Source organism: Dermochelys coriacea, chromosome 1, assembly GCF_009764565.3.
Source record: "Dermochelys coriacea isolate rDerCor1 chromosome 1, rDerCor1.pri.v4, whole genome shotgun sequence".
NCBI lineage: Eukaryota > Metazoa > Chordata > Testudines > Dermochelyidae > Dermochelys > Dermochelys coriacea.
Window position 1 is genome coordinate 189,792,021 of NC_050068.2, and position 144,179 is coordinate 189,936,199.

The 144,179-nt window shown below is 40.6% G+C and overlaps 2 long non-coding RNA genes across 3 annotated transcripts; one reads left to right on the forward strand and one right to left on the reverse strand.

Annotated features, from left to right (window-relative positions):
- Positions 1 to 47,858: 47,858 nt before the first annotated feature.
- On the reverse strand, positions 47,859 to 107,235 carry LOC122457739. 2 transcript variants are annotated; one of them, XR_006277418.1, is made up of 4 exons: positions 107,099 to 107,235; positions 104,668 to 104,831; positions 102,515 to 102,602; positions 47,859 to 47,961 (listed from the first exon to the last, which is right to left on the reverse strand). It is a non-coding gene; the product is annotated as an uncharacterized LOC122457739 (long non-coding RNA). The 2 variants fall into 2 exon arrangements; XR_006277419.1 differs by lacking the exon at positions 47,859 to 47,961 and adding an exon at positions 91,022 to 91,229.
- An 18,945-nt stretch (positions 107,236 to 126,180) lies between these two features.
- LOC119850070 lies at positions 126,181 to 142,581 on the forward strand. Its single transcript, XR_005290681.1, has 3 exons — positions 126,181 to 126,315; positions 132,879 to 132,971; positions 142,400 to 142,581. It is a non-coding gene; the product is annotated as an uncharacterized LOC119850070 (long non-coding RNA).
- Positions 142,582 to 144,179: the final 1,598 nt, after the last annotated feature.

Genomic DNA, 144,179 nt, shown 5'->3' on the forward strand with positions numbered 1-144,179 from the left:
CACCACAAGGCCATGCAAAATCCCACCTAGGAAGCATTGTGGAGAATAGGTGCCACAGGAAATACTGCCCAAGGGAGCCAGAGTCACAGTACCCTGCAGCCCTCTGATTGTCCAACCACCCTATTTAACCCTGGAGGGTGCCCCAGGAACTTGGCTGGGCAACAACACAGACTTTGAGACTGCTGGGACTTCAGACTTCACCTCGGCTCCTGATCTCCAGCCTCTGATCCCAGCCTGACTTTGACCCAAATTCTTGCCTCCTGACTCTAGCCCGGTCCAGCCTCTGATCTCCGGTCTCTGACCCTGGCCTGACTTTGATGCCAGCTCTTGCTTATGGAATCTGGTTCTAGTGATTCCTCCGACCTCTGCTCACTGACTATCGTCTGTGACATGTGGACTCTAGCCCAGCTGTGACTGCTAGGTGAGACCGCCTAAGACACAGTCCCTTACACTGAAATCCTCCCCCTCACCAAGTATCAGAGCCTGGGCTCCAGACTGAGCCCAAACATCTGTGCTGCTATTTTTAGCCTAGTATCATGACCCTGAGTTGGGCTTTGAGACTTGCTGTTGCAGGTCTTATTTTTTGCTGTCTAGACATATCCTAACTGCCTTGCACTGTGTTAGGCACAGCTGTATTGACTGGTGCAAGTCACCACAGCTCACACTGCAATGTGAGAGAGGATCATGGTCCCTCATTTCTGTGATGAGTTATGTTAACTGTGCAAGCAGAGGAGCACGGTAGTTTATTCATTTTGTGAGGATTGGTAGCCGTCTGGTAGAGTGAACCTTAACAAGTCCATATAACCTGAGACAGACCTTGCAATGACTTCATAGCCCTGGTGCCAAAAGTCAAAATGGCATCTCTGCTGAAACTGCCATCAAGCATGCCGATTGTGGTAGTAAGGTCAGTGACATGAACGCTCATGAAAGATTTATGTGAAAAAGTACCTGACCACCATCAAACTCATTTCACATCAGCAGATGTATCAACTTTCAGTCACTGCTAGCCAAAGACAACTTACTGTAGAGGAGAAAGGATCATTGTCTCATCACTACTTCTCTCGTATAATTCCATTTCTTCATCTGCAGACAGATAAATGTAGAGCAAAGATTATTTTTTATTTCATTTTTCATATTATTTGTTGTCATACACTCATGTAACAGCTAACTTATCTTAGAGCATGCTAATTATCAAGCATTCTTTGAATAACAGATGAAAATTTTCGGTGAGGCTCTACAGCTAAATTGCTTATAATGACGGGAGGAAAGAAAATGCTCCATTATGATTTTAGGAAAGTAATCTGCTTGTATTCTTACTTAGATAATATGTTTGCATTTAACCTTAGTGCTAGACTTGGCATTACCCTCTGGATGAGAGACTAGCCATCATTAAGTTTGCATGGAGATTTCCTCTCTCCTTATTGATGTATGTGTCTGAAAGTGTGTGCGCGCATGTACATCGTATAAAAATCCCCATCATTGGGAAGACTAATGCCAGCTTGTATAGTGAAGTTTCTTCAGTTTATGACACAAGGCTTTGGGATAGCAGAATTAAACAGATACATGTAGAAAGGGTGAAAATGTTCCACCAGTAAATCAAGTGGGAGTATATAATTGCCCTAGCACAAATCATGCATATGTTTCTATAGGTACAGTATATAAATTCTAGTATATTCAGTATTTGGCCAATGATACAATTAGATTTTTACACATATTGAAAAAAACGGGGGAGCAGGGAGCAAGCAGGTAAGAACTACCCTTTGGGATCTTTTTGGCCTTACAGTAAAATAGCAATTCAAGTCACTATGGAGGAAACCAATACCATATTGTAATACCACAGACAAGTTGACAGTTTGATGTAAAAAAATCCATCAACTGACATGGTTTGTCTGACATTGATTCTGTGGAGATGCTTAGAATGGCTGTGACCTAACCATCCAACAGAAGTTTTATGAACTCAGACAACAGAGGTTTTGACTTTATATATGGAACTGTACAATAGAAGAGCTTTTGTCTGATTCAGTTCATTGGGGCATCAATTTTCAGGTTTGATGATTTATTAACATAACATTCAGCACAATTGGATCCCCCAGTAATGATGATACTGTAACTGACACAGAAAATAAATCATTGTAAATGTTTAAGCAAGCAGGACTGCTTGGCTAACAAACTAGGTGTGCTAGATTTTCAGGAGCTTGGGAAATCCCAGCAGGTACAAAGTTCACTTTGCTTTTCTAACAGAAGTGCTTTCCCCATTTGAAAGCATCATAGGCAAAAAGGCAAGTTTATTTAAACACAATGAGGAGCTTATGGGCCTGCAAATTGTGCATACAACTTTGTACATAATTTCTGTGCATAACTGTAGCAATTGCATATGTAAATTGGGCAATTATTTAGAGAAATTAACATATCCATTTAAGCACACATTAATATGATTTGTTTGCATTACCTATGCAATTCAGTGCACATTTGGTTTGCAATGACATACAGTACCTATGGTGTCTGCTAGTCGGGCTATATATATAACTTGAAAATTTTAAACGAAAATTTTATTAAAACAGATTTTCTCATCATCTTTTTTCAGCACTTCTACCTTTGGTACAAGTAAGAACCAGGAAAGGTAGAGGTGTGCAAAAATTCAATAGGATCTAAGGCAGTAGTGATTGAAAGTTGATAGCAAATGATGGCTGTTCATTGGCTTATGTGAAATTAATTCATTAGGCTTTGGCCAATCTCCAGTGCAAAATCATCCACATCAAAAATACTATCACAACTGGCATTGCTCAAGTAAGTTTTAGCAAGAGACTAAGGACTGTGAATGGTCATGGAGAGTGAATTCTCCTCATTCCAGTCAGTGGCATTGTACCTTCAGATTAGGTACCTTTCAGGACAGTGCAGGGAGGAGCTGAGCCACCCTGAGGGCGTCCTAAAAGACATAGTTGGGCTTTGTCTACATGACACATGCTTTGCTGGTATAGGTATAGCAGCAGAGCCCCCTAGTGTAGACGCAGCTTATGCCAATGGAAGGAGTTTTTCTGTCAGCATAACAACATGGTGTTAACAGAAGCACTCTCCTGGGGGGTTTGCCAGCATAGCTGTGTTGTCTAGGATGTGTGGTTTGTTTGTTTTTTCCTCTGACTGACGTAGCTGTCCTGGCAAAACTGTAGCATAGACACAACCTGTGCCTGAAACAGGGAGGACATGGATGCTGCAACATGTGTTTATTGGATGTAGTTTACACTCTGCTGGGCTTGGTTCCCTTATGCGAGCTGGTGCCGAAGGAAAATGGGGACACGGAGTGCAGAGGAACTGGGAAGGAGTAGTCCCTGTGCTCCCCAGAACCTCTTGGAGGCCTGCCGACCAGGCACCTTCCAGCTCACCATGCAGAGAGCAACAGCCATTTCCATGTCTGCAAGCGCATAAACTTTGAGGAGCTTTTTACATCAGCACTTTGTGCAGTTTGCTGTAAATGCTAATGTGTAATCTAGATAATTTTTAAATTCTGCATTTCTAATTAAGGTCTCGCCATGAAGCACGTGGGCCTTTGCTTTCTTTTCATGGGAAACAAGAGCAACTGACGTCAGCATGATTCTCTATAGCACAAAAGTAATAATGTTTTGGCCATCAGCCTGAGGCATTTCTAGATCATAACCATCTTCATATTGTGCAAGTATGTGATCTCAAACAAAAGGCAGGAAAACACCATGCTCTGAGGGTAAACAAACTCTCCCCACACACACAGCTGCCCAGCTCATCTGGTCAGCAAGTGGGAGGGCAGAGCCAAGGCACCCCTATTCTTCACTCTTTCCTGCTGCCTTTCCAGTGAGCCACTCCCATTGGGAGCAAGAGATTAATCTTGCAAGATGCTGAGCAAAGCACTTAAGCATGTGTTTAAGTCACTGAAGTCAACAGAAGAACTCACCTGCTTAATGTTAAACGCGTGCTTAAGTGCTTTGTTGCACTGGATCCAGAGCACTCAGCCCCTTGCAGGATCAATCGTGCAATTTTGGGCAGCCTTTCTGTGGGCTGTGTGAGTAAGGAGTCCTCTGCACAGCCTTGTAAATTGGATGTAGTTTACACTCTGCTGGGCTTGGTTCCCTTATGCGAGCTGGTGCCGAAGGAAAATGGGGACACGGAGTGCAGAGGAACTGGGAAGGAGTAGCCCATAGTGTTTAGCAGCTCTGTAGCTCAGTTAAATCTCCTGGGTACAGCAGTGCATGCAGCTTGAGATTTCAGCAGGTGGAAAAAAGAAAAACCTTAGGAGGGAGAAGTAGGGAGTCCCAAGAAAACCCTGGTGTGGTGCAGCAGTGAGGCATTTGCATGGTGCTTCCTATGATTCAGGATTAGTCGGAAAGAACAGAGATGCTGGTGAAGTAAAAATGTTGAAGGGCTAATCCTGATGTTACTCTAGTGTAACTCCACTGCCTTCCATGTTAATTCTGATTCAGACCAACGTGAGTGAGGTCAGAATCTGTCTCTGAACTTGTCTGAGGTTTTAAATCCCAAACGTAGATGGACATTTTTGGATGCAATCTGGAAACATTTTAATTCCAAAAGGAAAGTGATGCCCTTCCTTCTCTCCTTTCTCCTTCTCTCTTCCTACCTTAGGGCAGATCATTTGGGACTCTTGGATACCATTTGAACATACATGTAGCAGATCTGGTTGTCCTGTGTCTTCATGGGTAATAGGTAAAAAGAAAACATCAAGAAGCATTTAATTTCTACCTTCTACCTGTATATGCTTTTCTATTAATTGGAATACATGTGTGGCTATATTGCACGTTTGCAAAACATTGAGCTTAATGAAGGACAACAGGACTTGTTAAAGCTTACATTGTAAAAAGTGTTTGTTTGTTTTGTTTTTTTAAAAAACAAGTAATAGAGGAGATCTCCACACCTGCAGATATAGAAAACCTGCTAATTCAGCAGATATGTGATGTATGGGAAGTGTTTCAGGTTTTGCTGATTGGGCAGGTCCAGAGTTTCACTTTAAACATGGTTTTAGTCTTTTTCTTTCATAAATCAAGGGTTTTGGGGCTGGCTGAATGCATGTACTTTGGGTTCCCAGTAAGATCTTAGTGAAGAGAGCAAATTAGCAACAGCAAAAGGGAAATAGCAGCAGCACCAAAGGCATAAATGATTCTCACCAAACCTAAAAAGGAGCAATTGTGAAATACATTTATGTTAAACCCTGAGGGCTCTGACTGAGCCCTGCTGTGTGCCCATGCAGAGGAATAGGGGCATGTTAATGCATCACTGGACACTGAACATGAGTGAGAAGAGTTGCCATCAGGCTTCTTCTGCGTCTTTTGTGGAGGTATACGGGAGCTGAGCAGTACAGAGGGAGGTAAATTGTGCTAGCAAAAGGACCTGCATCGCTTACTTCCCCATGCAGCAAGAAGGATGGAGGGACCAAATCATTCTTGAGTTAGAGTTTGGTGCCTTCCGTGTTCCTAGGACAGTGCAACCATGTGCTGCCCCTTACCCGGGCTGATTTGTAGGGTTACAAACCAATCCTGAGGATTTTCTTACTTTTGTTGCTTCTGCAAAAAAGATGCACAGAACATGCTCCTGTCTAATGCTGAAGCCCCTGTAATTCTGAAAACTACTGAGCCCTAACAAGTTGAAGCCAGTGGGACTGGCGACTTTATGTGAGTGGAAAATCAGGCGCAGTGGAGCTTGGCTCCACCATGCCCCCTCCCTCATTACCATGCCAGGGGAATTTGCAGCACAGAGTTGCCTTAGCGAACCAGAGAAAGCTTATGCTAAAATACATTTGTTAGTCTCTAAGATGCTACAGGTACTGTTCTTTTTGAGGATCAGACAAGGTAACCAAGCCGTCCCACATTTATCTAACCTGGATGACTATGACTTTTCAATCTATGACTTTCACATTGTCATTTCATTATTATTAATTAGCCAGATTCTGCTGTCAGTGACACCAGTGTGAATCCAGGATAATTCTGTTTGTCAGTGCTATTGCAGACTTATACCAGTGTAGCTGAGTGAATAGTCTGTCCTCATGGGTCTGCTCAAAGCCTAGTCCAAAACCAACAAAAGCCAATGAAAAAACTCCTGTTCACTTCAACGGGCATGGATCACGCACCTGAGGAGTCAATACTGCTCCTTGTAAATATGGTTTGCAGGATTGGGCACTGAACAAGGACCTCAGGAAAACATAGATCCTTATTTGTTTCAGTTCTGGCCTCCTTATGCGATCCTGTTTTGGTGAGAAATGTTTTGGCCTCTGACTAAGCATGTCTGCAATTCCAGTGACTGCAGTGAGACTACCTGTGTGCTTAACCATAGGTATATGCTTTCATACCTTGCTGAATCTGGGCCTCTAGAGAGAAGAGGAGGAAACAAAAGCTGATGACAATCCTGTAGAACATGATTTTGCCTTGGCGGGTGCTTGATTGAAGCATCTGCTAGACTCAGGAGTGACCCATAATTATGAAGAAGTCACCCTATGAGTCTGAGAGAGATCAATTTCACCTTAAAATAGGCATCACTGCAATCAGCAGGAATTACAGCAGAAGAACAAGAGTCAACTAGAAAAGTATAAATGGATTAAAAAGCAAAAGTGATTATTTTAGTAATTAAACTTTTCTTAACTGAAGCTGCATGAAATGCAAAAGCATCATGAAAGGTCAGGAGAGATTTTTAAAAAGTGCTCTGGAGTAAGGGAAATAAAAAAGCAATTAAACACAGAGATAGAAGCTTCTGATGCATATAAGATTATTCCATATAAGTGGCTGCCAGCAACAAACTGCATTGTTCTGAATGTTTAATTAATAGAGGGGGATTTTTCATTAACTATTACCACTGGGGAAGATAGATTGGACAAATATGTACAAAACAACAGATACATTTCCTTTCTGTTTATATTTACATAAAATGCAGATCTCTGAATGTCAGTGTCAACAGGCCAAAATTAAATATTCTGTTTCTTTGAAAGGAGTGATCAGCATTCACTTAAGAAAGTTGTGTGTGCAGAAGGCTGGGCTTTCACACCAAACATAAATCAGGAACTCAATCCTGGAAGAAATAAGCACAACCATGTACCTCGGTGGTTTCTGGGCAAAATGCAAACTCCATTTCAAGGCCTAGATTTCCAAGATCACCCTCCACAAGAACAAACCCAAATTGTGTGCATGTATATGGATATATGGGCTTGTCTACCTGGCCAGTTAGGGCATGGCAAAACAGGGTGTGACTGTACAGCGCGTATCCTGCCATACTGACTGGGTGAACCCCACTACTGGTCACTGAAAGATCTGTAGTGTGCTTTGACCTATTGCTGTGTCCAACAGGTAGCAGGGTGTGCACAGCCAGTTAGTGCATGGCAGGCTAGTGCACTGTACATTTGCCCACCCTGGCTTGCTGCAGATTGACTGTGTAGACAAGCCTTAAGTTAACAGACCTCATCCTGCTGACAAGAGAAAAGAAAAGGAGAGAGACACATAACTTTGTGTTCACTTAATAAATATGGAAGGTGTTGAGATATGGGCTACCTGTCCTGTCCCTGTGTGCGGCCCCAGACAGAATTTAGCAGTTCAGGAGGGAATCTCTCAGCTTAGCTCCAGAAGAAATACTTCAAATCTCCTTTTGTGCTCTAGTAATAAGAAAATGTGGGTTCCATTTATTTATCTGAAAAAATTTGCTTTGTTTTTAAACACAACACTAATATGTGAACAGAGAAGGCCTGCTGGCCCAGCTCAGGGGAAGAGATGGCCTCTGGCAGTGGCCAATAGCCGATGTTTAAAAGGGAGGTGAAAACACCCTATAATGGACCTGGCCAGCTGTGTAATACTGTACATTCTTTGGGGCATGCATGGTCATGTATTTTTGCCTAGCACATTGGGATCCAGCCTGATTGTGGATTTAGGGCACTACTGCAACAGAGAAGTTAGTTAATAATAGGGAGAAATTGCCTGCTCAATCCCTGCACTGATTCAGTTTAGTCTCTGAAGCATGAGATGCTTTGCAATGATTTTGTGGCTTATCTTGATTTCACTTAGACACAGACTGAACACATTTAGATAAACTAGCTATAGTAGCTTCAAACACACTGGTGTTTTGATATCTAACATGATACTTAAAAAAAGTTAACTTTCTTTCACCATGCAGGTATTGTTAGAAATGCAGTGGAATTGTGAGTAAATATGTTCATTAACCATGTGACTTCTGGAAACGCTACCCAGGGCAGGAGTCCTATTTGTTCGGTACTATGACAGCATACCCAGATGCGATGCCTTCTAGATATATTTCCAGAAGTGACACACCTATGGTACCCTGATTCAGGATATCCTTCTGATATCCCTGATTTCCATGCAGTGAGGAAAAGTGGACTATTACACTAAATCTGCTGCAGAATTTTGCCATGTTTTCAGATGAAACAGCATAAAAGTATTATACATCCAAATTCTTAAAATTTGCAAGTACATTTTGGCTCTAGCAGTTTACTATACCAAACTGTATGATCTGCTAAGTTGGTCTGTGATAGGGTGCATATACTCCATCCCTATGTGAACCAGGAAGAGGTTAAATTCCCTAGCCCTTAAGCAGTGGTTCCCAAACTTGTTCCGCTGCTTGTTCAGGGAAAGCCCTGCTGGGCCGGGCTGGTTTGTTTACTTGCTGCGTTCACAGGTTCAGCCAATCGCAGCTCCCACTGGCTGCAGTTCGCTGCTCCAGGCCAATGGGAGCTGCTGGAAGTGGCGCGGGCCAAGGGATGTACTGGCCGCCGCTTCCAGCAGATCCCATTGGCCTGGAGCAGCGAACCGCGGCCAGTGGGAACCGCGATCGGCCGAACCTGCAGATGTGGCAGGTAAACAAACCGGCCCGGCCCAGCAGGGGTTTTCCCTGAACAAGCGGCGGAACAAGTTTGGGAACCACTGCCCTTAAGGACTACCTGAGCTTCCAGACTTTGACCTGTGGCCAGATGAAACAACCCTTTGTAGCCACTTGAGCTGGGTGGAAGAAAGTGTATACTATGTATATTCTGGAGGCTTGGGGGAATTTGTGGCTGAGAGGAGCTGTCCTGACTTTTTTTTTTCCTGGCTGAAACTAGAACTGTTTCCTCTTTTGGGACCTGATATACAGGAGCCATGACTCCAAGTCTGGGTGGCCTATTATTCTGTTATGGGGTCCAACACAAAGATTTGGAAAGGAGGAAGCTTAGTTTAATTCCTGAGCAATGAGAGATGAAGATATCAAAATAAAATATTTAACCACGTGGTATATGAAAGTCTGTTTTAACTGTAATAGTTTTAAGCTGTCTTGGATACTATGAAAAACATCTAGGATTCTAGAATCGAAACTTGGGATTCTCTTTGGTGCTGTTTGATCCAGGGCTAGTCTTATGTTCTATGTATGCATTAAATATACATATAACTGTTAAAAGAACATTAAGGACTCAACAATTAGGAAATTCCAGAATTAAGGTTGTCAAGGCAATCTTAATTTGGCAGTATGCCAGTCTTTAATTGCATTATCATATGCTTTTTTTCCACAGTACCCCTGCCTCATTCAGTGTACAGAATGTATAATGCTTACTTCAATATTTTGTCTTCTCCTCATTGTTCAATATGTAGCCCTGTGCCTTAGTAACTGCACCTTGCTCAAACCCTGCCTCTGTCCCTGTCCTCTAACTTCCCCATCCATAACTCATCATCCCAAATACATTCTCTACATCTAGCCAGTCCCTGTCTCCACTCCTCAGGATTCTCATGCAGTCCTTACCTAGCAAGTTCCAGTGCCCTCCCATTCTGGCTCCCCATCCAGTCTGTCTCTCTCCCAGTCCCAGTCTCCCTTACTATACTCCTTGTACAGTCTCAGTATTCCCCTGCTCCCTTGCCCCAGTCTCTTTGTCCAGCTCGTCCCAGTTCTTCCCCCACACCCTGACTCCTCATCACATCTGTCTCCCTCCCCCCCTCATCTTCTTCCACTCGCTCTTCTGGCTCTCAGACCCAGTCTCCTTGCCCAGTAGTGTCAGCTCCCACTCCATTTTCTCTTCTCCTCCTCCTTTGCCCCACCAATGTTAATGTTTAGTACTTAAAAATTTTCACTGTGTGTTCTTTGTCAACCTGTGTTCAGAGTGTAACTTGCTATGCTGACACATGCTTCTCTTCTGTAGTGGAGAAAAGCTATTCCCTTCCATCTTAAACATTTAGGTCACACAGAAAGATTAGCTGTTGTACAGAAACATGCACTGGTATATATGTAAGACTTTGTCCTGATCTATGATTAAAGCGAGGTCTTGATCAAATACAGTTGGGATTCAAAGTTTGCTTTTCCATGAAAATATGACTATGTTCTGCATGCATTCAAAAGTCCAGCTGGGTCCAATTGTAAATAAAAACACTTTCAACATAATAATAATGACACTTTGATCAAACTATAGTTTATTGATTAAAATGCCCTTTTCATTCTCCTTTCATATCTTCACTCCAATAAGCAACATGAGAGAGCAAAAACCAATATGGAGCAGCAGAAAAGAGACCCTGAAGGAAAGCCAGGCAAGTAAACAAAGATTAAGAAAAGAGGGAAAAAATAGATTATACAAAATAAATACAAAAAGCTACTGTGCTCATGCCCTAAAGCTTAACCCAATTCTCCAGTTCAGCCACTGAAAAGTAGAGGAGTCTGTAACCACAGGCAGAACACAGATACTTATTTGTATTTATTTCTATCCCTATAACCATATGAACTCTTCTTTACCAAAGATACAGCAGTTTTATTTGTACTCAACACAAATATGTGCGACAGCAGCATGGCGTAATGTTCTCCACCTGAAATGGATTTAACATTAGGAAAAGATACACATTTATATTCCTGTGAAGCCCCCAAAGACAAGCATGTCTTCATCCAAAAGATAAAATGCAGTTCCCACCCAGATAAAGATAATCTGATGATGATTCCTTATCTGTAAAATGAGATACGGTAGGATGGCCACCTGCATACAACAGTAATGTAACACTCCACCAGCGCATTCAGGCACACTCACAATTTCAAAAGAACCTTTAGTTTTAAGTGTCTAGTTGACTTCTCTTAGTAAAATACACTTGCTTGCCAGCACTTGTGCTCTGGGTTTCTTAATAATGCTCATTATATGATCACATCAAGGTGAACTGAGACTTAAGGCCTATCCCTAAAAAAATCCATAAAGATTATTTCTCCCATATACACTGTGGTATCCTTATTTAATTTTTTATTGTTAAAGGAATGTTGATTGTTCCTGCTTGGCTATACCTTGCATTCATGTCACTGCTGTAATTGATCCACTAAATAACTGGTTCGGTGGCAACATTAGATGTAATCCACCCAATTTCAGATGTTGGCCGGAGAGCGGGGGGAGTTGGAATAGAACATGTTTGTCTATCTTTAAGTAATTCAGAAAAGGTAAAAACAAAATGACTTGTTCTTTCATAGAGTATAGTATAGGTAATGATATAATTTTGACCAGCTTTGTAGGAGTAGGGATTTTATCAGCAGCCACTGAAGAGCAATATGATTATACCCAAATTATACATGCCTATAATGTAGCTTGTATGTTTAGCCAGTAGAGGTCACACATACTCTGGTTGAAATCAGACACCACTGCCCTCTACAGGTGGATATTGCACACATAATTTGTGAATATGGTTTTCATCTGGGAAAAGTAGAATAATTTTTTCCCATTTCTTTGAATACCTAACTAGCACATCTGTACTGAAATGAGGGCTAGAATTGACTAATGAGTTTAATAACTTTTGAAGACCCTGGGCCTAGTTTAAGACTTGTGGATGTGACAAACCATTTTTAAGAGCTGCTTTATCCATTACACGCAGCTGGATACTGAAGCCTTGTGGATTCAGTACTGACTCCCAAATGGAAAAAAGAATGCATGTGTTTTTTGTTTGACAGCATTGCATAATGTCACAGACTTAAGTAAGCCCCTCCAGCTGCATCCCTGCACAGCCTTTCCCTCTACCATGTAGACCAAGAAGCTCATTTCATTTAAGTGTGCAGCACACAGACAGGAACCCACAACAATGCAGCAGAGGCTGGAACACATCACAATAGTTTATGCTCTATTTATGCTTGTACTTGAGTCACCTCCTGGTGTTCATACTGCTGTTTTCCTTAAAATGTGTTTGTTTTTTCACAGTGACTTCTATGTAAGTCACTTTCACTGACATATATTGTGCAGTTATATTGTCATGTCACTACTGTAACAGTAGTTCTCTGAAATGCCATCCCCAACCCAATCTCAAACATGATCTCACAGGAAAAGCCAGGAAGTTACTAAATCTAATCCTCCATCCCATCCCCCTTCCCCTTTTTTCTCTATTTCCTATTGCACATTTTTCTGGGTATTCAGCTTTAGTGAGTTCAAAATTGAGTGGCTAAATGACAAGGAATGGAACTTTTCATTGCATTACTCCTTTATATAAAGGGCTTTACTGGGTTCCAGTAAAGCAGGGAATGGATTTTAACATCTTAATGTTAAAACTGTGGCTTTATATGGCATAAATCTGACTTGTCTGATTCCCCAGTTCCTTCTTTATTGGGGCATTCTCTGGGCTCAGCCTTTATGGTTTTGTCTGTGTCCATAAGACTTTCAGTCTGTTATGCTCCTTAGGTTTGGGACATATTGCCATCACATACTTGGCTCTTAAACTGACCAAATTTAAGCCTACTCTAAAGAAAAAGTATATTTTAAACTTCTTATTGCTGCATCAATACATATTGAGAAAGTACAATCTAGTTGTCACAGCAACCACCAAATTAGCAAACCACAATGACTGCTGTTATCTCTTTTAATACCCACATAATCATAATAAAAATATAAAACATACATGAAAATATCCAAAAATATTGCAGATAATACCCAATAGGAAACAAAATCATTATCATTAAAGAGTAATGTTATTAGATGTCAGGGTATCATCACAGCTTCTGCATTGTCAGGAAAGAAGGCGCTCCAAATGTGAGTGTTTCTTTCTCTGTGTGACAAAGGAGAGGAGGCAGACACTCAAGGACCAATTACGAGGACACATAAATAGCCTAAATTCAACTTACATGCTGGCAAATCTGAACCAGTGAGTAAATTTATGTAATTTGCATACTGAGGAAGTGTAAGAATGGAGTTGTAGCAGAAAAAGCAACCAACAGAATTGTGTTAGAAGGTGTGTAAGATAAATCAGGTGCCCAAAATTGCTGTGTCTCTGTGTGTGTACTTCCACAAGGCACATTTAAAAATCCTTTTAAAATCCCATTTAAAGTCATGCCCCCTTCTGTCAGAAAGCCAATTTCCAATCGGGGATCTCTTCAGAGATTCTTACAGGTAGAGCATCACTTCCTACCCACTGCTTGTGATAGAAGTACTGCCTATAATACAATAGGTTTGACAATGTGGCAGTGAATGAACAAGTACCATGTACCATATCAAATCACATCTATTTATGATACTGCCTCGGATGCAGTACCCCATCTGATCCACTGTCAAATATTTTATTTCAATAAAGTGAATGGCTTGGCTTCTTTACCATCTTTGTCACAACTGTAGTATTAAACTTCCATTATGCGGGATTGAGCCTTTAGTGATTCATGCAGAGTGGACCCATATATAAAAAAAAGTTTCAAAACTCTAATTATCTGTGGAATCTGTATTACCTTTTAGAAGTTTATAACACAGGATAGGTATGTTCAACTTCTTTTGTATGCCGGAAATATACTTTGACTGAATGACCTATTATTTGATTAAGGAAAACAGGAAAGAACAAACTATAAATTTTTATCTATGTAGTTTCACTCTGTGTTAAATTTCCTGTCTGTTTCATTCTAACTTCTACAGTGAACTGAAAGTGATCAGGAACAGTCAGCATGGATTCACCAAGGGCAAGTCATGCCTAACTAACCTAATTGCCTTCTATGATGAGATAACTGGCTCTGTGGATGAGGGGAAAGCAGTGGATGTGTTATTTCTTGACTTTAGCAAAGCTTTTGATACTATCTCCCACAGTATTCCTTCCAGCAACTTAAAGAAGGATGGGCTGGATGAATGGACTATAAGGTGGATAGAAAGCTGGCTAGATCATCGGGCTCAACGGGTAGTGATCAATGGCTCCATGTCTAGTTGGCAGCTGGTATCAAGCGGAGTTCTCCAAGGGTTGGTCCTGGGGGCAGTTTTGTTCAATACTTTCATTAATGATCTAGAGGATGGCGTGGATTGCATCCTCAGCAAGTTTTCAGATGACATTAAACTGGGAGGAGTGATAGATACGCTGGAGGGTAGGGATAGGATACAGAGGGACCTAGACAAATTAGAGGATTGGGCCAAAAGAAATCTGATGAGGTTCAACAAGGACAAGTGCAGAGTCCTGCACTTAGGACGGAAGAATCTCATGCACTGCTACAGACTAGGAACTGAGTGGCTAGGCAGCAGTTCTGCAGAAAATGACCTAGGGGTTACAGTGGACAAGAAGCTGGATATAAGTCAACAGTGTGCCCCTGTTGCCAAGAAGGCTAACAGCATTTTGGGCATATAAGGAGCATTGCCTGCAGATCGAGGGACGTGATCATTCCCCTCTATTCGGCATTGGTGAGGCCTCATCTGGAGAACTGTGTCCAGTTTTGGGCCCCCCCACTCCAAGAAGGATGTGGAAAAATTGTAAAGAGTCCAGTGGAGGGCACTCCCCTGAAGTTCCCAGGTCAACCTAAGCTCAGAAGTGTTAGTGCCAAAATAGTGCAAGGAAAGCTATACTTGCCACATATTTGCCCTGAGAAGGATGAAGACGTAAAAATGAGACGAGAGCCTTTCTAGGAGGTTTCAGAATTAATTTCAGTATTTGGTCAGTCTGCAGTATTGGTGGAGTTGTAGACTCCAGATGTTGATCCATTTGGTCTCATACTGTACTTTTCCTGCAGCAAGGCAAGTATTACTCTGGTTCAGTTCTTGTAGAATGAAAGTCTTTTTGCATCTTATCATTGAATTATAGATTATGACAGAAATTGGGAAATTTTGGAAGAAATTGGAAGGTTTTCCTTGCCACTTTCTTGTAATATATATATACCTATGCTGCTTGTTTGCTGTAGTTTTCTTGGTGCTTTGTGAAACAAATAATACCATGCAGAGCTTAAAATAATAATATTTCAAAGTGGAACATCCCCCAGGCCAAATGTTTCTTGCAAACCCAAAGTCTTCAAGTTTCCCTTAAAATAGAGCATGTTTATATAGCACCTTCAACAAACTTGGTAAGTTCTGTGAATAAGGGACCATTTCTTCCTACGTGTTTGCACAGTACCTTGCATGGGCCTCTAATAAATAAAACATAGATAGCATGGAGTGTCAAAAGATGAGAGGAAAAAATTGCACCACAGGGAGATGCAGACCTATCAGATAATGGAGTGTATCTGCACTGCAATCACTGGGTGTGGTTGCAGTTTGTATGGACATACCTGAGTTAGCTTTAATCTAGCTAGCTCGGGTACTAGACCTGGCAGCAAAGATTTCACTGCAGGCTGTATAAGCAATCTGGCAAGTAGCAGGTGCTGCCATGGCTTTATTACTCCACTACCCAAGCTAGCTAGATCAAAACTATCTCAGGATGTCTACATGAATTACAATCACTCTTCATGATTGCAGTGTAGACATATCCAGGGTGTTTATCTCTGACATCACTTTGCAATATGTTCATGATGTTCGGTCCTGACTGTGCAACATCATAATACAATTTCTAATGTCCACCATAGTGACTTGTGATTATTTATAGTTCTTTACCATTAAATGACAATCCAGCTTTTCAAAGTTGGGCATCACTGCTATAGAGCTATTGTAAAATATGGAGTGAGCCAGCCACATTTCATTGCTAATGTGCTATGAATATTGCATATCTTCATTTTTAAAACTCTTGTTTAATAAAAAAAATCAGTAAGCTAAATTAAAAGCATAAGATCATAAAACCTATGGTTTTTTTAAAGTCAGATTGTATAGACCTCAAAATGAACAGTATCCAAAATCAACACAACTCTTAGGACAATATAAGCTGATTGGGAATTAGACCTACCAAGTAAAAATTTTTAGATGTGTTTTTATTTTTTAAAGTGTGATGTTCCAAAGCTCACAGAAAATTTGTCTTACTGAGTTTAAAAACTGCTAAATGTAGTGTTCTGAATGGAAGGTTTTGAATCCTTACAGCACAGCATAAATGGCACAGGTGCACTATCCAAGTTGTGGCATTGTCCCAGTTTAGGCATAAATACTGTCAAGGTTCCTTCCCCACTCTGAACTCTAGGGTACAGATGTGGGGACCTGCATGAAAACCTCCTAAGCTTACTTTTACCAGCTTAGGTTAAAACTTCCCCAAGGTAAAACTATTTTACCGTTTGCCCTTGGACTTTCGCTGCCACCACCAAACGTCTAACACCGGTATTATTATTATTAGGAAAGAGTTTGTTTGGAAAGGTCTTTCCCCCCAAAATCCTCCCAAATCTTACCCCCTTTTTTCTGGGGAAGGTTTGATAAAAATCCTCACCAATTTGGATAGGTGACCACAGACCCAAACCCTTGGATCTTAAGAACAATGAAAAAAGCATTCAGTTTCTTAAAAGAAGAATTTTAATAGAAGAAAAAGTAAAAAAGAACCACCTCTGTAAAATCAGGATGGTAAATACCTTACAGGGTAATTAGATTCAAAACATAGAGAATCCTTCTAGGCAAAACCTTAAGTTACAAAAAGACACAAAAACAGGAATATCCATTCCATTCAGCACAGCTTATTTTCTCAGCCATTTAAACAAACAGAATCTAACACATATCTAGCTAGATTACTTACTAAATTCTAAGACTCCATTCCTGTTCTGTCCCCAGCAAAAGCATCACCCAGACCCTTAGTTTCTCCCCCCCTCCAGCTTTGAAAGTATCTTGTCTCCTCATTGGTCATTGTGGTCCGGTGCCAGCGAGGTTATCCTAGCTTCTTAACCCTTTACAGGTGAAAGGGTTTTTCCTCTGGCCAGGAGGGATTTTAAAGGTGTTTACCTTTCCCTTTATATATATGACATATGAACATGTGGCACAATGTTGAAGATGTGCTGTCAGTTAGATCTTTATTACTTCTGCTGTGAGTGATGCTTCAAAGTCCAAATATGCACTCCCAGCTCCTAGCTAGAATTTTTTATCTCTTTTGACAACCCAAATGCATATCCCTAGTCACCAGGCGGGTTTTTCTGATATTGCCTTGTGCTTGCAGTGCTTGAAATATGAACTATAAGCAGCTTAGTGCTCTTCTTAGGGAAACATCAGATGCACAGTACTTTGGAAAATATAAGAGTTGCCAGGTATCCCATATTATTTTGATTATTCTTAAAATATAGAGGTCTAATCTTCCAAATACTCACTATCCAGCATAGTGTTGACTACTATGAGCAGTTTCAAGAAACAGTCCTGCAGCCCAAGTTGGCTGGCACAGGCCAACCGTGGGTGTTCATTTGCTGTGTAGACATACCCATTGAAGTCTGCTCAGACTAGTAAGCAGTATAATAAATGTCTATAGGATGAGGTCCTTAAAAATCACTAAATGAAAGCAGGGAAAGAACTTAATAAATTGCATAAAATCGTAGAATCATAGGACTGGGTGAGACTTTGAGGGGTCGTCTAGTTCAGTCCTCTGCACTCACGGCAGCACTAAGTATTATCTAGACCATCCCTGACAGGTGTTTGTCTAACCTGCTCTTAAAAAATTTCCAGTAATGGAGATTCCACAGCCTCCCTTGGTTATTCCAGTGTTTAACCACCCTGACAGTTAGGAAGTTTTTCCTCGTATCCAACCTAAACCTCCCTTGCTGCAATTTTAGCCCATTGCTTCTTGTCCTATCTTCAGCGGTTAACAGGAACATTTTTTCTCCCTCTCCTGGTAACAATCTTTTATATACTTGAAAACTGTTATCATGTCCTCCTCAGTCTTCTCTTCTCCAGACTAAACAAACCCATTTTTTTCAATCTTCCCTCCTAGGTCCTGTTTTCTAGACCTTTACTCATTTTTGTTGCTCTCCTCTGGACTTTCTCCAATTTGTCCACATCTTTCCTGAAATGTGTACCCAGAACAGGACACAATACTCCAATTGAGGCCCAATCAGCATGGAGTAGAGCAGAAGAATTACTTTTTGTGTCTTGCTTACAACACTCCTAATACATCTTAGAAGTATGTTTGCTTTGTTTGTGTGTGTGTGTTCAACAGTGTTACACTGTTGACTCATATTTAGCTTGTGATCTACTATGACTCCCAGATCTCTTTCCGCAGTACTCCTTCCTAGGCAGTCATTTCCCATTTTGTATGTGTGCAACTGTTTCGCCAGATATAGGACAATATCCATAAGTAATAGTTTTGATAATAACAAGGACAATTTGCCAGCAATGATTGTGCAAGCAATTTTCTCCCTCTTTCACAACAATGTAAATAACATTTCAAGTTGCAGGCAAGCATCTGTGTACAATATATTTAATAGCAGATCATTACAAATATTACTGTTAGGTTAGGTGGAACTACAGATGCTAGCCTGGAGCCGGTAGCTTTAAAGGATTCATTAGCTTGACTAGGTGCTGAATTTTTGAACTGCCTGGAGTAACTGGTAACTGGTGCAGTTCATGTACATTTTTAGAATTTGGGCAACAAAATATACATTCTTTTCAGCTAAGAGATAACCCAACTCTGCATGATATTTAGTACCCTGAACTCAGCATCTTGCAAGAAGTACTCAGCTTCATAAAATCAAACCTGTAATACAGTGTCTGACTATTCCTGCATTTCATTGTTTACCAACACCATGTATTATTTGGGTCTCCAATGTAATCTGCCATCTTACTGCAGAAATGCACCCTATTTCAGAAAGCAGGGTACATTTCAGCCATCTCATGGAAGTGTCAAGCCAGCTCAGTGCAAACATTTAAAAGATATTAATGACTGGATTATCAGCTGCTCTTGTATTTTTAGCAAACAGACATATCATACATTTAAGTTCCATTTTAAACTAGCTTTAGCTAGTCTTTCTCATGCAGAATGTTTCCTATATGCTTTACAAATATATTAATGTTGGTCATATGTAGTCTTCTGGTAAGAAACGTAGAATATACAACTCTACATTCCACAATTAATATGAGATTAATTTCTTCTGCTGAATTCAGTGCTATAGCATACTATTTTCTCTGACAAATGCACAGTGCCTTGTATTACTTAGAATATATCCAAAAGGACAGTCTGCTGCTAGGGCACTCCTTGCATTTCAGACGTATTAAGGGCAAATTCCAATACTGTACTCATGATAGCACCTTGCTCCATCAGCAGTACCATTGACATCTGTGGCAATCGCTCATGATACCCGCTGTAAATAGGGATGTAAGAATCTGACACTAAATGATAAACTCTTTTATTAAACAAAGATGCAGCTACTATTTATGGAGCCTCATGTAGAGGAGAGTGTGAAATACACCTCACCAACTATGGCCAGCTATAGGGCTGCAATGTAGCTATTCCAGCAATAGCAGCTACAGTTCCTCCTTGCCGCTTGTGGACAGTGTTGAGGTCACTGTATTGGTGTAATCAAGTCTCCAGTAGCCCTTCCCAGAGTACACCTATGTCACCATCCTTCATGCCAGTCAGTTCAGGGAAAGAACTGAGTCCACTCACAAACAAGAGCCTTAGAAGCCAATGTGTAGCCAGTTTGCCCGCAGCCCCTTCTCCTATAGAGGATATATATTGCCTGTTTTGTGTGTGATTTGTCTTGGAATGGAACCTTTTAAACTACTTAGTCATGTGTATATAAATAACTAACGAGACAAACAAGATAAAAATGAGAGAAACAAGTAAATTGCCAGATAATCTGTCCTGTTGATTGCACTTTAGCTAAATTACTTGTACTAATCTTAATTATCCAAATGGCTCCTTTACACAAATTAGAAGTCTGAGAACCACACAGGAATATGCTTTCTGATTTCCCCTCATCCCCCATTCCCTCGGTTTGATTAATCATGCAACAAAGCTAATTAATCTTAAGGGAAATATAGCCTTATACTCCACATTGCATAGGTTACTAGTTATTGAACTAGTAGCATGCAGAAAATAACTTTTAAACTGAAGGGCATATTCAGGTTTATATATGTTCTGTATAAAAGTTTCCATCCCAGAGCTGTTTGATGCAGTAATTCAAATGAGCCAACAGTTTACTTATAAACAACTATTTATAGTTCAGTATTGAATATTCAAAATATTCCTTACTCCATAAACATTTTATAGAAGATCAGCTTTGCAAAATTCTTTAACAGCCTACAGATTTTTAATGCTATACCTAAGCATTTAATAGCAAACTCCCAATATCCAGAAAGGGTCTGGATTTTGGATTTCTCTAAATGGGGAACAAATATTCATGAAGAATTTTTCAAAGAAAAGGTATTCTCAATTACAATTATGCTATGTTTCCCCCAGGCTGACATTTATGACTGGTTTTCAACCCTCTATCGCAGTTAGGAGCAGGCTGATGTCATCTTATAGATAGATGACGTAGACCCCAAGTATTGAGTAGACAGGCTGAACCTGAAATAACGAAACAGTAAGTACCTACATGGAGAAAAGATTTCTGATCATAGAGCACTCTTTAATCTATCAGAGAAAGGCAGGTGAGATCCAGGGGCAGGAAGCTGAGGTTAGACAACTCAAACTAGAAATAAGCTGAAAATTTTTAAGAGAGGGTAATAAAATATTAGCATAACATACTGAGTTGCATCCGATGAAGTGAGCTGTAGCTCACGAAAGCTTATGCTCTAATAAATTTGTTAGTCTCTAAGGTGCCACGGGTACTCCTTTTCTTTTTGCGAATACAGACTAACACGGCTGCTACTCTGATACTGAGGGTGGACCCTCCATCATTTGAAATCTTTAAATCAAGCCTGGATATGTTTCAAAAAGATATGCTATAGCTCAAAAAACATATGGGACTAATGGACAAATTACTGAGTGGGGTCCTGTGGCCTGTGTTTTGCCAGAAGTCAGACTAAATGATCATAATAGTCTCTTCTGGCCTTAAAGTCTATAACACTGAGGCCAAAGGAAAATGATGTTTTTCACTGGGGATGACGCATAAAAGGTTACTGCTCCTAAGTGATATGGTGGCTGGTGTGTGATATATAGCTAGAACAATAATTGTCCACTTTTGAGGGTCATGAAGCTGCTCTGGCAGATGTGTGTGTGGTGTTTGGGAGGTTTTGCACCATAGGTACAATGTAGCCACACACAAAAAGATAATGCCCTGTTATTACAAAAAAGAACCAAGAAGCAGGTTTAAGTGTTTTTGGGCCAAGAGGCTGCTTCTTGTCTAGCAATTCCTTATGCCAAGCAATGCAGAATAGAAGAGATGTGCAAGTGCATTAGACTGTATAGTTGTACTAAACAACTGTCCTGAAATTTGGGCACTTAAGAGCACTGGTGTCCCGTTTTGGGTAATCATCTAAACTGGATGTTTCACAGGAAGTTGATAGCACCTCATAATGTACACAAACTGCAATGCCATGACATGAAGGAAAATTCCTTCCTGAGCTCCTTGTTCAATTATGCCATGAAGCTTAATTCAATAGATGGGACAAGTCACATTAGATAAGTTGCAACTTATTTGGGATATATATTTGCAAGTTTCAGGACATAAGGCAACTACTAGCTGCTCAATATTGAAAGAAACTTTCCTGTATGCATATTAGTTTATAATTGCCAATTATGGAGGCTGTACACTCCTTTTTGAAACATCCTGTACTGGCCATTTGTAGGGAGAATATACTGGATTGAGAGACCACTGGCTTAATGTGGTATGCCAATTTCTATGTACCTGTAAGGTTTAATTTCCCATTCACTTATCTTATGTGGAAATAAGTGTTACACAACAAATGTTCCTAAAGTGTATTAACTGTTAAAAAATGCCTTGATTACTTCCTGTTGCAGTGAATTCCACAGGTTAAATATTCCTGCTTTAATCAACTCTCAGTTATTTTAGTATTAGGCACCAGCGCAATTTCCTAAAGGACTTGCTAACTCTATTCATGTGGAATGTCTGTTGTTGAGTTTATATACTAGAGAATTAGCTACTGTTTCTCATTTCCAACATGGTGGTGATCTTAAAAACTGTCATGTATTTGCTGGAATCCTGCAAAGATGCATTAAGCTAAATTATATCTGTAATACTTAAAAAAAAACCCCATGTATCCAAGGTGTTACGGTTGTTGATGAGCTTTACAGGCATTTCTTTGGCCAGCATCCAAACAGAAATTGCCATATACAGAAGCTTTCATATAAATTTGGCACATTTCTCTAGCTGGGATGTTGTTTTAACTGTCAATGCAATGTACACAATAGAGATAAACAGCAGATGGGATCAGAACATTGGTTTGCTAATCCAACTAAAAGCACTCATATGAGAGGAAAGTCAGAAACAACCATAGTAAAAAATGGTATTTTGTAATCCCAGTGCGGAAGTCCATAATACAGTACACAACATGTCCTTGCCATTTTAGTATCATGTTTCTAAGCAGATTTCTCACCCAATTCTTTATTTATCTCTCTAATCTACATTATCCTGCTGTTGGAAAAAATAAAGCGATTGACTATGTTAGAATAAATCTTTTAAAAAAGAGGTTAGAAAGCTGTTTTCTCTCTTTCCGCCTTCTTAGGACTGTTGGAACATACTAACAAGCTTATAGATAAAGATTTTTTTTCTAAAACACAATTTTGCAATTACAGAAATTTATCAACTAAATATATAGAGAGATAGAGGTTCTCATTCTGGAGGAAAAAGTCTTGACAGTTTCCTCTAGTTTAACAATAAAAAATAGTTTCATAATGGGAAGAGGAGCTGTTCAAGAGTGAATGGGGCAAAGATAAAATATTAAACCGGAGATCTGCTCATTTCTTAAAGACTTTAATAATTTTCTATTTAGTGAGACATCTAAATCTTTGGTGCCTTGGTGTAAAGGGACTGTTGTCTCCCTACTAAAAGTCAGTGGGGGTGTTTTGGTTGATTAGCTCCCAGTACCAAAGGAAAGGGGAAGGGCTGATGGGAAATCAGGACCCTGAGAATGACAGTCCCCAGGAACAATGGGGAGAGGCCAATGTTCTAGTTCAGCCTGATTGAGGGGGCGGGCAGGCTAATGAGGAAGTCAGGAGGCCAAGGGGATCCTGTTCTCTGTGTGAGCTGGAATTGCCTGGGTCAGACAGAGTGGGGCTGAGCTAAGGAGTGAGCAGGGGCGCAAGCTGAGCTGGGGAGCAGAACCGTGCCAGCCAGAGGGCCAAGCCCAGGAAGCAGGTCAGTGCTGGAAGCAGAGTCACAGAAGCAGCCCACAGAGCAGATCTGTCCTGGGAGCAGAGCTGTAGCAACCAGAGCCAGAGGGGCCAGAGAATCAGCCCAGGGAGCTGGACACAGAGCAGGAGCAGCAGCAGCAGCCGTGCTGAGGCACAGTGGAGCTGGAGGCAGAGTGGTGGAGCTGGGGCTGGAGCAGTCCGGAGCTGGGTGCGGTGAGCAGCTGGGGAGAGTGAGGGGGACCCTGGGCAGTGGGCCCAGTGCAGGGAGAAGCCAACAGCCAAGAGGCTCTGCAGGCCAGACTTGGAGGGGGATCGTAACCCCGATGGGGCGGGGGCAACGCTGGGAAGAAGGATCCTGCCACCCAGAGCCTGAGAGCGTGTGGCCACCACCAGAGCAAGTGTCCGACCCACAGCATCCCTGCAGCACAGCCAGGGCCTGAGAAGAAGGCCTGGGACATGTGAGGAACAGACTGTGAACTGCCCGGACATTCCAGAGACGCTGGTTGTGATGTTCCCTGCCACAGAGCGGGGTGATGTGTTTTCCGTTAACCTTTCCCATATTTTCCTTATTTTTTAAAATTGATTGCTGTTTAATAAATTGTATTTGCTTTGAACTGTATGTAATGATCAGTGGGTCAGGGAAGCATCCAGTGCAGAGAGAGCACCCCGGAGTGGGGACACCCTAGCCCCTGTCCTAGGTGACCACAACAAGGTTGGGGGGTCAAGCCCCCCCAGGAATCCCAGGCCCAGCCTTGTTGGGGTTACAAGGACTCTGCCAGGCAGGAGAGTGGAAGGGGAGCCCTGGAGGTCAGGCAGGTCTCTGGGTAAAGCAAGTGAGAGCGTGGACTCAGATCCTTTCGCTAGCCCACTTCACCAGGGTAGTGTATAAGCCAGGAAAGTTCCCCACAATAGTGGGACCATTCCCCCGCTTACGTTGGCTTCTCCCTTTGAAAATTAGGTGGTACATCTACAGCTATCTATGGTAGCATTCATATTACATTGACAGCAGAAATGAAAAGGACAGAAAGGATGAGCGAAAGAGGTAAATTGGGAGAGGACAGACAGACTGAATGGGGTGGAAGGAGGCAGGAACAAAAGGGAAGAATGGAAGAGAAGAGATTGAAAGGAAGAAAAGGGGATGGGGCAAAAATAAAGCGGGAAATGAAAAGAAGAGGATAGGAAAGGGGGAAGGGGCAGAAGAGTAACAAGAGGAGTCAAAGGAGCAGAATGTGAGAGAAGAAATGGATTGGAAAGGAAGGAGAATGGGGTAGAAAAGTATAGTTGATAGCTCTGCAGTCATTTTTAGATTTCCAGTAATATTTTCCTATTGTTCTCATTTGAACTGTAGCCATATAGTGGGAATTATTATTAATAATACAGGGTATTACTACAACACCAATTCAACCATACCTTTATTAAATCTAAGGGCTGAATGGTATTTGTGCAATTACAGTAAACATGTCTAAAAGACTAAATAATAAGCAATTAGAACAACTATATTGTAACTCACGTTTATACGCATTTGATCAGAATATCCACAAAAGGACTAGACCCAGGGGTGCTCAAACAAACATTGGCGGGCTCCAGTTTGGTCAGGCAGGTAATAGTAATTAGCCCTTTTTAAGAGTTCACCTTTCTATACCCTTTAACATACAAGTGATGTCACTGCCAATTGCTATCTTTAGCTAAGAACCAGTATTAGGCAATTTGGATTTGACCCTTTTCCTGACTTTGAGTAGATAAGATTTTATGACTGGGCCCCTTTCTTCAACATAACATTGGTATGTTAGGATATATCTATATACAAACTTTTGCCAATGCAAGTTACATTGGCATAAAGCTACCACAGTTAGTATATCACTTGTGTGCATGCATACTTGACTCCTTGTATTGGCACTGCATGTACTCACCAGGTGTGCTTGTGTTGGTGCACAGTGTGATGCATCGTGGGTAGGTACCCCGATGTGCAACATACCACCATCCAGAGCACTGCCTTTTGGGAAGTTTTGGCAATACCTGGTAGGGCAGAAACTAGTAACACAGGGGTGACTGGAACCAAGGTGTCAGCTTCCCAGCATGCATCTTTCCCCATCCCCTTAACATCAACTTTATCCCATAATTTTGCACCTTTTTTAAAAATCCCACAAGCCCATGTGACCCTCCTCACTGTTCAAAATTTTGGACAGAAGCTAGGAGCCTGCACAGTTCTGCACTATTGTCATAAGCGTTGCAAGCACAGGACGCATTATCCTCCAGTATTTACAGAGCTGCAAGAACCTCCAAATCAGCAGGGAACATGCCAATTTTGTAGAGAACAGATTGCTGTAGGACATGGCAAGAACCAATTTAAGATTGTTGTTGGCACTCAGAGAATAGCTGCAGTCTTGTGCTCTAACACCACCAGAATCCCTTCAATCTACTAACAGCTCATTCAGCTGTCATTCTGCACCCGCTGATCTCGTAGTTGAATCTTTCCTTGGTGTTGTCAAGATGGCTAGCGTATGGCTTCATGAGCATGGGGAACAAGGGGTAGGCTGGATCCCCCAGGACCACTATTGACTTTTCAACATTACCAATGGTAATCTTCTGGTCAGGAAAGACTGTCCTTGCTTGTAGCTTTCTGAACAGTCCTGTGTTCTTGAAGATGTGATCTTCCAGGGGTCTGCTGGTGTGGAAGTCCTTGAAGCCTTAGTTTGCTTGTTACTTTTGTATTGATTTCTAGGTTCCCTACATTTGACAGGACTGAAGTGGGAAAGAGGGGAACCAAGTTAGCCCTTACTTGGTCATGTTTAGTTTAGCCATTCAAGTGGCTCAAAGTATAACAGTTTTTGCATGGAATCACAGCATTGTAAAGGCTGAATTGTTCTATCTTTGTTTTGTTTAATGTAATGGGAAATATCTTGTTTATACTAATTCATACTGTTTCCCCTCTGCTAAGAATATCTGCTGGATCTGGGTGAAGTAACATTCATTTTTCCCACCCTCAAAACAAAACAAACTACCTGTTTTCAAGTTGGTGAAACATCTAACTACATAATTTGATCCCCAAATCCTCCAGGATATTTCAGAATTGTTTTATCAGTGGGATGTCTCAAAATAGTGACACATTACTTTTAAATTTTGAGATATGTTCATTGGTTGTGATTGGTCACACAAAGCACATAGTTCTGATTCTCCCATTGGCTGAGCTTACACCATCCATGTGGTCAGGATGACTAGTAGATATTTTAATGAAGTGTGTGTGCTTGTAAAATCCTCTCACCCGCAAGTGGTTCTGGGCTTCAGTATGGAGGATAGGGCTGATTATTGCTTCCTCTTACATCGCACCCCATACTACTGGATTTTAGCTTGGCCAATCCTGCCTAATGCCCTTTCCCTTTTCTCCCCTGGCTCTCCACCAAAAAGAAAAAAAAAACCATAGGGGAGACCAGTTTATCCATCTATTCAAAGATGCTAGAGGAGTTTGCATAGCACTGATTTTTCCCTTGCAAGAAGGCAACACCAAACAGCACAAGGAAGAGAGCATGTGGGAACAGGTGACTCTGTTGATGCGGATCCTTATTCATTAGGATAAGCTCCTGATCTCTGAACCCTTGATGTTCCCCCATCACTAAATTTAGGGCTAATATACTGTGTGCTTGTGGGGTCTATCAGTTACTTTGAATAGTTTACCAAAGCATCTAACACAAGTTTTCATAATTCTTCCATTCCTAGCTTTATATGTAGAGTGGCTTTATTGGGTCTTGTTTACAGAGAAGTTTAACAAGTAGTTTCATTCTATACAACAAGAAAAGGAGTACTTGTGGCACCTTAGAGACTAACAAATTTATTTGAGCATAAGCTTTCGTGAGCTACAGCTCACTTCATCGGAAGTGAGCTGCAACTCACGAAAGCTTATGCTCAAATAAATTTGTTAGTCTCTAAGGTGCCACAAGTACTCCTTTTCTTGTTGTGACTACAGACTTACATGGCTGCTATTCTATACAACACAGAGTCAGGGATGAATTAGAATATGGCAGAATGTTTGCATAGACTTCAAATAAACGTAATCTTTACCCAAAATGAATTGCTGATGCATTTTGAGGTTCATCCATCAGTAATAGTATACAAAACTGGGACTTGCTAAAAGGAACCATTCATGTCTCTGAATCACACCTTTCTCCCTTTGATACATGTTTCCAGCACACTAACATGCTTTTCCCATCCATTTCTCAAACACAGGAATAGGAGAACTCCTTTCAGAGTGTTGTGAATCTATTTAAAACCTGTGTGAATTTGCTTCATGCAATTCTATCAGCAACCGAAAGCAATGCTGCCTGTCATCTTTTCCACAGTCAGGCTTTCTACAGATACACTAACATGGCTACCTGTCCCAGTTTTGCAGAACTGCCGATGCCTGTGAAACTCTAACTTTCTAATATGTCATACTATATACATTTATCCAGCAAGACAGCTAAAGATTGCATTCCTACTGATATGTCTCTTACATCCACCATGGGCGTAGAAGAATCACAGATGTTTTAGCAGAAGAAACCTCCTTTCTCTAGGCTCTGAAGAATAGGAATCTGAATTGAATAAATTCTCCTGGTATGCAGTTACTATTCCTCTGTCTTTGCAGGTTTCTTTCTTCCCACACAGTGGTGATCTTGCTCATTTTAAATCCTCTCTGAACTTCAGAGGCTTTATCCTTTATTACAGTTTTAAAAAAAAACATTACCAGCATCTCCACATATTTCCATTAAGCCTCCAGGATGGCTCTTCTTGCTTTGCTCTCTCATAACCTTCTTAGCTACCTTAACTTGTGTTTATTTCCAGCTCTGTTTTAAAACTCAGAATGCTTTGCTGGTTCAGCTGGGGCAAGCCATACCCCTCACGGTCCCTGACCGGTCTACAGCAATTGTCAACAAATTGAGAGTTTCTTAATTATGAAGAACTTCTAAACCTTACAACAAAAACTTTATTTGAAACAACTTTAAAAGGTTTTAAAAGCAATATTCTAACAGAGAAGGACCCATTGACAGGACATTGAGTATATAGAGAACAATATAAAACAAAAGCCCTATGATTCATATTTCTACAGTTATCTGAGAGACAGATGTATCAAGTCCTCCTGTAACACTGGAGAAAGCCCAAAGTAATTTCACTGCACTCACAGTTCATTCAGATTTACACTGAAGAGAATTTGGTCCTCAGTAGGTATGTAATAGCCCAACTATACAGGTGACCTTATCTTATCATGCTCCCATCATTTCTAGTGGTACCTATTATTTATATGTGCAAAGCTGTTGTCATACATATAAAGGGAAGGGTAACACCCTTCCTGTATACAGTACGATAAAATCCTTCCTTTTTACCTGTAAAGGGTTAATACGCTCAGGTAACCTGGCTGGCACCTAACCAAAAGGATCAATAAGGGGATAAGATACTTTCAAATCTCGGGGGGGAGGAGGCTTTGGTCTGTCAGTTCTGTGTGCTTGCCGGAGAGAGATCAAGAAAGCAAGCAATCCAACTCCATTAGAATTAGTAAGTATTAGCAAGGAAATGTGTTAGTTTACTTTTGTTTTGGCTTGTGATTTTCCCTGTGCTGAGAGAAAGGTGTATTCCTGGTTTTCTTTTTGTAACTTTAAAGTTTTTGCCCAGAGGGAAATCCTCTGTGTTTTAAATCGGATTGCCCTGTGAGATTAGCTTCCCTTCAAATTTTACAGAGGTGCTTCTTTTACTTTTTTTCTTTCTAATAAAGTTCTGTTTCTTTTAAGAGCCTGACTGATTTCTCTGTTGTCCTAAGACCCAGGGGTTTGGGTCTGTGATCACTTTGTAACCAATTGGTTAGGATATTATTCTCAAGCCTCCCCAGGAAAGGGGGTGTAAGGGCTTGGGGGATATTTGGGGGGAATAGGAACTCCAAGTGGTCCTTCCCCTGATTCTTTGTTAAATCACTTGATGGTGGCAGAGTACCCTCCAAGGGCAAAGAGTTTGTGCCTTGGGGAAGTTTTACCCTAAGCTGGTAGAAATAAGCTTAGGGGGTCTTTCATGTGGGTCCCCACATCTGTACCCTAGAGTTCAGAGTGGGGAGAGAACCCTGACAGCTGTATATCTGCAGCCACTTTAATGACAGAATACAAGTAAAATGTCCTTATTAGCCTGATGGTTAGGTAGGGAAACAAATGGAATACAGCAACATTTTCTACCTAATGCAATCATGAGAGGAGAACAGTTCAGCGGTACGCAGTACATTGCTAGCCAGCATCAAGCATATTATTACTAGGGGGAGGGAGGGAGAGAGAGAGAGAGAGAAAGAGGGAAAGGGATACAGATAAAGACACTGTGGGATCTTAAGTAAAATGCTCAATCTGCCTATAGGCCTCTGAACAAACCCCACTCCGTTCAGAGGTACCACCCTGAATTTAGAAAAACAAGCTTTGATCCAGTCTCATTTTGATCTGTTTGAGTAATGCTATTTCAGCTACCCTGCAGTCCAGTAAGCTGTCTCCATACTAACAACATTCCATACATCTTAATGCATCCGTGCTGTATTACCTGTCTGCCTACTTTCTAATTATGACCACAATCACATCTGGATTTCAGTCTACTTGTATTCTCACAAATATTACATGGCTTGGTAATTAGCAACCATTGTCTGTATAAAAATTATTCTTCCTACAGTTGAGTGAGGCTAACACCTCAGAGAGAATGTTGGGAATATTTTGTAAGTAATTATTATATCAGCTTTTCCATGACAGTCTGACAGAGATAGAAATAGGAAGTTTGGTTCTTGAAACCTGATCATGTATCTTGAGCTCCGCATCGTCACTATGCTTTTTCTTCTCAATTCTCAATTCCCGCTCCCCTCTGAGGGGCACTTTCAAGGTTATCTCTTTTTAGCTAAGGTAGCGGAACTGCTTTATAGCCTATAAAGTAACATGGGGGAAAGGTATAATATTGCACTAATTAGGTACACTGTACACATTCCTCTTAGGAACATCTCACATTGCCTAAGATCAGAGATGGGAAACCTGACTGGATGGATCACTGATGTCATGTAGAGAATTAATGGCTGGAGAGTATTGAATAAATGTTAAAACCATTGCATGTTTGTTGTTGTCGAGGTGTAAATGCACAGTGGGGAGCACCAATATTGTGGGTAGAACTTCATGTAGAAAATGGAGCTGTTAACATGTGTTATTATACTCCAAATAAAGGCACTTTTACACTTGGCTTGTCTTTGCAATGCCGTCTTTGTTACCGTTGCTGTGTTCTGGTATAGCAATTCTTAAAAGAATCCAACACACACACACACACATACGTACTCTCTCTCTCTCTCGGCTGGTCTACACAGTTCATGCAGCATTCAACTAAGTCTAAAACAATTTAGTTAAATTGGTGCACACACTGTGTAGCCAGCCCTTATGAACAAAGTGAGCTCTATAAAACCAGCCCTTTTGCTCTGAGAGACTTTTCCTATGAAAATACTAATATTGATTCCCCTTCTTCCACCAATGACTTATGTATTTGGCCCATAAAGACGTTTTGACATTTCCAATAATGAACATAATTTTTAGGGCTGTCAATGAATTGCAGTTAACTCATGCGATTAACTCAAAAAATGAATTGCAATTCAAAACTTAATCGTGATTAATCCCAGTTTTATCGCACTGTTAAACAATACAATACCAATTTAAATTTATTAAATATTTTGTGTTTTTCTACATTTTCATATATATTGATTTAAATTACTACACAAAATACAAAGTGAATATTATATCTGATTACAAATATTTGCCCCGTAAAAATGATAAACAAAAAAAATAGTATTTCTCAGTTCACCTCATACAAGTACTGTAGTGCAATCTCTTTATCATGAAAGTACAACTTACAAATGTAGATTTTTTTTGTTACATAACTGCACTCAAAAACAAAACAATGTAAAACTTCAGAGCCTACAAGTCCATGCAGTCCTATTTCTTGTTCAGCCAACTGCTCAGACAAACAAGTGTGTTTACATTTACAGGAGATAATGCTGCCCTCTTCTTATTTGCAATGTCACCAGAAAGTGAAAATGGGCATTTGCGTAGCACTTTTGTAGCCAGCATTGCAAGGTATTTACATGCCAGATTTGTTAAACATTAATATGCCCTGTCATGCTTTGGCCACCATTCCAGAGGACATGCTTCCATGCTGATGACGCTCGTTAAAAAAAATATTTGTTAATTAAATTTGTGACTGAACTCCTTGGGGGAGAATTGTATATCCCCTGCTCTGCTATACCCACATTCTGCCATATATTTCATGTTATAGCAGTCTTGGATGATGACCCAGCACATGTTGTTCATTTTAGGAACACTGAGAGGGACAAGGTGTGGTGCATGCTTTCAGAAGTCTGAAAAGAGCAACACTCCAATGCAGAAACTAGAGAACCCAAACCACCAAAGAAGAAAATTAACCTTCTGCTGGTGGCATCTGACTCAGATCATGAAAATGAACATGCATCGGTCCGCACTGCTTTGGATTGTTATGGAGCAGAACCTGTCATCAGCATAGACACATGTCCCCTGGAATGGTGGTTGAAGCATGAAGGGACATATGCATCTTTAGAGCATCTGGCATGTAAATCTCTTGTGACACTGGCTACAACAGTGCCATGAGAACACCTGTTCTCACTTTCAGGTGACATTGTAAACAAGAAGCGGGCAGCATTATGTCCTGCAAATGTAAACTTGTTTGTCTGAGCGATTGGCTGAACAAGAAGTAAGACCGAGTGGACTTCTACGCTCTAAAATTTTACATTGTTTTATTTTTGAATGCAGGTTTTTTGTTTCTAATTCTATATTTGTAAATTCAAATTTCATGATAAAGAGATTGCAGTACTTGTATTAGGTGAATTGAAAAATACTATTTTTGTTTTTTTACAGTGTAAATACTTGCAATCAAAAATAAATATAAAAGTAGGCACTGTACACTTTGTATTCTGTGTTGTAACTGAAATCAATATATTTGAAAATATAGAAAACATCCAAAAATATTTAAATAAAATGGTATTCTGTTATTGTTTACCAGTCCGATTAATCGCATGATTAATCACGATTAATTTTTTTAATGACTTGATAGCCCTATTTTGTGAATCACGTACACCAAGAGGATGACCCCTTCAACAAAATCAGAACTTTGTTTGTTTACCCAGGGCAAAGTTCTCCATTTTTCCCCAGAAAAATTGGTTTTGTTTTAAAAAATAATAATAATAATTTTGGGCAAAAGGTACGTTTTTACTCACTGGCAGAAACTGCCTTTCATTTTTTGAGAACATTTTAAAATATTTCACTTTTTCCTCAAGCCTGCAAAAGCCAGATTTCTCCTCTGCATGCCCTGGCAGTGAGAATTCTTGCATATAGTTCTGACTGGGAGCCCTAGCCACCAAAGCAGGATCCTCCCAGAAATCAGCACAAAGTGTCTTTGCTACTGCGTGAAACTGGCTGAAATCATTATTTTTGAAAGATGTTCTCAAAATGTTTGGCCTCTGTTTAGCTACCATTTCTCTCCCATTGACCTCAGTTAGTGAGAAGGAGCCATTTTTGGCAGACCTGCCAAAAATGAAGTTCTGCTAGTTTCACGTTCTGACATTAGTTCAGCTTCTATTTTTAATTTCATTTTCTTTCGTCTTGTCTCCCCAGCTCACTCTACTGTGACTTTCATTCTTCTGCTGCTTCTTTCTCTTTCAGTTTGAATCTCACTCTCCACTCTCCTTCTTCGCCTTTCACTCATTCATCGTTTCCAGTACCGCCAGCCCTCAAAAGGTGAAAAACCAGGGCAAGATCCAAAACAATCATGAGGTTGGCTTAAAGAATCACAAGGTTTTAAAACCAATATTGCTTTGTTGTGGGCTGTCTCTTGATTGTTTCAAACAATTAGGAGGAATTCTCCCACCCCCATCGGTGGTTATAACATTTCAGATTGAAAACTCAGGCTTAAGTGCACATACAAAAAATCAGGCCTTCCCTAGACCTCGCTGCTCAGAATGAGATTTACTTACCCTCTCCTAACCTCTGGAGTAGGGAAGATTCTTTTCTATCCCTCTCTCCCCGCCCACTTTGCTGTTGTTGTCCTGCATTTCCCACCATCTTAGCCCCTCACAATCTCCTCCCCCATACTTCCCTCTCCATGTACCTTCAGTATCCTGCCCCCATCAGTATTGACCAGTATTCTGCCCCATTTCCCTCAGGCTCCTGTCCCTTGTATTCTCCTTTTCTGCCCACCGTACAATCATCCTGAATCCCCCACCCCAAACCTTCCCCTACCCTCCAGTCTACATTTGCTATAAATCTCTCTCCCTGTCCCCACTCACCCAGTTTCCCTCTATTTCCCCTTTGCTCCCACCCCCATATGCCTGCCTCCAGCATTCATCCTCCTTCCTTCCCCTGGTCTACCCTACACACTCTCCTCTTCTCTGCTCAGTCTCCCTGTTCTCCACATGCCTTTTTCCCAAATATTTCTCCCTTGCTCTAGTGATGTAGTCCTTATTGTGAAGGTACCAGAACACCAGAGATACCCACCAGCATGGATCTCTTCACCCCAGTCCACACTACCCCCAGCTGGATAAGGCCCTAGGATGCAGCCAGATGGGGCTGTAGGGTGAGGAGGGTCGGGTCAGATGGTTGTGCTATGGGGGATGGGATGGGTGTTGAAGATAGGGCAGGCATATGGTGGGGGGTGGGTATTATGAACATTCTGGCTCAACCATAGTACTGGAATGTCATTCTAGCTCCACTACACCACTTATTGCTCCCCTCTACAGTCTGCCTCCCTGCACCCCACAGTCTGACTCCTAGCCTCCATGTTTGCCAGGCTGAGTGACACATTGTAACTAGAGGGGCTGCCACCATAGTCTAGCTTCTATCCACTTGGGAAGAATGGAAGGTGCTGACCATCTTTACTAGAGACAGCCTCACTTCCACTTACATCTGTTGAAGATAACCCATGTGCAGGATTAGAGAGATACAAAAAGGGTGAAATTAACTTAATTTAATGAAAAATGTATGTTTTGTAGTTTAAGTAAATAAAAAGGTTTTAACAGCTATAGGAAGGCTTTGAAAATATAGGAAAAAAAATAACTGGCAACATAACCTGTAAAGATGCTGAACTCAAAATGGGGCTGATAAGAAAACAGAAACCTTTAATTATCAGGAATGCTTACAAACTGGTTCTAACAGACAAAGAAGAATTGTGCACCGATGTAAGAACCCAGTTATGGCGACACAGTAACACCACCTCCTCGAGTGGCACTGAGCCATGGCTGATGTACTGAGGTCTATGCAGCATGCGTATAGACACTGTGCTATCTATTTTGACTCTAACAGTCCTCTGGGAGCTGTCCCACAATGATTGCTCTTGTCACAGTCATGAACTCCACTGCCTGAGAGTCACGGACACTGGAAGCCCCACCATACACACACACTTTGAAACCCCACAAATTTTTGAAATGCTTTTTCCTAACAAGCACATCTAGCACCTCTCCATTGTTGTGTGCAACTTCCCAGCTGACACATTCCAGGTGTGCTCCAGCCAGGAGTAGACAGGAGATATAGGATCTCCTGGGAGCGGCTGTGCAGGCACAGCTATGGACCCGTATTTGAGGCCTCTGATCCCCTGCAGGCTGTGCCTTGTGAGGATTTCCACATCACTTCTGTCGAACAGCACAAAGAGTTTATAACAGACACAAAACAGAATTTCCTCTCAAGATCTTAACAACCTGTCACAAACTGTTTTATAATTTCTTCTAATTACTCAATTTTGCACAATTTTTTTGCCAGCTCTTTGTAGTTCCTACACAGTCTTTTCATTAATTTCTGTAATGGAAATTCCTCTAATCATATTCTTCTGCACTATTATTTTCCTCATGAGGATCCTATCAAGTAAAATTGAGTGAACCATGAAATCTTGAGCTGTTCATGTTTCAAATCAGCTCCTTTCCTCTCTAAAGTATCCCAGTAGTCAGGCTCCTAAATGCTCCTTAAGTTTTTTATTTTTAAATGGCAATTACACTCTTGGCCATCTTTTATATTTGTGAATTTCGTTGAAAGAAGTAAGCTATAAAAGGTAAAAACGACACTCACTTCACCATTCCATTATAAAATGGGACAATGGAAACAACAATCAATTTGGTTACATGCAGTTCCCTTTCAAGGAAATCAAGTTGATGCAAACACTTTTATGCAACTAAGGCCTTTCTGATATATTCTCTGAAAAGGTTGTCTCCTTGCACAGAAGGGAAAGCTGGAAGCCTCCAAGGTACAGTACCCCCTTTTTCCTGAACTTTAGAGAACCCTCTTTGGAGTACTAGATCCATATGTAAGGCAAGAGGCTGGCAGGTCTGTGGCTGGAGGGGAAGGGCTAGTTGTGTGCGTCAGTAAGTGTATGCTTAATGTTAATGCGGGGATCTACACACAATGTAATAAAGCCTCAGGCAGTATTACCTTTTGCATACACCCTCTTTGTGCAGACGAACCCCCAGTGTAAGTCATGTTCTGGAGACATCCAACAGCTCAGCTACTTAGGTGGCACGGCTACAGTAGAGCTGGGGGAGGGGCCATGGGGACTCAGTTTCGGTGTAGTGGGCAAAAGGCCTTATCACAGACAGCTCTGGCATCTTACAGAGCCAACTGATTTATTATTTATTAGACCTCTTGCAGTGGTAGCTAAGGACCACAAACATGAAGTAGAGCTGCAAAGACAGACCCTGCATCCAGTCTATGTTGGGGGTGGATGGCTGCCAATTCTGTGGAGCTGGGATATGGCCAGGGGCATGGAGTGGTAAGCTCTTGCTCAAAAGTGGGTATGTCTAAACTGCACACTAAGCCCGGGCCTGTAGGACCTGGGCTTGGACGTGGTGGTTCCAAGCCAGTGTCTGAGCATCCACACTACATTGTAAACCTGGTTTACAATTGCTGGACCAGGGTCTCAAACCAATGCTAATGTGTCCAAACTGCACTACAAAGACTTTCTTACTCGGATCTGTGGCTTGAGCGGCGTCCACACTGCAAATGGACCTGACTCACAGCAGAACTTGAGATCTGACCCACACCCCAAGCAGGGTCCTAGGACCTGAAGTCCGCAGTGCTTGCTGACCCTAGTCAGACTGATTTGTGTGTGGACAGAATGAGGGCTTGGGCTTAAACCTAAGAAAGAGTTTGTCTGCTTAGTGCAGACATACCATCTGTGACTTTCTGGAAAATTCAGTGAGGAGAACCTGAGTTCTCTCTCCCCACCCAGCCAGCCCCCCTCCACGCGTATTTCTGTGCGAGGGGATGATCCTCTTCCTAGGCAGACAATGCACATTCCTCCTTCTCAGGTTTCTGCTCCTACATCTGAACTACATTAGGCAGGCTCAGAAATCAAGAATCCTATATTTGCATAGCAGCAATAATCATTTTGTAAAGAATCTGCAGAGCATGCACATGTGTATGAGGTACATAATGTTATATGATTGCAGAGGTGGAATTTCATGCTTTAGGTTCCTCTGTATTGTGTAATCCAGTCATGCAGGGATGTATTAAACATTAGGTTTAAAAAAGCATCTAAACTATTCTTACAGGCAACAAGAGGCAATCAACCCTGAAAAAATGCTAGAGCATGAATCACAGCTGACCAGAAATTGTGAGGTAAGCCTTTTCCAACCACAGCCATTTAGCAATATTTGAAAATACCGTTGAAGAAATCAATCCATAATTTCAGCATTTATCAAGTTCAGATAGATTTCTGTTGTTCCTGTCTAATCTGGATTATATTACTTGGGAGAAACCTCAAGTGGGATATCAAAAGAGTATCTGAGAAACTATTTCCTCATTTTATTGAATCCTTTGTCATTATATCAAGGAATAAGATCTGTTGTTAACTTCAAAGGACAGCCACATTCTTTGAAAAGAGAATGTTATTGATTATGGAATCCACAACTGTATATAATGCAGTGTAAGGCTCAATTTATATGTTTCTTCTATGGTGCTTACCAATTCTTGGAGCGCGCACTTTATTTTCTCCATTACACTGAAATGCTGATTTAGACAATGAGAATGAAAAGGTATTTGAAGCATCTAAACAGACTTTACGTTTATGTTTTGGTTTTGTAGGTTTTGATAGTTATGGAGTTGGGAAGGAGGGAATAACGAGGCAGATAGGAAATGACAGAAAGAACTTGATATGAACTTAAAGGGACAGTGCGAGATCCCAACCCCACCCAAATAAAGACGGCAAACATGGGATTTAAAAAAAAATCACTTTTAGAATATTTATGGAAGTTTTTTCAGAATAAGAGTATGTCCATCCACTGAGTTAACCAGGGTCAGGTATAACTCCTTGTGTAGGCAAGCCGTTACAGGGCTTGGACTCAGTCCTACAGTTACGCACACTGGATATGTCTACATTACAATAAAACACTCAGGACTGGCCCATATCAGCTAACTGAGGTTTATTGGGCTCGGACCGTGGTATAGAAGCTCAGGCTGGAACCCATGATCTGGGTCCCAGAACCCAGGCCCAAACATCTATACTGCAATTATATAGCCCCACAGTCCAAGACAGCTTATGCAAGCCAGCTCCCGTTTTTTATTGCAGTGTAGACATACCCTATGTACTTAACTTAACAAATGAATGGTCCCATTAACCTTAGTAGGAGTATTCAAGCACTTCAAGTTAAGCAAACATGACTATTTGCAGAAGTAAGGCCCTAACAGCCGATTCTCCCCTCACAACATAAATCAGGAGAAACTCCACTGAAACCAATAAATGTACACCAGTGAGAAGACAATGTAGCTCTGGGTGTACATGTGCATAGCAAAAGCTTTAGGCTGATTTTGATCTGTGTTTTTTACATGGTCACTCTATTTCTGTTACACTTGTGATGGAAAATTAATGGATTTTTTTTTAAAGACGAAATTAATTTTCTGTTGAGGAAAATTTTAATTAACCAACCATAACTAATGAAAAGCACATTACTTTTATAATTCTTTCCCTTTTATTAATCTAAGATGTTATGCTACGAAAGAGGGAGGAAAATATATGTATTTTTAAATGTAGATTATTTTTAAAGGGATATTTAATCATGGCAACCTGAATGTCTTACCTACTATTGTTACAAGTAACACCTAAAACTAATATGTGCTGAAAGAAGAAATATTTTTTGCTGTACAGTCAGTGTGACTGGTTTCTCCATGCGAGTCAGTTAAACTTATCATGCAGACTTCTCTGTCTGGGTGGCTCTCCACTGACTTCATTGGAGTATCATGTGGGCACAAAGGTCTGCCTGTGATGAGCAGTGTGCCAGATCAGGCCTTTGATTAGTTTCTCCTCTTCATAAGAGTTTCTCTCTCAGCAACAGGAGATAAATATGGAAGTACATTTTATAAAAAAATAACAAAAATTAGCAGAAGAGTCTCAGAGGTGAGTTCATTTTAACTAGAACTCTTTTTTTTTTTTTGCTAGATTTCAAGCTGACTTTGTTTCTCTTTAAACTGGCAATGTCTGAACGTCTACATATAGGACCAGCATATTCTAGATGGTCATGTTTGGGAGGGTTTAAACTTTCCCTTGCATTTGTTTAGCCCTGTTGTGGAGCAAAATCTCTTGCTGTTTTCTCATCTCCTCCCCCTTTTCCAAGCTATGCTGTAGTTTGGAAGTAGAAAGACATTGAAAGATTAGCTAACATTTTACTGGCTGGATTTAAGGAGCTCTTCAAAGGGCTTGGCTACACTTGCGAGTTAGAGCGCATTAAAGCAGCTAACTCCTGATGTGTCCACACTGGCAAGCAGGGCCAGCTCTAGGTTTTTTGCCGCCCCAAGCAAAAAATTTGCTGCCCAAGCTCTGAAAGCACAACTGCCCAAGCAAAAACTTCCCTTGGAATTGTGCCGCCCCAAGCACATGCTTTCTTTGCTGGTGCCGAGAGCCTGTCCTGCTGCCAAGGCACGTAGAGCGCCTGGACTCTGCAGCTGGAGTGCTCCTCGTAATCCACCTCCATGAAAAGTATAAAGCTTGCTGCACCCTAGCTGAAACGCCTGGGCGTCAGTGTGGACGAGGTGTTGCATTACTATGATTGGCCTCCAGAAATGTCCCATAATCCCCTGAAGTCAAGTGGCCACTCTTGTCATTGTTTTGAACTCAGCTGTGGGAATGCAGATATCCCCTTTCAAAGCTCCATTTCTGACAGCTGGCATATTTCTCTGCTCTGCGACAAAGCAACCATTAGTGTGGAATGCTGCTGTTGTGAGTGTGTGTGAGAGAGGGGGAGGGAAGGGAGGTCTGCTGCTGTCTGAACTTACAAGATAGCATGCTAACACTCTCTCTGTCCCTGAATACACACTCTCTCCCCCCACATACACACAACACACTCCCTGTCACTCTCCACCCCCCCATTTGAAAAGCATGTTGCAGCCACTTGCACATTGGGATAGCTACCACAATGCACTTCTCTTTGTGGTGTTGCAAGAGCTGCTAATTTCACCACGCCAGTGAGCTTGCAGCTGACCGGGTAAACACACAGCAGCATTTTCCTTGCTGCAGTCTCTGAAGGCTGGTTTAACTCAAAGCATTCTACATCTGAAAGTGTAGCAATGCCCTTAGTGAAGGTAGCTTCCCTTCTGGAATTTGCTCTGCCATGCAGTTAAAACATCACACAAAAGACTGCCCTTCCAGAAATGTCAGATTTCCCACACTTGAAAGAATTTGCCAACCAGAACTATAGAAAACAGGGCCAAGGATTCCTTTTACACAGTTTGTACACCACTCTGCTTTGCCACTGAAGAATGAGCAATGATCTGGTAGAAGACCAACAAAATGCTTCCACCAGTGATTTAAGGGCAAGAATGAGCTCTACTGCAGATAATGACTACTTGCCTTAGTCCTTAGCCAGTTATTTTATTGATGAGAAGGCTCAGGCTGTGATTGTGTTTTCTCTTGATATATAGGGTGACCATATGTCCCATTTTGGCCAGGACAGTCTCTTTTTTAGGCCCTGTTCCACACATCCCAACTTTTTTGACAAAACTGGGCATTTGTACCATTTGCTCTTGTGAACTGATCATCAGTTGGGACAAATGCCCAGTTTTGTCAAAAAAGTAGGGTAGAACCCCTAGCTCAGAGGGATGTGGGGGGTCCTGAGGGGGGAGACCGAGTAGCAACACCAGCCCCGTGCTAGAGTCAGGACTAGGAAGAGCGGCTCTGGCTGGCCAGCCAGCCCCATGTGCAGGGTGGAGGGGGGGGCCTCGGGCAGCCCTGTGCGCAGGCGTGCGGCGGGAGTCTCGGACCACCAGTCCCACACACGGGGTGGTGGCAGAGGGGCTTGGTTGGCCCCACGTGTGGGGCAGCAGAGGGGAGGCTGGGGCTGACCTCAGGAGAGGAGAAACCTCAGCCTGGCCCTATGCTGACGGAAGGCAGGGAAAGCTTGGGCCAGCCCCGTTTGAGGGAGGGGGGGCTCGGGCCGACCAGAGCGTGTCCTGTTTTACCTTTGGGAAAATATGGTTACCATACTGATATGGATGGATGCTGCATGATACAGAAGTACCACTGTGGCACAGATTAAAAAAAATCTATTTTTTTTTATAAGCGGATGAAATCTATTATAATGTAAACACACATACAATAGGCCTAATTCTGATTTGAGTGTGTATAGGCAAATGTATCACAACAGGATTACTGTTTCTGAATCGACACCTTGGTTCTGGCTGAATCCCTACACAGTTATTTAACTGATAAGAATGAGGTCAGTTTCAATCAGCAGCTGCCGGGTCCAGGAAGCGCTTTTTTTGTTTCAGAAACACCATGTGAAAGTATTTCCAAAAGGGGAAAAAAAATGAAATCTACAGCTCTCAAGAAATCCCAAGATGTTGGAGTTTTCCATGAACTGGAAATTCCGAATTTAGCCCGCACATCTCATTAAGAACACTTCTTTCTTTGCTGTGGATACGAGGTTGTTTGCTCATGGCCTACTTTGGCCCAATCATTTGGAATATGTGTATGTGCACTCTGTATGAAGGGACACTATTACAGCTTCTCTTGCATAGATCTTTCATGTAGAATGGATAGTTTGTTATATTACTCGCTGTGAATATCAAGATGAAGTGGGGTGAGGGTACATTTACTCCACATGACTTTGTCTGAGTGGTTCAATGCAAGAACTCGCTCCGAGAGTCTGATCACTGCTAAAAACATCTTTAAAGGACACGGTCCTGTAACATAACACTATCACAGAGGAAAAAGCAAGCACACTTTTACATGAAAGCTAAACTGAATCGAGGTTAGTTGCAGCTAAATAAAGTAAATGTGAGATTATCAAACTAACTCATTCTTACACTGCAGTATGTGTGTTTCTCTGATTGCGCTGTAGCTGCCAGACCTGTCAGGCTAGCACTTCTCTCATAACAGCTTTAACAGAGACAAAATGTCATTTTCTTTTCAAATGTCATCCAATGTCCATTGCTCCATGAAGAAAGGGTATAAGATCTTTATCTAGGAAGACGGAACCCATGTTCAGCCAGCAAAGCATGATATAAAAATCAATCCAAAGACTCCAAAAGGTCCTTAGTTCTGAAAGCAAGCTGTTTTTGCTGTTGTACCAATGATCACTAGCTGAGAGTATGAATAGCTATTTATTCTGTAAAAGCCATAAACTCATTCTCTTAAAAAATTGTGGATTTTGAAATTCACACCAATATGTTGCAAAATAGACACTGTGACAAATCATGAGCCAATAATTGAAAATTACCTACTTCCCATTGGTGTTCATTATTAGTAATCATCTGTACAAAATGTGGATCAAATGTTACTCACAGGGGTAGAAATAAAAGCAAGTAAAGCTAAGCATTAACAATGGACTTTCCAACTTTTCCGCAGCGGATGGCATCAGCAAGGTGTCCACTGATTCTGGCTGTGGGAGGGATGAAGGAGCCTGCTGCTGGGAGGTTGAAAAGTCCATTCACCCTGTGGTGACTGGCATAAACAGTCAACTCTGACTGGGTTCTGTGAGGTGGTGATCTTACTCATCTCTCACTAGCTTCAGTGGAAGTTAAGGGTGTTCAGCACTTTGCAGGATCTGGTATTGGGCAGGGTAGGGGGTAGGGAAGTGGTGTTCAGGGAGAAAAGGAAGAGCTTGAAGAGGAAGTCAGATCTAGGAGAGGGCGAGAAGCAATAAGATTGGCAACATGGAAAGGAATAAAGAGAAGTGAAGTTGGGGTTGGGTAGAGATACACACAGCTATACCACCAGTGCGAGTTTGTTGAAAGCTAACATGGGTATGCCTACCTGTGCTACAATCACACCTTCACTTTGCAGTGTAGACAGACACTACAGAGAGTTAGAAACTTGCTTTTTTATGAAAGCTGAATCATGAATGTGGGAGGTGCCACAAGACTTGTGATGAAACTGCAACAGTGTAACAAGTTGACATCATTTCTTCTCATATTAATTATTTGTTACTGAAGGAGGAGGAACCACACCATATTACTTAGGGGACCAACCATACAACACTAACAGCAGCTAGTCAAAGCAAACAGTTTGTGAACAACTCATTCACAAAATATCCATCCATTCTATTCAATGAACACTTACAGTAACAAATTCACACAAAACCAGGATAGGTTCACCCTGACTGGGTGGTCAGGGCTAGTGGGAGTCTTCCCCCATTATGATGAATACTGTGCATAATAAATACTTATACTGGCTCTAAACAATATCATTGGACTTAAGTGACTAATCATAGACTAGTAGTAACAAATTGCAAAACAGAGTAGGTTCCCAACAGCCAGGGTGCTGAAGATTGATTGAAGATTGAAGATCCTGTAAAAAGCTACATTTTCAAAAGGCCAGGCCTCCTTTTGTACCTACCATCTGAAGAAGCCAGTTGGGTTATTTGAGGTGCAACCCCTCAGAATTGTTCCTGCAATTCTTTAGGGGAAGGAAGGAGGGTTTAGGACACGACTTTTTCAAGGTGCAAATTACACCAAAAGTAACAAAGCCCAGGCATCCGACATTTGAAAACACACCACGCTGCTATTCAGTTAATACTTATGAATAATGAATGCTTTTGTAGGAAACAGGGGGAGGCATAGTAAATATTATTTAACATGACTAATTTAGCCAGCTCTAATTAGGAGTAGACATTTTTAAACCATGTTCACAGGCAGCATACTTAAAGTAATTGACAGGGGCTGACAAGGAAAATACTATACAGAATATCTGTTGCTACATACTATGTTGATGCCAATGGTAATGGTTACTTTCATATCTAGCTATTTAAGAGTTCATAATGGCCACTAATGTATATGAAAGCAGAGGACCAAGGAAGAATGGTCTTGTGGTTAAAAGCACTGGGACTCTGGAGTTTTGGGTCCAGTTCCCAGGTCAGCTACAAACCTCCGGAGTGAACTTGGGCAAGTCACTTAGTCTCTCTGTGTGTCAGCTCTCCATTTCTGAAATGAGGATAATAGTATTTTCCTACCACACAGGGCTGCTGGGTTGATATATTCATTGCCATTCACTCTCATTTTACAGTAATGGGAAGGGTCATATAAGGATTGAGGCAAAATTGCATCTGTTTGGAAGGAATCAAATAAAGACAAGCACCAACTGATGCTGGCTGCCCAAAAATATGAGCAAAGTTACTAGAAATTTAAAAATGAATAAATGTCAGCATTGTTAGAAGAGAAAGATTTTAAATTTTATGGGGTACTAAGTGAAGAGACCTAAGATACTTAAACAAGGCCTTTCATGTTTTACCATGTGCTTTTTCTTGTATGACGTGACCATAAAATAGCTGATAGCAATGCTATGCTACTGTCACCTCGCACTCCTGTCTACTACTACAATGTCTATGGAAGGATTAGTGAATAACATTGTATCTCTGAACCCTGCCACAGTCATGTGACCTGGGATGGTCATCTTAAAGCATAGTTTAAGACCTAAAGAACATAATGTGTCACACAAGACCACTCTATAAACAGATTGTGCCCTTTCTCCCACTCCAGCTGCTTTACTCAGAGCATGCCATCACTACACAACTTAAAAAATACCAGTAGCCACCAGTGCATTATCATACCCATGGTGGAAAATTTGGGGAAAAAAATCCTAGAGTAGGCAAGGCTTAAGAGTAAGTAATGTCTGGTTCTGATCAACATCTGCTTTCATTCTTATTAACAAAGGGATTTCAGCCCTACTTTTACTGAACACATTATTCAACCTTCACTATGGAGTGCATTAAACTCCATAATTACAAGTATTTCATAGTGCTCAGTAAAACAGTAAATCACAATTGCAGGTGTACAAAGCATCTTTTGGAAGGAAAGAGGGAATCAACAATAAGGAACTGATATTAATTATTGAAGGAATTGATATTAATTATTTATTCATAATAGCAGTATTAGTTATCTTTTTGTAAATCTGGAGAAATTGTACCAAATTAACACCTTTCTCTCAGGAGGCTCAATTATAGACTAGGTTGTATTTATAGGATTTGTCTTTATAGTTTATATTGAGTGTTACTTTCTTTCTCTGTTGCTCTGGGCAGGGACTGCAGAGGTGGGGAATATAGTGATAGAGTTGTGATATTAAGAGACAAATTAGTTTGGTCCATGCAGAGAATACTTAACCCAATAAAAGTGTCCATTGTCTCTGAATTTGACTGATGAACAGCTCAATAAAATATCTGAGTCTAAACAAAACCACAGCAGCGAGGTCCCAGTGCAGTTTACATGCCTGCTGGAATGATCAATAGTTTTACAGCTATCATATCACAGCCGCTCCGTAACAAATGCTTTTTTTTCCAAGTTTTAGAAGCTCAGCTGCTCAGGTATCTTATTTTCTCATTAAACCATACCTAATTACTGTGTAGAACAGCTGCAACAGTACAACTTTGGGTAACTGCTTCACAACAGAGTTCACACCCCCTCAAATTTCCGCTTATTCCCTCCTTTCATAGAGTAGATAATTCCACTGTTTTGAAATTGTGGGAGTCCCACAAACCCTTAACCTCGAATTTACGGTAACCACCACACCAAATCATAGCCAATTTGAAGGATTTTCTCCTCAGAGTGAGACCCTGTAAATATTTTAACATTATATGAACTTTGGTCCACATGCTCTCATCCTGCTAGAAATTATGCACATAAGGAAGAGTACTTAGAAGAGCAATAATGCTTAGAAAATTCCTTGAGGTTTCCCTCCTGAAGTTTTCTCATTATGGTCTCCCCTCGGGAGGAGGGATTTACAAATTTATTCAGGGTCAGTAACCAAGGCCTGTGTCAAGGTTCCTTCCCCACTCTGAACTCTAGGGTACAGATGTGGGGACCTGCATGAAAGACCCCTAAGCTTTTTCTTCCCAGCTTAGATTAAAAACTTCCTCAAGGTACAAACTTTGCCTTGTCCTTTGACCTATGCTGCCACCACCAAGCGTGTTAAACAAAGAATGGGGAAAGAGCCCACTTGGAGATGTCTTCCCCCAAAAATATCCCCCCAAGCCCTACACCCCCTTTCCTGGTGAAGGCTTGATAAAAATCCTCACCAATTTGTACAAGTGAACACAGACCCAAACCCTTGGATCTTAAGAACAATGAAAAAAGCATTCAGTTTCTTAAAAGAAGAATTTTAATAAAAGAAAAAGTAAAAAAGAACCGCCTCTGTAAAATCAGGATGGTAAATACCTTACAGGGTAATTAGATTCAAAACATAGAGAAGCCCTCTAGGCAAAACCTTAAGTTAGAAAAAGACACAAAAACAGGAATATACATTCCATTCAGCACAGCTATTTTACCAGCCATTAAACAAAAGAAATCTAACGCATTTCTAGCTAGATTACTTACTAACTTTTTATAGGAGTTCTGAGCTGCATTCCTGTTCCCGGCAAAAGCATCACACAGACAGACAGACAGACCCTTTATTCCCCCCTCCCCCACCTCCAGCTTTGAAATTAACTTGTCTCCTCATTGGTCATTTTGGTCAGCTGCCAGCGAGGTTATCTTAGCTTCTTAACCCTCTACAGGTGAAAAGGTTTTGCCTCTGGACAGGAGGGATTTTATACCACTGGGGACAGAAAGGTGGTTACCCTTCCCTTTATATTTATGACAGCCTGAAAATTTGCAGAATCCCAGGTTCCATCTGCCCAAATCTTGGGAGAGTCCCTCCTATTAACCACATGGCTCCCCATCCCTGAAACAGCATGACTCCTCGTGTGCTGACATTGTTCCAAGGTCTGTGGTCAATGGGAGTTTTGCTTGAATGCAGACAAAGGTTTATGGCCGTTCATCTTTTACCCATATTCCGTCCCTTTTAGGGTGCATTAACTTCTCTCTGAGTCTTCTGCTTGGCCAAGACTAATTGCTGTTTGGATTCTGGAAAATCTGATTTTAGTTCCGAGGAATATGCAGTGCAGAGAGACTTTTCTGGCTCCTTGTCTACAAGATGGGGTGGATTCAGGGTAGGTGTTTCAGAAGTATTTAATTGAGTTGGAAGCACAAATCCCCTTGACTTTCACAAGGGATTCATTTCAATGGGTCCCCAAGAATCCCTTTCCATGGGACTTGTCAGACACTTCTGAAAGTCCCATACTGAAGCAATAGGGCAAAATAACTGGGAATGATCCCAAAATAGAGCCCCACCTGGATATTAAGGAAATTGTGCTGGGGTGGATCATGAGTGGGAAAGTGGGAGCAGGAATCAGAAGCTGGAGGATTAGCATGGGCATAATGGAAGGCATGAGGATAATGGAGCAGGCTGGAGTGGAGGTTTTAAGTAGACTAGTACCAGCCCACACAAGCCAACCCTTTCAACCTGTGAGGATCCTGTGTATAAATATCTACAAAGGCTGTTTGAATGTATTTTGGCTTTTGACAGGCTATAAATTAGTTTTAAATTAATATTGCTTAGGTTAGGGAGGAGGGAAGGGAAGAAATCATTTCTCCTGATCTCCACTCTTCATTTCTGCATACTATCTTTACCAATCTCTCTCCACCTTCCTTCAGACTAATTTAGCCACCATGTTAGATATTACTTTTTCCTCTACAACCCTTATTTTCCTGTATTGTGTTCTTGTGTCTTTACTCTTTCAATTACTCTCCTTCTTCTTCTCCCATCTCTCTTTTTACTTTCATTTCATTTTTTCTGGTCTCTCATTTCTAGGGACACCAGACAACAAGTGTGAAAAATCAGGACAGGGATAATAGGAACCTATATAAGAAAAAGACCCAAATATAGAAACTGTCCCTTTAAAATCGGGACATCTGGTCACCCTATTCATTTCTGTATTCCACTACATTACACATTGTTGCCTCCTGCTCCCCAGTCTTAAACCTCATCCTCAAGTCTTATCTCTCCTCCCAAGACACCACCTTCTTCCTCCTCAAACTCACCTCCCTCCAAATACTCACTTGTAAGCTAATGAGCTTTGCTTTTCCATCTGCTACCCAAAACAGTACCTGCCTTGAGCTAACCCAGGTATTGTTGTAATAACATTGGGTCAAAACCAGAGATCCTTCCACAGATTTTATTCAGTTCTTATTTGGCCTAAAATTCCTATTTAAATCAATTGGAATTTTGCCTCTGTCAGGATACCACAGGGACTCAGGACTTGATCCATTCAGCAGATCTACAGGAAAATAAAAGGAGGGGAGGAAGGGACCAAGACCTGGACAGGAAATAGAAGGCATCACATTATTTTAGTTACCATTAGAATTTTACCTGTCTTGGACTTTCTTTCTACAGTAGATCATCCAGCTAGCCCACTCTCAATGATACTGGATTTCAGCTAGCATTGCAGATGAAGCAGTATTGATACACATACAGCTGTGTACAGGGGGTACACAGATGTCAGATTTGGTATTTACTAGCCGGCTTTCAGCCATATTGTTTAATTACACTTATTAATTCTAAACTAAAGAGTTCCAGTCATATTTGAGGAAATGGACTAAGCCAAGCCAAACTGTCAGTCTTTGCACTCATAAGTGTTTGGGGGCCTTGCTCCAGTAAGGAACAGAGGCCTCCTGTTCAGTTTGATTAGTGGGGAGAGATTGTTGTGTGGTTTGGATAAGTTATCTCACAAGAGCACTCTCCTCTCCCATTTTAAAGAAATGGTTCCCAGTCCTCTCAGAAATTGCTGGGAAGCAAGTATTCATTTGGGAGTCAAGATCATATGGACTATCTGGGCACTTAGAACCTTTTCTTTATTACGCTAAGTCTTCAAAACATTTTGAAAATTAAATTGGAGCGCAAACCAAAGATGAAGTTTAGAGCTGTTCAATTCCAAACCTGAGGTAATCTTCTCTGAGGAACTTGGGGAAGAAGAGATGTTTTGGGGCGGGTGTATGTGAGAATCAATAGGACTTGAACCTAGGTCTGTAGAATTACCAAGCAACTAACAACTCCACACTGCCACCAAATAGCAACAATAAGTGAGCTACTCCCTGTGGCCCACAATCCACAGTGGTTGAATGCCACAGGAAGTTCTACCTTTAATGATCTGAGTGACAGTGGTCTTAGCGATTCTTATTTGCCACCTTGACCCTATCCAAGTCCATGGGGCACATTACAAAGCCCTTGCCGGGCTGGGCCGGTTTGTTTATTTGCCACACCCTCAGATTCGGCCAATCGCTGCTCCAGGCCAATGGGAGCTGCTGGAAGCGGCGTGGGCTGAGGGACATATTGGCCGCCGCTTCCAGAAGCACCCATTGGCCTGGAGCAGTGAACCACGGCCACAAGGACCCGCTATCGGCCAAACCTGAGGACGCGGCAAGTAAACAAACCGGCCCGGCCCGGCAAGGGCTTTCCCTGCACAAGCGGCAGAACAAAGTTTGGGAACCACTGCTCTAGATGCTTACATATTGATTGTTTAATTTGTTCAAGTATCTTTCCAGATATTGAAGATAGGCTGATTGGTCTATACTATGCTTTGTGGAAGAAAGAACTTTTTGTTGCATATTCTTCCTCCCAGACCTGAGGAAGAGCTCTGTATAGCTCAAAAGCTTCTCTCCCTCACCAACAGAAGTTGGTCCATTAAAAAGATATTACCTCACACATTTTGTCTCTGTAATATTCTCGAATCAACACAGCTACACCACCACTGCATACATATAAATAATTAGCCATTGGAGCTAGGGGACTGGAACCTGGATTTCCCATCTCTCAGGTGGGTGCCCTATCCACTGGGATATAGATTCCCATTTGCTCTTTTGGCTAAAGGTTATAAGAGAGATACCCCCTCCCCAGCCCCTGTTTTGTGTGGGTTTAGATATGCTCAGAGCACATCTACCAGATTGGGACCCCCAAGATAGATGAGGGAATATCAAGTTTGTTAATCCTTCTGGGGCTTAAGCGTTAACTGTTGAGCAGTCTTAAGACTTGGTGGCTGTGCTCATGCCCAGCTGCTGAAATTTAGGCATCTTGGGGAGTTCAACAGTAAAATCCTAGGTGTCTCCAAGGTTATGCAGCCGCTGAACAGGGATTTTATGAATGCCCTTGGTACCTAAATGTTGGATTTAGGCACCTAAATCCCCTTTGTGAATCCCATCCCAAGACCTTTGGTAGGATCAAGAAAAAAGGTTAGACATTTGTGAATAAGAGAATCTAGAAATATAAGATTTTAAAAAATGGAAGGAATATAAACCCCACCCTCCCAGCAGCACAGGGAGAAAAATGCAGTTTTGTGATAATTGATGTTTGCACATACTTCAACAAAAATTTTCACTTGGAAATTTTTCACAAAAAGCTGAAAACATCATATTTTTGCAATGTAATTTTAATTTGTGTTGACATGTATATTAAAATACATGGGGGATAGCTCAGTGGTTTGAGCATTGACCTGCTAAACCCACAGTTGTGAGTTCAACCCTTGAGGGGACCATTTAGGGATCTGGGGCAAAAATTGGGGATTGGTCCTGCTTTGAGCAGGGGGGTGGACTATTTGACCTCCTGAGGTCCCTTCCAACCTTGATATTCTATTATTAGCATTAGTATTGTTTATTAATGTAATGTGCATACATATTTAATATAAAAATCTAAAATGTTTTGACACTTGCAAATCAAAACATTTTAATGGTCCCTAGTGGTGTTTCTTTTTGTTTGTTTGTTTTTAATTTTCATGTTGGGCAAAATTTCAAAATTTTGACTTTGTGTTTCAAATCAGAACACTCTTTAAAAAAATCTTGGAATTTCCCATGAAATGAAAATTCCAGTTCCTAACTATTTCTACTCTCAAGCTTCAGGGTGAAAAAGGGTAAGAAAGTAGTAGTTACGGTGGAATTCAATCAGGATTGGGATCCCACTGTGCTGGACCATGTTCGAACACCAAAAGGAGCTGATCCTCTCTCTAAATGGCTTATAGTCTAAAGAAAAAAACTCCTTATAAGCAGATGGTTCTATAACTGCCTTCTGCAATGTTTTTTTCATATTCTACTGAATCTAGCTGGTACTGGTTATTGCTGGAGATAGGAACTTGGACCAGATGGAGCACTAATCTGCTCCAGTAAGGCAGTTGCTATGTTCTTGGGGGATCCATCATCTTCACTCAGATGGTAGATGATCGAATCTATAATACCAGCTGATGGTGTTTGACTTTCTTGTGATGAAATTATTCTGTATTAAAATGTTCTTCAATATGAAAAATAAAGAGTTGGAGCCGAAGTTTTATTTTTATAATTTAAGATTTTTTATAATCACTTTTATTAGGAACATACTGAATAGTTATCTGGCATGGTTATAGGAAAAGGCAGCTGTAGCTACAGTTCCCCTACAACAATGTATATGAGAAAAACACTAAATATTTTCTCCATATATTTAAAATACTGTTTTATTGCTTAGTCTCTTTGAAGATGAAAGCAAATCCCTTGGCACCAGTGTGGGTTGTTTTTTTTGTTGTTTGTTTGTTTTGTTTTCAGCACCTGCCTGTGATCAGTGCTAGAAGATAATATTTTTAGCAAAAGATTTTGAGGGTTATGGGAAACTCTTACTTCTGGGCTCTGTTCAGCACAAATGTTCATCACTCTGTGTATAAACCAAATCATACAGAAAACTGCTGAAAACTTTGGGCTCTTTACCCTACTGATATATGCAACAGAAAGTTGGTTGAGGCATCATCAAGAGATTTGCAGAATACCTGCAAACACAACTGGAAGCATGGAAGGTCTATCTGAAATGTGACCGTCTCTCCACTGCCAATATGAAGCCCATTGCAATAGGCCAAAAATTGTTATGCATTAATATTGGTTGAGACACAATGTAGGTGAGGCAATATCTTATTGAACCAACTTCTATTGGTGGAAGGTACAAGCTTTCTAACTACACAGAGCTGTTCTTCAGGTCTGGGGAAGGAAATCGGGGTGTCTGAGGTAAATACAAGTTGGGACAGATTGTTGAGCAGAAGGGGTAACGCATGATGGAGGCGGTCACTTGAACTTCACTGAGCAATTGGAGGGTTAGATTGCTATGCATAATGTGTTTGAAGTGAGGGTAGCAGGCAGTGTGATGTGTTACAAATAGTTGTAAGAAGCCCTAAAATCAATGGCCCTGTTAAATCCACAGCTTTTGGTGTCTAGCAGAGTTAGGAATTTAGGTTCCCAAACTTGTTTTTTACAGATAGTTTTCAAGAGAAACCTGCACACTATTATTGAAAGATCAGATATGGAATGATTACTATGTGAAAAGTGCCCATAGGCAATATGAAGTTTTTGTCTCCTGTTTTTCTGTGTGAGTTCACTCAAGAACGTAGTGAGTTTTTAGTTTCCTCCAGAGAGGTGTTGCTTGGGCATTAGAGCAGAGGACTGGATTATAGGAGTCTCCTGTGTTTTGCTCATACTACCATTAACTCATTCTGTTGGCAATCGTCTCAAATCTTAACCTGACAGATAGAGCGGGCGAAGGGTAAGTAATATTCAGTAAATGTGTTGATCCTTGGGTGAAAAGCACTATAGAAAAGCAAACCACTGCGTTTTCATTTCTCTATTAACACATAAATCATATTTGGCACATGATCAAGTAGGTCAAGAGCCAGATTAGCAATAGCATAGTCTCAAATCCATCCATATAGTTAGAACTCCACAAAATAATTCCTAAAGCAAATATTTTAGAAAAACATCCAAACTTGATTTAAAAATGGTCAGTGATGGAGAATCCAACATGACCTATGGTTAGTTAACTAACCAATGGTCAGTTACTCTCACTATTAAACAGGTACACCCTATTTCCAGTCTGAATTTCTCTAGCTTAAACTTCCAAACTTTCATTGGATCATGTTATAGCTTTCTCTGCGAAACTAAAAAGACTATTATTAAATGTGTTCCCCATGTATGTACTTATGGACTGTAATCAAATCACTCCTTAATCTTCTCTTTGTTAAGCTAGATAGATTCAAGGGCCTCAGACTGTCATGATAAGAAATGGTTTCTCATCCTTTAATCAATCTTGTGGCTCTTCTTTGAACCCTCTCCAATTTATCAACATCCTTCTTGAATAGCGGACATGAGAACTGTACACAGTATTCTAGCAGAGGTTGCTGCAGTACCAAATTCAGAGATAAAATAACTCCTCTCCTCCAATTCAAGATGTTTATTCACCCCAGAATTGCATTAGCCCTTTTGGCCATGGTATCACTCTGGGTGCTCATGTTCAGCTGATTGTCCACTATGACCCACAAAGCTTTTTCAGAGTCCCTGCTTCCAGGATAGAGTTCCCCATCCTGTAAGTATGGTGTATATTCTTTATTCCTAGATGTATATGTTTACATTTAGCCATATTAAAATGCATATTATTTGTTTGAACCCATCTTATCACATGATCCAGATTACACTGTATCAGTGACTTGTCCTCTTCACTATTCAGTTATTGTATCATCTGCAAATTATCAGTGATGATTTTGTTTTCTTCCAGGTCATTAATAAAAAAGTTTATTAGTGTAGGGCCAAGAACTGATCCCTGCAGGACCCTGCTAGAAGCACACCTATTAAATAACAATTTCCCATTTACAATGACATTTTGAGTTCTATCATTTAGCCAGTTTTTAATCCATTTTATGTGTGCGGTTTTAATTTGATGTCTTTTTTTTTTAATCAAAATGTCATAGAATCCTAGAATATTAGGGTTGGAAGAGATTTCAGGAGGTCATTTAGTCCAATCCCCTGCTCAAAGCAAGACCAACACCACTAAATCATCCCATGTCAGGCCGGGCCTTGAAAACCTCTAAGGCTGGAGATCACACCACCTCCCTAGATAACCCATTCCAGTGATTCACCACCCCCCTAGTGAAATAGTGTTTCCTAATATCCAACCTAGACCTCCCCCACTGCAACTTGAGACTGTCATCTTGTTCTGTCATCTGCCACCACTGAGAACAGCCTAGCTCCATCCTCTTTGTAACCCCCCTTCAGGTAGTTGAAGACTGCTATTAAATCTCCCCTCACTCTTCTCTTCTACAGACTAAATAACCCCAATTCCATCCGCCTCTCCTCATAAGTCATGTGCCCCAGCCTCCTAATCATTTTCGTTGTCCTCCACTTGACTCTCTCCAATTTGTCCACATCCCTTCTGTAGTGGGGGGACCAAAACTGGACGCAATACTCCAGGTGTGGCCTCACCAGTGCCAAATAGAGGTGAATAATCACTTCCCTCGATCTGCTGGCATTGCTCCTATTAATACAGCCTGTAATGAGGAGGTCTGGTTCCCCACTGTCCTGGAGAGGGACGAGCCTCTCTGGATGCCAAAGTGGGTGGAGCCAGCGAACCCTGCACCCACCCCTCAGAGGTCAAGGCGCAGGACCAGAAGTGTAAAAGCCCGACCCCAGAGCTCAGTTGAAACACAGCTACCGGAGAGGCCAGACTCAAGGGGCGTAGCTCCCAGCCGGGAGACCATGGCGATCGGCAGCCGACCCGAGGACTGGCCAGACCAGCCAATGCCTGATGCTAGCCCGAGCCCAGAGACACTGCCAAGCTTGCCGTTTGCCAGTTACCCCGAGGAGCTGCCAAGCCAACCGAGTGCCAGTTATCCTGAGGAGCCCATGGTGGGTGACCCCTTGGAGGACGCTGGCTGGACCCAGGTACCTCTAGAGGGGGAGGTAGGAAGTAGCCCGGGGGCAGCCGACCCTAATCAGGCTGCAACACTGCCAGAGCCAATGTCAGTGTGTTGCGGCCAGGAACCCCACTGACCCAGCAGAGGGTCTTCGGCCACTGCTAGGGCCCCGGGCTCGGATGCAGTGGAGTGGGTGGGCCTGCGTCCCCCCTGCCACCCATCTCGCGGGTGGCAGTCTCCCCCTCTCCCAGGCCGCTTGGAGCCAGGAGCCTGAGTTTGCTATTGAACTCTGCCTTTGCTCAGCCCCTGCCTGAAGGTCCTGAGCTACTGACTGTTTGTTGCCCCACCCTGACCCAGGGCCTGGGTCTTGCTATTGAACTTTGCTCAGGCAGGCTAATTCCCCGACACACCTGACAGAAGTAGCACAGCGGTCTGGTTCCCGCCACCCCGGAGAGTCACAACCCTCAGCCGGACGCGCCTACACATCCTAATATGCCATTGGCCTTCTTGGCAACGAGGGCACACTGCTGACTCATATCCAGTTTCTCGTCCACTGTAAGCCCCAGGTCCTTTTCTGCAGAACTGATGCTTAGCCAGTTGGTCCCCAGCCTGAAGTGGTGCATGGGATTCTTACTTCCTAAGTGCATGACTCTGCACTTGTCCTTGTTGAACCTCATCAGATTTCTTTGGCCCAATCCTCCAATTTGTCTAAATCACTCTGGACCCTATTCCTATCCTCCAGCATATCTACGTCTCCCCCAGCTTAGTGTCATCTGTGAACTTGCTGAGGGTTCAATTAATCCCATCATCCAGATCATTGGTAAAGATGTTGAACAAAACTGGCCCCAGGACCAACCCCTGGGGCACTCCACTTGATACCGGCTGCCAACTAGACATCGAGCTGTTGATCACTACATGTTGAGCCCAACAATCTAGACAGCTTTTTATTCCCTCATAGTCCATTCATCCAATCCATACTTTTTAACTTGCTGGCAAGAATACTGTGGGAGACCATATGAAAAGCTTTGCTAAAGTCAAGATACATCAGATCCACTGCTTTCCCCATATCCACAGAGCCAGTTATCTCATCATAAAAGGCACTCAGGTTGTTCAGGCATGACTTGCCCTTGGTGAATCCATGTTGACTGTTCCTGATCACCTGGTCAAGCAGCACCAAGTCAATGCCACACAGAGTTCTAAGCATATTACATCAATACTATTACCCTTATCAGCCAAATTTGTAATATCATAAAAAACTAATTAATTTTACAGGATCTATTTCCCATAAACCCCATTGGTCCTTGTCAAGATAATGGAGTGGCTGATAGAGGACTTGGTTAATAAAGAATTAAAAGTAGGTACTATAATTAATGCTGATCAACATCACACTGACAGGCCTATAATTATCTAGTCATTCCATTTACCCTTTTTAAATATTGGCACAACGTTAGCTTTCTTCCAGGCTTCTGGAAATTCCTTGGTGTTCCAAGATTTATTGAAAATGAACATCAACACACCAGCAATCTCCTTAGGCAGCTCTTTTAAAACTCTTGGATATAAGTTATCCAGACCTCCTGATTTAAAAATGTCTTATTTTAGTAGCTGCTGTTTAACACCCTCCTGAAATACTACTGGAACTGAAAGACTTTTATATGATATGACTACTTCAATTGTTATCCACTCCAAATACAGAACAGAAATATTTATTGAACACTTCTGCTTTTTCTACATCATTATTGATAATTCTACCATTTCTATCTAGTAATGGACTGATACCACTGGTAGGACTATTTTTGTTCCTATATACTTAAACTCTTTATTGTCCTAAACAATGCTGGCCATAAATTTCTCCTTGTCTCTTTGCTTCCCTTATCAGTTTTATACAACTTGTGGCTTGTGATTTACATTCCTTACTATCTACTTCCCTCTCCTTCCATTTGTTATATATTATTAGCTGCCATCACTCCCCCTTTAAATCAGGTCTTTTTTTTTCTTTTTTTTTTAAGCAATATGGGCTTCTTCAACTGTGAGAGTATGGCTTTTGGGGAATCTACTGAAGTGTTTTTAAACTATTCCTAATCCTCATTCATAGTTTTCTGATTAAATACTTCCTTCCAGCTCATTTGGTTAATAATTGTTTCCATTTTGTAAAACTGGACTATTTAAAGCTGTGTATATAAATAAGTATAATCACTGGTATGGAATTATTTCTGTTTGCACATTATACATCTGATCTAGTCATCATGATTACTTGTACCTAAATTCCATTAATTTTTAGTTTTGTGATCAGTTCCTCTTTATCTGTCAAGGTGAGATTTAATATAGAATTCCCCCATATTGGATACAACATGTTTTGCATTAGGAAATGGTCATCTACAATATTTAGACATTCCAAGGATGTTTTAGTACTGACAGCATGAGACCTCCAGGATGTCACTCAAATTGAAGTTACACATGATCACAGAGCTTGGTTTCCCCCTACACATAATAGATAGGCTGACCAGCTCCTTATGTACCTCTCTCCTAGTGTGACTTGATGGTCTGTAGCAGATACCACCTAATACCCCATCTTGTGCTTTATCTGTTAGGTCACTGATCCATAAGCATTCAAGATCATTTTTTGTGAAAGCTCATAACAGGCTCTTCAGTTAAATCATCCAAACTTTTCTAGCTGAACACAGTTCTTGACCCCAATTTTTGTTTTACCTATATCCAGGTTAAAATACAATCCTACTGCACACATATGTGACAGTATAAAATCAGGCAAACAGAAACAGATGTATTTGGTTATTTTAAGAAATAAGGAAGAAGCAAAAAAAGTCAAACAAATACAAAGCAGGGCTGTGCTCAGCATTCAGGAACCTATCTACAAAGTTTTGTATAAAAGACTTCCCCTGGGAAAAGCTCTTCCCACATCTGCACTGACAATTGCAGTGTGCTTGAACCACTATACCCCTCTACTTCTAATGTTGTCCAAGAGATGATCTAATACAGACACATTCAAACCACTACTAGTCATTCTGTAGGTTTGGGCTGTAATCCTGGGAGGCAAAACACAAATATGGATTAACTTTATTCTTTTGTTTCCTCTGAGAGAAAGACATACATCAAAAGTGGAGATGGAGACAAAGAGATCAAAAGAAAAACAATACATTTTAGTATCTTTCCCCCCCCCCTTCGACTTCAATTCAGTTCAGGCTACTGTTGTCAGCTAGTTTTAGAGCTTTGCTTTTGAGTATCTGCTTTTTTTATTGCAGTAGCTTCTACTAGTTAGCTTCTGTTGTGGCAAAGAAAAAACCTCACCTGCACACAACCCCCACTCTGCATTCGACAAGTCCAGCAAAATAAAGATGATACAAATGAATCCATTTTAGAGCTGAATTTAATCAGTGTTAGCCCTCAATGCTGTATATAAACAGCAACGAATAACTAAATGTGGGGTGCAAGTCAGAGCAGAACTCAGTCTGCCATTGTTAACATATAGGGCTTTATTCTCCACTGCTGTGCATTGAATGTAATCATTTACACCTCTGCAGTGTATCTTTGTACATACATGCTTTGGTATGATAGATGACTACACAAAATGCAAGGCAGTGGGGAATTAAGCCTGTGAAGTATGGTCCATTTCTGGAGATAAAATTCTTGTTAATGTCTTGAGGCCAAATTCTGTTCCCAGGTACACTCATGTAGATCAGAGTAACTCTGTTGAAGAGAGTTGAGTTACTCTAACTCTACCTAGTCTATTTGGGAGTAGAACTTGATCTTCTGTCTCAGCTGAGTGACATCTAGGTAGGTAAAGATTCCCACAAGGTTAATTGCCTTCTCAGTGTCAAAGCCAACTAAGTAACATCTTCAAACTCTCTCAGAAATAGTTCTATTAAATATTTATTTTGTAATTAGCAGTGCCACCAGCAGGTAGCACTCGTATGTGCTAGGTATGGAAGTAAACATAGTAAGAGATAGCCTCTGCAGTGAAGAGTTTACAGTCTCAGTAGACAAGTTGGAGAAAGAGTGTGAAAAATGTGCTATCCTCATTTTACAGAGGGGAAACTAAGCCAGAGATTGTCTGAGTTCCAGTCAAGTGCTTTAATCTTTAGCCTTTTGGACATGATTCATCTCTGTGATTAAACAGGCAGCTAGATTCTGATCTTATTTACACTAGTGTAAACTTGGAGAAGCTCAAGGTGAATTCAAAAGTCACTTTAGATATACACAAGTAACAATCTACTCCAGTATGGCTGCTGCCTAAGAAAGGTTTCAGAGCAGTAGCCGTGTTAGTCTGTATTCGAAAAAAGAAAAGGAGTACTTGTGGCACCTTAGAGACTAACAAATTTATTTGAGCTACAGCTCACTTCATCAGATGCTTATGCTCAAATAAATTTGTTAGTTTCTAAGGTGCCACAAGTACTCCTTTTCTTTTTGCCTAAGAAAGGACTCACATATATCACCTGAATCCTGTGTTGTACAATGAATGTACAAAGCCATGTGACTATCAACTGCTCTAAGTGTCCAGCTCAGTAATTTCCATAAAATCAATAATCTGTATTAAAATATAGATTTGCCCTTGCTTATGACTGTCAGCTTAAAACTTAGGCTACTGCCACTTCATTAGTAAAACCATTGACTTGGCAAGCTTGGACCTGGAAGTCACATTGTGGGGAGTGAGGTGGTGGCATTAAACAATACAGTTTGAGCAGTTTTAGAATAATCCAAGCAGAACATTTCCCAGGCTGGAATTCAGAAATTATCAGATATTTTAGTTTAACAACCCTGCAGCATTTGTCAGGGCAGTCATCAAAACTCCCTCACCTCCCCCACCATCTTCTCTTTATAACCTGTTAAAATAACACTGTCTACAATTACAGGGACATTTGTTATGCATGATATAATAGACTGCAAATATAAAAAGGCATTATCATTACTTTTGTCCTTTGTTCTTCCAGGCCAGAATATTACATAGTTCTTTACTTTGACATTTATTGCTTTTAGATTGGTAATAGAATGGTTTGTGTTGCTCATTATCTTGAAAGATGATAATATTAGAGGTTGGGGAGTCTGAGTTCCCTGTTAAGTAAAGTAAAGGCTTCTTATAATTTCGCAAAGGTTATTACTGGACAATTACCCACAATACAATTCAAGTCTAATAAACTTTAGCCATAGTCACCCTTAAACACCACATTTGTAGTATGGTTTCTAGGAAACCTTTCAAAGAGATTGTATATAATTTTTCAGTGCTGACTGATGGGTGTCTATAGAGCAAGGGCCTTGGTCAGAGAAACTTCCAGTGACATGAGAGTTTGCTTACACAAGTGCTAAGGGAAAAAATGAGTTATGAACCTGTTTGCAGTAACTCCATTGAATCCAATGGTGTTAATCTGGATTTATACTGGTGTAAACCCCTTTGGGGTTAGAGTGCATGGCACCTTTTAAACACTGTCCTGAGGAAGAGGGAGTGATGAGGTGGGAGGGTTGAGGGCCTACAGTGAGCAGAGCCTCCCATAATGGTGCAGCCAAGAGCCCAGGAGGGACGTCCAAGGACAAGAGCCAGGAAGAGCACTGTGTCAAGGAGGAATCACCTGAGAAGCCAGATCCAGTATCACTGTCAGTCAGAGATGTATAGGGCCGTGAGTACCGGGGCTTGTGACTTTGCTTTAGGAATAAGGGAAGCTGTGCTTACTCAAGTGAGGAGGTTGTCTCTCTGTGTGTGTTTTGCAGAGTGCGGCAGAAGAGGGCACCAGAGGAGTTTGTTGTGGAAGTTTACAGGTGCCAAAGAGGACCAGGAGCACCCAAGACTGACTGCTGGACTGTATCTCTGCCCAGGTTTCCTGAACTCTGAGTCTAGACACAGTGCTCAGTGTCTGTCCTTTCATATCGTGGTACCAGTGCACCTGTGGGTCCATGTGTCAGATGTGACCCTGCTTTACCATCCCCATGTCTTCTCCCCATTTTTCTCCATACATCCTGTGACCCAACATCCCATATTCTTCATAGTGATGTTATGATATGAATATGGCATAATTAAGATGTATTTTATGCAGGTCTCTGTGCAGTGCAAGACAATACAATTTTGGGTTTGCACCCCAGATGGGGTGTGCACTTGACTGCTGGGCAATCCCCTACCTGATTCTTCACACGCAGAGCTGATTCCAGTGTCTGTGTCATTCTGCAGCTGGACATGTCCCTACCTGTGTGTGTGCTAGAGGAGGCTTGAGGACCTGGCTCAGCTGGACAATGTGAGGGAGCCCACGCTGGTGGAATGGGTGGGCTCAGTGGGACTCTAGTACATCAGGTGGCACCCCGGCGGTGAGGCATGGGACGGTAACCCATCACACATCCGGCTGTAAATAAATATTTCAATTTCCTTTATTCATTGTACTATTCCGGTGTGTGTCCATGTGTTTAAACTCTGGGAGGGTTCGAGCAGGTGCCCCTGTGATGGAAGAGTGTTTCCCTGCTGCATTCGTCTGCATGCTTTTTTGTCCAGAGCTGCTAGCGGAAAGGACTCCATATTAGCCACACTGGTGCTACAGTTACACTGGTAAAGAGCATAATGCAGCCCTGGAAATTTCTATTTTTTTATAGGAGATATTCTAAAATTCAGCCTTTTAAGATCTTGAATTAATACATTAGCAGGGAGTAAATATTAGTGAAATTCAGAGCCAGATTTGGTTTACCCTCCTTTAAACCAGGTTGAACAAAAACCTGAATCTGAACAATACAAAACTTTGGACCACATCCAGGAAGTGCTTCATGCTCAGAAATCCCACTACGAACCCATTTCAACATTGATTGCACCGGGGGTGCTACACCGGGGGAACTTGCTGGAGCAGGCCTCTTCTGGGGTTCAAAATTCTGTACAACATGAATTTTTCTGTACATATAAACTTTGCAATTCAGTCCATTCCTAGAGTAGGTCTGAATACATTTGTATGCACACATACCTTTTTTTAATTGATGTTTCCTTTCCATTTGGTACTTTGATTTGCCTGTAGCCATTTATGTTCAATCTACATTCATAAGTTCATTTCTTTTGCAGCAGCATTGGCCACATAACAGTAGCTAGAATTATTTACCCCATGAATCTTGGTAGAGTGACTTTTGTAATTTGCACACGCTCATATCCAATTTCAATCCAATTTTTATTGACAATTTTCTCTCTGGATTTTTCTTTCACCTGTATTTTTAAGCTATAGCAGTGGTTCAGCGTCAAAGCTGTTTGTAAACTTTATGATGTACCCTGCATTATCACAGTTTGTCAGTAATGCAAGATGGAAAAACTTGAAATTCTAAATACTGCTGCACTTGTCAGAGTTAGTGTTTTATGAAACAAATGTTCTAATATGAAAAAATAGAAACATTATGGAAATTAGCTCAAAGCATTAAGTACAATTTTTCTAACTAAGAAACTTACTGTTCTATATATATCCTGTTAGGTCATCTGGTTCATCTCTGGTGATGATAAATAACTAATACACTTACAGCTCCATTCAGGATACACTAGACAGGGAATAGTTAGCCAGCACAGATGAAACAGCTAACATACTTGTGACCTGTTTGCTTTGAAGAGAAAACATACTGTATTTCCAACATTGTTAGAACAAGATAAGCAGTAAACCAAGATAACATGCCTCCATGCTGGACCAGAGAAGCTCAGCAGATGTTCAAGGAAAATAAAGATAACCACATGATCACTGCTTTCAATGTGCCTGATACTGTAATTCATGCAAGGGTGTGGATGGGACATGTGTCCTGGTTAGACTGAACACTCACTGAAGTCAATGGCAGTCTTCCCCCTTGACTTCAGTGAGAATTGGATGGGTCTCCAGGTGTGTGGGCAGCAACTGCACAGAGCGATTCAAAAAGCTTTACGCTTAGCACAGTGACTTTGTGCCTGCACCAGTGCCCCCTTTCATATGGGTTCACAGCATAAAGAGGTATGTTTGGGGCAGGTGTGACATGGCTATTGCAATGATGGTAGTGTTCATGCTTAGCAGGTATGGGCCAGGAAAATCCAAATTCCTGTAAGAGGCTGAAGAACATCTAGGGCTGTGTGGTTCCACCACTGATCTTTCTAGATGGTGATTCATGGTCAAACATACTGCTAAGCATCCCCTGCACCAACCATAATAAAGAAAAGACTTGATTTTCAAAGCTGATGGGGAAACTTAGACACACACCTTCCAACACAAAGCAACCAGGGCTAAGGGTATGGCCTGTTTAGGTGTATAATGGAATATGAGGGGCTATAAATTCTTAATCCCCCAAATGCTGGACAGATAATGCTATGTTCCAACATTGCCCCTCTGATCTAGAAACAAAATGTATCGTTAGCATCACAAAGAGGTAAACTATGTACTGTAATGCTAACCTTTTAGCGAAAGTTTTGCACGATTGTTCTTCTACAGTTGATGATAATATGATCCTTTCAAACTAAAAGGGTTTTCAGTTTTTAACATTTGCCTTTAGAAGCTCTACATAACCCAATAAGAGCCTCTCAAAACTGATATTTTATGTTATAATGATTGTGTATAATTATTTTATTATTCAACAATAGAAAGATTTTTCATAATTCTAGTAGTTAAACATTATAGAACATTTTTAAACTTACAATACATACTTCTTAAAGAGAACCTTTTGATTAGGTGAAATTTACTTGCAGAGGGCCTGTGCTAGACCCCGTGCACCAATTAAGACTGTAGCCATAAATCGTGGGCAGCAGCATGTAGCCTGAATTTTCAGCACCAAGCATTTTGTTTTGTTGCTACGATTTGCAGGTGCAATTTGTGCCCTAAATGTCTAGCTACATTATATGTGAGTGTAATCAGATGTCTAAATAATAGAAGATGTGCCTGTAATTGTTTGTTTACAAACTGCAGGAACAAAATGGGAGGTAGTAATAAAGACTGGCCAAACATAACACACTACATGCCTCATGCCATTGTATACTGACGGTAGAAAAAAATGGGAAAGAGGGAGACATTTCAGGTAAAAAAGTGGACTTTAATATGGAAATATGAGTGGAGGAGATCACTGCTTGGTCTTCTGTTATCAGAAAACACTATCACCACAACTGCACCAAAATGAACCCAAACAGATATTTTCAGCTAGTAATCTTGAGTGCCAAAAAACTCATCCATTATTGCATAATATACAAGTATCTTTATTGTACTTTCAAGTACCCAGCCCTGCCACATACTTTAATATTTGCCGTTATGTACTTTTAAGCATTGTTTGGTTTGGTGGTTTATTTTTACCCCTCCCCTACTTTTATTAGCCTCCTGTTGACCTAGCAAAGTTGGCAGACTTTTTAAATGGAAAAATGAGTGTGTTTCTCAAGTACATTCATCTAGCCTTGCTTAAAGACAGGTGCAATCTTACACATGTTATACTGGCCTTCAGCACAGGATTTTCACATCATTCAAACATCAAAGACTTTATTTGTTATTCTTTTTCTAATTCATCAAAATGTATGTACACATCTCACTTTTGAATACTGTATTTCCTCAATTCTTCATCCCCAAAACAATCCACAATTTGTAAGTGCACTGGCAGACACTGGCAATGCTGAGAGAATGAATTCTCCAACACTGTAGCTGTTGTTTCTTCAAGTGCTTTTTTACAGGCTGTGGGATTTATAACAGTGGCTTTGAAATGAAAGGCAATGCTGCATTGAAGCAGGGTGAGAGTATTTACAGTACATGAAAGCAATCTTATAAAACTCTTATGGTGCCCAATTGTTGAAGACATAGTGTCCTTCCTCCCCAGTGAACTACTGGGACTGAGGATAGTACTTGCAGTCTGCGGATTCCATGGCATGCAATGCTATTGGGAATACTGTCAGGCTCCGTCCTTTATTTTTCATAATTATTACCCCCTGTAAAGCTATTCACAATCCACAGAACTGAAATGATGTTTGGTGACCTTTGCCACTAGCACTTATATTTCTCAAGGACTACATTTTTGTTTTCTGGGCATTCAGTGAGTGGAGAGTAACCTTTGAGCTGTTATCCTGCTTTCATGAAAATATCCAACAAGTGAGGATGCACAAGCCAGCTCTCTCGAATAACAGCAAATACAGCAGCTAGAGCATTATTACTCCTTCCAACAACCAGCTCAAGTGTGGTGGTACATTTTTTCCATTTTCTACTTTCAGAAAAATCTCCTCGTATGCACTATACCTCTCAGGTAGCAGTTTAGGATGTTTACACAAGGATGGCCCATCTACCTACCTAGTTAGTGCTGGTACCATAATTTGTACCCCTTTTGTACAAATGTTAACATTGTTACAGTTTCTGCATATTTCTTTTTTGCCCAAAAATAGTTTACCTATGTGAGACAAGTTGAGAGTACCACTGATGGCCTGATCTGTCAAAGATTTATCTTTAAGAGAATAAAGCACAATGGGATCATCTCTCAGTAATACTTGAATGTAAAATGTCCAAACAAAATCCATGAAGTGGCAGACAATAGTGGCTCAGTAATAGATGGTCATGTTTTCTCAAAGTTCCTAATGAACCAATAGCCCTAGCATGGTATTAAGGGGCCTTATGCAGGTGCCACTATCAGATTAAATGGAAATTCACAGTTATTCCACTGGCATTTGGCTCACAAAATTCATAGATTTTAAGGCCAGTAGGGGCCATCTTGATCATCTACTCTGACCTCCTGCATAATATAGGCATAGAATTTCATCCAGCAATTTTTGCATCAAGCTTATAACTTTTGTTTGAGCTGCAGCCTATCTTTTAGAAAGATATTCAGTCTTGATTTAGAGACTTAAAGTGGTGGAGAATCCACTATATCCCTGGGTAAGTTGTTCCAATGGTTAATTACTCTCACTATTAAAGATGTGATCTTATTTTTAGTTTGGAAGCTGAAGCTATAAAAACTCAACCATGACTATCTTCTCCATTAAAAATGTAGATGGCAGTCATTATCTATTCTAGAAACCAGATCCTTTAAGACAGTGTGGCCGTTCTTCATCTGATAGCAATATGTCAATTTACTTCAGTTGATAAATTGGCCCTCACCATCTGCTTACAAGTTAGATGCAAAAATTATTTGAAAACTATTCAATGCACTGCTAGAAACATAAAAACAAAATAACTTCAGTTTTGTTTTAGAGTTTGTATCTCCAAAATATTAATAAAGAATTACTTTCTATAATAGATTACTTTCTATAGTAGCTTAACTAATAGGGTAAAACAGGAAACACATCCAAATCCACATTTTTCCAAGAGGGAAGAGGGAGCAAGAGCAATTGCAAATGTTCAAAACAAAAACTACACCAGAAGAGATACGAGTTGCTTCATTAGAAATGATTTAGACCAGATAGCAACAAGCAAAGATATAAGCAAGGGGTGGCCAATCCAGGGTTTGTGAGCTGCATGAGGCTCTTTTACAGTTAAAGTGCACCTCATGGAGCACCCCACCCTCACCCCATTCTCTGCCTATCAAACTGGAGGGGGAGCTCAGGGCATCTGCCCTGTGGCAGGGTGGTGGGACTAGGGGTTTCTGCCCAGTGAGAAGTGTGCCAAGGGGCTTCAGACCCGCAGGAGGCACTTACCAGGGCTCAGGGCTTCAGCCCCACTCTTGCTGAAACCCCGAGCACCAGCAGGAACCTCCCATGGGGCTAAAGCCCCAAGCCCCACCACTCTGCAGCAGGACAGAAGCCCCGAGCAGGTGTGCCTGGCTCTCAAACTTCTGAAGATTGTCATACGTGGCTCGGATGATCAGTAAGTTTGGCCAACCCTGATATAAGCCATTAATATAACAGACAGGCAACCAACAAGAGATCACAATCTCCCTTCAACGGTTTTAGATAGAGCTTTTTGAAAAAAATTGCTGAGCCAGCTGAGTTTCCCCCTCTTTTTATTAACTCCTATTCTGTACCAACGTCTCATTTAAGCAAAGATATTGATTCTGTTTTAATTGAAAGCCCCTAAAAGGGTCTCTAAATAAATAAATTGCAGACCCTATACAATATTCTGATTGAAGTCAACAGGAATTTTGCTTGAGTATTTTGTTCTGCAGGATAGGACTTTAATAGAGGGTGGGAGGTCATTTTTTATTTCAATATACAAGTAGTGTAAATATATTATGCAAACATTAAGTCCAAAGTGATGCATGTTATTAGCCAATTCAGAACAAAGAAAGCTAGAAAATCCACACAAATTAGATAAAAATTACACAAATATAAAACCAATTCCACTGTTCTGAAACGTGTGTTTGGGGAATAACAAATCCAGCAAGATGACATTGAAAGTCTATGCTGTGTGATTTACAAATCTCTATAATTATCAAGCCTTCAGTTATTACTTACTATTGTAAAATTCTCTCAACCTCTTGCCACAGATCTGAAGTGACCCACATGTTAACAATGTTGCCTCTCATTTTCAATCTTTTTATTTTCATTATGTAGGAAGGCTCCCTAAGGAGTCTGAAAATCATCCATGTTCCAAAATAGTAAAGCAAAAGCAGCATGCTCATGCATGACTATAAACAGCTAATCAGGATACTATTTTCTTTAATATCTACTGCAGATACTAGACTTGCAGGTCTAATCCTGCAATCCCACCACACTACAGATCTCCCACTGAAGGTGATAGGAGTCCTGTGCCCAGAGAACTTACAGGATCCAGCTCTGAGGATGTCTACACCTTAAGTGGAGACACTAAAATATCCCACTATAAAATTTATACATGAAAGTGCATGAAATATTCTCTTGTTTTTATCACCTTGGTGTAAAGTACTTCCCAGAACTACCCTATAGTGGTCACTAAATGTAGCATAGAGTAAGTATCTACATTTATAGATCTGTGACCCTATACTTCACTTGGTTACAAGCCAGTAATGCACTTTCCATGAATGTTCACATCTTTGTACAAATGTTCACTTTTTTAAAATAAAAAAGTGTATGAGTGTGGGAAAATCCAGATGTGGTTCCAAGAGCAAAATCTAAACTGTGTTTTTTGTTTTTCCACAGCACTGTTGTGTCTGAGCCATTTCTGTTCATAAAGGTGAATATGTAAAGAAATATATTATAGGACTGGGGGTGGGGGGAAGGGGAGCTGTGTAGCGGGAGGAGAAGGAGAATTTGAACATTTCCATGACCAGTCCTAACTTACATGAGGAGTTCCCTGGCACTGCTGCATGAGTAAGGATTTGCAGAAGAGACATTTATGGGTGCGTACTCACCAGACAATCACTTACAGCATAACTGAGTATTGTTCAGTTAGTTAGTTTAAATGTTTCATGTATTCATATTTACCTGTTCGAGTATCAGCAAACTATTTTCTTAAAGATTTGTTATTACTCGGCACTGCATAAATTCTATAAAAACAATGATTAAATGGATATGTTCCTTAATTATGTTTTCTTTGCTTCAAACCAAATGTAATGTGTAACTGAAGTGCTATAGGCCTTAAAATGCTTCATTCAGGCTTATCCCATGAATTCTAATATTTCAAGCAAAATCCCTAAGGGGATAAATATGTTTTCATCCTCTACAAGTCTGAACAATCTTCCAAGGAAGAATTTTTTTCCCTTCTCCCAATGACTGAAAATATTTGTCTCCAACCAGCCTTGAAAATGCATCCTCCAGGAATAAAAATCATTCTCCAATTGTAAGACTACTGTTCAAAACCCATTATGACCGAATGCATCCGATGAAGTGAGCTGTAGCTCACGAAAGATTATGCTCAAATAAATTTGTTAGTCTCTAAGGTGCCACAAGTCCTCCTTTTCTTTTTTGTGAATACAGACTAACACGGCTGCTACTTTGTAACCCCTATCACTTTCCCATCTGTGAATTCTGTAATTCACTGGTCACACACACGCTCGCTTGCTTACATACATGTACGGATATTTTATTTCAATAAAGAGTATAGCCCATTATTTTATAAATGAAAAAAAAAAATCTGTCCAAGTGGATACTTAAAATGCTGCCCCGCCAAAAAAACAAGGTGACTCCATAGTGGTCAGTGCCACACTAATACTAGCTTATGTATTCAGTAACTGCAGAGGGGGTTTGCTAAGCTCTACTGATTTAGAATATGTATTAGGTGGATACAGACTATTAAAGATCCCAATGTACATGAAAACAAGTGAGCCATGATTTTTCAGAATGTGCCGGAAACTCTGCTTTTGCAACACCAGTCCATTTCCCAGTTTGCCTGGGACTGGTAAGTATCCGAGTGTGTGTGTTTGCTTGCTGAGGAAGTATCCGAGCGTGTGTTTGCTGGGAGGGAGCCTGAGTGAGTGTCTGATTGGCTGCTAGCCTGCAGGGGGCGGACATTAGGGTGTCTGTGTGTTTGCGTCAGGGAAGCCTGGCTGTTTAAAAATAGCCAGAGCCTCGCGAACCAGCTGAGCGGCAGCGGAGCAGCGGGGACAGCAGAGCAGCTCACAGCAGGAGTTTGCCTGGGAGTTCGCCTGGAGTGAGCCCAGGCAAGAGGCTTACATCTTGCCAACGTCTCTGAGGAAGCTCATAGTAGGTAGGTGATATGGAAGGGGGGGATTCAGCTGTTGTGACCTGCACTGGATGTGCCATGTTTGTCTTTCTTCCACAGGACAGAAGCGACTTTGTCTGTACAAAGTGCAAGCTGGTCTCCATATTGGAAGAGAAGATTGAAGGTCTGGAGCAACAGGTAACGACCCTGCGTTGTATACGAGAGACTGAGGATTTTCTGGACCAAACTCAGGATAGCCTTCTAGGGGCACAAAGCTCTAAAGATATAGAGCAGGTTGCACAGAGGAGCCGAGAGGCCAGTGAAGAAGCTTGGCAACATGTGACCTCCAGAAGAGGTAAGCGGAATGTCCGGGTTCCAGTAACACAGACACAGGTAACTAACCGCTTTCATGTTCTCTCCACAGGTACCAATGCGGAGAGTGGACCAGATGATATGTCTGGGGGGAGAAAGCGGAAGGAGACTCCGCTGGTTGGGAGGCATGAGATGCGATGTCCTGAGGTTGGGGGTTCCACGACCACCACTCCCAAGAGGAGAAGGCGGGTGGTGGTGGTCGGGGACTCTCTCCTCCGGGGGACTGAGTCATCTATCTGCCGCCCTGACCGGGAAAACCGAGAAGTCTGCTGCTTGCCAGGGGCTAAGATTCGTGATGTGACGGAGAGACTGCCGAGACTCATCAAGCCCTCGGATCGCTACCCCTTCCTGCTTCTCCACGTGGGCACCAATGATACTGCCAAGAATGACCTTGAGCGGATCACTGCGGACTACGTGGCTCTGGGAAGAAGGATAAAGGAGTTGGAGGCGCAAGTGGTGTTCTCGTCCATCCTCCCCGTGGAAGGAAAAGGCCTGGGTAGGGACCGTCGAATCGTGGAGGTCAACGAATGGCTACGCAGGTGGTGTCGGAGAGAAGGCTTTGGATTCTTTGACCATGGGATGGTGTTCCATGAAGGAGGAGTGCTGGGCAGAGACGGGCTCCATCTTACGAAGAGAGGGAAGAACATCTTTGCCAGCAGGCTGGCTAACCTAGTGAGGAGGGCTTTAAACTAGGTTCACCGGGGGAAGGAGACCAAAGCCCTGAGGTAAGTGGGAAAGCGGGATACCGGGAGGAAGCACAGGCAGGAAGGTCTGTGAGGGGAGGGCTCCTGCCTCATACTGGGAATGAGGGGCGATCAACAGGTTATCTCAAGTGCTTATATACAAATGCACAAAGCCTTGGAAACAAGCAGGGAGAACTGGAGGTCCTGGTGATGTCAAGGAATTATGACGTGATTGGAATAACAGAGACTTGGTGGGATAACTCACATGACTGGAGTACAGTCATGGATGGTTATAAACTGTTCAGGAAGGACAGGCAGGGCAGAAAAGGTGGGGGAGTAGCACTGTATGTAAGGGAGCAGTATGACTGCTCAGAGCTCCGGTACGAAACTGTGGAAAAACCTGAGTGTCTCTGGATTAAGTTTAGAAGTGTGTGCAACAAGAGTGATGTCATGGTGGGAGTCTGCTATAGACCACCGGACCAGGGGGATGAGGTGGATGAGGCTTTCTTCCGGCAACTCACGGAAGCTACTAGATCGCATGCCCTGATTCTCATGGGTGACTTTAATTTTCCTGATATCTGCTGGGAGAGCAATACAGCGGTGCATAGACAATCCAGGAAGTTTTTGGAAAGCGTAGGGGACAATTTCCTGGTGCAAGTGCTAGGGGAGCCAACTAGGGGGAGCGCTTTTCTTGACCTGCTGCTCACAAACCGGGTAGAATTAGTGGGGGAAGCAAAAGTGGATGGGAATCTGGGAGGCAGTGACCATGAGTTGGTTGAGTTCAGGATCCTGACGCAGGGAAGAAAGGTAAGCAGCAGGATACGGACCCTGGACTTCAGGAAAGCAGACTTTGACTCCCTCAGGGAACAGATGGCCAGGATCCCCTGGGGGACTAACATGAAAGGGAAGGGAGTCCAGGAGAGCTGGCTGTATTTCAAGGAATCCCTGTTGAGGTTACAGGGACAAACCATCCCGATGAGTCGAAAGAATAGTAAATATGGCAGGCGACCAGCTTGGCTTAATGGTGAAATCCTAGCGGATCTTAAACATAAAAAAGAAGCTTACAAGAAGTGGAAGGTTGGACATATGACCAGGGAAGAGTATAAAAATATTGCTCGGGCATGTAGGAAAGATATCAGGAGGGCCAAATCGCACCTGGAGCTGCAGCTAGCAAGAGATGTCAAGAGTAACAAGAAGGGTTTCTTCAGGTATGTTGGCAACAAGAAGAAAGCCAAGGAAAGTGTGGGCCCCTTACTGAATGAGGGAGGCAAGCTAGTGACAGAGGATGTGGAAAAAGCTAATGTACTCAATGCTTTTTTTGCCTCTGTTTTCACTAACAAGGTCAGCTCCCAGACTGCTGTGCTGGGCAACACAAAATGGGGAAGAGATGGCCAGCCCTCTGTAGAGATAGAGGTGGTTAGGGACTATTTAGAAAAGCTGGACGTGCACAAGTCCATGGGGCCGGACGAATTGCATCCGAGAGTGCTGAAGGAATTGGCGGCTGTGATTGCAGAGCCCTTGGCCATTATCTTTGAAAACTCGTGGCGAACGGGGGAAGTCCCGGATGACTGGAAAAAGGCTAATGTAGTGCCCATCTTTAAAAAAGGGAAGAAGGAGGATCCTGGGAACTACAGGCCGGTCAGCCTCACCTCTGTCCCTGGAAAAATCATGGAGCAGGTCCTCAAAGAATCAATCCTGAAGCACTTAGAGGAGAGGAAAGTGATCAGGAACAGTCAGCATGGATTCACCAAGGGAAGGTCATGCCTGACTAATCTAATCGCCTTTTATGATGAGATTACTGGTTCTGTGGATGAAGGGAAAGCAGTGGATGTATTGTTTCTTGACTTTAGCAAAGCTTTTGACACGGTCTCCCACAGCATTCTTGTCAGCAAGTTAAGGAAGTATGGGCTGGATGAATGCACTATAAGGTGGGTAGAAAGCTGGCTAGATTGTCGGGCTCAACGGGTAGTGATCAATGGCTCCATGTCTAGTTGGCAGCCGGTGTCAAGTGGAGTGCCCCAGGGGTCGGTCCTGGGGCCCGTTTTGTTCAATATCTTCATAAATGATCTGGAGGATGGTGTGGATTGCACTCTCAGCAAATTTGCGGATGATACTAAACTGGGAGGAGTGGTAGATACGCTGGAGGGGAGGGATAGGATACAGAAGGACCTAGACAAATTGGAGGATTGGGCCAAAAGAAATCTAATGAGGTTCAATAAGGATAAATGCAGGGTCCTGCACTTAGGATGGAAGAATCCAATGCACCGCTACAGACTAGGGACCGAATGGCTCGGCAGCAGTTCTGCGGAAAAGGACCTAGGGGTGACAGTGGACGAGAAGCTGGATATGAGTCAGCAGTGTGCCCTTGTTGCCAAGAAGGCCAATGGCATTTTGGGTTGTATAAGTAGGGGCATAGCGAGCAGATCGAGGGACGTGATCGTTCCCCTCTATTCGACACTGGTGAGGCCTCATCTGGAGTACTGTGTCCAGTTTTGGGCCCCACAGTACAGGAAGGATGTGGATAAATTGGAAAGAGTACAACGAAGGGCAACAAAAATGATTAGGGGTCTAGAGCACATGACTTATGAGGAGAGGCTGAGGGAGCTGGGATTGTTTAGTCTGCAGAAGAGAAGAATGAGGGGGGATTTGATAGCTGCTTTCAACTACCTGAAAGGGGGTTTCAAAGAGGATGGCTCTAGACTGTTCTCAATGGTAGCAGATGACAGAACGAGGAGTAATGGTCTCAAGTTGCAATGGGGGAGGTTTAGATTGGATATTAGGAAAAACTTTTTCACTAAGAGGGTGGTGAAACACTGGAATGCGTTACCTAGGGAGGTGGTAGAATCTCCTTCCTTAGAGGTTTTTAAGGTCAGGCTTGACAAAGCCCTGGCTGGGATGATTTAACTGGGACTTGGTCCTGCTTTGAGCAGGGGGTTGGACTAGATGACCTTCTGGGGTCCCTTCCAACCCTGATATTCTATGATTCTATGATTCTATGATTCCCCACATAGACAAGTCCTGAAAGATAACTAGGTTGCCCTGACTCAGGCTCCACAGGTGTAACAGTGTTCACAAGCTCTGCTGGTACTGTTGAGCTCCAAAGTTCTTCAGGAATAAAGCTGAAGAATTCCTGAGCAGGGCCTCTGCTCAGCAGAAATGGAGTTCCTCTCCAACTTTGTTCTTGCAGATCTTAGGAAACTGACAGGCCTAAAGCTTCACACTGTACAAATTACGTCTAGATCAATTTTGTCTTGCAGGTAATGTCTGTCATAGGGTAAACTGAAGCCAGTCCTGTGATCAGTTCTGGTTCTGAGTATAAGCAATGGTATGTATATATAAATAGGTGTGCACACACACACACCGTTACACTAGTGCCAAGGTTGTGGCAGTAGTCCAGTGTGTCATGGCAGTCACCTATTAATCTTGAAACGAAGGAATTTGGTCTTTATTATTAAAGATAAATATTTGAGCTGACTGAAAATTTTCCAGTGGGATGTTCCTCTGTTGGAAAATGTCAATTTATTGAAACTGACATTTCAGGTGACCATACTGATTTAAATTTCATTAAAAAACTCCAGTATTTTGAAATTTGTTAGTTAGCTGTCGCTGAGTGGGGAAAGAGAACCCTGGTCTTCTGAAACACAACTGCAGGTAGTGGACTACCCCACAACAGTAGAACTATGGGATGGTCCAGCTGAATCTATTTAACCACTAATTTCCCCAAAGTCTTGTGGGAGTGGGAAGGCTGAGGGTCCTATATAAGTCAGCCCAGCTAACAGCAGCAATAGCAGGGAGAGACTCCATCCAGGAAGGAGTCTGTTCTGTTCTGACTCATGAAGGATTAGTAATAATGAAATTGTTAATTTACTTTTAAAAATTAAATGTTAAGAATAAACAAGTTGACATTTTTAAAAAATTAGGGTTTTTTATATATATTTGTGGGAATTTTTGATGTTCTATTCCAACTTGACATGAAAACAATTTTCAGAATTTCCCATGAAATAGAAATTCTGGGTCCTGAGCATATCTATTACATATAAAGTTCTGCTGGCCCAGGCCTCTGGAGCAGAAAGTCTACTACTAGGGAAGTTGCTAAGTATCCTCTTCCCAGTAACAAGTCAGCATGGTTAGCATTCAGTACACTGTGTGGTGTCTCTGTGTAGAGACAACCAAATTGAGCATACACCACTCTCAGCCTGAAATGGCTGATACTGCCTATAAAGGGAGAAGAGAGAGAAACCGTCATTTTTTAAAAAATCACCCTGTGTGAAGATTAGTCAGAACACTTCTAAAATTGCTGCTGCTTTATTTACATCTCTGAAAATACCCAGCAGTAATAAGGGACCAATTTTCACTTTGCAAAAAAAGCCACTGTGTTGCTTAGTTCTGCATTGCACAGCTACCAAAGAATAGTTGAGCTTGCCTCAAATGCTGGTTGCCTAACTAGCAATTTGTCTCTGCAAGACTGAGAAAGGCCTTACCAAGTGTGGGCCCCCAGCTCTATATAATGCTTCCCTGATTAAAGCATCCATGCTTTTCTTGGCTGACTGAGCATGAGACTTAGTAACATTGTTCTAAGAGGTCCCTCCTGTCATAATAGATTGCTGTTACAGTAGCTTGCCAGCTGCAGGCACTATGTATATTACAGTAACACCTAGTAATGGAATAAGCTCCCTTTGTGGTAGGTCTGTACAAATATAGAACAAAGCAACGGAGGTCATCCTACTACAAGCATACAAAGAAAACTATGTTCATGAAGTGCTTGATGAAAGAAGACAGTACACATGGAGGAAGGAATAAAATGTGAATGCTGCACTTACTCTCTCTCTTTATACTTCACCATTAGACCATAGTCTTCTTTAAACAGCAGACATTGGGGGGGGGGAAAGGCAACATGGTTCCCCACAGCAATTTCAACTCCATTTTTGGCAGTTACCACAGACCGATTCTTTGGTGAATTTTCAGAAACACAATGGCTGAGAAGTGTAACTACAAATAAATACCTTCACAATCTGACTGGAAAATGTGATGAATCTTTTACTATGAAAAAATATTTCTATTTCAATTTTTTTAGTAAGTTCGTCTCACAAATTCCTAAGAACCTAATTTCCACTTATGGTGACTAAAAATCAACGGTCAGACTGTTCCAAACAGGAGGAAGCTATGCAGTGCCTGATCTAGCATTGCTTGGTCAGTAGAAGGGGGACATCCAGACCTGCCTGAAAGAAATTGCTCTGTGCTGAAAGTTTGTTGCACTGAACACAAAGGACAGTTGGATTTTTTTCATCTGTTTCAGTTGCCCCTGTTACTCATACCTCATACTGACTTAACTCCATGCTCTTGCCACTTCTCCCTCTGTACTGCCTGTCACAGGCCTGAACAATGCAACTTATGGAAGAAACCATGCTGTTTGCCCAAGAGCAGGTGGAGTGTTACTTTCCAGAATGCCTTCTGGACCTCTCCTTAGCTATTGAATAACTTTGCCCTCTTTCAAGCAGTTCTGAAGTTAACAAAACAGGAGTCCACAAGCTATAAAATAATGTTAAAAACAGATTAAAATAAAAAATGATTTGCCTCACATAATTCATCTAAATACACAATATAGCCCAATGAGGTAAACTGTCGTCAGCTTAAAGAGCAAAAGGTCACATCTCTAGAAGGCAAATCACTGCTTAGGTCAGTCTGACCTGGCCTCTGGCTGCTGTGTCTCACAATCTCCCCTCTTAACTCCTATGTCTGCTTGGAACTAGGACAGTTTCCAGATGTTAGAGCTCATGATCATCCCAGATGGGTGTCTCAAAAGCATTTCAGAGGATATCTCCTAAGGTGTGTTACTAAGTATTTGCATTCTTTGTACCCTCCAAGAGATGGTACAAGGTGGGGAAGAAGGTCCTTAAAGCATTTGAAAGACACTGATTTATCTAGTCCCTAATGGACTTGTCTCAAGTACAGCATGTCACATCATTGTCTGACTAACCAGTTGATCCAGAAAAAAGAAGAGGAGAACTTGTGGCACCTTAGAGACTAACAAATTTATTTGAGCATAAGCTTTCGTAAGCTACAGCTCACTTCATCGGATGCATTCAGTGGAAAATACAGTGGGGAGATTTATATACACAGAGAACATGATCCAGAACTCCCAAACTGGAATTCCCATTGAATACATCACACTCACACATCTTTCCTTCTTATGAATTAGTGACAGACACCAGAGCATCCCTTGACCTCTGTTTACACTAGGAAGAATAGGTGTGTATTAACTAACACCTTAAAATCCTACCATAGATAAGACATTCAGCTTCAACATGTTAACTAGTTGAGTTAGGCTCTCTCCTATGGCTTACCTTAGCCAGCTAAGTAATGTGTTGAAAATACATGCTGCCTTGTTTAACTGAGATTTTAACCAGTGTTAGGTGTTTAACATGTTAGCTCTCTTATTGCGTTCTGTGCATGTGGGCCAACTATTCAAGGCATTTGCACTCTCCTAAGCTCAAGGATTGTTCCCGGATGGTGCACTGTAAGCAGTAGTTACCCCAAAAGTGGTGGGATGCAGCATGCAGGAAGTTGGTCACAGCTCCCAACCTGTCTGCACCAGCCTACACTCCGTAAGGGGAAAGATAGCACCAGGTATGTTCCTTCTGTAAGCCTGGGATTTCAGGGAGGCATTGCATCTCCTGCAGCTCCCAATGGGGCAGTGCGGCTGCACACCACTCCAAAAGCAGCCCTGAGTCTAGTGAGCACAGCTGAACCTTAAAATTCTAAACAAAGAAGATGAATTGTCCAGAAACAGTGTGGATCGCCTTCAAATATACTACATTTTGCAACCACTCTATTGCCTGATTATGCTTTCTCTGTGTTGGTAGATTTTATTCCTGTTTAGAGCAAGAGTAATTGCTATCAACACAATAAAATGGATTATTTTAATTTCACTATTTTCTTACTCAGGTTTCACAATGCAGGCACTTTGCCGATCCAAATATCAACACACAAGTAAATTCCTAGTCTATACAACAAGCAAACAAAAGTCAGATGGAGAGAGAGACAGACAGCTCCTTTGGTATTCTGGAAAGCAAAGGAAATAGCAATATTAGAGAGGCAATGAAAGATTTGTTTTCTAATCTTTCACAATGGCATTGAATTGTAGCTGTTGCTTGGATGCTCTTCCAGGCAACAAATACAGCACACAAAAATAGATTTCCTGAAAATTGTGAAGTCAATTGCTCTTTATTTACACTAGAGATGTCTTTAACAGATACCATTTCCCCCCCTCACAGACACACGCAGCATCCACAGTCAGCTGGTACCAGTTCTTGCAAATAAAGGTCTTTGAATATGACTATTGTCTTATTGACTTTAAATCTTATGCAAAAAGCCACCCACTTCTTATCTGTTAATGCAAGTGAATCACCATTATATAGTACTTCACAGGAACCTTAACACTGGTTCAGGTTGCCTACAGATGGCAGCCTCCTTTTAATAGGACCTACTAGTATATGAGTAGGTATGGAGGGGTTTGATTTAAATTAACAGATTTTGGTAAATAGCGATTTCAGCTGAGACACTGAAAACTGAGAAAATCCTGGTAACAGTCAGCACAATTCCAGTTTCCCCCTGTGCCTTGTGCCTACAGGGACTGGGTGTCCTTGGCCCAGCAGCAGTGCAGAGACCCCTCTGCAGCCCCCCTGTCATGGGAGGGAGGGAGCAGGGCCATGACAGCAGAGCTACAGAGAGTTCCCTGCACAGCCTTACAATCCTGGCCAGGGAATCTCTGCTCTACCCTGCCAGGACCGTAGCATTCGCCACACCTTGAACCTTCAGGGATCTGGTGCCACCAGCCCCACACCCATGCTGGGAATCCTCTGCAGCCACTCACTTACTCACTAGGCAGGAACTGTTCAGAAATGGGATGGCCTCTCCCGCAGTCAGGGTCTTGTCCTTCTCTCTGCTCCACTGGACCAGGACTGCAGCCTCCCTAGGGTGACTAGATGTCCCGATTTTATAGGGACAGTCCTGATATTTGGGGTTTTGTCTTATATAGGTGCCTATTACCCCCGATTTTTCACACTTGCTGTCAGGTCACCCTAAGCCTCCCCCACAACTTTAACTCAGGACCACAGCCTCCCCTGCACCTTGAGCCCCTTGGCACCCTACAGCCCTCCTGTCAGCACTGCCCTTACTCCCAGCCCTGCTCCCTCCCTCAATTTCCCACAACTGCAAAAATTAAAAATAAGAATCTGTATTAATCATAAAAATTACAAAAAAAAATTGGATTCTTTCAGGTCTATATATGAGGCTGCTTTAGCAATGACCCGATCTGATGCTGGTTTTGTTTGCTTATCTCATTTTTAGTCAAGACAACCAGGTTGTTGTTTCATTCGATTTTATATTTCTTTCTATAGCCTATGCTTTGCAATGTCTGCTCAGACTTATTTTATTTGTTTTGCTGCTTCGATGTCACCAAGATTCATTAAAGTTATCAGTATTCTGCATTTATCCACCTTTATCACACATTACCCTGTAAATAAATGCCTTATATATGGATGCATCATTCCTCATTACATGTATTTACCAGACCTCCATCTTCTACCACTGACTGGAGCTATTTTCCACTCTTCATGCTACGGTCATGAATGACTTCGAAATTAACAGGATGCAAAGCAGAGTGAGAAATCCTTCAATGCCTTTTTTCTCACATTAAGTGCATGAAGTCGGATTTCAACAATAAGGTGAACTGATTCCATAACCAGGAAGTAGTGTGGTATATGAGAGGGAACTTGTAATTCAGAGAATGAAAAAAGAGGTGACATAAGCCCAAATAACCTGCAATTATTAATTGTGTATTTTCAGGACAAATATTTGGGGCCATCAGCTGAGAATTCCTCTCACATTCTTCTCCACATGCATACAGATTGCACAACCATTCTTTAAAAAAGAGAAATTCACGCTCCCCATTCAGGGACTGTGATGTGTGGTACAGTGTGTTCAGGACCCAAGAGAGGCCCTTTGTAGACATAGATTTTAAGCTCAGAAGACACCATCATGATCATCTAGTTTGACCTACCACACATTGCAGATCACAGAACCTCACCCACCTATGTCTGTAATAGACCCCTAACCTCTGGCTCAGTTACTGAAGTCCTCAAATCACAGTTTAAAGATGTCAAGTTACAGAAAATTCACCATTTACACTAATTTAAACCTGCAAGTGACTTATGGCTGTCAGGGTTCCCTCCCCACTCTGAACTCTAGTTTACAGATGTGGAGACCTGCATGAAAGACCCCCTTAGCTTATCTCTACCAGCTTAAGTTAAAAACTTCCCAAAGGCACAAATTTTTCCTTGTCCTTGGAATGGTATCACCACCAAGTGAGTCAGACAAAGATTTAGGAAAAGGACCACTTGGAGTTCCTGTTTCCCCAAAATATCCCCCAAGTCCCTTCACCCCATTTCCTGGGGAGGCTTGAGAGTAAACAAGTAAGAAATAATCAGGTTCTTAAAAGCAGAACTTTATTATAAAGAAAAAGTAAAAAACGCCTCTGTAAAATCAGGATGGAAGGTAATTTTACAGAGTAATCAGATTCAAAACAGAGGATTCCCCTCTAGGTAAAACTTTAAAGTTACAAATAAAACCCAATCAGGAATAAACCTTCCTCTTAGCCTAGGGAAAATTCACAAGCTAAAACAAAAGATAATCTAAGGCATTTCCTTCCTATTATTTACAATTTGTAATCTTAGATGCTTAGTTCAGGTATGGCCTTAGGAGATGTATTTTCCCTGCCGTGGTTCCTCTCTGTCCCGGAGAGAACACACAGAAGCACAAAACAAAAACCTTCCCCCACAGATTTGAAAGTATCTTCTCCCCTTATTAGTCCTTTTGGTCAGGTGCCAACTGATAGCAGGCATAACAGGTAAAGCTTCTCAACCCTTTACAGGCAAAGGAGGGATTTTATGCTACCCTTAGCTGTATGTTTATGACATGCCCTATGCTGCAGAGGAAGACCAAAATCCTCAAGGGTCTCTGCCAATCTGACCTGGGGGAAAATTCCTTCCCAACCCCAAATATGGTGATCAGTTAGTCCCTGAGCATGTGGGCAAGACCCACCAGCTGGACACCCAGGAAATAATTTCCTGTAGTAGCTCAAAGCCCTCTGCATCACTGGCCATTGGAGATATTTGTTGCTAGCAGTCGCAGATGGGCTACATGACATTGTAGGTAGTCTTATTATACCATCCCCTCCATAAATTCATCAAGCTCAGTCTTGAAGCCAGTTAGATTTTTAACCCCCACTGCTCCCCTTGGAATGCTGTTCCAGAACTCCACTGCTTTGATGGTTAGAAATCTTTGCCTAATTTCAAGCCTAAACTTGTTGATGTCCAATTTATATCCATTTGTTCTTGTGTCCACATTGATACTTAACTTCTCTCCCTCCCTGACATGTATCCCTCCAATGTATTTATAGAGAGCAATCATATCTCCCCTCAGCCTTCTTGTGATTAAGCGAAACAAACCAAGCTGTTTGAGTCTCCTCTCAGAAGGTAGGTTTTCCATTTCTCAGATCATCCTAGTAGCCATTCTCTGCAACTGTTCCAGTTTGTATTCATCTTCCTTAAACATGGGAGACCAGAATTGCACACAGCATTACAGATGAGCTCTTACCAGTGTCTTGTATAATGGTAATAACACTTCCCTGTTTCTACTGGAAATAGTTCGCCTGATGCATCTTAACATTGAATTAGCCTTTTTCATGGCCACATCACATTGGCGGCTCTTGGTCATCCTGTGATGTACCAATACATCCAAATCTTTCTCCTCCTCTGTCACTTCCAACTGATTCATCCTCAGCTTATAGCAAAAATTCCTGTTAGTCCCTAAATCAATGACCTTACACTTTGAATTATTGAATTTCATCCCATTTCTATTCCTCCAGTTTTCAAAGTTTTCCAAATCTTCTTGTGTGATATTCTGGTCCACCTCCATATTGGCAATACCTTCCAAATTTGTGTCATCCGCAAATGTTATTAGCGCATTCCCACTTTTTGTGCCAAGGTCATTAATGAAAATGTTAAATAAGATTGATCCCTAGTAACCTCCCTCCAGCCTGACAGTTCACATTTCAGTATGACCCATTGTAATCTCCCCTTTAACCATTTCCTTATCTGCCTTTCAGCTCTCACATTGATCCCCATCTTCTCCAATGTAACTAATAATTTCTCATGGGGAACTGTATCAAATGCCTTCCTGAAACCCAGGTAGATTAGAACTACTGCATTTCCTTTTTCTTTGAGAACATAACAGATTTTTTAGAAAAAGATCACATTGGTCTGGCACAATCTACCTTTTCTAAAACCAGGTTGTATTTTATCCCAATTACCATTTACCTTTATGTCCTTGACTACTTTCTCTTTCAAAATTTGTTCTAAGTCCTTGCATACAATGGAGGTCAAACCAATGCATCTGTAGTTTCCTGGATCACATTTTTCCCCTTTCTTCAAAATAGGAATTATATTAGCAATTCTCAAGTCATAGGGTAAAATGTCCAAGTTTACAGATTCATTAAAAATCCTTGCTATTGGTCTTGCAATTCCATTTGCCAGTTCCTTTAGTAAGCTTGGATAGAGGTTACCTGGAGCTCCCCAATTTGGTTCCATTAAGCTGTTTGAATTTGACTTCCACATCAGATGTGGTAATTTCTACTACTATATCCTCATTTCTATTAGCCACCCTGTCATTACCCCTAAACTCATTATCCTTATTAAAAATTGAGGCAACGAATTTGTTTAGGTGTTGGACCACGCCTAGATTAAAGATAATCTTCAGCCCATCCTCAGTATTTAGCATCCCACTTCTTCTTTCCTTGCTATCTTTTTATTTATATGGCTATAGAAACTTTTACTGTACTATTGGATATAAATTCCTGTGCAGAGTTAAACTCTGCATGGCTTTTGAAAGTTCTCACTTTTTTCTGTACACTTTCTGACCTCCAAGAGGTAGCTTTCCTTGTTGATTCTTCCCATCTTCCATTCTTCATAGCCTTTCTACTTTCTCTTAATAACCTATTTGAGATGCTTGCTCATCCAGTTGGGTCTGCAACCTTTCCCTACAATTTTTCCCCCTTACTTGAGATGCAGGATTCAAAATAATGCCACACCTTCTCCACATTCAGATCCTTGAATTCTTCAGTTCAGTCCACTTCCCTAATTAATTCCCTTGATTTCAAAAGGACAAGCCTTAAAAAAAAATCAAGAACCCTAGTTGCAGATCTATTTTTGTTTATCCTGCCATTTAGTTTAAACTAAATTAATTTATGATCACTCTAACCAAACGTTGGTTAACCAAACCAAAGGCTGCCCTGTACAACCAGTTTTTCTATGAGGTCCTCACTACTTACCCATACCAAATCTAAAATGGCATCACCCCTTGTTGATTCAGTGATTATCTGATGAAGAAATCTGTCCGGTATCACATCCAGGAATATCTAGACCCTACCATTATTTGTAGCACTAGTCCTCCATTCTATATCCAGGAAATTAAAGTCTCCCATAATCACACAATTCCCAGTAATACTTTTCATTAAAATATCAAGTTTGGCAAACCTCAGACTTCTGAAAACCAGGAGATACAGAGTAAGTTACATACTAATGCAACCTTGTTCTGTCCTTATTGAGAAATGACATAATATGCTGATCAGACAAATACACTCAACCTTTGCAGATAGTGCAAACCACTCAGGGAATAAAGTACATGACCACTGTAGGACAGAGTCTATCACCCACTCTTTGCTAAGGAAAAATGTAGCCAGTACAGTGACAGAATGCACCCTGTATTCACACCCTACACACTACTGTAATAATCTTTGTACAAAATATGCCTTATAAGTTATCTTTTGATAACTAATAACTTGCTGGTCAATAACATCATGGTGAAATGTAGGTAGCAACATTATACATAAGCTGAAATACATGACTGAAATGTGTTAACCAGACAAGTATGTGGAATGAGTAAGCCTGTTTCTCAAAGATGAAGGACAAGTTGATGCCTCTAGCCACACTGCAAAGCATTGTGAGGCACCCCAGGCTGCAGGGCAAGTCATGACACAGCCCCTCATTGGTCTGGATTGCATCCCGTAATGTTATAAGTACACACAGCAGCTACCAACACCGGCCATGCACACAACCACTCATCCTACTCCACAATCAACCCTACACCTGCTAAATTTTACCACCCCTTCACCTTACACACAATTGCAGGTAACACAAACACTTTTGCTTAGCCAAAAGAGCCACTGACCATACTGCTAACAATGCCCATGGGAAGACCACCTCAGGACACTGCTAAACATATGTTACACAACTCAGTGCTAAATGAGGCAAACTGCATCCCTCAAGATATACAGGCACCGTTTGCTTTCATCACCCAGTGTGTCCGTAAGCATCAAGTACTGATTACAGTGCCCATTTGCTGCTACCCAAACACCAGTGATAACTCACAGATAATATCCATCCCCAATCAACTTTATTTACAATCTTTTGAATATGCACAATTCAGCGTTAGTCACAAGTCATTTGAACACCCCCCCCTTTTTTTTTGGCAGGAGGCTCTTTCTGGATGGAATAGGCAAAGTGGAGTGAGCTACAAAGAAGAGATGCTCTGTGTGTAACGGTCAGTCTTCTCTCAGGTGACCACAAGCACCTCTTTGCACAGGTTTCCTGGCCCTTACCATCTTCAGAAGCTAAAGTCTGGAAGCCATTCTCACTCAAACTGGGCAGTCCTTGGTGAAAGTGCAACGTACTACCAGCCAAACAAGCAGCTTTACCTATGCCATTACCCCCTTCTCCAAAAGTTGAACTCTGTGAAATGTCCATTACCAGCTTAACAGCATAAACTGCCTTTATTCTCTTCACCAATGAGAATAAGAATAGTGGAGGCAATCCACACTGTTAGACCGGCAATGATCACCAGCATAGCGGTCAGATCATTTACGTTTTTAGAGAAAAGGTAAGGCCATATCTATCCTAGAAACGTCTGCTGGTTAGTAATGTCAGGTAGAGGTATGTGGGATGGAGGAGTGTAGGGAGTGTTGGGAGAGCAGGGGAATACTTCTAAACAGGCAAAAGTCAAAGAAACAGTTATAACAGCATAAAATTTATTTTGCCAGTGTAAGTTGCTTCTGTACTAGGAGGGTTTTCCTAGTATAGATATCCCAACAAAACTTAAATGTAGACTAGGATAGGTACAGCTGCTAGTTTAGTTGGCAGTGGGTTTGGATGAAATTAATTTACATTTGCTAAACAAGGTCAATGAGACCTGCCAACAAGATGAATTATGGGAGCAGCATGACCTGCTAGGAGATGCTCCGAAGGATAATCAATTGGCTAGCTTTCAAAAAAGCAGTTTAATGCAGTCATAGGGTTTTTATTTCAACATGTGCAATGCTGCCCTTCAGGATAATAATGAAGCAGGCTCTGTCTCTGCCTCTTTTGTGTTGGCTAATGTCCATGGGGGCATTAACTGTGAGCTGTCTTTGCAATTGGGCATGTGAGGTAACCACAGCTGTGGTCAGCTGCGGTGCAATGTATCAGGGTGAGGAAGACTTCCTGTGCAGGGATAATCTCTCCTATAAGATCTATTTTACTTTGTCTAGATTCTTTCACTTGTTGCTTTATCGATGAACTGCAAGTCTGCATACCATCCCAGCCAATGTGTCATATAGTGCTATATGTACTTGCATCAACACTAATTCCAAGCGGATCTAGTGGAATCAATTTAAATATTTAAGAAATATTCTGTGTGTGGTGCCTATGTACTAAGCTGCTGTAATTAAACAGGACTGTAGAGACAACGGTTTAGAACACTCACAATGGGTGTATCTCTGTGGCCTGAAAGTCAGATAAATTAACAAAAACAAGTGAAGTACTAGCTTTGGCCATTGACATGAATCTCTATGCAAGACATACATTAATAAAAGGCAAAATGGCTGGGATGTGTAGCAGCCTGAAAGTGTCTGTTAGACAAGTAACATTCAGTTTGCTCAATGGGTATGTGACACCTTGTTCAGTACCATTCAGAGTTACCATTTTCCCCACTGATTGAGACTGGGTGCTAGCTAGCCTTATGTAAAAGAGATGGCATTTGTCCCTTAGCAGCACATCTGGTACATGTGGATAGCATTCAGTAGAGACTTAGTTTTCCAGTAAATGTCATGCTAATGTCTTCACAGAAAGGACTTGCGCTTCATGTCAGTCATAATATGTTTTTCAGTCACAATCAAAAGAAACTCTCTGTTGCACAGCCAAGTGGGTACAGTCTTTTATTGTCTTGGCAGCTGTCTCTTATCTATGTGCCTGTTGTCTTTGTTAATTTCATTTTCTCTATATACAATGTAAATCTCTTCTGCAGTTCTACCAGAATAGCTAATTTTGTTTCTCACTTGGCAGCATATGGTACTGAGCTCATCCAAAGCCCATGCCTTTCCTTTTCCAGGTAGCTACCTTTCTGTCTCTACATAGCACTGCTGCCCAGAATTGCTCATTTTCTCTTTTTTTAAACTTTTTTTAAACACTTGGATAGAAGAAAAGCTTCAGTCCCCAATTCTCAATAAGTCACACATGCTACAGAAGATCTTTATGGGAAATAGTACTGCTAACATGCACAAACTGGCTCTCTCCTTCCTCTCTGATCTCATTTCTTCTGCTTCCCTTTCCATTCACTTTGCTCTACTCGAGCCAAAACAAAACAATGAACTTCCCCATCTATGTCTCACAGATCCTGGCCTTTTCTCCAGTGGGCACTCACACCGGGAACTACCTCTCTGGATATGCTATTCCTTCACTGAATTCTCCCTTCGGTTCTCCTTCCAAAACAAAAATCACTATAAAAACCTCAGTCCTCCCTTCAGAAAGGCCTTACTAAGATAGGATAGATCATGATCATTTTTTAAAAAAAGTCAAAACAAAAATAATAGGACTAAACAAACCATATCTAGTCTCAAGTCATGGGACTGATTCAACATACTGATTTTTGCTGGACTCCATCCATTCCCCATCTGTACTTTGATTATGTAGGTCCTGATCATGCAAACATTTTCTAGCAGCTGTAGTGCTTAATGCCATGAGTGCTATCATTGGCTCCAGTGGGACTACTGATGGCTGGCAAGCTTCATTTAGTAAGTGTCTACATAATTGGACCTTTAGATTTTATGTTGTAGAGTATGGACTATAGCTATCTTTATAGGATACCCAGTACAGTGTTTGCTCTACTAGGCTAATCAATAAGATACATTTTAATAGAGAGAAAGCTTGTTATATAGTTTCAACACTGTAGATAATCTATCTTATTTTTCTCCTTACTGTATTTCAGAACAAGGAATGCATATTTTTCTCTCTCACACACGTATACCCCCAAAAGGTTGCAACTTACAGAGAAATGCTCCATGAATGGGATGTGTCAAGTTCTCTAGTTAGTACTTTGATCCTACATAATTTACTTTGTAGCCATTAAATTTCCAAGTGCTGATGAAAGCTAAAATGATAACTCTGAGGAAACTAAATAAAGGGCAATTAAAAGCACATGTGTAGTGGCCCACCTGGGAGATACATTTTTGTAAGGAAAAAATGCAATAACTGGTTGGGGAACTCATCTCATGAACATTAGTATAATAATTGCAAGAACTGGAAAATCTAATTATGGCATAAGTACAATCAGGTTTTAAAAAAAATTCAGCATATTCTTCTTAGTGGCAATGTAGTATTAGCGTACCCACCAAACAAAGTAAACTTTTCCTTTCAGACAAGATGCAACAGTACCTTTTCTTTGAACTTCACAAATCAGCGAGTGTGACTAAGTTAAGTGTGAACACCTTCACCCATCTCTTGAAGTACAGTAATTGGAGATTGCCTCTTGAAATGAAGCAAAACGGTTATTGCCATGTAACACTGTTCATCTCTCTAATACTACTAGCCTCCCAGCAATGGCAGTTTTCACATTTGTAGCTAGTAGTAATAGAACACTGAAGAGACCAGTTTTGACTGATCATTATGGCTAAGATTTTTTCCCTGGATATTTTTAGTAAAAGTCACGGACAGGTCATGGGCAAAAAACAAAAATTCATGGAAGCAGTGACCTGTCCGTGATTTTTACTAAAAATATCTGGGACAAAATGGGAATCTGTAGGTCCCCACACCACCTGAAGTGGGGCAGCTACACAGGGCTAGGAGCTGCCTGCAGCAGCCAAGGGCTGCGGGGTACCCCTGCCGCCTGCAGCTCCAGGGGTTCCCTGCTGACTGCAGGGGCTGGGAGCTCGGGCGTTGCCCCCACCATCCACAGCCACTGAGAGCTCAGGATACCTTCACCACCCACAGCTGCCAGGAGCTGCAGGGGCCTACAGAGGCCTCATAGGTATCCTGTAGCTCCCAGCTCCCATCGGACAGTGGGGGACCCTGCAGCTTCCAAATGCTGAAGTCATGGAGTCACAGGAAGTCACGGATTCCATGACTTCCATGACCTCCATGACTAAATCGTAGCCTTACTGATCATAAGTAAAGTTAGACACTTATAATAAAGAGTTCTACCTTGCAATAAATTGCTTCCTCTAAAAAGGAGTGTCACAGTCACAGAACCTACAGAGTTTCAGTTAAAATGAGAAACCATCTTGGCAAAATGAAAACCAAAGACCCTAAAAAGACATGCAACTAACATGAGATCAATATCCTCACAATTTAAATGGATAAGTAATAAGGAACATGAATAGATCTTGGAAAAAAATTAGATTATGCTAATCTTTTCTTTGGTTTTAATTTATCTCAAGGTACATGGTGATAGCAGAGCCATGTGTCATGTGCCAGCAATTGATACGAGATGTAAATGGTTTTAAAGGCCAAGGTAAAGGTGTCTAATTTATCAACATGATTCTTGAATTGGGGAGAGGGTTAGGAGAAGTGTCATTAGAATGAATAAAGGATTAGAAAGCTTGCATATATTGACAGATTTGAAGAGATCAATCTGTTTAGAAGAAGGTTAAGGGTTAGCTTGATCACAGTCTATGTATTTATGTGGGGGAATAGAAATTTGATAACAGAAGCCTGTTTGATCTAGCAGACAAAGATATAACGAGATTCAGTGGTTGTCCATTGAAGCTATACAAATGCAGACTAGAAATAAGATTCAGATTTTTCACTGATAGTTATTAACCTTTGGAACAATTTACCAATTTCAGGGATTCTCTATCACTGGCAATTTAAAAATTTCCAAATAGGATGTTTTTCCTATAAGATGCTCTAGTTCAAACAGAAAATTATTTTGGGAAATTCCTATAGCCTGCGTCATGCAGGAGATCAGACTAGATGACCACAATAGTCTCTTCTGGTCCCATAGCAACTACAACTTTATGAAAAATGTGATGGAAAGGAGTTCATTGAGGGAACTAGAAAGCTAAAGTCTACAAAGTGGACAAAGGAATTTAGGAGACGTAATTCATCTGAACTTCGGTGTGTGTTTTCCTCCACTCTCCCCAATATAACATCTCAAAATCTTAATTGAAAAATTAATTCAAACTGACTTTTGTTAAATACTGAAAAATAGCTGAAGAGTTATAATAAAGGGCAATTTTAACTTGCACTGTATCATGTTGGGAGGATATATCCAGAGGGGCTCCTTATAGGGTTAGGTGTTTCCCTTAAAATTTCATCAAAGATCTAGAAAAGGGGGTGAACACTACATTAAATAAATTTGCAGATACTAAATTCAAGTGTTTGTTTTCTCAATGAAATACAGAGGGACCTAGGATATAACAATGTTTCAACCTGAAAAAATGCAAGGTAATTTCTATGTGTATAATGAATAATGTGAAACTGAAAATAAACAGGATACAGATATATGGAAAGCAGATTTGCTGAAAGAGGTCTGGAGTGATACTGAAAAACAAATTATATACAAGCTTGCAAAGCTGTAAGGCAGCCAAAAAACAAAAAGTCAATGTTAGCCTCCAATTCCAGGTGTCCCAGATTCTAGAGAGAAAATACTCTCACTCCGTGGACCCAATCCAGCAGGGCACAGAGTACCTACAGTTTCACTTTTTTTTTTTTTTTTTTTCCCAACCAAATGCATCCGATGAAGTGAGCTGTAGCTCACGAAAGCTTATGCTCTAATAAATTTGTTAGTCTCTAAGGTGCCACAAGTACTCCTTTTCTTTTTGCGAATACAGACTAACACGGCTGCTACTCTGAAACAGTTTCACTTGTATCCACAAGTACTCAGTACTGCAAAGGAGATGCTCAGCACTTAGTATAACTAGGCTCTTTATGAAACATTGTGGTGAAATCATGTGCAAAACGTTACACTAAGTTCTGGGCCCTTCAGTTCAAGAAAGTTGTTAAACTGGATGGAAACAGGAAAGACCAACAAGTAATTAAAGGGAGCTTGAGGACATGATTTAAAAGGAAACTTAAAAGAACTTATTAGTGGCTTGAACATATGATAACCAACTGGGTATATGATAACTGCTTACACAAATACCAAGGAAGGAAGGGATTGCAATCAGGATCAACTGAGATTATTACACATCCTATATTTCTCTGTGTTTAATTTAGTCAACTCCTGTAGTGAAATGTGGAAGCCTACCAATGGAAATGGTGTGTAGTTGCAGCTGTGTCAGTCCCAGGATATCAAAGAGACAAGGTGGGTGAGGTAATATCTTTTAGTGGACCAACTTCTGTTTCTATTTCAGATTGCTAAACTGTATATCTTCCATTGTTGTATGCAGTATAGTTGTAGCTTTATCAGTCCACAGCTACCACCACAGCGCAGACAGCAATGGAAGAGATCAAATGTAGCCATCTGAAATGGAAACAGAAGTTGGTCCAATAAAAGATATTTCCTCACCCACCTCGTCTCTCTACTGGAAATGGTGGAAGCCTTATTGCTGGAGTCATTTAAGACTAGACAAATCCCAGTACTGGAGCAATGTACCTTAGGGAACAATCTACTACTTTCGGGGAGCTGGAATAGATAACCTCTTGGTCCTGTAGAATATACAGGGACTACATCTGGAAATCACAAATCCAGGCTCCTGTCACAAGAACACATACGTGAAGCTGATATATAATAATGTTATGAATATAAGATGAAAATGTTATGAACGCTGTGTGTGTCTGGGGAAGTAATTGTATATTATTTTATAAGAATTTCCTGTATGATTCTACTCATCCAATTTATGCTTGGGGCTGTGGGAATAACAAATTAAGGCAACACAATGGCTTCCCAGTTAAAAACACCCAAGCACATACTTGAGAGACAGTGGGCAAAACTATTAGCTTTAAGGACCTTACATCTTGTTTCCAAGGAAGATTCAAGCTTGTTTTGCTAGGCTGGAAACTTGGTGAGCAAAAGGATACTCAACAGTTTAAAAGCCTTCGGAGAAGAGTTAGGGAGTCACTTGTCAGAAGCTGTCTAGGGAGACAGGCTGACAGAGACTCTGCAGGGAGAGTCTAAAGAAATTGGACCATCCCAGATCTGGGGAACAGCAAGTGTTAGGAGCAAAGTTTGCTATACATATTGTTTAAACATAAGTTTTCTCTGAAATACTTGTGTTCTAAATTAACTTTTACTTTGCTGTAAGGAGACTGTTTGGTCACTGATTACTACTGTCGTTGCCCTGGAGGAAACAGAATTGGAGGGTCTGGACATGAGATAAAATCATGGTTGATACACAGGGGACTGCAACCCAGGGCCTAGTCAGAGTGGGAGAATCATGTGAATCCCCCCTGAGAGGGAGGCGATGGCTAGAGGGAGACCTAGCGAGAATGTATTCAAAGACAGCAGGAAGAGGTCAGCAGTACAAATGATCCAGTAACTTCCCTGTACTACTGCAAAAAATATTTGCAATTAAATATGGGCAACATAATACCAGGTGATTAAATCCCCGAGAATTTTAGAACAGATGTTTGTGGTAAGAGTTCCACAGATATGCACTCAATTAAGATAACATATTGTAAAATAATCCCAAACTTCCTATACATAACAAAACACATTCTTTTCTGATATGTCAGAGGTAATGAAAAGGCCTGAAAATTAAGCCTTTAGAATTAGGATCCACGTGTCTTTTTAGCTTATTCTAATGCTGCAATACAATAGAAAAGAAATCCACATGCAGTCTTCCCATGGTGCCTACATTTCCAAACAATAACACAACATATATTTCTCTAGTATTGTGGATGAATGCAGAATCCTTGGAATTCCTTCAGCAGGTTTCAGGGGATATGCCAAAATGAAAAATTCCTGCTCAGTGCAAAAAGAGAATGCACTGAGTGCTCTGAAATGGGTGGTTTGCTGTGTGCTGTGAACACCGGGAGACAAGAGTCCTTCCAGGAACAGTCAGAAAAGCTTACAAGACTCATAAATCTGAGGGCTGAAAGAAATCAAAAAATAAACATGTAAAAAATGGGTGATCTCACCCACATATGGGGAATGTGTGTACACTATGGGATACACAACAAAAACCATGTTAAAATATCAAACAAAAGAATGTCCAAAGCATTTGTGCAAGAATTGCCACAATAACCTGGGTAATTTATATGATATATTATGATTAAAATGCCCATAATTAGGAACTTTTTTAAAAGCACAATCCAGGGTCTAAGTTCATCAGTACTGTAACTGCACTGAAAATGGGGACAGTGCATATTGAACACATTGCTGAATCGGGCTGGATGAGGCACTGATCCCACCATGAACAGCCCTTTCACCCTGTGGAACTTCAGTGATCAGGGCCATGGCCACTTCATGGGCTTAGAAGGGAATCAGACTCGGTTTGGGAAAACTTCTGCCCACGTTACTGCTTTTCAGGACTGCAGTGCCTAGACAGCATACAGGAGGAATTCAAAGTATGTGGCCCTGATTCAGCAAAGCATTTCAATACATGCCTAATTTTAAACACATGAAGTCAGTGGGACTCCTCCCAGTGCTTTGCTGAATCAGGGCCTAAATTTGGAGCCGAGAAAAGGCAAGAGACCATGTTAAAAGGCCTAATCCGGTGCAATCTATGGGGAGACTCTTTTTGAATTCAATGAGCTTTGGAGCAGTGGCAGATTTAGAGTTAGTGGGGCCCTGGGCTCAGCTTTATTTCCCCCCTCCCCCCGTACCCAGCCAAGAAAAAGAACATTCTCTCCTATCTCCCCCCCATTTTTCATTATTTTTTCTTCATCCTCCTCTTATATTATAAATAATGGGAAGTAAATGAAAATAAAGTGAGGTATCTTGATTGGTGTTGGGGTGTAGGAGGCAGCGTCGGGAGGAAGTTTGGGTGCGGGGTGTAGGCTCTCGGCTGGGGGTTGGGAGGTGGGCAAGGGGGTGGCACGGCTCCCAAAGCGACTGGTGCACACATTCCTCTGGCTGTGGCTCCTAGGTAGGGACAGCAGGGGGTCTCTATGCGCCGCTGCCCACAGGCACCGCCCCTGCAGCTCCGATTGGCCACAGTTCCCGGCCAATGGGAGGTGCGGAGTCAGTGCTCGGGGTGGGGGTCAGCGCACAGAGATACACACACACACACCCAGGGGCTGCAAGGAGGGAGGGAGGTAGAGTGGGCAGGAAGCCGCCTTAGCCCTGCTTCTGGCACGTCTCTGCGCGCCCCTTGAAGGGACAGGAGCAGCTGATCTCCATGTGCTGCCTGGGATGGGGACAGCACGCAGAGCCATCTCCCACCCCACCAGGGGCATGCAGAGACGTGCTAGCAGCCAGTCGCTTCCAGGAGTGGCATGGGGCCACCAGACATAGCATGCAGGCAATCTGCCTGCCTGAGCCCTGCTGCACTATCGGCCAGGACTTGGGAGCAGGTTGTCAGATATTTTTCCTGCATTTTGGGGCACCTTTGTCGTTAGGGACCCCATGCCACTGCATGGTTTGTTTCATGGTAAATCCGCTCCTGCTTTGGAGCAAGCCTTAACAGAAAATTTACAGTTTTGTATCTTTGCATCTTTTTACATACTATCAGTTGAAATTGTAAATTGATAAGAAATATCTTCAGTCGTTGATAATAAAATTGCTTTTAATGTCTTATCTTAAGAAACAAAAAGCTGGATTGTGCCTTGAATATTAAAAGAAAACTATGATTTCAATGTAATAATAGAACAGCCTTTCTAGTAATAATTATGAGGATGTAGGTTATTAAACTTGTACAAGCATATATTTACATAAACACAATGTCCCTGGTAAATTTTGTCATTTTAATGCCACTATTCCATGGGTATTTATCATTTTCTGTACAATTGGCAATCAGAAGGCCTAAACAAACATTTTAACTCATCAGCAGGCTTATTTTGGGAAAGAGTTGCAAGGAATATGGAATCTCCATTATTTCTTCCCTAAAGAAAATGATAAACTTATACAGGAATCCAATTAATCAATCTTTATGCTTCTATCTCCTATCTAAAATGGCTAAAGCAACAATTAAATTTATATCTAATTGTAGTTGCTGTTGCCCTTAAAGTTGTCTAAATTTCAAACACAGTGAAGTTTTACTGCAAAGTAAGGCAGGTTTTCCTGGTATAAAAGAAAAGTCTCCAAGGATTAGTATACCTGATCAAATAAAAGGATTGGATGGAGTTAAATAAAGGATTGAACTGAAGAAATCCAGTATGGAAACAAAGATGGGGTTATGAACATGAAAAGAGCATTTTCAGTGGCAGTAAAATATACAAGTGTGGAAAGTAAATACATTTCTTACTAGTATGGGGGTGCACCAGCTAAGGGAGGGCACACATGACCCTCCATGTGTCTCCTCCCCGCCCTGGGGACCCAATGCTCTCCCTGTCCCCACCCCATGATCCACCTCCCTTACCTGGAGAGGGCTCTGTCCTCCTCCTCCTCCTGCACCGGAGACTTCAGGAGATGTACCACGGGGCTGTGAGGGAGGGGCTGGGGATTTTGCTCCTTTCTCCATTGGGAGGGGCAGCAGCAGGGAAAGGAACAGAACGCCAGCAGCTCCTCCAGCAGCTGGACCACCCCCAGCCCCATCCTCCGACGGGCCTTCTGCTGTAGTATGAGGATGGAGACGCAGCTCCTTGGAAGGGCAGGGGGCAGGGCCGGGGGTTCTGCTGCTTTCCCCGCTGGGAGGGGCAGCGGGGAAAGAAGCCAAATGCTGGCAGCTCCTTTGGCAGCACCCAGCACCACCCCAAAACCAGCTCAGACCTCCAGAAGGACTGCTGCTGTACAGATGGAGGAGGTACAGACGTGCCAGAGGAGGCATGGGGCCACCGGCTCTTCCTGTGTCTGTCTTTCTGTATCAGCTACAAAAAGTTTGCTGATACAGTGTACCGGAGCGTACCGGCCTACTTGCACTGCTGCTCTCATCACTTTCTTTGTCTTATTAGAGGCCAATATAACATTCTGAATGTACAGTGAAAAATACAATGTTGGAGAGAGATATACCAAGCTATGACAATGAATTTACTATATTTTTCCTATATTAAATGAATGAAGCATTCATGAAACTTTGCAAAGCTGGAGAGCAAAATCTTCTCAGTCAGATTGTGGTAAAGGACACCAGCATTGGTGGCAATGGCCGCACTGTCTCTAACCTGAATTATCTCTAAACAATACTGAAAGAAGCTAGAAACAAACTCAGGTCTCTTATACGCCACCAAGATCTGCTACCAGTACTACTCTTAACAAAATTCCTGCTTATTGGAGACAGAGAGAAAAAAAAAAAAAAGACACCACTAGCAGCATAATATGTTCTCTTCCTGGCCTCCCTGCTGCAATAATGATGCAAACATTTCCCATGCTCCATAGCACCTATTCAGTCCCAATCATCTCTTTTCCTTAAACACTCTTCTCCATGCTAAACAATTCATCCCCTTTGTTTTTGGTGTTCTGAGGAACAGTCTCTTCACCAAAATGATGTAATTACTTTATTCCCATTTGCTCAAGCAATGTTTTAAAACCGATGTTCTGCTCCTCTCTTTCTTTTATGAAATAGGTGTTCAAATCCCAATGCACTCAATGGAGGACTCCCAAGCTGACTTCAGTGGGAGCTCAAATGTGCCCTTGATGTTAAAACTGGTGCCAAAGAATATAAAATGAATATTTACATGCCCAGGAATCAAATTGAGTGTCCAAATGGGAATCTGAATGCTCTACTTAGGCTGCCTGTTTGAACTCAACAGCTACAAATATTTCACTGCATGATAGAATTATGAGATCAGAGATGACCCCAGCCAGTCATCACACAGTTTGCAGATTCACTTACATTCTGATGTCTTATTGATTAAAATTCTTCACAAGGCTTTTTACATTTTAATAAAATCATAAATCACAGCTCTGTCACATTCACAACTCCAAATGCGACATTCCAGCCAGGAGGTATGAATTTTTGCTTGCTAGCAGTGAAGTTTTACTCATGAGATAGAAAGATTAGATAGTATTTTCTATACAGACTCTCCAGTATCTATCAGTAGTCAAGTCTGGAATGAGAGAGCTTCAGGCACATGATAGCTTGAAAATATGTAAGTAATGGAATGTAGCATTATCCTGAAACTAATATCTATATCCAGAAAGTCTCTGGTTTCAGAGTAGCAGCCGTATTAGTCTGTATTCGCAAAAAGAAAAGTAGTACTTGTGGCACCTTAGAGACTAACAAATTTATTAGAGCATAAGCTTTCGTGAGCTACAGCTCACTTCATCGGATGCATCCGATGAAGTGAGCTGTAGCTCACGAAAGCTTATGCTCTAATAAATTTGTTAGTCTCTAAGGTGCCACAAGTACTACTTTTCTTTTTGCAGAAAGTCACTGTATCTATGTCAGAACAGCAGCATTGTTGTACATTAGCCTGGGTTTTCTCACCTGACCTGTTCTGAGCAAATATTCATTAGATCAATAAAATCTCCATTCCACTTCATTATGAAGTCATGCCTAATTAAAACTGGTCTTAGTGGCCTTACAAAAACCCTAAGGCAGCTGTATTTTGCTAATAGTCTGTGCATTTTCAAGTAATATTTGTGAAAAATCCATCTGATGTCTGAATTGGAATATTCAGTTATTGAGAAACTCAAAAGGTTCTAAGCATTTTAAAATTCAGACATACAAAACACATTTCTATGTTCAAAAGTACAGAACACTTTTTCCCTAGTTTCTTTTTCCTGTTTATTAAGAAAAGGGATGTTAACCTTCGCTTTTTCTGTGCCCTTCCAACTTTTTAAATTGCCATTTGAGAGTTCATACAAACCCTCCAACTTTGCTCCTGCACTACATATCCTATGTTGTGGTTGTCCACAGTTCTGTAGATACATATTTTTATCAATGAAACTACACCATCTGACGGTGGAAAGAGACAGAGAGAGTTGCATGGAGTCTGAGATCTTTTATAAGATGTATTTCCCTCTTTAACTCTTGAATTAGAGATGTGTTCAAGACACACAAGTACAGATCCATAGCTCCTAAAAGGCTAGGGATGTTGTATCCAGGTTTACCCCACTGTTGAAATCTAGGGCAGTGGATATTAGAAATGTCTCACAACTTCCACAGAACTCGGGGTGCTCCACGCAGATGCAAGATGTCAGTTCAGGTTTGTCTATTATGGAAATATTTTCAAAGTTTGGTATTCATCTCAGACCACTAAAGAACTTCAAGAGTGGTTAATATATTGAATTATTCATCTAGTATTATTCATACTAGAGCCTTTCATTTGGGGATCTCAATGTAAGCCTCATGGAAAATATTTTACAGATATCCTGTGGTCAAAAGTCAGAATTTGACAAGTTACCTCACTGTGGTATCCAGCCTTACGACAATTTTTTCATATAGATAAAAAGTTGTGTATGGTAACAGCTGGCAAAATTTTAGGTAACATTACCCAACACTGAAAAACATTCACCTCTGAGATAGAACATGTCACCTGTTTGACAGTGCACAGCAACAGTATACACAACGGCTTAGGAAAGGAAGTGTCCTTAGTCATTTAACATTGTGTGGGAATTTTAAGTAGATAGAATGGAATCACCTGAGTTGATGTTTAGCAAAGAGGCCATGTTTATCATCCCTCTTTGTTAGAAATAGTGTCTGGGATCTTTGGCCACTTACAGGTACTAAGACCTTAATTTTACATTTTATTCAAAAAAATGACTACATTAAGTAATTGCCTTTGATTAGACAACATCACATTTAAACACAAATAGAAAATTATTAAAGACATTAACAGACTGATAATTAGTTTAACACAAAAATACAGCATGATTTAAAATTTGAATTTGGAGGTCATTACCCACTAGATTTTTTATAAACTCTCCTGTGACCACAAAAATGAAATTAAAAATATATTGACTCTGTGGGATCTACAATGGTATTTATAGACAGAGTCTTGATTAAGTTTATATATGTGAGTGTGTAAATATACAGACTTATGTGAAGAAATACAGGGAATAGGGAAGTGAAAAAAGTGGGACAAGGGACATACCAAAATATCAGCAAAAAGTACATAAAGTTGACCAAGTTCAAATATGTGTCTTAGAAATAGCAACTCTCTAAGCAAAACAGTTTACATCTGAAGTGTATTTTGCATTACTGAGTGCAAAGTTTAACAACATCTATTCTTCAATAAGGTGTTTTTATACATTTTGGGATGCTACAGTTGAGAAAGGCATGGAGGCACTAGGCTAATGCACAAGTGCTCCCATCTTCTTTGGGCAACTCATATTGCTATATTATTTCTCCATGAACCAAAGTATTTACAGGCTAAAAGGTTCAAAACTCCTTGTCAGTCTCACCAGGTGGGGAAAACCCTGGTCACCTGTTAAAACAAATCGTAGGAAATGTGCAGCATTTCCTGGCCCTCTACAAGTTTTTCCCGCATAGGGGAGAATATGTCGCATGTTTTTTAAACTTTCTTGGATTTTGCAAGCTGACACCAACCAGAGGTTTTTCAGCAAACCTCTTTATCAAGGTTCCTTCCCCACTCTGAACTCTAGGGTACAGATGTGGGGACCTGCATGAAAGACCCCCTAAGCTTATTCTTGCCAGCTTAGGTTAAGTACAAGTACAAACTCAAAGTACAAACTTTGCCTTGTCCTTGAACCCTATGCTGCCACCACCAAGCGTGTTAAACAAAGAACAGGGAAAGAGCCCACTTGGAGATGTCTTCCCCCTAATATACCCCCCCCAAGCCCTACACCCCCTTTCCTGTGGAAGGCTTGATAAAAATCCTCACCAATTTGCATAGTGAACACAGACCCAAACCCTTGGATCGTAAGAACAATGAAAAAGCAATTAGGTTCTTAAAAGACAATTTTAAATTAAAGAAAAAGTAAAAGAAAAATCTCTGTAAAATCAGGAAGGGAAATACCTTACAGAGTAGTCAGATTCAAAACATAGAGAATCCCTCTAGGCAAAACTTTAAGTTACAAAAAGACACAAAAACAGGAATATACATCCCATTCAGCACAACTTATTTATCAGCCATTTAAACAAAACAGAATCTAACACATATCTAACTAGATTGCTTACTAACTCTTTACAGGAGTTCTGACCTGCATTCCTGCTCTGGTCCCGCCAAAAGCATTACACACAGACAGAACCTTTGTTTCCCCCCCACTCCAGCTTTGAAAGTATCTTGTCTCCTCATTGGTCATTTTGGTCAGGTGCCAGCAAGGTTATCTTAGCTTCTTAACCCTTTACAGGTGAAAGGGTTTTTCCTCTGGCGAGGAGGGATTTAAAGGTGGTTAGCCTTCCCTTTATATTTATGACACTCTTAAAAGTAGTTGAACCTCCAGAGGAGAAAAGGGTTGGGAATCGATAATTACACCTGAGAATCTCCCAGGCAGGAGCAATCAAGATACTGGAGGAATCAAATCTTCTTAGTATTAACTGCTCTTGGCATTTCGCTCTACTTTAGGGTTTGGGCCAAATTACAGCAGCCTGGCTTTAAGAGATGATGATCAGAGGGTAAATTATAAAGAGACAAATACTACCAGGCTGCAAACTGTTCATAGGCTTTGTAAAAGCTGATCTGAACAAAACTCAAACAAACAAACAATCCCATTATTTTCTTTCAAATGGCAATGAAAATAATTTTAAAGAAATAATCTTCATGTATCATATGCATCTCTAACAATGCAACATCCTACTAATGTACAAGAACCAGCAAACCAAACCAATTAGAAATTGATTGTAAACAAGGGTCCTAGCCAAAACTATGGTGAAAAAAAGGTGGACTTTTAAAATTCCATCTTTTATAATGAGCACAGGTGTTATCAGAAATACAGGTAAAGAAATAGTTTTTTTCCCCTCACTTGATTAATTTTATCTTATGTAACATGCCTCTCACTCATTTCTGACATGCCTACATGCCATAAAATACATCTGACTTTAGATTATTTCATTTGAGCATGACCACTTTTTATCATAAACAAAAATGGAAGATATCCAATCACTCAATAATTAGACAATCTTCTTCTGCTTCTTTCCCATAAACAAAATATATTTGAGACTTTAAAGTACCATGAAGCTGCTTTGCAACAGCCGACAAGCGGACATTTGGCTAGCTAGTCAAATGACATAAATCCCTTGTTGTGCCTAAAGCAGTGGAGACATTTTCCAGGATTGGTTCATCCATCTAGCAATATACTAGATTAGTGTGGAGAAGATTAGGGTAATTACCTTCACAAGCACTGACAGCATGATATTCAAAGACAGACTTTCAACTGAGACAAACTCAGCACATCAACTATTTTTATGGATGGGGAAAACTTTCAGTTAATTCATCTGGAGGATCCATCTATTTATTTAGGCATTTTTACAGTGCTCCTCACCCTTATTATCTGATATTCATGGTCCTGTTTAATTCTTAGGTGCTAGAACAACACACAGAGTCTAGTCAGGGGATGGAGGAATTTGCTAATATTTTAATTACACTCTATTGCCTAGCCACCACTTGGTTAGCACTTAGATATCATGACAGAAAACCTAAAATAACAGACTAGACAGATTAGATATATGGTAGATCCAACATCACTCATGTCAGCTAAATCTGCTTTGGCCTGAAAATATACAGACATTTCTCTCAGTATTTCACCCCACCCCACCACCACCTCTAAAATCATCAAACTTCCTTCCTACTTTGATCCAGATCTTCTCCACTGTATATACCAATTTCATGTTTCCTCTTTTTTTAAGCATGTTTCCCAAAAAGCCATTACACTTTCTGAAGAAAAATACCAATACAACCCAAACCTTAAATATGAAGGCATGAAAAGCATCTTTCCTCCCTCCCCCAACTACTAATCTTGTGTAAAAGACTCCTCAATATGCCTGCATAAATGAAAGCAAAATGAGTATTAAATTGATGTAATTTTGGAATTTGCACCCAGTGTTCACTACTACTGTTGCCTCTGTAGGTCTATGTTTTCCATCTAAAATGAGTCAATTAGCCCAAACTAATCCTAATTCCACAGTTTTAAAGAGCAGCAAGGGATCTATCATTTATCTGTTGTTCACTATCCCATTTATTTAACCTTATAACATCACTCTCTCAGATACTAGCGGCAAACAAATCCCACGTGAAAACTGATAAAATACTTCTTTGTAATGTTAATGTTACTGTCTTTATAAATCTCTGATTCTAGCCACAGCTTCAACTCCTTCCTGCCTTTGATTTAAGAGTGGGCTGGCCTGGTCCTAACCCTGTCATCTTTAGTTCTGAGACAATCTTTAGGATTATGGGTCTCTGATCTGGTAAATTCCTGAGAGGGAAAATTTAACTAAGGAAGACTCCTTCTGACAAGTGATAAGGCCTGTTCCTTTCAGGTTATCCCAGAGACTGAGCTGTGAGCAGAATTAATTGAGGGAGAGACACTGGGACAAAATACAGGGAAGAAAAAAGGTGAATAAGGGCTTATGAAAGACTTATTGCAAAAAGAAAGGAAGGTGGGATGGATGGATGGAAACAATTCTAAGGTAGGGAGTCTAGTAAAGTAATTACCATCAGAGCTAAGTCAGTTTTCTTAGACAAAGTATTTGATTAGAGTGTTACATGACAGGATACTAATTCAAACTGGTGGGCCTAATTAGAGTAGCATTAACAGCTATGGCAGGCACTGGCAGTAGTATTGCTTTGTCCATGACCTTCTTCAAAGATACTGGAGAGCCACCACATATAATCCTGATTTTCAGTGAACGTTTTTTAAAAAGCCAGCAATGTGATTGCTACATCTGTGTACAGGTTGAGGCTTTCCTGGCATGGCAAAGTGGCTAGAACAAAGGAAGAGATGCACAGAGCATGGGGAATAATGGTGCTATTTTAAAAGAGCAGTTATGGAACAAATATAAATGAAGGGCCTGATTCTCCCTTGCCATGCACACTGTGCAGCTATTTACACCTGTGCAGATTGTGGAGTGCTACTAAGAATGATTGCACTTGATTCCCACTTTGAACTGGTGAAAATGACTGCACAAGGTATGTAGCAAGGGAAAAAATCGAGCTCCTGAGCACTGTGTTCAGTGCATTGCAGCCAGTACTGTAAATAAATGACTACCTCTATTTCTGCATTAAACACCCTTCTTCACAAGTGAATAGAGTATCTGCACAAAGAAAGGCCAGTCCCCAATCATTTGTGCAATCAAGCAACCATTTGTATGCATGGTCATGAAAAAACAAAACAGCCCACAAATATGGTCTAAGGGAAGACCCATTCAGAATCAATGAGATGTTCTCAAACAGTGCTTTGGACCATTCACCCAGCTCTATCTGGGTGTAGATGTTAGCCACTGTATTTCTGCCACAAAGCACACTCTACATGGAATATTTTTTAAGAGGTACCATCTTAGAATGAAAGCCTCAGTGTCCCGAACCACCAACATCTGCCAACTTTAGATCCAATTCTTATGCATCTCTAGATGCCTATGCTGTGAACTACATTGATGCATCTGACCTATACCTGGCACTGGTTGATAAAAGTATCTATTTATTACTAAACTTCAGCAATGATTTGAAGGAGGGGAGAAGTGGAGAGGAGAAAACACTTGGCTAAGACAATCCAAGCCACAAATTCTATTAATATACATTTCACATGGTTATAACAAATGTTACTATCAGAAAGACCTTAACAATACAGTGTTCACTGCTGTGCAAGAGAATAGAAACCTAAGATTTGCTTTGGAAAAATTATAAAACACCAAAAAACTTTAAAACATCCAATAAAATTCCAATACGGTGTAACCGATTTAAAATACAATAAGCAAAACCAGCAAGTGTTCCCATTATCCTTCCCTTTGCCATCCCAGTCTCATTTTGGTCATGAAAACTCCAGTGATTTCTTTTAATATCTTAGATAAATATTTACCAAAAAAACTAAAAACAATGGCACTCAAGGGTGAGCAAGACAGGTGCTTACAGATCAAGGGGATAGATGACTTAGACATACTTTAGATAAGCAGGTACAATCAGAGGCCTTCTATACTGAATAATTTATTCTTTGAACCAATAAGAAATTCTAATTCTAAAGAAATTCTAAGAAATTCTAAAGTTACCTATGACAGTAATAGTAGTTGTGTTATATTATGCTGTGTCAACACTGTGTATTTAACATAGTGCTGCTCACTGCCACGCAGCATGGTCCGCACTGGAAATGAAGTAACCGTGATTTACCTGCTCAAATTGTGAAGCATATACCAGGATTAGTGGATCCATCCATTCACATGTGACCCACCTGCCCCAGGGTCTATAAAAATTCAAATGCCTCTTTCTCAGAATTTCCTTCCAGAGAAATGACAAAAATGGCAGATCCCACAGAGATCCTAGAAAAAACCATAATGATCATGCTGGTCATAATTTCAATTATTCTAATACCCCATATGTTCATTTTATTTTGCAACAATTTCTCCCTTGTTCTTAAATAAATATCCCTGATTATAATCAGTTCTTAAATACGAACATACTGAGGCAAGGGACACTATCAATCTGCTAAAATGTATATGGCAATTAGTGGATTTTAATATTTTATGCTTTGCAAATTAACTTTACATTATTAAATTCCATATGAATTATGCATAAATGAATATAGAAGAAAGGTATGTATGCCCTGGGGAAGAAATATCTTTCATGCTAACATATTCTGGTCCCTGAAGTGAGACCTTGGAGAATCCAGGGCAGTTGGGATTGGGAGAAACACCCCTCCACACACACAAATACAAACACACACTCCTTGCCTTTGTGGTCTTCCACAATGTCTCCTGAGTGCCTTGGTGAGAAAAAAATTAATATAATTCTCCATGATAGTATGGAAGATTTGGTTGGCATGTGTTCAGAGATGTCGGCTTTACTCATGAGTTGGACAACAACAAATTAATTATGCAGGTCACTATAAGTGCTCAGCATTTCTGAAGATAAGTCTCACATTGATTTGGGTGCCTAAATATGAATTTGAGGACCTATATTTAGGCATTTGAAAATTGTGACCCAAACCTTTATACCACCTTTCAAAACAGTTATTCCAGGTTTACTCCAGAATAACAGCAGAATTTGGCCTTTTGTATTTAAACTGATGACAGTTTAAAAAACGAGAAAGGTTGTGGTCTTAATTCTACCCTCAGTCGTGCCTGTGCAAAACACATACTGATTTTATGCAGTTTGCATAGATTTAGCCAACAGAATGTGTCCCAGTATTAGAAAATATCAGAATATTTCTAAAGTCTGTGCCTTTGAGTTATACACTAGGGATGTTTTTGCAACTATCTACAGTGTTGCAAAGTATTACAACTGTTCAGAGTTTTAAAATACTTTGTAAATACAGCTGTCGTCTTCTTCCACAGCCCCCAAATGTGTGTTAAAATGCCACAGGAAAGGTAATTATGAAAACAAAAAGTGCATAAAATACATAAACCAGGAAAGTGCTGATGGGCCTGAAATTTGAGAAAATGGAATCATGGTTCTGAGCACTTTTTAAAAAAACTAAACCACTAATGCATGTTTACTACAATTTGAACATGGTAGACCAGGTCCTCTGCTGGAGAAGTCAGGGCATCTAGTGCATATTTACATCAGCTGTACATCTGGCCCACTACGTTGACCTTATTTCTGATGGTTCATTTCTCTTCATAATTCCCAGCCTGCCTGCTCAGAGCCTTTAATTTTGTGAAACAAGACCCAGATATCTGAAATCAGCTCTTACATTGCTGAAAGTATTATTTTTTTCCTGTTACTCTTAGGTTGAAATTGGTAAGATGTTTTTGCTGTTTTAGAAGAAGACTTAAATATCCACTCTCCAATGGCTCCAGATTAAAAATGATCTGCTTTCTTGCAAAGACTGAGTGGTTGAAGATAAGTGACTCCACAGAGGAGAATGTCCCCTTTTTATGGGGGAAATGGGAGTGGCTACTTCACAAGAGCTACTATCCCAATTTCCCTCATATTCTTTGTCTATCAGTGGTCTGGTGACAGAAAAAAAGCTGTATAGGTCACTAGTGGTTCACAGACCATCGTATAAAGAACCATTTGCCCATTTGATTTTTTTTAAATACAAACCCTTGTTACTCATTTCCCATTGCAGTGAAAGGATCCAGGACTCTATACTGGTAAAAAATAGCCATGTAGATGTGAGGGGCAGTCCTTGGATGTGCAGAGAGCCATGCAGGGTACATGCTGCCTTAAGTATAGACATAGTCTATGACTAGTTGCCCAGAATATTGTGGGTGAACTTATCTGTTGTTTTGGGCCATATGAAGGGAATTGTGGGATGGCACTGGAGGACTAGACACACTCACGTGGAGCTACTCTGAGTTCACACTATAAAGAGGTTGTGTTGGCAGCTGATGAGCTGTGCTAACTCGAGCTGTAGCCTATATCCCCTGGCAGGCCAGTCACCTCATGTTAAAAGCACACACTCGAGTTATGTGATTCTGTGTCTGAACAGGACTCAAGTTAGGAGCAAAACTCAACTTATAGCTCAAACTAACTCTGCAGTGAAGACATTTCACTGAAGACACTCCCCTAGCATGCCCTCAGAGCTGCACTCTCTCGTGGCTGACCTGAGACAATATATTAAAAATAATTCAGGAAGGTTTAACTGAATTCAGTAAAGTTCATCTTAATTCCATGAGATTTGTCCAGGGTATCATCAGTCTGAATTTGTTTTATTCAGAGGGTATGAAGGAAGCTAATGTGTTCAAAGAAAACTATCTGATTATATATATTTCCATCCTGTTGGGAAACGCTGTTTATAGAATCTGTGAAAACTTGATTTCTTTGTGGGTTCCTCTGATGATCAGAACTTTCTCATCTTTTAAGCGACTGCCTGCTTCAGTTTACCTTAGCTGTGAAGCTGTAAAGCAAAAGTAGTCATGACAGCATCAAAAGGACTCTTGAAGCACTGATCTGCAAAGAGTTATGCAACTGTTCAACATTACATCCTGTGAGCAGTCTCTTTGAAGACAATGGAACCCCATACAGTGCAGAAATAAGTGGACCAATGTATGTCTTTGTAAGATTAGGGCCTTTGTTTGTAAGAATAAACAAAATCATACCATAAAGAGGACCCAGACTATATTAGTCTTCCTTTGATCATATCCAGACTTTTTACAACCCTAAAGATCTACTGAAATTTTACAGTATTGATTAAAGCTGCACAAGTTATTCACTATGCATAATTTGACTAATTTTAGAATTTTTTGTCAAATTGTTCACACACTTGTTTTTAAAAACGTATTGATCAACTCTATCATCATTTTGCCCAGGGAGTCATGAATTCCATATATCCTTATCCGGGATGTGGATTCATTTATGATTGTGGTACTCAATCTTTCTACAGTGGTGACACCAAAGTAAATGCCTGTCTGTTTTAATCTTCATTAGCAAGCTATCTTTTGCAAATGGGTCTGATCCAACTCATACTGAAGTCAATGAAAACACTTCCATGGGTTTTGACTCAGGACCTTCAAATCAAGTTAAAAATGTAGTTTCCCCACTAATCATAGCAGTGAAAAAAAGGCAATAAATAAATCTATATCAAATTCAAAACGTGGCCCGTTGTCCAACACATCAGGTCTCATAGCAAACAAATATTCTAAGTCATTCCTTCTTTCCTCAATATCCTGCATTACAGTATCATGTCAGCACATTGCATCAGAAGGGGATTGTCTGGCTGAGGCTGCACGCTGATTCTGTGATCTGTCTCATTACTGGGACACAGTATTAAGTAAGAGACCTTTAAGAACATTTCAGCAACGTATAAGACCTTGGATAGGAAAAGCTTACAAATGGATCTTTAAAAGTAATGGAAAATCCTAGACATCTTCCATTTCATTCCACAAAGGGAATATGCAGCAGCCACTTGCCACACTAGATTTTCTATTCATATAACAAAAGTGTTAAATGACACATTATCTACTTTCTTATTTATTTGGAAAGCAGAAAAAATCCATTTTATTGAACTGGATGCTCACTGCTTTCTCACTAATGCAATATAAAGGGCCCTTTGATATTACTAGAGCAGAATTTTAAATTAAATGCAAAATATATTTTGTCAGTTGAAGCATGGCAAGTGTGGCCACACTTAAAGAAAAGCTGACAAGTTTTTCTCTGCACACTGTGAGACTATCTTCAAACATTACTGACTAATGGATCACTGCTTGATAGACCACAGTTCTTCTCCTCTAACCAATATACACTTTTTCAGATGGGGATTGAGATTAAATTTAGAAAATAATTGTTAATAGGAGAACCCATCAGCAACTTTTTAAATACATTTGGAATAGAAAATAAAATCTTTCAGGATTGTTTTTTTTAATTATTTACAGTTAGTGCAAAGTATTCCTGTGACCCAAATGAAAATACATCACTGGAATGCTCATTGAAATTGGGCAGAGGGTTTTAAAACAACAATAGTTTACAAATGTATTTGGTTTTGATACAATATGCTGGATAGGAGAATCAGATGTGGGATATTTCCCCCCTTTCCATCAAAGTCAGCTCCTTCACAAGGACTTTACATAAATCTATTCTTTTTTATGTCGCTACAGAATTGTAATAACTACAACTGGTTAATGAAGTTAAGGTCACATTATGCCCTTGGATACCTATGTGGGATTCTTACTGAACTCAGTGGAATTCTCAGGAATATTATATGAAAAATAATTTGGCCCTTTATTTTCAACAATAGGCCTGGTTGATACTGGAAAGTTTTAACAGTATAATTATTTTGCTGAAAGGTGTGAATTTGGTTTTTAACCATAATACTTATAGCAATACAAGACCTATAAAGCATGCAGTATACTATAGCACCATGGCTGCCACCCACCTCTATTTCCCCTTTACCAAGCTGGCAACAGAGCTTGTCCAAAACAGAACCCCACAAAGGCCCAAAACAAAGTCTTCCATCAATTCCAGAACCACAGTCTCCTATTTCCTGGACTGCCTTAGCTTACTGCCGGGCAGCCTCCTGCCTCTAGCAGTCCCAGCTACTCTCTCAACCACACCTTTCCCCTGCAGTTTCCTGCCACTTTTTATATTGGGAATCACCTGATTCCTCTCAGGTGGGGCTCTGGCTTAGCCCCAGGATCTCCAGCCCACAGGCGAACCCGCTATTATGTATAGTTAGGGCCCTCCCAAATTCACAGCCATGAAAAAGGCATCCGAAATCTGGTTTCTTTCCGTGAAATCTCGTCTTGTGTGTGCTTTTACACTATACAATGCAGATTTCACAGGGGAGACCAACGTTTCTCAAATTAGGGGTCCTGATCCAAAAGGGAGTTGCCAGAGGGTCACAAGGTTATTTTATTTTATTGTCACCCTTACTTCTGTGCTGCCTTCAGAACTGGGTGGCCGGCGAGCGGTGACTGCTAGCTGGGTGCCCAGTTCTTCAGGCAGTGCCCCACCAGTAGCAACGCAGAAGAAAGGGTGGCAATACCATGCCACCCTTATTTCTGCGCTACTGCCTTCAGACCTGGGCAGCCAGAGAGTGCCGGCTGTTGACTGAGGGCCCCGCTCTGCAGGCATCAGCGCAGAAGTAAGGGTGGCAATACCATACCATGCCATCATTACTCTGGGCTCCCAGCCAGCAACTGCCGCTCTTCAGCTGCCCAGCTCTGAAGGCAGTGCAACCAACAGCAGCAGTGCAGAAGTAAGGGTAGCAGTACCGCAACCCCCCCATACAATAACCTTGCGACCCTTCCACAACTCCTATTTGGGTCAGAACCCCTACAATTACAACACTGTGTAATTTCAAATTAAAATAGCTGAAATCATGACATTATGATTTTTTAAATCCTATGACCATAAAATGACCGAAATAGATCATGAATTTGGTAGGCCCCTATGTATAGTATAGAACTGCACAATATAGCATGATATTGCTTTCTACTGGTATAGCTTATTCCCCTTCCAGTAAAGAAATAAGTTATACCAATATAAAGGCATGAAAGTATTTATAACTGTGTTCACACTAGCTAGTTTGTACCACTTTTCTTATACCTGTATAGTTAAAGCAGTACAATTTTCTAGGGTAGATAAGAGTTAAAAGCAGGCTTATGAGCACCACAAAGTGAACTTGTTCAAAATTCTCTCCTTTAGTGTTTGTATTTTATGATTTTCTCTGAAGACAGCAAGGATCCCTCATTTCAAAAGTACTCAGTTATTTTGGGTGCTTACTTTAAGGCACCCAGCAAGCGCCAGGCACCCCAAACACTGAAAAATCAGGCCACTTTAAGGTATCCAAAGTTGAGCAGATAAAAACTGAGGCACCCAAAACCCACTTGTCACTTCTGAAAAGGTAGGCTGAAGTAATTGCTTACAGGTATAGCAGCAGAACATAAGATGGTGATAAACAACTTGTACAAGTAGAGTTTACAGATACTCAAACCTTTGAGTATAGTTTAGTTTTGTTACCACCCAGAAATATTTACTATATAGATTCTATCTTTACATAAGGTAGAGTGTATTATTTTTCAGTAAAATTACTTTTAAAAAGTATTTGTTAAAAACTGTAATGTTTATCAGCTTAAGTGTTTGAAATATATCCTATTGACTTAAATTTACTCCAGCAAGTACTAAGCCAAATACTTCTGCGTCTCTATTCTCAGCGGCAGTAAGTATTTTTCATAATGCAGCCAAAAATCAAAATGAATAGGTTAAGTGACAGATTGAGGCCTCAGTTCAGCAAAGCATTAAAGCACATGTTGGAGTCCATCTTTCAGAAAAAAACATGCGTAAGTACCACTGAAGTTAAGCAAATGCTTAAGAGCTTTGCAGAGTCAGGCCTTAGTGAGAAAAAAGAAAAACAATGGGAATAGACAAGACTGAAGCCAAGAGCTACTTTTAAAGTCATGTTTCAAAAACAATTTGCATAAAAGATGCATGTTTTAAGTTATCTTGAACCTAGTAATTTAAGGGCCAGAGATTCTCTGAGCTGCTGACTATTGCTGGAAGACACTGAACACCCTTAACTCCTGCTCATGATAGTGGGTGATGAAGAAGTTCAGCCTCTTGCATGAGTAATTAGCACCTAGCAGAATAAACCCATAGTTCAAACATGTCAAGGGAGATTTTCAAATGTACCTAAGGGATTTAGGAGCACAACGGTCATTGTGTTCTGTGCTTCATGTGCTCCTAAATCCCTTGGGAATTTTTGAAATATCTCCCCTGTAGTGCCCAATCCTGCAAATATTTATGCACATAAGTAACTGTACTCATGCACATGACCGCATTAAATGCGGTGGGATGGCCCTCAGGAGTAAAGTCACTCAGGTGCATGTTTGATAGAAGTGGATCTCCATGGCACATTAAGGGAATTTCATTTAGACCAATCAGGCATTTTCCTATTTTTAACAGACAGGAGGTGGAGAGGGAGAGAGAAGAGAACTAGATTGACACCGGCAGCATTCTGTGTGATTTTGAAATTCATTCAGCTTGTGATAAAATAGTTGTTCAAATCAAAAGCTTCAGTTTAGCTGAGGATCCCAGGAACCTTTCAGTATGATGCTGATGAGGGAAACTGCAATGATTGAAAAGTTCATTTATTATGAGGTTTCTAAAATCTCATCCTAGTATGACAATTAAAAACTTCTGAACTAAAATGTTTAAAGAACCTCTTCCTAGGGCGGGAGGGGGAAAAGCAAAAAGAGATGCATTTTATAGCATAGACATCTAGCAAAACATGGTATGGAACTGACAGTTTCCAAGAATAGGCCTAAGCATTATTTATCTGGTCATCAGGTACGCAATGAGGCAGATGCAAACAACTTGCTATTAGTTTCTGGCTGTTCTATTCAAAATCTGCAGGTGGTACATGTTCCCTTAGCTTCTAGATCTCCACAGGAAGATACCAACATTTGCCTGAATACAAAGTAGAGCTAAACCAGCACTGAATGTGCATCCTCTCGCTTTCAGCAGCTGCAAGAGACTTGTGAATCACAACTAATATAAGTCTCTGTAGTGTATAACCAATGCAGTGAGGTATGTCATGTTTTTCCAGTCATTATCCCTGATTATTATACAGTGTCAGCCATTAAAGCCGCAAAAGGCTAACTAGAGATAGCAAAATTATTTCTGTATATTTAGAATAAGTACGGTATCTCAAAGGCCATTGGGTAATAACCGTTGGCAACCAATGACTTTTAAGGGCCAACTATTGTAATTAGATCCATTCTTTAGCAGTAAATTAGAGACTATAACCATTTTCCTGTTTTGAGTATGAAATACTCATTTTCTGTAACTGTTTTTTCTTCTTTAAAGATGGAGTTTTAGGGAAGTTATCACTCAATACATTTTTGTCATAAATATAAACATTGGGCCTCGGTTTACAAAAAGTTTCAAATACCTTCTCAGTGACATGGAACTGTGTCTTGGACAGCCCCTTCTATAGGCCTCTTATACAGTGGTTCTGCTTGGTTTGTAGATTAGGTGAGTTTGCTTCATGTTTTCAGATTGGTTTATTCAAACCCAAGATGTAAAGTGAATTCTGGGGGATGGGGAACACATTATATTAAACAAATCAAAGGTTTGCTGAACCCTACGAATTAGAATAAATACAATTCAAAATAATTCTACTGCAATGTCTATTCTGCCAAAGGAAAACACTGAGCTTCTGTTAAACAGAATCAGGGATAGACTGCATCATGAAGAGACCAGGGATATTACATCCTGCATATCACAATTAAAAACAAAGTTAGCAAATCTAAATAAAATAAACAAAAAATTGTGACCAGTTTTCAGAAAACAAACTACCTTTAAAAACAATTTCTGGACCAAAAATGTTAGTTTTCCAAATGTTTACTTTTTTTTGGGGGGGGGGGAATATTTAGAGCTGGGTTGCCTATTGGAAATTGCTCAGTCACCTGGTATTGATTCTGCAATTCCTGATTGGCTGATTTTTACCCCATGTGGTTAAGAGGATTCCACCCCACATGGCTGAGAAAGAGATGTTGCCATGTTCGTCCCGAGATATGAAAGAGATAAGGTGAGCGTACGCTCAAAAGCTTGTCTCTTTCATCAACAGAAGTTGGTCCAATAAAAAAAATTACCTCACCAACCTTGTCTCTTAGGGTACCTCTACCCAGACAAGAAAATCCCAATCAGCTATGCCAGCTGATTCAGGATCATGGAGCTCGTGCTGTGTGGCTGTTTCATTGCTGTGTAGACTTCTGAGCTCAGGCTGGAGCCCAGGCTCTGGGACCCTACAAGGTGGGATGGTCCCAGAGCCTGGGCTCCAGCCCAAGTCCTGAAGTCTACATAGAAATGAAATAGCCCTGCAGCCTGAGACGGCTGGCACAGGCCAGCCACAGGTGTCTAAAGTATTGTGTCCAGTTCTGGGCACTACATTTCAGGAAAGATGTAGACAAAGATGGAGAAAGATGGAGATGGATGGAGAAAGTCCAGAGAAAAGCAACAAAAATGATTAAAGGTCTAGAAAACATGACCTAGGAGGGAAGATTGAAAAAAAATGTGTTTGTTTAGTCTGGAGCAGAGAAGACTGAGTTGGGACATGGTAACAATTTTTAAGTACATAAAAAGTTGTTACAAGGAGGAGGGAGGAAAATTGTTCTAGTAACTTCTGAGGATAGGACAAGAAGCAATGGGCTTAAATTGCAGCAAGGGAGGTTTAGGTTGGACGTTAGGAAAAACTTCCAAACTGTCAAGGTGGTTAACCATTGGAATAAATTGCCCAGGAAGGTTGTGGAATCTCCCTCATTGTCTAACCTGCTCTTAAAAACCTCCAAACATCTGTCAGGAATGGTTGAGATAATACTAAGGCTATGTCTACACTACAGTTTATGTCAGCATAATTTATGTCACCGAGGGGTGTGAATAAACCACCCCCCTGACCAATGTAAGTTACACCGACATAAGCGCCACTGTGGACAGTGCTATGTTGGCAGGAGAACTTCTCACTCTGAGAGAGGTACTGCCATTCATGAGGGCTGGAGTAGATAAGCCAATGTGAGAACTCTCTCCTGTTGGCTTAGAGTGGCTATATTAGAGATCATGGTGCAGCTACGCCACTGTAAGTCTCTAGTGAGTTGTAGCCTTAGTCGTGCCTTGAGTGCAGGGGACTCGACTAGAAGACCTCTCAAGGTCCCTTCTAGTCCTGAGATTCTATGATTCTAGTGGCTGTGTAGACATACCCTCAAAGAAAGAGAGACTGTCTCAGGGCAGGTTCCCTCACCCTGGATTCTTCTCTGCAAACAGTCTTCACATAGACCAATGGCAAGTATGACATCAAGTGCTTTATTTACAGTGTGCTATACAAGACCTTGTCCACCCACAGCATAAGACTTTTACCTTCTCCATAGGCATATGGACAAGGGCTTTCAACTCCCTGAAATCCTAGGCTTCTCTGGCCCTTCCTTTCTATCTTCCCCTTTCCCTCTCTTAACCCTCCTCAGCTGAGGAGCTGAATCACCTTGTTAACTGGCTAATCATCCCGTCCTTAATCAATTCTCTCCTCAGTTTGGCCCATCTGGGAATGCTTGCCAAGTGCATAGGGTGGTGAGTCAGGTTCAAGCTGCTCACACAGTCACAAATGTGCATGTATGTACTGTAATTGTAAGTGTGAGAGAGGTGTGTCTGAGTATACTTATCCCTGCCTGTTTCTTCTTCACAATATATGTTAGGGTGAACTTGTGAATACACAACATTTTGATACTCTGAATTAAAAAATTCAAGTTAGATTTAAACATATACATCACCCCTAATTCTGCTATGTTTTACACCTCTTGACCAAGCTCCAAAAGCTTCAGCTGAATTGCACAGGGTATAGATCAGGGCTCACTGCAAGTAGAAATTCTTGTTCCCATACATGCATGAATGGATATCAATTTGTATAACCACAGCTGCCACATTTCTGCCATTATACCATAACAACCAGTTAGTTGTACTGATAGATTTGGAATTATCCAAGCTTTGACAAGGACTGTGCCCATGAATATTATAGAAAATCCTCAGAGTTCTGAACTGACTGGTCAACCACACCCCTCATTTGGAACCAGAAGTATGATCAGGCAGCAGTAGAGACCAAAAAACCCAAATACAGCACAGTACTGTGTTAAAAGTAAACTACTAAAAAAAAGGGAAAGTTTAAAAAAAAAGATTTGACAAGGTAAGGAAATTGTTTCTGTGCTTGTTTCATTTAAATTAAGATGATTAAAAGCAGCATTTTTCTTCTGCACAGTAAAGTTTCAAAGCTGTATTACGTCAATGTTCAGTTGTAACCTTTTGAAAGAACAACCATAACGTTTTGTTCAGAGTTATGAACATTTCAAAGTTACGAAGAACCTCCATTCCTGAGGTGGTCATAACTCTGAGATTCTACGGTATCCCCTTACTGACAAAGAGAAGGTTTCCACATAGAAAAAGGACCGCATTTACTGCCATTATATAGATAACTGCTGAATAATTGCTCTACAGCAGGGTAATTAGTGTTTCTTTTGGCCCTGTATGTCTGATAATAAAAATCAGTCTCTTTATAATAAGTCATCTGATTAATATGGGTATGTGGTAATTTCAGATTATTAATTCCCTAAACATAGTGATACCCATGCTCTAGCAAAATTGATGTAAATTGATGCTGATATAAATTATCTAACACAAATTGAAATTTACAAAAACCATTAAGCACTACAAATATGAAGATAAATCATATTCGGCAATCCTTTAGACTTTGCTGTCTCTTCCATAATACAGATTACTAAATAAGAATTATTTCAAACTTTTGGATCTGGTGCTATAAACACAAAAGTTGAAGGTAAATTTTTAATGGATTTTGCCAGTCATTGAGCAATAGTGACCACTGAATCTTTTCTAACTGTATGCTCTATTTAACTATTCAATTCTCCAGAGTTTTTGATAAAAAAAGGTATATAATGCATATAAATCTCTTCAATTAACACTGAAGTTTTAGTCACTGATCCTAATTTATCATTTTAAATGTTGGCAATAATTCAAGTGTAATTCTTACGTTCATTCATATTGCAGCAAGCTAACATACTGGAGATGGGAATTATACCTTATTCCACTAGTACAGCAAGCCCAAGAGATTGTACAGTCAAAACGCTGGTTTCCAAACCAACAATGTGATTCTCATTTCACTTACACTAGTATAAATGAGTGTCATCACCCACCCCCACAGCCATTCATAGGGCTGACATGTTCCATTGTTCTCTAGCCTGTATTGGCTACACATCCAGCATTTGTGCACAGGGAATGATTTGTGTGAGATCTATGCTCCTTTTTTCCCCCTCCTTTTTTTTTTTTGGCATCTTTGGGCTCATCTAGCCCCCTCTTCAGAGTTTTGGACTTGCAGCAAACAGGGAAGTGACTGGGGAAATTATGCTATCACACAAACCTACGTTGTACTGAAAGAACATACCAGCTACATACTCAAAGCTGGAGTAGTAACACTGTATGGTGGTAAGCAAGTTCCTGTGTAAATGCTTAAGTTCTGGGCCTATGTATGTGACAGATCAAGCTGTCTCGGGCAACTAGAGAAGAAAAGGTCAGGGGTTTAAACAAGCTGAATGTATGAGAATACATTTGTTTGTCTAGCCCTGAGAGGAGTGAACCCTGATTTTCCACAGAGTTAGCAGACTGGGGTGGCTTTAGAGGAAGAAAATTTGGACACAGGGACAGGGAGATTTGTCCTTAAGAGAAGTATGCATTCAGGGCAGGCGGTGGAGCTGGTTTGGTCAACTGAAAGGGGGGCCTTCCTATTAAGCTCCTTTCTATGAAAACATGCTGGAAGGGGAGTAGTTTGGGGCCATCTATAATGCAGACTCTGCTACCTCTGTCAATGCTTAGAGGGCTAGCAGCAAGGGAAAAGATGCTGTTAAAGGAGCTTGAGTGAAACCTCCAGTCTGTACACATAGAGGTTTGCCTGACTGAAAATTACATAATTGTACTTTGGAGAAGACATCAAGGACCAACAGAACCAGGCACATTGATGAACTGGACTATAATAAGTTATTGTGTCTGGTGTAAAACAAACACTATTTTTTAGGAATCACACAGAGTAGTTTCTACTATATCACCACTTCTGTGGGGGACTGGGCATCCTGACTCATTGCTGTGGCTGCTTTCAAAGGCCAGTGAAGCCATGAAAGGGGGCTTTCCAAAAGTGATATCTTATCCAAATTCTGCTCCAATTTTCTGTGGTAAGACTCGCATTAACAGTGCAGCAAAAGCAGGGGCAGATCCTTCATATTGAAGCATGGTGTGCACTTAGAAGTTAGTGCAACATAGTTGCATCACCCCCAGAATAGACACATTGTTCTGTTAACTTAGCTAGCCATATTCAGGGAGGCGGCATTCCTACAATGATGAAGGGTGGGGAGAAACTTTCTACTGGTGTAGGCTGTGTCTACACTATAGCAATATGCTAACATAGCTATGATGTTATGGTCTCCATAGTGTAGACATATCCTCAGAGCTTTTGAAAATCCCCTCCTAACAACTCTTAGCACACTGCTAACCACAGATATCTCCTACTGTAAGTATAGGGGGAAACATTGATACTATCAGACTTTAGTGTGCAGCAAATGCTGACTTTTTAATTTTGACACTTTCATTCTGTTGCATGCTTTCTTTGAGGTCACTGGAAGCCAGTGGTTCCTCAGCTTTAAAAAAAAATCACGCCACTCATTTGGGGTACTTAAATGTAGCTAAAGGACCCTAATATTGAGTTTTCTTGTTAAAAAAAAAACAAACTTGGCAATCATATTTCCAAAAGTCCACATCAGTGTTTCACATGCTGAGTAAAAAAAGCATGCTAGAAGCTTACTATTATTAGTGCAATTAGCGTAATTGTACTGGTACACAGAGTCCCCAGTCAGCATCACAGTCCCATTGTGCTAGTTGCTGTACAAACCCTAGTGTTGCCAACACAGGCAATTTTATTGCAAGTCTTGCGATATTTTTTTAAAATGTATTTCCTAAAGCTGCTGGTGCTGACAGCAAGAGATTGCATGAAACTCTCTGATTTCATTTTAAAGAAGTATATTTCTAGCCCTCATGGTCGTAGAAAACAACTTGAAAACATGAAGTGAGTGCCTCCTAAAGGCTCAGCACCATCGTTTCCCAAGCACCCCCTTGCAGCCAAGTGTGGCTCTGCTGTGGCCTGCCACAGTTCCCCCACCCACATGAGGGTGCATAAACACTCTGGTCAAGAAGCCAAACATATTACTTTACAGCAGGGCTTCTACAAGTGTTTAGATGCTCTTCCCTCAGAGCCCAGAGGAAACTTAGAGTCAAAAGTCTCTAGGGTCCAGCAGCAGCTCTTTCTGCTCTAAGGCTCAGTTTTCTCCATTGTCTGGAGAGTTCCACCACAGTCTTTCCCCCTGTTTGCTCAGGATTTCTCCCTGGCCTCCCTATACACAGAACTGTTGTCTAGTTCAGGCTGCCTAGGAACTCCCCTCCTTTGGAGCTTCCTTTCATCTCAGAAGTGTGTTGTGTTTTTCTCCCCTCTTCCAAAGCCTTTTACTGGGTACAGCTGGTCTTTCCTTAATTAACTGCCTTCCAGCTAATTAGGTAGTTGACTATCCTTAGTGGATCTGGGTTGGCTCTTCCCTGGAGCCTCTCACAGGTACACTGGGCTTCTCACTCCTTTGAATGGCCACAGCAGTGATAGTCAGAAACAAGAAGACCGATAAAAAAACCCTCAACATTTATTATTTTTTTGAAGTCTCATGATCTTTAAGCCAATTTTGTGATGGGAGGAGGGGGGGTTGACTCATGATTTTTGAACATGGGAGGTGACCAGACTGAAACACTCATGAAGGCTTGCAAACATGTTACAGCCTTATGTTATACTTAATCTGCTTGATGATGAAAGAATGGGGGACCTACTTGTGTATGAGTACAAAATGCCCTGTGCTGGTGTAACACCAGCAGACCCCAGTCACCGGCAGACAGGATCAAACCTGGGACCTCTGGAGCTTAATGCGTGAGGGTCTACTGCATGAGCTAAAAGCCATATACCGGTTAGCTAAAACTGTACAGCAGATTCATTAGTCTCTCTCTACGTTGTCTTGCTGGCACTAGATGGGACAGAGCACCACACCCAGGAGGTGTGTGGATTATACTGAGTTGCTGCCTTTCACACAACTTTTGTATTTTTGTGGCTGAAGGAGGGGTTATTGGAGCTACAGAGCAAAGAAAAGTACATTTCTGAAATAAAATTAGCCATTGCATATAGGTGGAGTCTCTGTAGTCTATCTATTTCTAAAGCACACAGGATCTCTTGACTTTGAATTTCTAAACCCCTGCTGTGAGGTAGGAGGATGGGTTGCTGTCTTGTAGATTTTAAAGTATGCTAAGAAGTTACAGGTCATGATGTAAAACTGGGCCCTGACAGGTGATTGTACATTTGGAGAGCCACTACAACGGCTAGAAGTGGGATTATGTACCCTACACAGCACTTTAGTAGGAAAAGTTACTCCTGGCTATTGGCTATTCCTTATAGAATAGATTAATTCTATTGTTGATCACAATTGCCTAAGAAATCACTCCTGCTTGGGAGATGTCACAATTTTTTAGGTGAAGATGACATCTTTCTTCCCTTCCTTATGATCACACGATGCTGAAATACCATAAATACCCATTACAACACTTCCAATAGAACTGCATAGAGTAAGTGTCCCTTACTGAGAACAGCGCTTCTGAAGTGAAAAGCCTGTGTGGCTGCTTAGAATTCTGCTGAAAAGCAGAATTTCAGACCAAGGCAGTCTCTCAGGGCAAAAACAAAAATGAAAGAACCTGAAAATGTCACTCGCTCACTGTGAGCAGAGAATTTAAAAGTAAGAGTTATAAGCACTCAGGCAGAAGTCTTAGGGAGCAGAAATAGAAATGGCTATTAAGCATGAGCTTATTAGTGTATAAAATCTAATATAACCAGTTGAAACACTTCAAGTGGTGTCTCTTACAGCATACATCACCTCTTTGAGGATAGCTGCTAAATTAAAGGGGGAAGGGAAATATTGGAATTATGTGGACCTTACTGAATTGCAAGAATGGTTGGCTACAGATATGCTCTGAGAAAGCTATTGTGTTAGCTGTAACAAAAAAGAATATCTTTGTAGTTAAGTGCTGCTGAACTGAGACTGAAGCCTACATATGAGGTAGATTATTTGACTTTTCTCCCCACCTTCTCTCTCTGTTTGGCACTAGATATTAATCACCATGGGGGTAAAGAATAAAAAATGAGAGGGGAGAAAAATATGTTTGCCAGCAAGATGTAATCAAGTCTTTGTTATCTGCAGCTAATAGAGTAGCCATCTTGCCAAGCAGAGCAATGTAAAACCCACCACTGCGAAAATGAAAAGTTGATATTTGCCCTTTGGGGAATATGTGGGGCTTCTGTGGAAATGCAACATTTTATTGCAGAAAATTCCTTGCAAGTAAAAACATAAATTTCTATGTGGAATTTTCAAACTCCATTTTTGGTGGTGAATTTTAAACTGGGTTGACTGGGACTGACCACGATGGTTATAAGGCATTAGTTCCAGTTCCCTGATTGGCTTAGCCTACTCTGCGAATACAGAAGGATTTTGACTCTAATGCAAAAGCTTTACTTAGGCGTCTGTTTGAGAAACTAAAATCAGGAAAAATATTAATTAAAAAAATCCATCACTGCTGTAACTCCCCTAATGTCAATGGAATTTCACAAGTGATGAACTTGGCCCAGCATCTCTGCTATTTTCAAATAAAAGTAATTATACAAATTAGTCAAGTACTGTAAAAATATTCCATGAACATTAGTTGACATAATTTGCTTCATCTGTGTCACTTGTGTTCATTTTCCACATATACTCACGAAAAACATATTAACTGGCAGGAATGTTAGCAGAAATTATAAGCAAATATTAGGCAATATTTTTAGAGAGCACATTTTAATGATATGCAAATGTTTGCATAATTTAAATTAAATGCACATATTTGTGTAGTGTGGGTTACATTTGTACCAGAAATCTGTTTCTGAAGTTTGTTCATCGAGTCAGGGGACAGAAACAAACATATGATCTATGTATCCTATCAAAACCAACCAACACATCTTGGATTTGAGTACTCCCAAATTGTTCATGAAAAATCTGCAGACAAAGATTCAATGACTGATGCTCCATAAATAGGTGACAGAGTAAGTAGTATTAGTCACTGAAAGTATTTTGTAAATCTGATCAGAAAAAAATCTCAAAATCTATATTTTTTACCAAAAAAAGATGAACTTTCACATCTAAATAATCCTACAATTCTCTCTCAGTTATTGTATTCAGCTCATCATTTCAAATAAGGAATCAACACACAAAAAATGTGGGAAATTTGAACAGAAAAATGCTATATTAGTTTAGTAAGATATTTGCTTTCAATCATTTATTCAACTCCAATAATTATGCATCCAAGCATAGGGTTATTTTACTACTCCCCATCCTGGGAACTCAAAGCAGTTAGTTTTTCAGGTGTTCGAGAATCTGTATGTACACTATAGATTTTGATATGGACTTGAATCTTTAGTGCCCAAATAACCTTGTAAATCTGGCCTCCAGCATCCAATGTTGAGGAACAAGTTGGTAAAAATCAGAATTCAGATAATTGAAAGATAAAGGCTAAATTAGCATAATAAGGGCTTGTATACATGAACATTTAGTGCTCTTTGATCTACCTCACTTTGAAATGGGACTAGATCAAAGCACATTCAAGGAACTATTAGTGCATGGCAGCAGGGTCCAGATGGACAGTTATTGCCTGGCACATTAGTTTTTGTGCAGTTTCACACCCCAGCTTGCCATGAACTAAGTGTTTGTGTAGACAAGCCCTTAGTTGTGTATTACTGAAGAGCCCATCCACCTATCCCTCTCCCTATCCCCTCAGCTTTTCCCATTCCAACCTATTCTCAGACACTCCAGAGTGGCACTGCTGATCAGTCAGATAAAAGCCACACTGAACAGTTGCCCTCATGGTCCAGTTGGCAAGTACAGCCCTGATACTTTTGCAACCAAAACCAAAACCTTTGACTGGCATAAATCTGTGTTTTAGGAAGATTAAGTTCTCAACTTTGCAGTTCAGATCACCTAAATAGTTCAGAGGATAAGGAAATATCCCTTAAGATATGAGTCAATGAATCATTTGGTAATTGCTCTCCTGGTTCATTGCCTTCTGCACAGTTTATAGTGTAGGAAAAAGGTTTTCCAGGTCTCTTCTGTTCGTATCTTTAGTGTTATGAATGTTCAGTAACTTTTTAGAGAGTCTACAAAGGTGGTTATCGGATGCTTGAAGTGGAGTTCTCTTCTTTTACAACCTGAGTTTGTTTTCAGATCAGAGTCATTCAATTCCCATACAAATTGTATAAAAAAGGAACATTCCAAATTGCTCTCTCCTTGAATTCCTAACTGTGCCATAAAGTGTCCAGAATCCCCATGCAATTTGAGAAATTCAGTTTTATTAAAGTGAATTAGTCTGTAATTTTAAACCAGTCATCTACATACAGCCATAGACCAATACAATGTTCAGTTAACCTTTTATGTGTATTTGCCTTTAATACTTTTCACTGCACCTCCATGTCACGCTGTTTAATCTTTAAGTACATCATTAGTGTTCATTTTGAATTAGATTCCCTTTTCTCCTCTTGTGGAATGCTAATGGAAGAGGCTGGTTAGCACGTAAATTAGTTTTGTACAACGTGGTTATAATGAGATATAGTGTGGCTCATGAGTAGTGTGGGCCAAATCCATTGCCCATTTCCTTTTAATAATATCTGAAACATATGGTCACTCTACAACCACACCCCCCACCATGTGTTATTCCTTTGACACACAGAGGAAAGTTCCTTCAGTCCTTCCACACCCCAGCCTCCTATAGACCATCATGGGAATTTGGGGTATGCAAAGACTGCAGGACTGGAATTAATATTTATGAGAATCTAAAAAGTCAGTTACAATAATTTCAAAGTTGAGCAAAATTTAGAGATGCTAAGAGTGTCCAGGTTTTTAAAACCTTCTTCAAAGTAAGCCATTTATCTAGATCATGTTTCATGATAACAAGTTCTAGGAGGTCAGCTCAAACCTTCCTCTTTTCTTTGCACTTTCCTCAAAATGTTAATTTCTGGTGTGCATGCATTTAATGCATGCATGTGACTGTATTGTGCATTTATAATTTAAGAGCATAAATAGTAAGCTCCTTGGAGAAGGAACTTATTTTTATTATTATGTGTTCGTACAGCACCCAATACAATGGCTAGCTGCTATTGCAATACAAATAATGAGTAATTATATTTGATAACTTAGCCAAGTGATAGAGGATCATGTACTTTTCTCAATGAAAGCATCTCAGATACTAGCAATGGGGAGTGCATACAGATAGATTTTAGTAAATTGTTTGTTGGCGAAAATATTTGTTTCAGGCATAGAGAAAACATGTAATTACATCTTCTGTTTTCACACTGCTCTAATAAAGCAAGACATTAGAAAACATCCTGCAAGCTGATTCAAAAAAATCTCTGTGTAAATTTATATTAAGCTCAAAATTCAGCAGGAATCTGTTCAGCATGGTCCAGAGAAGAATTGAGTTATGGAGTTTATGGCTTGAGGCTATCAACTGAAACTGGGCTTTAATTAAAATGGATTTGATAGAGTGGGAAAATCTTGTACAGTAGACTTTCAGATGACTTTCAAATCAGTTTCAGAAAGTTGATGTGGTTTGTAAGTTTTAATATGAAATAACTGTACTATATAGATATTCTGATTTTTAAAATGATGCTTTAAAAGATAGAAATGAAATCTGAGCTAGACATTAGACATAGCATTTTCCCACCCAAAAAGCTATTAGCACCTCACCTGCACCATGTGGAATTTGCTCATGCTACATATGTGGCTATCAGCTAAAAAGCGTTGGATCTGTGGCTTGTCAAAACATGTGGTTTTGCAGCATTATCAATGGGCGTGTATTGACTAGTTTCAGAACTATAGCCACTGTGAATTCTGTATTGCGTGCATTCAAAGCATGCTTTATAAATGATGCCAAATAATGTAAAATATCTACACATTGGTGGAACTGGTGAGTGCAGTTGTAACTGGAATCTGTTGTAAGTGTTTATGTTTGTATTGGTTTCAGAGTAGCAGCCGTGTTAGTCTGTATTCACAAAAAGAAAAGGAGTACTTGTGGCACCTTAGAGACTAACAAATTTATTAGAGCATAAGCTTTCGTGAGCTACAGCTCACTTCATCGGATGCATCCGATGAAGTGAGCTGTAGCTCACGAAAGCTTATGCTCTAATAAATTTGTTAGTCTCTAAGGTGCCACAAGTACTCCTTTTCTTTTTATGTTTGTATTGCAATAGTGCCTAGTGGTCTGAATGGATAACAGATCCCCATTATGCTAAGCACTGTACAGTCACTCTGTCAGAGACAGATTGCCTCTGAAGAGCTTACAGTCTAAATGAAAAGGGCAGGCAAAGAGGAAGGAAATATTATTATGGGAAATAAAATGCATCAGCCCTTTCTTCCTAAAACTAGATCCAGGTTATTGAGAGTGGATTTGAAGGACTGAAAATCTTTGGCAACATGGTGGAGGGGAAAAAAATCTAAAACTCTCCTACACAAGAACATTTTGTTATTATTGCTCAATAAAACTTTTTTGTATTTTATTGAACTTTCATTGTGTATCAGTTCTCTAGATTTCACTAGTATGTATTTGACAGGAACAGCTCAAATAAGAGAAACTTCAAGATATCAAAAAAAAAAGAAAAGGAGTACTTGTGGCACCTTAGAGACTAACAAATTTATTTGAGCATAAGCTTGATATCAATAGATCAGCCTCACCTTGATATCCATGTTGAGAGACTAGACAATAAAGCCTGTATGTCAAACTCCCAGGCAGTCTGATTGATATATTCAGCCCCCATAACAGATTCAGACTTTGCAAAATGCAAAACTTTTGTTTGAAAAAAAAAGTTTCTAATCCTTATGCTCACAAAAATAATCTTCCTAAGGTGAACAGATGTCATACTAACGTAAGCTCTGTAAAACAACAGTTCAAAGAGAAACTGGCATCTATACTGCTTCTGTGTTTAATATGTAACTTAATGACACTGACAGGCAGATTTTCAAATTATTTTAGGAACACAGTTGTGCACCTAATTTGTTCAAGCAGTTACTTATATTTGTGCACACTTATTGGGAAATTGCATTCCCAAAGGCCAAATGAACAGAGGGCAGAGATATTGTCCATCCTAAAAGTGCCCTGCAATCATCCCCCAAATTGAATGATGTTTAGTGCATCAGTACTTCATTCATTAACAATGTACTTACTACCTACAGGTCAAGCTTTCCCCTCTCTCTTTTTGCTAGTGTCCTGTTGTCACTGATGAGAGACCCACAGTTAGTAAATCATCTCAATTTGATAACTGAATTCTACAGACCATAACTAAAAGTGTAACTTGATCCTCTCTACAGAATGAAGTTTGACGCTGCTACCTAAGGTGAATTAAACATTATTGATTAAAGGGGTAAAATTCCACAGATACATAAGTTTAAAACCTGTCTCCTGTGCGTGCAGTACCCACAGTACTTTCAAAGTCACTATAAGGTTCTAGTCTTTAAGTTTTAAAGAGTGTGAATATCCAATAACAATACTTTGATGTTTTATATTGTCCTCTATCTGAAGATCTCAAAGTGCTTTGCAAAACTTGTTAAATGAAGCCTCAATACCCCAGGGGAGCTTATCTATGTGGAAACTTAGGCACAAAGTAGCTAGGTGACTTGCCCTGTGGTCTATGTCTATTGCAGAGCTGAGAACAGAAGCCACAAATCTTGAATCCTCTTTTGTGATCAAAAAATCTAGGAAAAGAGTATAGAGAATGATTGAATGAACCAAGAAGGAGGCAGGTTTATTGTGGGGGTTTATGGCCATTTAATAAATAAGGCCTTTGGGAGGTTTAATTCTTGCTAGCATTTTTATAGGGCAATTTCTTCAAGTACAAGGGACAATGCAAAGGTTTTAACTGTTCTAATAAAGGACTCCGGTTTGAATTAGCTACCAGGTTCACTTTGGAGGGAAGTGATAATTACAAAACAGAATTACAATTGAGCAAACTATTCTCCCGGCATGGCTGGAGAAGCCAGACCTCCCCTATCTCCCCTCAAGTCACTGGCCGGGGGAACAACATTAAGGCACCAATTCTGCAATGGAATCCTTATCCAGAGCACTAGTTAATTACTTTTATCAGGACGCAATTCAGGATCAAGGCCTAACAAATGAAACTAAACAGAGTATCTACTATCTACCATAAGTATTAAAAGGCACTGACAACTGTTTGTAATTTCTGTTCGGAGTTGCACTAATGCAGCAGTTTGTATCATTTTAACAACAATCTCACTTTCAGCAGTCTTACATGCATGTAACTCCAGCGATTTCAGTAGTTATTCCTTCTTTAGAGTGGTGTCACTTAAAACAGAACAAGATCCTAGGTCTCTCTGAACAACCACATTCATGCACTTTGAGAATTCCAGAGTCAATTAAAGCAAGAGAATTTACTTGACTTTATTGACTTATTTTGCTTAAATTGCATACAAAGTCACTTGATCTACTCACACTGGCTACTAGGATATGTGTAAAATGTGGCTATGGATCTTTCTTAGCTAGTTCAACATTTAGGAGGAAAAAAAGCATTCAATATCCCTCTTGTAGAAAAGTCTTATAGATAATCATTCGCCATTTAATTCAACAGAAAAATGTTAAACTAGCCTATAGGAGAGACATTATTCTTTATACATTTTTGTAAGGAAGTATAAAAGTTATCTGTAGAGATCATTGTAAATTCTATAGATAGAGTTCTACGCAAACTTTCATTGGGCCTATTTAATTCAATGGGTGAAATCCTGGATTCACTGAAGTCAGTGGCAAAAGTTCCATTGACTTAAACTCTATAGGTTTAAACACTACTAAATTGTATCAGATTGTCCCATAAAAATACTATATTATCCTTCTGAGCTTCAATTCTGTAACTGCAGTAGAGATAAGAAATTGTGTGCCTGTCACAGGATCTATGGGTTTTAAGGCACCTCTTTAAAATGTGTAATTGCCATTCCAGAAAAACTCTGCATTTTGATTTTTTCCTGTTAAGTTGTCGAAGAACTTTGTAACTTTTAATTAGATACTATTATTAATCATGGAAATGTTAACACATGAATATCTGAGTCCTCTGTGTTTTTTAGAAGTATACATTTTAATTAGTATTGGCTGTGGAGCACCTCTGTTTGTTTAATTAAAAAAGCAGGATTGCAGCAGTGCTGCTTGTAGTAGAAGAATCAGGTTTTTAATAGGTACTGAAGATGCAAGGCATCTGCACTATCAGCAGCAGGAGGTCTTTTGTACTAGGTACCACAATTTCCAATCACTTAATCACATGCTGAAATAAGCAATGAGACACCTCAGTTCAACCCAATAGTATCATCTAAAGCCAGACTGAAGATTGTTGCTACTAGAATTTCCAGGTTAATGTTCACAGGGGACGTGAAATTGATAGAGTAAAATCAAATCAAAATGTAAAAGCACATGATGATTGAACTAGGAAAGCACTAGGATTACCACTGTTCTGATAATGCTATAGATCAGAGAGATGTCTTCTAATGCTGGGGGAGGGGGCAAATTACCCTCTGCAGGATTAAGTTAGAGCATTTAGTGGAAATTAATATCCCCTGGATATTGTTTTCAGACAGACACTGCAGTTATCAATTTACAAGCTGACACACAAATAAGCGATTTGTCACAAGAAACAGCAGGAAGAAAAACCTCGTGCATGTGTGTGTGAGTGAGGGAAGATTAGAGCCAATTTATACCAGTAAATAAAAGGCTTTCTGGAATAATTCATTACAACAAAGGAGTCACACAGGGAGGAAACATTTTTGAAGACTAGTATAATGCACTAGCAATATGTCAATAGCCCTCCTACAGCACTTACCCCAGTGTAAGCACATGGATGATGGTGTAGAGCTCCCATTGGAGTTCAGCACATGATGAGTTTACAGGATTGAGCCCAAGGTAAGTACAGGTAGCAATCAAAATTGGTCTTGTGTATCTGTGTGGTTTTGTTTCACAGAGGTTCATATGAACAGATAAGTTTCAACCCATGTAATTTCATCTTTCCCCACTACCTCAAGTTACTCTTTGAGTAATGGGTTTGAACAAACCCCAATATAAAATAGAGAAACATTGAAACTAGCTTGTTTCACCAAAACACTGTAAATTTCACATTATATGAATGCCAGATTAGAAACTAATCCAGGTTTATGAAATTTAGTGGTCCCAGTCTGAATTTTGAGTTTGTAACAAAATCCAAAACCAAATGAGTTTTTCCATGATTATTGGATTCTATAACCCACTTTCTGCAGAGCTCTAATGAGGAAACCAATCACCTACAAATCCATACACCAATCTGGATTTCTTTGTGTAATTTCTGTCCAGAAAGGAATGTATTAAACAAGTACAAAGGAATATGCAATCTGATAAACTGAGACTTTGATCTATATGGGCAAAACCTTCAATGGGACTTTTCTTGGATGGAAGTATTGATGGGGCCTATCCAGGTGGATCCAATTGAACCTTAATGCCTGCACTAAACTGTAAATCACTGTACAGTAATAAGCAATGTTTAAATATACAGCTTGCTATTTTATTAATCAGATGACAGTTGATCAGTACTTACCTACCTTTGGGTTGGTAACAGATATTTATGCATGCTCATAAGTAGTGTGACTACTTCTGCACTGGTTCAGTTCACTTGAAACTTAAAGTGTAAAAGAAAACCAACCCTGTTAAAGGGGTGAAGTTACTGAAATATGTTCTTTACTGTTCTTGCCAGATGTCAACCACATCTAGTAGTTCTTGATAAAAATCAATAATTTCCATTAGGTTACCTATTATGAGTAATAAGGTTACTATTTATATGTAATTGCTTCTGTGATTCTTGAATAACAGAGGAGCGAGCTTTGTGCAACCATGTCTTTTAAGGACACATTTGTTTCTGAATGGTTTAGATAGCAATGCTGAAAATCATGAAGACACTAAAAGAGCAACAGACTGAGATGCACGTATTTTACCACAAGTTGCAATACCCTAACTACATGCCTCTTGTGGATTGCTTTACTCTCCTCTGTCCAGTTCAGAATTCAGTTAAAAGGCCTAGTTTTCATCTTCTAATCTACAAAACCCTACATAGGCCAGAGCTAGGCTCTCTCAGGGACCACCATTCTCTCTGAACCCAAACACCACAGCTGTGCTCCGATAAGACAGGGAGGCCGACAGAGCCCAGGTTCTAGGGGCCATGGGCCCAGCATTCTTGGTGATGAACCCACAGCTATGGGCCCTGCTTTCATAGAAGGGAAGGCCTAGTCATAGTCTTGACACCTGTAGGGCAGGTTTAATTACTCACTTTTCCATGCACCAGTTTTACTAATGCACAGAAGGGTAGTCTCTTGATTCTGCTTGGCTTCTCACCCTTCACAAAAGAGACTATGCAGAGGGTAAAGATTAATACTCTACTGCAGACATTCCTTGTACATTAACTTTCATATACAAGTTCTGCAGGTGCTACAGAAATTCCAGTGTCTGTATTATTCAGTATGGGAATATTGCAGGAATAACAAGACTTACCAAAGACTTGCACTTGGTCTTGTATACACACACGATCAGATTCTATCCTAAGTTGCACCCTTTCCAACCCCTATTTTCCCTAGAGTATCCATGAGTGAATGCACCACCCAACATTCAGAACCGCATACGCCATATTGTTGTTGTTGGGTTTTGTACAGACAATCAATGAATGTGCACAAGCCAGGTTTGTGATTGTAAGCTCTTACAGGCAGGGATTGTCTTTTGTTCTGTGTTTGTACAGCACCTAACACAGCAGGTCCTTATCCATGACTAAGGCTCCTCGGCACTATGGGGCACTACCACAATGCAAATGCACGCAGCAACAATACTACCTGTGCATACATATGAACCCATACAAATCATATCTGTCACAGGCACCTCTGAAAATACAAACCACAATGTCCAATCAGGTATCCAGTTGTTCAGAACCCTTGGGTTCCAGAACCATCTGCAGTGTAACACACAATTCCCCTTATTCCCCAGGTTTGCTACTCAATGTTATTGTCAAGACTGGCCAAAACATTACTTTATAGTAAATCTACTGCCATTCTATTGCTTTGTCTCTTTAGTACAGCATAAAGTAGATTTACTTCCAGCGACTAAACTTTACCTAAAGGGAAGAAGAAACACAAAGTAGCAATTCCCCAGTGTTGAAAAAGTTGCAGCAGATTGTTTTAGCAGCATCTTCTAAACAAAGTCTCTGGGCGGGATTCTGATCTCACCCCAGTGAGAATGTAACCCCACACTTAAAGGGAGGTCAGATGTAGGACCTCCATATTTACCATTGTATGTCTTATTCAGTCTATGCATTTGTGATATTCTGAATTGATCATCAGTTAGTTATGACATTCTGTGCTTCTCTGAAAACGTATGCTGAATAAACACTGGAAGGATGACAGCTTAATATCTGAAAGCAGTTAGAAAGAAGGTCAGGCCATATTTTTCATTTCCAAAAGCAATAAACAAAGGGCCATCCTAACTGCTAGTAATCATTTAACTAGATTTCCTTCACATAAGAACCTGGCAGACTTACAGCAGTGGACCCTTTTTCTTCTTGTGGTGTGTGTGTGTGTGGTTTTTTTTAAGCCACACAATAGCACTTGTAAGCTCTGAGCCACAACTTTGAGAAGGAATCGATTTAAAAAAAATAATAAAAAAAATAAAAAAATAGGACACATAGGTAGATTAGGGGGTTTCTGGCTTGCATCTTCCTTACCTCCCCTACAACTATATCCATCCTCTGTGTTTGACAGAATGTCAGACTAAACACTATTGCTATCACACTGTCTCATCACTAGAAAGTCAAGTTTGAATTTAATTCCTAACACTTGCTAAGGGCAGGAGTAAGACTAGTTAACTTTGTGTTGCAGCAGCTATACCATCTTTTCCCTCCTGATTCCCTTTTCAAACCAATTAATGGTTGGTACTGCGAAATATAACCCCAGATTCTTGAGGACAAATTCTGCCATCGGGTTCTCTTGTTCTGCTCACACTGACATCAATTGGAGTGGCAAACTCCAGTCACCTGAACTGTTTCCCCTACTTAGAAGTTAGAGATGGAAAGGACCTTTTATGTCATCTAGTCCATCCTGCATCTCTCTTCCTGCCTGGTGTATGATATTCTGTTCTGTAAAGTTAAATATCTCATCAGTTTTTTTTTAAAAAGGCTCTTATCTGCAATTGTATGAGATACCAATAGGAAATAAATTAATCACCTCTGTACCTACAACTAAACATGAGGTCTCTTTGTTATCAAAATTCAGTAAATATATGGAATATCTTACCATTCCTTTGAAGGTGAAGTAGCATCTTTCTAAACTCTAACTACTACTAGTCCTCCAGCACAGTATAGGGATTTGCATACCATATCAGTTAATGAGAAACAACCATACTATCATTAAATCAATGCACAAATCAGAATTCTTTGGCTAGCAAAAATGGAAAGATTTGTAGGGTCCACAGCATCAGGCATCTTGTCTTCACCTTCAATGATCTATTTGACCAGGACTTCTGTTGCATCCTCCTTGCACCTTCTATTCTGCTAACCATGCTACTGTAATGCCCCATTAATTTGTTTTTCTATCATCTCCCTACCCTTTTCCATGCTGCCCCTATGTGTAGGGTGCCCTTATTAGCACAGCCTGTCAAGTCCTCATTTTCTTCATTCAAATGCTTCCTAAAGGCTAACCTCTTTTGAAGTGCTCACAAGTGAGTCAACAATTGTATAACATGTTGTTTTGTAAGAAACTTCTAGTAATCCTAGCTAGTCATGCCTCTGGGCTTCCCCAGTGCATCTTGTCTACTTACAGAGTCTTCTCTAGCTCTGCAGGGCAGGGATTAGCTTTTATTTTCTTTTGTATTGAGCTGAGCCTGACTATTTTAGTCTTAACAGAAACTAATATTTTGTATAAGTGAAAATTAAGTGTCAAGTCATAGGTCAGCCCGGCATCCTTGGACTCTGACTGGCTGAGAGAATTCCATTTTAGTATAATAATGAAGTTTGTGCACCTAGCTCCTGCTTATCAGTTTTGGATTGGACCATATAATTAATAATTGAATCAGAAAGGTCAATTACCTTTCCTGAGATCACTCTTCATGAACACAAAACAAGATTCATTTGGTTCATCTCCCCCAAGATTCCAGAAGTGCAGCACTTGATTTATTTTATTGTACTTAGAAGGTGACTGCTGTGGGTTACTTGTAGATAAATTATTATTAATGCTAGTTTTCCTCTGGCAGGATAATAGTAAACAGTTAAGGTATAGAGCTATGTGCTGATATTTCTGTGACCAACAGGCATAAGACCTTATCAACAGATCCAAAGTTTTGAAGGCAGTCTAGTGACTTTACCCCTTTACATAGAAATGAATGCTCCAAAATGGCCTCCATGAAGTCTATGATAAATGACTGAGCTCATTCCAGAGGGTGGAAGTCTCCTATCTTGCTCACCCTCTAAGAGCTGAGCAAGGGAGTTGGTGTTAGTGACGGAAGAGCTTCAAAACAGTTGGTCGCCCAAAATTTTGTAATGTTCTACCTGAATCTCTCTGGTCAGAGCAACTCATGCTATGTTAGCTCTTCCTAATTCTACATAAAGCCTTGAAGTACAAATAGAAAGTAGAAGACAGAAGAAAAAGTGTTTAAACTTTTTCTAACTCATCCCCAGTTAGGGTCAATGTCTTAGTTTACAGATCTCATTTCTTTGGCAGCAACAGTTCCACAAGTGAAACCAGCAATGTAACAGCAATACCAGACCACTTGCTTTTTTTCATTTTATTTACATATTTGTAAATATTGCAAAAAACCTTTATTACAGAGATAAAGCAATATTTAAAAATGAAGCAGCTAATCAATCATTGCATTGGGGGGAAAAATACCACATGACCATATACACAATATCTCCAAGACACAGGATATTTATACACACACACCCCTTAGAAAGGTAACAGACTAGTCCTTTTCCCAACTTGCCACACAGAGAACACACTATTTACTTACAGCCACCTATTTTAAACACACAACATTTTAACAAGCAAAATAGTTGCTCCTCAAGGATGACTCAAAGAGCCCAGATTCAGGCATCAGAGACAAAACATTCTCCATAGCTGGATTCAGGATTTTCAGAGTCCTTACCAGATAGTCTGAGAACACCACCTATATTTTGGCTTGGCAGCATTTATTTATTTATTTTGTTAAAATAATTTAGACAGATAATATTGATATTTATTTTAAGCCATTTTTAGCAATTTAAGTTTCACAGTTGCAAAGTTACAGCTTTTAAGCTTTTTTTTTTTTCTTCAATTTTGATCAATTTAAATTTTTCAGTTGCAGGACATTCTTAGAGGGGGCAGACTACTTAATTATAGTAGGCATTGAGATTCAAAAAGTCAAAGCTTCATAACCACACACACACACACACACACACACACACACACACACACACATTATTAAAATCACATGTCAAAATGTACAAAGTAAATCCTTTAATCCAATGCTAATAAGTTTTCAAGTAGCATTTTTCTTAGTTTGCTGATCTGTACATTTCAGTCATCGAGGGATTGATGTCAGTTCATGTGCATATGGTAAAATTGACATTTTCCAATAAAAATCTGATCTTTACAAGCCTATCAAATGCAAGCCCCACAATTTTATTAAACCCTTCCCTCGTAATAACACCTTCCCCTGATTGGCATTCAAAGATAAGGCTGAAGGACCTATCCTTCAGAAAACAAAACAAACAAAACAAAAACAAAAACAAAAAAGGGGGGAAAATAACATGGAACTGCAACAGCAGGAAAGATGCAACCACCTGTAGACACTTCAGCTTAACTTTTTGGGATCCCCAGCTTTGGGTTGCCAAATAGGGCTGATTCAAGTAAAGCTTAGGCCTGACCAGCCTGGAGACGCAATAATTCAACGTGTGCCATGGAAGCTCCGCCAGCAGAATTTCTATGACTCACTAGCTAGAACAGTGGTTCTTAACCTTTACTGCAGCCTGCACCCCTTTGGTTCTCAAAATATGTTCTTGCATCCCTTATCAAAAATCATTGAAGTAGGTCAGTTCTTTAAACCTAGATATATTTTTGTTTGTATATTACAGTAATTGTTAAAAATGTATGATGTTAATAAATACATAGATTTGATTAAACAAAGTAGTTGTACTTGTGTGCCTGTGCTTAATTTGTGTTTTCAATGATTTACCTTCTAAAAAAATCTGGCATGTCTCACACCCCCAGGGGGTGTGTGTACCCCAAGTTAAGAACCACTGAGCTAGAATCTACTTCCCTAGCTGCCTTGGAGAGGGTAGAGGGCATATCACTGCCTGTTATGGTCTGGAGAGGAATGCCTTCTCTGAGTACCTGCACCTGCTTGTGTCCATGAGGATGAATGCTAATTAGTTACAATGCTAATGTTTCATTACATCACTGTGAAATAGAAATATCATTATATTATAGGTGCAGGACCCAAGGAGGAGGGCAAATCTGGATCTGTGCTTCCCTTATATCCCCTCTCTCCAATCCTGAGGAAGGGACCAGTCCCTTGAACAAGTAAGAGTGGCAGGGCTGTTTTAACTTGCACCCAGCTGTAATGATCTCCAAGGGACAATTTTTCTGTGGCCATACCCCTTATACTTTGTTGGGTTAAAAGAGAACAGCATGCTATTCCCTATGTGGCACTTGTGTCACCAGGCAAAACACTTCTGTCTGGAGAATCCCCAGGTAGCCAGCCTAGTGGCTGCTTTATCCAGCCCAAAGCAACTGTGGCAGGGCCAGTTTTTGGATCAGATCATTTAAAAAATAATTTGCCTAAGACCCGTGAGTCAATGGCAGGGGTGAAAAGTTCCAGGAGTTCTTGATTCACTGTGCCTTGTTCTCAGTACTCAGCCACGCTCCCTCTGGCTCAAAGTGCTCATTAGTGACAGCTCAATCCTGGGATTCTTGTTTTCTTTTCAGTTTATGGGGCCCCCCCCCCAGCTACAGTATGTTTCCCAGATATTTATCATCTTTTTCACCATACAATTTTCTTCCTTCAGTACTGTAACTGCAATTATGGCTTTATTTTTTTTCTACCAGACAGTTCAACTCTTGAAAGTACCTTAGGTATTTTTCTATAGTAGGTTGTCAGAAAGTCCTTTGATCAGGGATTAATAATTGTGACATCAAGTTGACTGTAATACAGTCCTTTTCCAGGATTGTCATGTTTATTGCCTTGAGTAAGTTGCATCAAATTGAAAGTCCAAAAAAATTATATGCCAAATGTTCCTGTGGGTGCAAGCTGTCACTCGCCCATTTCCACCCTGCTGACATGCAATTAAAATAGCATCATATAAATAGATGGGGAAAGCTTGAGATTGTTGTAACTCCTCTTAGAAGAGCAACTTGGACAATACATTAAAGTTTATTTTAAGACCAAAATGCAGGAAAACATAGGCCTAAATTTTAAAGAGTGGGTACCTAATGCTAGACTCCTGAATCCATCTAAAAAACGGCTAGAGTTACCCAGCAATAGCTACTCATATAGTGTCTACTTCTGGGTGCCCAGCATTTTTTTTTTTAACGGAAAAAACCACACAGGTTTGCCTTACCATGAGGGGGCCGGGGGGGTCAGTGCTAATAAGACCAGTTCAATTTAAGTGGAAGTGGGTTATTCTCAACAGTAGAATACCAAGGGAGGAAAAGTGAGAATAGGCCACTTCCACTCAAATTGAATAGTCTCATTAGTACTGACCCCCCCACACACACACACTTGGTAAGGCAACTCCCAGCTTTTCATGTACTGTGTATTTATACCTGCCTATTTTATTTTCCACTCCATGCATCTGATGAAGTGGGTTTTGGCCCATGAAAGCTTATGCCCAAATAAATTTGTTAGTCTCTAAGGTACCACAAGTGATGTTTAAAGTAACTACTACAGCTGGTTGGACATTTTTCAAAATGGGTCTTCATGTCAAAAATTTCAGTAAAGCTTTTTCATTTTTCAAAATTTCAAAACAAAATGGTGGTGATGGGAGACATTGTTCTGCATTTTCAATTTTTTTCCATTTTAAAATTGTGTGAAGATGCCTCCACACTTCTATTTTTTTTTATCTACAGAAGAGCATGGAAAAAATTTATGTAAAAGATAAAATGAAAGGTTAGTAACCAGTTTTCAAGGTAGTAAAACTTCCTACTTTTATCAGATGGAAAACTATCTGGAAGAGTCTGAGAATGCAAGGAGAAGGTAGGTTTTTCCACGCCTCTGTACTTTTTTCAAGTTTTCCCACAGGAAAACTTATTTCCCAGCAAGAAACTTCCCATTTTCTGGTCAGCCCTAATAAACACATACCTTGTTGCTCAAAGATGCCACAGCTCTCACAATTCATTTATTTTATTCAAAGAACAGGGGTTAAGCACTTAAATTCTTTTTAAAAATCTGGCCCCAAGATTTCTGGAGCAGGTACTGTCTTTTTGTTGTGTGTTTTATATAGTGATTAGCACAATAGGGTCCTGGTCCATGCCTGGGCACTATCAACAATACAAATAACCACCCAACCCCACTACGTCTCGGCGAGAGAGTAGGTAACTTCATAGCCAATCAATCATTACCTTGTGGAGACTGCCTTCAGGAATAGTGTTGGGTTTAATATTTTCACACATGTCTACTAGACAGTGGATGGAGGCCACAAACTCATCTCGTATCAGCAAACAACCATCAACTGGGGCTATTTCTGAAAGCCAGCAAACTAGGTGTTTCTCTCTATTTATGCTAATCCTCTGAGCCATTCAGTTGCCCCTCTATCCATAGACAAGTTTCAAGACATAGGAACTCTTACAAAAACATGATTATGTTAAAACCAACAATTTCACAATGGTTCTTGGAACTATTTTATATACATGTAACCTTTCCTCTCTGTTGAACACCATTTTGTTAAGGGCTGTACAAATACCTAGAAAGTATCCACATTTAAATTGCTTTGATAAAGTTAGTAAACTAATTCTTGTTAATGTGTTTTGTTAAATAAAGTAGCTGCTGATTTTTGGATTTTCTTTGCAGCTGGGTAGCATGTGCTTCCAACAGAGGAGAAATACTGTATGATACTTATAAATCATTTTATAATACATAAATGGCAAATTCTAGCTCTACAAAACTTTAAGATCTCCACCTGTTCATACTAAAAGTAAACACTAAACCTTCCCAGCTGCTCTCAAAGACCTTGTTAAGAGTGATTCTCCCCCCCACACACACACACGCCTCATACATGCACACACCACTATAGCTAGGAACTGGGTTAAGCCAGTGTTCAAGTTATCTTCCTAAATTCTAGATCACTGCAATGAGTTTAAACAAAATACAGTTATTTAATTGCCTGGCAGCAGGGAAGTAAATCAGGTCAGAATGACTGATAAGGGAGGGGTGGAATGCATGTGTGATGTTTAGCAAGAGAGATCTGTGAGCAAGCATACCCTAAGCTAGTAGGCAGAGACGCATGTTTACAGTTCCAGCTTTCTGCATGTCCAGCTGCAGTTTTTGCCCCAACTTCCCATCATCCACACACATAGCCCTTAAGGGAACATCTGGATCTCATGGAGCCTGATAAAACAAAGCATCCAATGGACAGTGGTGGAGTGCAGAAAGCAGATAAAACATCTGAAGATCCTGTACCACAAGGCCAATTGGTAATGCACCCAGCACGTGGCCCTGCTACAAGGAACTTGACAGGATATGTGGCAATGACCCCAGCCTGGAGCCCACCATCTCACATGACATCCTCCTGCAACTAGGGAGTCTCCATTGTGAGGATCTCCTTATGAGGCCAAAGGAAGGAGAGGCAGACACAGCAGCAGATGCGACCACAGCTATCTTGCAGTCCCAGAAGCACATCATGGAGTTTGAAACTCTGAATCAGCCCACCTATCAGGATGGGGTTGCAGATGTGCTGAGCCCATTTTCTGACTACCTCGTGGGAGATGAACCTGGGAACCAGCCTGCAGGGAGAGTAGGACCAGGACACCAATTTTCAGCCCCAAAAGAGTCCACCATCATGCTTATTATTACCACCATGTGGTTCCTCTTTGAGTGGGATTTCTGGGGTAACACCAATAAAGGTATTGTTTTATGCTAGGGAGTGTTCTAATTCTGGCTTAAGTGCAATACACAGGAGAAATTCTCTTTAGGAAACATACCCCCATCCAAGCTTGGTGCCAAGCAGAGAAAGAAAAAAGTGTATAAAATGTTGACTCCACCCTGTCTTTTTCCAAACTTTTTCAGTTATGGCTTTTAATGGTTTTAAAAGCTGGCAGGTATGGAATACATATGTTTGCAAGTACTATCTTTTGATAAATTGGTAACACTTTTTTGTATAATGCAATAGCTGTATACTTTGGCTAGTAAATTATTGTCCCATCTAGTAGTGATTGTACACCCATTTCTATCCTGGTTTCTCTCTAACTCCATGAAAAGCAATTTTAGATGACTAGTCATGCAGCAAGCATTCTTGTGCTCCCTGTCTCTTACTATTGCAGGGCTGGGGGCACGTGGGGAAAGGAGAGGTGGGAATCCACTCTGCCAATTGCAGAAGTCTGTATCCTAATTCAAATTTCTTTTCAATCCTGGAAGTTGATTTTTGAAAATATCTCATGGAGCTGGAATTCCAGATGTGTGGTGGGTTTTGTTTTTTCCTTTTCCCCTTTCAGATTTCTGGGTAGAGAGAACTTTCTGGGACCCCTTGTGCTAGCTTTCTAATCCACTCTTCTCATTGGTATGCTGTACAGTCACTAATTCCCTGAATATCAGTTTTGCATCTGTTGATGGGATTCCACCACTGGCCTGGAAAATTACTCTTCCCTCCCTTGCCCATTCTAGTATTTCTAAAAATATTTAATGGCTAAGAGGGCTTCTCTTGGCTAAGAAGTCAGAGCCAATATTAGTAAATGGCCCTTAGCTATTGTTTTAGCCCACCCTACCTCAGTCAGCTCCTGCTTTAAAAAAATAAATAAATAAAAATCAGCATTACTATCATGTGTCTACACTTATAGAAGATAATGCCTCTCCAAGAGAATTAAAAAAGGAATAGATAAAGATGTTGCAAACCATGGCCTTATATACGCACAGAAAGCAAAGTGAGGGAGGGATACTCTTATTCCCCATGGCAATACAGTTAACATGCTATCTGTTTCATACCATTGGCAGCCCCTTTGATAGGCCAAGCCACACACTAGGGCTCTAGGTGCTGGAACAGGTTAGCAGCAGGTCAGAAGAAAGAGACATGGAGGATCTTTTCAGGCTTGTGGCAAGAAGGCGCCAAGAGCACCTTGACTTCAAGAGAGCCAAGGAGGAAAGGGACACACTGAATGAGTAAAGACTGCTCAAGAAGTTCCTGGATAAAGAGCAAAAAAATGAGCACAGGACCCATTGATCATGCAGCGGCTGATGAATGTGGGGCAACAGGATGGTTCAGCTAGTGCTCTCTTAGTGCCACTACCTTCTTAATCTCAGAAAGTGCTCCCAAAATGCCATCCAGCATCTTGAGGAATATCTGCTCTACTGCAGAAACAATTCACCCACAAGCAGAGCCAGCTGATGGAACAGCTCTACAGCTCAACCCTTGGTGGTTGAACAGACAGAAATGAGGAGCATGCACAGCCAGCAGTGCCTCAGGGAAAAAATGGCATTTACAGGTGGTGGGCAGATCCCTCATGCAGGGACCTGAGAACAGTCGGATTCTCCCACAATACACCACAGACCAATTCCTAGAGCAACTCCAGGTGATGAGGATGCTCAGGTCTATGGGACATGCACCCATAAATCAAAATGTGACGTGTGCAGCTACAAAGCCAGCATGGACAGTGCTACACAGGGTATGGCCCATGTGCAGCTTGGCAGTGTTGACTTTGGTGGTGGGTTTACCAATGCACAGATATGTGCATGAGAGCAAAGATGCAGGTTACACCAAATGTAGACATACCCTATGTGTAAATTGCTGAGGAAGTGGATTCTGAAACATGGCATTCTAAGGGCTCAATTATGCCCTTTAAGACAGCCTTTCATTGGGGATAATGCAGAGCAAGCCTCCCCAAGACGTGCAAGCACTATTATACACTGCAATCAGGAAGTGAGATTGTAGACATACAGAATACATCTACACTGCAATTAAAAACCCTTGGCTGGACCATGTCAACTGACTGGGGTTCACAGGGCTCAGGTTAAGAGGCTGTTTAATTGTGGTGTAGATGTTTGGGTGTAAGCTGGAGCCCTGTGAGGTGGGAGGGTCCCAGAGGCTAGGCTGCAGCCTGAACATCTACGCCACAATTAAACAGCCTCTTAGTCCCTGTCCCCTGTGGGGCTTGTACTAATTGCAGTGTAGATGTACCTGAGTTGCTTTGATCTAATTTGATCAAAGCTAGCTTGAGTAACAATAGCAGAGTAGCAGTGGCACTAGGTATGTAATCGAGCGAGCATGTAATGCCATCCATGCTGCTGCAGATATATGGCTATTGTTACGGGAGCTAACTTTGAGCTAGCAAGAGCAAAGCTAACTTAGAGGCTGTAAAAAGAAAAGGAGTACTTGTGGCACCTTAGAGACTAACAAATTTATTAGAGCATAAGCTTTCGTGAGCTACAGCTCACTTCATCGGATGCATTTAGAGGATGTGATGGCAGCAGGGGTACACATACCCAATTGCAGTGTAACTATTCTCCCAGAACAATGTAGCATCCTCTTCTCTGCACTCTGCCATTTCCACTGGCCAGAACGCAAAGGCGTTGCTCCACCTCCTCTCAGCCAAGCCCCTTTGAGGTGATTTGCATCCATAGGGATGTTAGAGGAGAGCAGTGCCTGCATTCAGGATAGCACAGGAACTGCAATTGTATGCACGGAGCACTGAGAGGTGTGGGGAAGCAAGAGGACTTTATACTCCTTTTTGCCCAGGTCTGACTTGAAGCCTTTAAACAAGAAAGGAGATATTCCTGGCACTTACAGAAACCTCTATAGCCTTCAATAAAGAATCCTACGTGTTTTTATTTACTATGGCTAAAAGGGGATATCCTACCCAAAGAACGTCAGTGCTTACCAGGTAAGCATGAGCTAGAGTTGGAATGAGACTCCAAATCTTTATATATTACCCTAGTTACAAAGATTAGGAAGAAAAGGTTTCCTCTACCCCACGTCGCATACAATGAAGTGATGAAGAAATATAGTGGCTCCACAGAAAATGTGGTTTTTTTGGGAGTCTGATTTTAGTATAATTGAACTGTTCTTTGAACATTACATTGATTTAATTAATTATAGGAAGCCTTTGTGCTAGTGTAAATTGAATATATATATATATATATATATTTGTTTTGATATTTAGCTGTATGGACTGTGCCCATCCAGGGCCTTTAAGTGCATGCACAAAGGCAAAAACAGTGTTTATCCAGATCACACACAGATCATTGTCATTTTAGTAAATCTTCTTGTTTACACAGAATATATCCTGTTATTCCAGCTTGGGGAGCGGGGGGGAAGAATCTGAGTAAAAACATGTCTTATAGAAGCCAGCTGAAAAAAAGTTAAGTATGTTTTCTTGTGTGTGTGTGAGTGAGAGACACATTTCCTTTCCAAAAAGGATATTTTTCTCCCCTCCCTTCCCACAACTCTTTCATTTTTTTCCTTTTTTGCATTGAAAGTGGCAAACCCAAAACCTGAAAAACAAATAATTTAAAACTATCTATTTATTGTTATGATGGAGGGCATTGGTAGGCCCCAGCAAGTGCATCTGGTCTATGGGCAACCATAACCCTCGCTGAAGCTAATGGATCTGCTAGTCAGCCTTCATTTCTGGCTAAATGGAAGAAGCAGTAAAACTCCTTTTTGTAGGAAGACAGATAGAGACAACAGAAGCCATAACACAAAGTACTAGCCACATGGAAGGCCAGAGCAAGAACTAATTCCTAGAGTCCAAGGCCAGAAGGGACCATTGTGATCATCTAGTCTGACCTCCTGTACAACAGGTCAGGGAACTGCCCCAAAATATTTCCTAGAGCAAATATCCAGTCTTGATTTTAAAAAATTGTCCTACCATAGAACCTTGGTGAACCTACCATAACCCTTGGTGAATTGTTCCAATGGTTAATTATTCATTAAAAATGTACACCTTACTTCCAATCTGAATTTGTATAGGTTCAACTTCAGCCATTAGATCATGTTATACTTTTCTCTGCTAGACTGAAGAGACCATTACTAAATACTTGTTCTCCATGTAGGTACTTATAGACTAAGGGTATGTCTTCACCAGCAATGTTAAAGTGCTGCCGTGGCAGTGCTTTAACGTGGCTGTGTATTTGCGGCACCAACGCTGGGAGAGAGCTCTCCCAAAGCGGTGGGGGAAAAAAACCAAAAAACACCACCCACCGCAGCGCTGGTGCACTGTCTACACTGCCGCTTTACAACGCTGAAACTTGCAGCACTCGGGGGGTGTTTTTTCAGACCCCTGAGCAAGAAAGTTGCAGCGCTGTAAAGTGGCAGTGTAGACGAGGCCTAAGTAAGTTACCCCTTAATCTTTTCTTTGTTATGCTAAATAGATTCAGTAATAAGTTTCCCTGGGAACTGATGGCAAACAGAGGGGCTGGGGCATTGACCGGATTGCAGCGGTGTGTGTCTGTGTACGTGAGAAACAGAAAAGCAGCCAGAGAAGCCAGGACAAGGCCAGAGAAGCACAGGTAGCATGGCCCTGAGAGGAAGCCAAGAGAGCTGGTTTTGGGCAGAATGGTGGCTGAAGAGTCAGGCTTGGAACTTCAAGCCAAGAAACTGTCCCCTGTTTGTTTCTACTGTGTTCAGGGAAAACAGGCCTGCCTGTGTGTTCATTTTTGTAAATGAATGGGAGTGCATCACAGAAATAACTTATTTGTATCATCAATTTTTCCTCCTAAAAGCAGCATTACAGCAAGGCTCTGAACACAGGCCAAAAGGGGCAACATAATCATTGAAAATATTTTTAAATCCTCAATTTTTAATGCTTTTCATAGTTTTGAATAATAAATTTCTCCTGCTCTAGGCTCTTTCAGAATAAACAGGAGTAACCTGTGTCAGAGCTGACATACTCAAATGAAACTGTCCAAACCCTCCAGTCTCCTGATGGTCTGATCTAAGGATTGTCAGCAGAATTGCCCAAGTTGATCTCAGCTATCAGAGGGTGCATAGAGAGTCAGACTCTCAGGTATCCGGGACCTAAACCCTACAGGGATTATAGATCAAAGTCAACTGAAGTTCTTTCTAAAAGCAAACTGGAAGCCAGTGCAGTATGTAGCAAACAGAAGAACTATGTTCTACATTCATATTAGTCAGTGAAGTTAGGACAATAGTGCAGAACACTGTCCATTTAATAGTAATTTGAATATTGATACAGTGACAATTCTCAAGCTCCCTTTGAAAATTGAGTTTTACTGGCACACGTCTGTGAAAAGTGTTTCCAAGTCACATGTATAAGCACCTGTGTCAGTAGGGCTTCCATGGTCATTTTTATCAGGGAACAGAAAAAATTACTTATACCACCAACCTCAGTTTACCAATGCAGCAATTATCAATCACCAAGAACTATCAGTGATCAATACAGCATGTGAAAAAAACCTCACTTCATGAATAGATACATATAGCAAGAGTTAATATCTATCTAAGTCAATTACCATCTGCCAGAGAATAGTCTGTGAGCACAGAGGCTAAATTTGTCAAATGATTTGTTAGAATTTATCAGCTCAGCTCTGCAAGTCGGTAGCAGGAAGAAAGAAGACTATGGTGGCTGAGGCACTGGACTGGAATTTAGAAGGTCTGTAGCAGAAGCACTTACATCCCCAATGTAACAGTAAGCAAATCTTGTGTCTAGGCTTCAGTTCCCCCATCTGTAAAATGGGACCCCCCCAAGGTTGTTACATGGATAAACTCATTTATAGTTTGCCCCATACACAAGTGGCGGGAAGCATGATGAAGAAACCTGTGTGTGACTAATACATCTTTTCTAAGGTGGCTGAAGTTTGAGTGTCATACCACAGCACCCCAGTGTGGAGGTCAAGTACGAAGTGATTAGTAAGGTCCATATCAGAGGAAAGGAAACAAATAGAGGACACCTGACACTCCAGGAGCTGCTGCTTCAGAGTGAACAGATACAAGCTCATAACAGAGTGGTAACATCATAACACCAGAGATTTCTGTCTACCAGCTTGTCTAGGTTGAGTTTCATCCAGCTCCTCTCACCCCTGTGGTTATCAGCTCATCCCCAAGCATGAGGTATTTTTTTTAATATTTATTTTATCTTGCATAATTACAAATGGTGTCAATCATCATATTATCAAGTCCTTTTTAAAAATGCAACAACATTATCTCTCTCTCTGGCCTTCAGTAGTGAATTCTACAGAGTGAAAGCATGCTGGAATAAAATTCTCCTTCTTTGGTTCTAAATTTAGTTAACATCCCTATATTACAAAATTCATATTTCAGGTATGGTTATTTATAGATATGCAAGAAGGGCAACTAGTTTTTAAAAAAAAATCTAAGTCACTAAATCACTTCAAATAAAAATTTCAAGTTACCGGCATGAAGAAGATGGATAATATGCATCAAACAGAAAACATCAAGTGAGCGTGCACGGCTTTGTTAACTAATGAGCCATTGTTTTGTCTCATTTTGCCATCTAAAAATCAGATAACTAAGAAACTGACAAGGCCAAGCATACTGTTTTTATCTCAATCAGTTTGGGCCAAATTTTAAAACACTGATGCCAAAGTCTTTTATACCCACAGAATCCACATTTCCATAAACAAAATGGGTAACTGGGAAAATTGGTGTTTGCATATGCAAATGTACAACTTCAGCTCTCATATTTGAAAACATTTTGCCCCTTATGCTTTTATGAGAAGCAACATTCCTAGATCTTCTATACCTTTACTTTGTACATCTTCCTACTCACCAGCCAAATTCAGATTCAGCATGTCTGGACAATGCCTGCCTACTTCACGTCAAAATTTGACCAACACGTTATTAGGAATGGATTGATAATTTGGTGGAAAATGTGTTTTCATCTAAACTGGATTAAATTTTACAGCCGACATCTATCTCGAGATATGCATGTGTAGTTTTGTATGTATAATCACATGCATGAAAAGAGAATGTGCAAGTCGGATTATTATTTTTTTAAAGGAAGAGCCACTGATCGGCTGTTAGATTACCCTGTACATTGAAAGCTTCCTAATTATTTGCTGAAATCGGAACTAGTAAGGAGGTTGATTTTGTAGTTAAGACTCAGGAATAGCTTTGATTCCTAGTTTTGCCACAGACTTCCTACATGACCTTGGGTAAATCACTTAACCTTTGTTTTTCAGCATCCTTCTCTATAGAACAATAATAGATTGCAATGTCTTTTGGACAAGGACCATCTCTAAAACCAATAGAGCATGCCTGAATCGAACTGAGTTTTAACAATCCTCGCTATCTAGCAAATAGCTGTGAATCCTACTAGCAAAAGTATTTCTCTTTCCTTTCTAGTGGTTGATCCAGAGAAGATAACAGCCTAGTACTGCTAATAGTTACTCCATTAGCTGAAGTGTTAGAAGTCTGTGCCATGAATCTGAAGGTCCCAACCCTCCTGATGACCCCTCATGTCGGGGCCAATATGGTTCCACCTGATGGAATTTCTGGTTATTTCAGTTTGCTTTTAAAATCTTATTAAATTAAATTGAAAAATACAACACAAAGAATTTTTAACTTTGAGTGTTTGACTTTGCAACCTAAAGTGCAAGAATTAAAG